Source organism: Mesoplodon densirostris, chromosome 1 (assembly GCF_025265405.1).
Source record: "Mesoplodon densirostris isolate mMesDen1 chromosome 1, mMesDen1 primary haplotype, whole genome shotgun sequence".
Classification (NCBI taxonomy): domain Eukaryota; kingdom Metazoa; phylum Chordata; class Mammalia; order Artiodactyla; family Ziphiidae; genus Mesoplodon; species Mesoplodon densirostris.
In genome coordinates, this window is record NC_082661.1 from 71,391,889 (window position 1) to 71,536,067 (window position 144,179).

Genomic DNA, 144,179 nt, shown 5'->3' on the forward strand with positions numbered 1-144,179 from the left:
GAAGAATGGAAGCACATAGCAGGCACTGGTTCTTGCAATGATGGATTTCTAGAGGAAAAGTATTGTGTGTTCCTGGCAGTGGAGTATTTCAGTATCTGATTTTAATGGCTGTCATCTGAAAACACATGTATCACAAACATATGTATAGAATCAAATGGAAAAATGAGATATTGTTAGCTTCCTTTACTATTGACTATGGATGTTAATACACAAAATAAGTAAAAATACTCCTTAAGAGTATAAGCATACAAAATAATTAATAATTATACTTATTTTTCACCAACTATGCAGAAGTTTTCCTTTAATATTCTGTTCTGCAATTTGATCACTTATGCTTACATACTGAAAGGTACTGTACTTTCTTAGGTTATTAACAAATATTTTAACATCTTGTCTAAATGTTGAAGAAGAAAACTTTTAATATAGAAGATTTAAATATTTCAGAAAGTTTTGTTTTTAGGTTTTGTAAGTATGAATACAAGAAGGATTTTATAGGAAGTATCCTTCTTTGTCCTTGGATTATGGGAAACCTTCTTTCAGACTTGGAGCTCCAGATTCATAGTGAGCCAAAATCAAGCAACAGCTTTGAAAGTTCTTTTGACCCTGAGTATGACAACTAAAGTACACATGCTAGCTGTTCTCTTCAGGCTGAAAAACCTATCACCCCATCTCAAGTCCAAAGAGATAGCTGCTTCCTCTCTATGGCTTAACTTCTCTTAGATTTCACCTCGTGATTTCTCTCAGGAATCAAAGGAACTCCAGCAAACATGAATCAACCATTTCACTTTTATGCCTGTCAGAGTCCTTGAAGATCATGGCCAAGTATAAAATGTAGTCCACCTACCTCATATGATAACAGAAGTGCTGACTATTAAGGATAGCCCTGTATGGATAGAGGTGAAAGCAGCTAAAAATTATCTAAACATTATATAATTGCTTTGCTAATACCCCTCAGTGATCATATTAAATTTCATTTTTCAGAGTAGAGTTGAGACAACCATAATCTTTCATTTTATCATTTTGATCATCCTCAGAAAATGTGAGTGTATACAGACTATTAGGGCATAGAACATTCACAATAGCCCATAATATTATACCAAGGATATAAGGATTTCCTTGCCATGTAGACTTAGAAAATATTCAGTTTATTTTGTCTGTTTTCAACAGAAAATATTTGTGTGAAGGCAAGAGAAAATCGTGTTCAATTTAGTAAAAAATGTTTTAAAGTTAACACATTTATTTCAGCAAATAATATTCATCATCATCTTCAATTAGCTTTACCCTCTATTACCAATTTTAGCACTTAGACTGTATTTTTAAATCATGCATAGCTTATTAATTTTTTATACAGCTTTATGAAGTAGAATAGTACTTCCATATTTATTTATTAATTTAGTAAAGAAATTAAAACACAGATATTTAAGCAATCTTCCCCAAATTACACAGCTTGCTGTTGGTGAAATTAAGCTTTGAGCCCAGGGAATTTGACTCCAGAAGCTACCTACACCTTTGACTAGTAGTTTGTGAGATCCAGCCACATAAACCTGGTACAGTAAAGGCCATGTATGTCTGTCTCTGATGCTGATGCAATCTTAGGAAACAAAAAATCTTGACACATTCTGATATTGTAATATTTAAAGTGTGGATAGTATACATTGCATTTGGTGGTTTCGAAGTAGATGAACTACTACCACCAAACACCAAAACATGTAGTATTTTCAGAGAAGATCCTGACCAGTTAGATGGAGAGACATCTTCTGAGGTCTAGTTATTCCAAGGAATAAGTGTCAGTCCTGGTTCTTATTCTAAGCCTGTGGTGTCCCAGAATTGACTCTAAATCAGATTAGTTAAGTAATATTAGTAAATCTTACAGGTAACTGAAGAAGATATCATAATATTGGCTAACTAGCATATTAGCTTCCTACATGGAGAAACAATTATTCAGGAAATTGATTGAGCATGGAATCTGGACAAGGGTTATAATATAGTCATTTTCTTTTATTAGTTTTCTCTATATGTTTTTCCTTGGACAATTCTTATCTATGACTAAGGCACTGTTGATGAATATAGCATCTATTCTTTTGAATCTATCTTGTTGAATCCTCAAAATGCTGAGCCCCAGTTACATTTGTGAACAAATAATTTCACTACAATATAGCAAATGATTAAAGAATATATGTATAAGGTGCCTTGGGAACAGAATGGGGAGAGCACCTCTGTCTGCCAGGGAAAATTGGGAGGAAAAAAGAATGTATAGAGAATAACTTTCACAGGAGAAGTGGGGCTTGAACTGAATCCTGACGGATAAATCTATTTTCCAAAGAGAAGAAAAAGTCATGCATAGAGAACAGAGTGTAAGGGCCAAGGAGACCTAAAAAATCCACATTTTCCCCCACTAACTGCTAAATTATTTTCAAAGTTAAAAGTAAAAAAAGATAATGGTACATCATTAGGCAACACTAAAATTATCTTGAGGCTTGACAATGTCAAATAATAAATTACTTCTGCCAGGCAGAGCCAGTTACCTTTTATAACATCTATTTAGATTCACACAAAGCACCCTCCTCACATCCTCCTTAGGTTCTTCCAACCATGCATCAAAGTCATAAGAATGGACACTAATCTGATTACAAATGATCAAGGCATTTCCTGTCTGTAACATTTTAGTTCAAACTCAGTGTGCAGTGTATTTCCTAAATCAATAAAAGTAATGAAAAAAGTTTTAATTATTTTACACTATTTGTACAAGCTGTTGGAGCTACTGGATACATAACATTTTATTTTAACCCAACAACATTAACACAATGATTTTTGTTTCAGGAAGACTTTAATATAAAATATTCAGCTTTCTTTTATTGTCATTTAATATCTAAAACAGATGTGCTTATTCCATGTCTGAGACTAACTACTTAAGCTCAGGGATGAATTGAAGGAAAAGATGAGAGTCAGGTATGAATAAAGAGATAAAGGGCTTAAGGTGGAGGCAATAAAGGTACAGAGATCAAGGATGGAATGACATCAAGTTCAGAATGAGTTAAATTTGGAGTGAGGACAATATATGGAGTAAAGGTAATGGACCCAGAGTCAAAGTGCCCTTCCTCAGAACCTCTTGTACTGCTCAAGAGTAGATTACTAATACTCATGTCCATGGAATAACAGAAGAAATAATTCTGAAGCACTATTCCATCACCAGTAAAATTTCCTTATATTTGTCATTTATTAATATTTAGCAGATAGATGCAATATAAAAATAGCTACAAAGAGAGATGGGAGATAAATAGATAAAATAACTTTGATAAAGAACCATATTAACTAGGGTAGTCTTCCTTGGAATTATTATTTTTTAATTCAATATTACAGTTCACACTTTAAATAGATTTTTTAAAGGGTGAAGTTCAACACAGAAGTTCAGCAGTACATATTAATATTTTCAATAAAATTATTCCAGTAAGCTATCCTAAAATTAGGAGTTTGGGATTAACATATATACACTACTATACATAAAGTAGATAAACAACAAGGACCTACTGTATAGCACAGGGAACTATACTCAATGTCTTGTAATAACATATAATGGAATAGAATCTGAAAAAGAATAGATATATACATACAACTGAATCACTTTGCTGTATACTTGAAACTAACACAACGTTGTTAATTATACTTCAATTTTTTTAAAAGCTATCCTAGGCATAAGGTGAAATGAAAAAAAATATTTAGAATGGGTTTTGTCCTTATCCTTACTGTTGAATGAATCTCTTCCATTTCCACTTAAGACTGAGAAGACAATAATCAAAATACTTATTTTTCATTCACATTATACCAGCACTTGTGCCAAGCACTTGAAATATCATTAAGAACAAAACAGAGACTAGGACATCATAGAACTTAGAGTCAAGTGGAGGAGATAGTACTCAAGTAATTACATGGATATGCAATTTAACTATTACCATGGAAGAGTTGTGAAGGAAAAATTCACAGTGAGAATGCAGAGCAGAGAAACCTCATTTGAGAGGAGCAGGAGGATTCCCGAAAAGGAGGCATTTAAACAGAAACCTAAGGTGATCCTGTTGAGATTATCCAGAAGAAATGGGAGATTCTTTTTTCAAGCAGAGAAAAAAGTGTATACAAACACTCTGAAGCAGGAACTTGTCTTGCTTGTGAAACTAAAAGGTTATCAAGGCTCCAGAGTCAACACTGAGGGAGTATGACATGAAAGGAAAGCAAGGCCATGTGCTGGCTGCTATACCTCTGCCTGTTGTGATTCCCCAGGTGATAAATACTTACCTTATAAGATAAGATCCAACCCACAAATTCTTACATCGATCTCTGAAAGAGAGATGAGACTAACTTCCTATGGAAGGAATCTCCATGCTTATTTACTGTATCTGTGTGACTTAGATTCCACAGGGAATTTGTTGTTGTTGTCAACATTAAACAATAACTAGAGGCTAGAGAACAGTAGACACTACCAGTTTCACTAAACTCTAAATGAGGACCAACAAAAAATATCCAATGTCCTCTCCATTTCCCACAACTCCACAGAGACTCTCATCATATTACAAGAAGGAACGGATCTCTGTGACAAACGCTCCCTTCTGGTTCACTGTGCCTCTGACTGAAACACCTGTTAGGCCTGGCATGGCATGTGCTATCCTCTTCCCCTGGGCTGTGAGAATACATGACTAATAACTTGTCGATGTCATCTGTCTAGTGTCAGTGTTGTATATTTGACTACTTTCTATGATTTAGGGCATAGGACCTCTCCTTCAGCCACAGGATGAATAGGCAGTCATCATAATACCCCCGAAACTAACTCCTTCTGATCTACATTTCAATATATAGTGCTACCATCCAGCAAGTTGCTTAAGTAAATAAGCTGTCTTTTACTCGTTTCTTTCCCTCTTACCCAGATTTAATCAGTTTGAAAGTCCTGTCAACTCTGTCTCAAAAATGTAACCCAAAACTGTCTGTTTCTTTCCATCTGCATTACCTCCTATATTTAGCTAATACTATCTCTCACCTATATCACCATAGTGACCCCCTATCTGGACTCTTAGCCTTTACTCTTACTATGAAAAATTCATTATTCACACAATAGCCAGTTTAAAAAAATTCTAGTAGTTTTCCATCGCACTTAAAACAAAATACAAATTCTTTTCCTGGCTTACAAAGTCTTCAATTATTTGATTCTGCTCGCTTCCTTGATTCATCTTGTCTTATGCTATGCATCACCCACTCTCTTTCAACCACAAAACTAAATTATTCATCTCTCCCTAGAATTCTTGCTTTTGGGCTTTTAAGTTAGTTGTTCTGGGCTCCCCTGGTGGCGCAGTGGTTAAGAATCCGCCTGCCAATGCAGGGGACACAGGTTCCAGACCTGGTCCAGGAAGACCCCACATGCCACGGAGCAACTAAGCCCGTGCGCCACATCTACTGAGCCTGTGCCCTAGAGCCCATGAGCCACAACTACTGAGCCCAGGTGCCGCAACTACTGAAGCCAGTGTGCCTAGAGCCCGTGCTCCACAACAATAGAAGTCACCACAATGAGAAGCCTGCACACCACAACGAAGAGTAGCTCCCACTCACCGCAACTAGAGAAAGCCCACGTGCAGCAACGAAGACCCAATGCAGCTTAAATAAATAAATAAATATATAAAATTAGTTCTTTCTGCCTGGAATGAGTTTCCTTCTGATCTTGTCATGGCTGGTTAATTATTGTCAATCAGATCTCAGTTAAAACATTTCTTCTTAGATATATTCCCTGATCTCTCAGTCTCCACCATATCACCTTATTTTAATTTTCTTCATACATCTACTATCTGATATCTTTCTTGTTTATTTATTTGCTCATTTACTTGATATCTGTCTCCTGAACCAGATTGGAAGCTGATGAGAGCAAGTACCTTGACTGGCTTATTTACCAGTATCCAGGGTCTTGCCTGATACATAATGGGAAATTAGCAGATAATGGTTAAAAGAACAAATGAATGAAGCAAAGGAAAGCAGTTGTTAAAGCATAAAGTTCAGCTTAATACACGCCATTGTTCCAATCCCACTAGCTGTGTGATCCTTCTGAATCTTAGTTTTCTTCTGTAGAATGTGAATAATAAGTGTTTCACAGGGGTTTCCTGGGAATTAAATTAGATATCAGGAGTTTTATGTTTCTAAACAATTCCTATAATGTAGGACCTACATAATAATAAAAACGGTTATGAAACAGACATGGTCTGCTTCAGTCAGCTTCTAACAAATCTTGAGACAACACACAGAAGAAGGAAGTAAAATCAGAATTACAAAATTCTAATTCACTCAGATTACTCAATTACTAGACAGTTTTTTTTGACAGTTTTTTAAAGAGGATTGAATAGAAACTGTATAACTTCCTTAGCTTCTAGTTAAAATCTATTCTTCAAATTATAGCAAAATAAGTAAGTTGTAAATAAGAAGCATGTAAGAGAGGCAGTGCTCCCTTTACACTTTATTTGACTGAATTGTAATCTTGTTTATTTTAAATCATGTCTCTCAAACTACGTTTAAGCCTCAGTACAATTGTGTAGAAATATACAAAAGTCATAGTGCTGTAGTGCCACATTGAAAATCTATATAGATGCTTGGGATCACAAGAGTGAAGCAAATTAACACACAGTTTTAAAAAGTTGAAAGACAATTTAACTTGCCTCACTCTTTTGAGCTGCAAATGCTATGTATTTCACATTATTGAGAAATGATCATAATATGTATTTAACAAAATCTGTTAATATGGAAATTAATTTTGTCATGAAACATGGTTGTCTCTATGGTTTTATATATAACACTTAAACCGAACATGTGTCAGATGTTGAGCATTTTCCCCCAAATTATTCTCCTTCACACCACCTCCAACATATAACATATGATGTACTATATGATGACAGAAGGTGTTCTATTTTTTTTTTTTTCTGGTACGCGGGCTTCTCACTGTTGTGGCCTCTCCCGTTGCAGAGCACAGTCTCCGGATGTGCAGGCTCAGCGGCCATGGCTCATGGGCCCAGCCGCTCCATGGCATGTGGGATCCTCCTGGACTGGGGCACGAACCCACGTCCCCTGCATTGGCAGGCGGACTCTCAACCACTGCGCCACCAGGGAAGCCCCCAGAAGGTGTTCTATTTTATGTTATAAGACTATGTCAAGTCCAATAGCTCACCACCAAAAATAAAACCCAACAGTGGATTCAAGACTTTAAGTAACATTTGAAAGCAACCACTCACCTTCTTTTGCTGCATGAGATTTAAAATTGGTTAATGCTGTATATGTAGTACTCCATTGTTCTATGGTTGAACATTGGGGTATTTCCAGTATTGAGACATTACAAAGAGTAATTACAAAGAGTAAGAATAAAAGAAATATTCTTATATTTGTCTCTAGGTACCTTGATCATAAAGCTGTAGGACATATGTAAGTTCAGCTTGAGTATGTACTGCCAAATGGTTTTCAAAAGTGGTTGCAGTAATTTATATTCTCACTGGCAGTCTACAGAAGTCCCATTTGCTCCACGTCCTCAACCACTTTGGGACTGTTTTTCACATTAGCTGTCCTTTATATATATATATGTGTGTGTATATATATATATATATATATATATATATATATATATATATATACACACACATATATATATATATATTTTTTTTTTGTGTGTGTGTGGTACTCGGGCCTCTCACTGCTGTGGCCTCTCACGTTGCGGAGCACAGGCTCCGGATGCGCAGGCTCAGCGGCCATGGCTCACGGGCCCAGCTGCTCCGCAGCATGTGGGATCTTCCCGGACCGGGGCACAAACCCGCGTCCCCTGCATCGGCAGGCAGACACTGCGCCACCAGGGAAGCCCTCCTTTATTGTTTTCATTTGTATTTTAGTAATGACCAATGAAGTTGAGTACATTTTAAAAAATGTATTGGTCATACAGGTCTGTTCTTTTATGAAATGCTGGCTTGAGTCTTTTGTTCAAAACCCCTAAAGGAAAACATAGGCAGAACACTCTTTGACATAAATCACAGCAATATTCTTTTGGATCTGTCTCCTAAGACAAAAGGAAACAAAAGCAAAAATAAACAAGTGAAACCTAATTAAACTTAAAAGCTCTTGCACCACAAAGAAAACCTGACAAAATGAAAAGACAACCTAGGGAAAGGGAGAAAATCTTTGCAAATAATATGACTGATAAGGGGTTAATATGTGAACAGCTCATACATGTCAATATCAAAAACAAATCATTAAAAAGTGGTCAGAAGACCTGAATAGACATTTTTTCGAAGAAGACATACAGATGGCCAACAGGCACATGAAAAGATGCTCAACATCACTAATCATCAGAGAAGTGCAAATCAAAACCACAATGAGATATCTCCTCCCACCTGTCAGAATGGCTATCATCAAAAAGAACACAAATAACAAATGCTGGTGAGGATGTAGAGAAAAGGGAAGCCTTGTATACTGTTGGTGGGGATGTAAATTGGTGCAGCTGCAATGGAAAACAGTATGGAGGCTTCTCAAAAACTAAAAATAGGGCTTCCCTGGTGGCACAGTGGTTGAGAGTCCGCCTGCCGATGCAGGGGACACGGGTTCGTGCCCCGATCCCGGAAGATCCCACATGCCGCGGAGCGGCTGGGCCCGCGAGCCATGGCCGCGGAGCCTGTGTGTCCGGAGCCTGTGCTCCGCAACGGGAGAGGCCACAGCAGTGAGAGGCCCGCGTACAGCAAAAAAAAAAAAAAAAAAAAAAAAAAAAAAAAAAAAACTAAAAATAGAACTACCATATGATCCAGTAATTCTACTCCTGGGAATATATCCAAAGAAAACAAAAACACTAATTCAAAAAGATACATGAATCCCAATGTTCATAGCAGCATTATTTACAATAGCCAAGACATGGAAACAATCTGAGTGCTCATCAGCAGGTTGAGCACTGATGGATAAAGAAGATGTGGTATATATGTATACAATGAAATATTACTCAGTCTTTAAAAAAGAATGAAATTTTGCCATTAACAATGTGGATGGAGCTAGAGGGTATTATGCTTAGTGAAAATGAGTCACACAGAGAAAGACAAATACACCTTTGAACCAACCTTAGGACCATTTATGTATGAGCTTCTGATTAAAGAGACTTAAAATGATCCTTATGTTTTAAGACACTACTAATCAGGTTCTCTGTTATTTGAGGCCAAATGTATCATAACTGATACACAACCATTTCTGTTTTTCTTTCCTGAGAGATCTGGGCATTAAATTTTGAAAACTCTGATAGAAATCTATGTCTAAAATAGGAAAAATGATAATATCAATCTCACATTTCAGTGCAAGGGAATGGTTTTATTGGAGAAAATAATATTCAAAGATTATCAACATATCAATTAATTTATCCTCCAGAAAAACATCTGAAATAAAAGTTAGAGTAAGTAGTTTCAGAGAAAATAGATGTTTCAAAATTCACAAAATTATAGGCATGTAAAATTCAGAGCATTAAGTTCCAGAACTCCTCACTCCAATGAGCTGATGCTAATTAATCAGTCGTCTAACTGAGGATGCCTCCAAATTGAATTAAGACTTTATGATCTTTGCAGATTAATTTATTGCATTTCACTAGGATCAGTATTATAATAAATATATACTAAAGCAATTTCTACTAAAAGAGAAAGAATTATATGACAGCCTCTTAAGCAGATTTGGTCAATTATAGTTTTACTACATGGAGATTAACATTTTAAAATTAAAATTTTAGTAACTGCAGACACAATTATTTCTTTGTATTTAATGAGTTTAATTCAATAATTATTTCCTTCACAGAAAGCTAAAAGTTATTACTTTAATTTAGGAAATTAAAACTTTTAGTAAAGTTACTAATAAGCCTACATATTGATCTGAGCTGATACGAATTACCTTGTGCTTCCCTGGATAACTTCATTCTGCAAAAGTTGTAATTTTAAGATGAGAAGATAATTGCTAAGGAAATTAACTTTTTGTCATTTTTTAACTTAGTGTAAATCTAAAGAGATTGAGGGAAAGATGTATTCAATAGTTTACCAGCAGTCTTTGGCAGAGAGAAAAACTAGGCAGCCAAGGGGGCCATAGTAAACCTGAAGTTGGAATAAAGATTCAAATACTATCTCTTTTCTAGTCAGTACCTTTTCTAGACTAGTCATAGATATTCAAAGATACAATAGGGATATTTATGAAGTATAATGAGTCAAAATATAGAAAGCTGTTAAATTAAATACCCTTATCATTCACCAAAGCTTGGAAGTAGAAATGACATAGACCTTATCCCCAACCTTTTCTTTTGTTGTTGTTGTTTGTGTGTTTGTTTTCTTGCAACTTGAAGTTGATGTTATTCAGCAAAGGAGGAAAGACTGGAGACTGTCTTGAAAGTGGTATTTTTTTCTTGAACTCAACGTACACGTAATGACTAGCTATTTTGTGCTCAATACTACACAGAATCTTAATGTCACCAAGTAGAAATCAAAGTTAGATCACAATATGAATAAGCACATGGTCAGGTTGCAGAGGAGCTAAGGCTTCATCGTGAAGCTTAACTTGGGCTCTGCCATCAAACATGGTAAATAAGGAATTAGCCAGAGAGAAGAGGGGAAGGCAGCACCACAGCAAGAACAAGGTGATTTGAACCCCCAAATGAACATGGAGAATTTTAAGAAAATTGCAGTAAAAGCTTGCTTTCTTTGAGTAAAAGATTTAAGCATGGGGATGGCCTTGATTTTGTACCTTAGACCATAATCTGATGTCTTGCATGGATGACCTTGGTTGGATCTAGCAGAAATCATTATCATCCTTTTCCCCTTAAAGATCATATAAATGTGAGTACAATGTGAATAATTGACACTTTAGCTCTCATTTGTCAAGGCCTCCTTTTAGCCCTCCTTAGACCCCTGCAGCTAGACTTCCAAGCAGATGTTACCTTGAGCCAAAATTTTACCTTTCCTACAAGAAGAGATAATAACAAAAATGACTATTTTGAAGGGTGAAACTGTTAAGCATTATGTAAATGTTCATTAATTTGAGTTAAAGGAGCTCCACGCAATGGAACTCTATTATAGATGAAGCATACTTATATAATTACGAATTTTGAGTACTTTGAGTTAATAAGTCCCAAGATAAAACCTCATTATGGCTAAATGTGTATTGCAGGATCTTGAACCAGGCCTAAAGATGTTAAGTTAAAAAATAATATAGTCTTCCACCACAAAAAATCCAATGTACATAACTTGATAATAATTCTTGTGCTACTTATTATAAAAGAAAATTTAGCAGAGTACTTTTGGATGCCAAAAAACAGTGGCTATGTCCGTGCTTGAAGTCTGAACTAACCTGGAAATGAGGGGCATATATTTTCCACTGCTATACTGCTTGCAGCTCAAGGAACCCACCTCTGGAAAGCTTCTGTCCCTTCTAATCTTATCCTGCAGACAGCATTGTCCTCATTATCATAATTCTCTTATTCTTGTGAGGTCCTCGCTATCAGCATATGATTGGTATAGAGAAAAAAATCCAAGTAAAGGAGAATATGCATGAGGCATAGTCACTCTGGAAAACAGTTGGGAGTTTCTTATAAAGTTAAAATACACTGTATGACTCAAGAATCCCTCTACTGGCTCTTTATGCAAGAGAAATAAACTGATGTTCACACCCACACCCACACAGGTCAAAATCTCATCCTAAATGGATGCAGAAATCAGCTTCATTAAGCCCTAATTGGGGTCCATTGCCCAGAGTTGTCAAGCTCACAGGACACTGGAAAGACCAGAATAGAAATATCATAAGCTTATTGGCAGTTAAAGAGAAAATAAATGTGGCTTTTCTAGTTTGTTTGAGTCTTAAGAGACTCAGAAAGCAGCTAATGTTCTCAAAGAGGTTTTTTTTTTTTTAAACATCTTTATTGGAGTATGATTGCTTTACATTGTTGTGTTAGTTTCTTATGTATAACAAAGTGAATCAGCTATCCATATACATATCCATATCCCCATATCCCCTCCCTCTTACATCTCCCTCCCACCTTCCCTATCCCACCCCTCTAGGTGGCCATGAAGCACCTAGCTGCTCTCCCTGTGCTATGCAGTTGCTTCCCACTAGCTATCTATTTTACGTTTGGTAGTGTATATATGTAAATGCCACTCTCTTACTTCGTCCCAGCTTACCCTTCCCCCTTCTGATGTCCTCAAGTCCATTCTCTACATCTGCGTCTTTACTCCGGTCATGCCCCTAGGTTCTTCAGAACCATTTTTTTGTTTTTTTAGATTCCATATATATGAGTTAGCATACACTATATGTTTTTCTCTTTCTGACTTACTTCACTCTGTATGACAGACTCTAGGCCCATCCACCTCACTACAAATAACTCAATTTAGTTTCTTTTTAGGGCTGAGTAATATTCCATGGCATATATGTGGTGGAATGAACATTGTGGTACATGACTCTTTGAATTATAGTTTTCTCAGGGTATATGCCCAGTAGTGGGATTGCTTGGTCATATGGTAGTTCTATTTCTAGTTTTTTAAGGAACCTCCATACTGTTCTCCATAGTGGTTGTAAAATTTTACATTCCCACCAACAGTGTATGAGGGTTCCCTTTTCTCCACACCCTCTCCAGCATTTATTGTTTCTAGATTTTTTGATGATGGCCATTCTCACTGGTGTGAGATGATACCGCACTGTAGTTTTGATTTGCATTTCTCTAATGATTAATGATGTCGAGCATTCTTTCATGTGTTTGTTGGCAGTCTGTATATCTTCTTTGGAGAAATGTCTATTTAGGTCTTCTGCCCATTTTTGGATTGAGTAGTTTGTTTCTTTGATATTGAGCTGCATGAGCTGCTTGTAAATTTTGGAGATTAATCCTTTGTCAGTTGCTTTACTTGCAAACATTTTCTCCCATTCTAAGGGTTGTCATTTCATCTTGTTTATGCTTTCCTTTGCTGTGCAAAAGCTTTGAAGTTTCATTAGGCCCAATGTGTTTATTTTTGTTTTTATTTCTATTATTCTAGGAGGTGGGTCAAAAAGGATCTTGCTGTGATTTATGTCATAGAGTGTTCTGCCTATGTTTTCCTCTAAGAGTTTGATAGTGTCTGGCCTTACATTTAGGTCTTTAATCCACTTTGAGTTTATTCTTGTGTATGGTGTTAGGGAGTGTTCTAATTTCATTCTTTTACATGTAGCTGTCCAGTTTTAACAGCACCACTTATTGAAGAGGCTGTCTTTTTCCACTGTATATTCTTGCCTCCTTTATCAAAGATAAGGTGACCATATGTGCGTGGGTTTATCTCTGGGCTTTCTATCCTGTTCCATTGATCTATATTTCTCTTTTTGTGCCAGTACCATACTGTCTTGATTACTGTAACTTTGTAGTGTAGTCTGAAGTCTGGGAGCCTGATTCTTCCAGCTCCGTTTTTCGTTCTCAAGATTGCTTTGGCTAGTATTTTGTGTTTCAGAGTCTTTTGTGTTTCCATACAAATTGTGAAATTTTTTGTTCTAGTTCTGTGAAAAGTGCCAGTGGTAGTTTGACAGGGATTGCATTGAATCTGCAGATTGCTTTGGGTAGTAGAGTCATTTTCACAATGTTGATTCTTCCAATCCAAGAACATGGTATATCTCTCCAACTATTTGTATCATCTTTAATTTCTTTCATCAGTATCTTATAGTTTTCTGCATACAGGTCTTTACTCTCCTTAGGTAGGTCTATTCCTAGATATTTTATTCTTTTTGTTGCAATGGTAACTGGGAGTGTTTTCTTAATTTCACTTTCAGATTTTTCATCATTAGTGTATAGGAATGCAAGAGATTTCTGTGCATTAATTTTGTATCCTGCTACTTTACCAAATTCATTGATTAGCTCTAGTAGTTTTCTGGTAGCATCTCTATGTATTGTATCATGTCATCTGCAAACAGTGACAGCTTTACTTCTTCTTTTCTGATTTGGATTCCTTTTATTTCTTTTTCTTCTCTGATTGCTGTGGCTAAAACTTCCAAAACTATGTTGAATAAGAGTGGTGAGAGTGGGCAACCTTGTCTTGTTCCTACTCTTAGTGGAAATGCTTTCAGTTTTTCACCATTGAGGACAATGTTGGCTGTGGGTTTGTCATATATGGCCTTTATTATGTTGAGGTAAGTTCCCTCTATGCCTACTTTCTGCAGGGTTTTTTATCATAAATGGGTGTTGAATTTTTCAAAAGCTTTCTTTGCATCTATTGAGATGATCATGTGGTTTTTCTCCTTCAATTTGTTAATATGGTGTATCACATTGATTGATTTGCGTATATTGAAGAATCCTAGCATTATTGGGATAAACCCCACTTGATCATGGTGTATGATCCTTTTAATGTGCTGTTGGATTCTGTTTGGTAGTATTTTGTTGAGGATTTTTGCATCTATGTTCATCAGTGATATTGGTCTGTAGTTTTCTTTTTTTGTGACATCTTTTTCTGGTTTTGGTGTCAGGGTGATGGTGGCTTTGTAGAATGAGTTTGGGACTGCTCCTCCCTTTGCTAAGTTTTGGAAGAGTTTGAGAAAGATAAGTATTAGCTCTTCTCTAAATGTTTGATAGAATTCACCTGTGAAGCCATCTGGTCATGGGCTTTTGTTTGTTGGAAGATTTTTAATCATAGTTTCAATTTCAGTGCTTGTGATTGGTCTGTTTATATTTTCTATTTCTTCCTGGTTCAGTTTTGGAAGGTTGTGCTTTTCTAGGAATTTGTCCGTTTCTTCCAGATTGCCCATTTTATTGGCATAGAGTTACTTGTAGTAGTCTCTTAGGATGCTTTTATTTCTGCAGTGTCAGTTGTTACTTCCCCTTTTTCATTTCTACTTCTATTGATTTGAGTCTTCTCCCTTTTTTTCTTGATGAGTCTGGCTAATGGTTTATCAATTTTGTTTATCTTCTCAAAGAACCAGCTTTTAGTTTTATTGATCTTTGTTATCGTTTCCTTCATTTCTTTTTCATTTATTTCTGATCTGATCTTTATGATTTCTTTCTTTCTGCTAACTTTGGGGGTTTTTTGTTCTTCTTTCTCTAATTGCTTTAGGTGCAGGGTCAGGTTGTTTACTCGAGATGTTTCCTGTTTCTTAAGGTGGGATTGTATTGCTATAAACTTCCCCTTAGAACTGCTTTTCCTGCGTCCCTTAGGTTTTGGGTCGTCCTGTCTCCATTGTCATTTGTTTCTAGGTATTTTTTTATTTCTTCTTTGATTTCTTCAGTGATGACTTCGTTATTGAGTAGTGTATTGTTTAGCCTCCATGGGTTTGAATTTTTTACAGATCTTTTCCTGTAATTGATGTCTAGTCTCATAGCATTGTGGTCGGAAAAGATACTTGATACAATTTCAATTTTCTTAAATTTACCAAGGCTTGATTTGTGACCCAAGATATGATCTATCCTGGAGGATGTTCCATGAGCACTTGAGAAAAATGTGTATTCTGTTGTTTTTGGATGGAATGTCCTATAAATATCAATTAAGTCCATCTTGTTTAATGTATCATTTAAAGCTTGTGTTTCCTTATTTATTTTCATTTTGGATGATCTGTCCATTGGTGAAAGTGGGGTGTTAAAATCCCCTACTATTATTGTGTTATTGCTGATTTCCCCGTTTATGGCTGTTAGCATTTGCCTTATGTATTGAGGTGCTCCTATGTTGGATGAATAAATATTTACAATTCTTATATCTTCTTCTTGGATTGATCCCTTGATCATTATGTAGTGTCCTTCTTTATCTCTTCTAATAGTCTTTATTTTAAAGTCTATTTCATCTGATATGAGAACTGCTACTCCAGCTTTCTTCTGATTTCCATTTGCATGGAATATCTTTTTCCATCCCCTCACTTTCAGTCTGTATGTGTCCCTAGGTCTGAAGTGGGTCTCTTGTAGACAGCATATATATGGGTCTTGTTTCTGTATACATTCAGTCAGTCTATGGTTTTTTTGAAGTATTTAATCCATTTACATTTAAGGTAATTATCGATATTTATGTTCCTATTACCATTTTCTTAATTGTTTGCGGTTGTTACTGTACGTCTTTTCCTTCTCTAGTGTTTCCTGCCTAGAGAAGTTCCCTTAGCATTTGTTGTAAGGCTGGTTTGGTGGTGTGAAATCTCTTAGCTTTTGCTTGTCTGTAAAGGTTTTAATTTCTCCATCAAATCTGAATGAGATCCTTGCTGGTTAGAGTAATCTTTGTTGTAGGTTTTTCCCTTTCATCACTTTAAATATGTCCTGCCACTCCCTTCTGGCTTGCAGAGTTTCTGCTGAAAGATTAGCTGATAACCTTATGGGGATTCCCTTGTATGTTATTTGCTGCTTTTCCCTTGTTGCTTTTAATATTTTTTCTTTGTATTTAGATTTTGATAGTCTGATTAATATGTGTTTTGTCGTGTTTCTCCTTGGATTTATCCTGTATGGGATTCTGCACTTCCGGGACTTGATTGACTATTTCCTTTCCCATATTAGGGAAGTTTTCAACTATAATCCTTTAAATATTTTCTCAGTCCCTTTTTTTCCTCTTCTTCTTCTGGGACCCCTATTATTTGAATTTTGGTGCATTTAATGTTGCCTCACAGGTCTCTGAGACAGTCCTCAATTCTTTTCATTCTTATTTTTTTATTCTCTTCTACAGTAGTTATTTCCACTGTTTTACCTTCCAGGTCACTTATCCGTTCTTTGGCCTCAGTTATTCTGCTAGTGATTCCTTCTAGAGAATTTTTAATTTCATTTATTGTGTTGTTCATCATTGTTTCTTTGCTCTTTATTTCCTTTAGGTCCTTGTTAAACGTTTCTTGTATTTTCTCCATTCTATTTCCAAGATTTTGGATCATCTTTACTATCATTACTCTGAATTATTTTTCAGGTACACTGCCTATTTCCTCTTCATTTGTTTCGTCTGGTGGGTTTTTACCTTGCTCCTTCATCTACTGCATATTTCTCTGTCTTCTCATTTTACTTAACTTGCTGTGTTTGGGGTCTCCTTTTCACAGCCTGCAGGTTTGTAGTTCTCATTGTTTTTGGTGTCTGCCCCCAGTGGGTAAGGTTGGTTCAGTGGGGTGTATGCACTTCCTGGTGGACGGGACTGGTGCCTGTGTTCTGGTGGATGAGGCTGGATCTTGTCTTTCTGGTGGGCAGGACCATATCTGCTGATGTGTTTTATGGTATCTTTGAACTTAGTATGGTTTTAGGCAGGCTCTCTCCTAATGGGTGGGGTTGTGTTCCTGTCTTGCTAGTTATTTGCCATGGGGTATCCAGCACTGGAGCTTGCTGGTCGTTGAGTGGAGCTGGGTATTAGCATTGAGATGGAGATCTCTGGGAGGTCTCTCACCGATTGATATTACATGGGGCTGGGAGGTGATCTTATGTCCTGAACTTGGTTCTCCCACCTCAGAGGCTCAGGCCTGACACCTGGCTGGAGCACCAAGACCCTGTCAGCCACACGGTTGCTTAGTGTCATTCTTCCCCATCAGTGTTTTTCTCCTTTCAGCCTGGTGCTGTTGGTGGTCTCATTCTGCTGTTGTCACCCTATAGGCAGGCCAAAGCCTGACACACAGTGGGACCTGAAGAAATATCAACTCTCAAATAGGTTTTAAATCAGATTTGCTTTAAAAATTGACCCTAGTGATGTGTTTCCCTGCAAAACAAACTCTTAGTTAGGGCAGAACAGACCATTAGCATGCTCCAAATGGTGTCCTAGGGTGATCACACCCAGAGTTTGATTTTTCAGCTTCTCTTAGTACATTAACCTCTCTGATTTGTAGAAGAATTATATGAAACTCAACCCTTGTGAAATAAAGATAAAAAGGATTTAAAGGTAATTAAAATAATATTTGAATGCCTTTTAGAGGTTATATAACCTAATCTTTGATTCTTAGACATTTAACCAGTTCTGTGACATTTTATTCAAGCTGGGCAGCAGACTAAGTTTTAAATTTGTTTCTTTTTTTAATAAATTTAATTATTTATTTCTTCATTTTTGGCTGCTTTGGGTCTTTGTTGCTGTGCACAGGCTTTCTCTAGTTGTGGCAAGCAGGGGCTACTCTTCGTTGAGGTGCACAGGCTCTAAGCCTGTGGGCTTCAGTAGTTGTGGCCCGTGGGCTCTAGAGCACAGGCTCAGTAGTTGTGGCGCACGGGCTTAGTTGCTCTGTGGCATGTGGGATCTTCCTGGACCAGGGCTGGAATGCGTGTCCCCTGTATTGGCAGGCGGACTCTTAACCACCGTGCCACCAGGGAATTCCAAGTTTGTTTTGTTTTAATGGGAGTTTGTCTTCTAATCTCTCTTTTATCTTTTCCAATTTTTCCCTTTGTGAGTTATTTACACTTAAATGAAAATTAAGCATGTTTGTACATTTAGAAGATAAGGAGGAACAAATTTACAATCAAATTTGCAGTTGAAGAAAATAGAACTTTTCCTGTTTTATCAAAATTTCGGCTAATGCCTCAAAGCTGGAGAAAATGGGTGATACATTATGAGAAGCACATTAGGCTTAATAAGAGCTACCAAAATTGTGTTATTTTTCTCATTTTTCCCTCAAATTGCCACGCCCTTTTCAAAAGTATTCAACCTAGATAAACGTTAATCTCTATTTTTATCCTAGTTTCTTGTCACTCTAGTAGCCCTTCATATTATTTTGCAACTCTCCTCTTGTTCTTTAGCTCCCCCAGGATGCTTGGATCTGAATTTACAGTGGCAACAAAACAACTTGCCATCAAAGCCCCAGCTGGAACCCTGAGGCTAGTTAGCTACTTTCAATACAGAGGAATACGTCCTCTCTATTCCTTGCTTTTCTAGTGCCTTTGATCTGTAATCCACATTGCAAACCCCTCCACCTAATTTATATCTTTTCCTTCCCAGAGCTATCGTTATCTTGCTGATTCTATTTCCACCTCTTTTTACTGGAACTACATGGTATCCCATCTTATTTTAAAGAAACTCCTCTATAATACACAACATCTTGACAATTCCCTCTGCCTCTTGCCCTAACTATAACCTGGCTCTCCTCTAATGATATAAAGGTCCTCCACAGAAGCTGTTAATTCTCCTTGTATTTCACAGTGAGAAGATACATTCATCTTTCTCCTGTTTACCCACTGTAATTACATTCTAATTACATTTAATATTCATCCCAAAATCCTTCCTTATTTGAGCCCCTAAAAATTCAGCTATACCCTGTGCTTCTTACTTTCATCCCAGCCATTAACTAGCCTCCACTTTCTTTTAACACCTTTAGTATCCTGATTATAGTCTTTTATTCCACCAATTCCATCTAACAAACTTCACTCCCATTCCCCTCTGACAAAACATTATTAAGGTCTATATTTTGGGCCTTGTCATCTTCCCAAATTCATCTGAAGTTTGAAAATATAATTGGCACACCTATGTTTACACCTCTACCACTATCTCTTTCCACTAAGCATCCATGAGAACTTATAACTTCTTTACTCAAACTGACCCTAGGAACCAGCACTTCAAGGACATCCTCACAGCACTGTTGTTACTTCCCTGTGACAGTCACACCTCTGCCAGCCTGCTTTGTAAATCTCTATCCTGGAGGACTGATAGATTTGAGTACAAATCAAACCTTCTCTAGTTGATAACTGCATGTGCTTAAGCCTTAAATTTCCTGATTTTCAGTGTTCTCATCTATAAAATAAGGAAAATGTTGAAAATATTAGATGAAACATTACATATAAAGTGCTAAGCTCACACCTGAATCAATATATTGTAGCCATTATTAACCATATTGTCTTTAAAATGCATTGTCTCTGAAACTATACAATGCTGGAGAAAATCATAATGGTTAGTTACCACTACAGAGCTGTGATTTTCAACCACAATTAAATACTCAACATTATTGGCCAACTAGTTTTTGTTTTACTCATTAATCTTCCTTCATCATTTTTCTTTGTAACTACATAAAATTTTACCAGTCTTCTCAATTTTTCTTTCAGCAACCACCTACCCTTCCTTTGCGGTTATCATTCATAGGCAAAAACCAAAGATGTTGCACTGGCGTTGTATTAGCTTATTTCCCATTTATCCCTAAACTTACTTATGTTTGCACTGATCCATCCATGTATGCATTCAAGAAATACTTATCAAGCAACTGCTATGCACCAGATGCTGGGGATTCAGTGGAGAACAAGACTGAGAGTTCTTTTACTCCTGAATCTTACACTCCACCATGGCAGACAGTCATTGAACAAGTTATTAAAGTTCTCCTAGTGTTACAAAGGAGACAGCAACTTTCTGCAGGTACATAAAGTACTCTTAATTCTGAATATTTTTCAGCTTGTGAAGAAGAGGATGAATGTTTATGAAGCAGAAAGAATGGCATATGCTAAACCCTTAGGGAAGGAAAGAACAATCAAGGAACTAAAACAATGTCTCTGGACCACAAGGAATGAAGAAGGAGAGAACAACAAATGGAGCTGAGACTGCTAGTGATTCACCAAAGCCATTCTCCACTTTTTCCCCATAGTTTCTGGATATATGAATGCCCAACTGCATTAGATTTCCCATGTTCCCTTGGAATGAAGTGTGGTATGTAGCTACATTCTTTCTAATGGTGTCCCACTTCCATGCCTTACCCATAAAACACCCCATGCATGCTTTTCTAAAGAAAACTTTTCAAAAAGTTTCTGAGAACTTTTTGTTCTCAGGAGTCATCATTGCCAGGCAATGTTCAGAACAACCTTGGAAGTCAAGCATTAGAGATTGCTGAGTTCATCAGCATGGGTCCCAGTGTAGAGAAGAATTCACCTGGTATACAAACCCTGGACTGTTATAAGACTGAGAAATAAATTTCCACTGCCTTAGTTTTGGAGGTCTACCTGTTATAGTGGTTTAGTTTACTCTAACTGGAAAAGTGAGAAAGGGATATTTTATGCAGAATCTTGTAGAGCATAATAAGAACTGGAACAACTGATGGATGTAAAGAAGAGGGAACAGTCAGTGATATATCATAAGTTTCCAGTTGGAGCTACTGAATGGAAATGGTCATGCAATTTGCAAAACAGGGAACACTGAGGAGCAAATTTAAACACCAAGAATATTAGTTTCATTTTGCACAGATTAAGTTTAAGATGGCTGTGAATAATTCAAGTGGAGATGTTTAGTGGGAACATAGCTATACAGGTATGGAACTCAGAAAAGAGATTTCAGCTGGAAAGAAAAATATGAGTGTGGTAGATATAAAAGAAAATTGAAGCCACAGGGATACATGAGATGAGTTCTAACAGTTAAATGCTCTTTCGCTGAGTGGTAAAAAGAAATTTATCTTTTCATTCTCAAACTATTTCTACTAATGGGTATATATGGAGCAATGTAAGTTGTAGTTAAAGTGCCTGTATTGTCCCAATAACCCCTCAAAAATAGAAGTTGTGACAAACCAAGCCATTAGTACAACTATACAAATATGTACTACAAGTTTATTAATTAAATCATAGTATCCTTCTACTTTAATATATAAATAGAAACAGAAATTATACTTTACTTCTAACATAATTGAGCCACAGGAATCCCATGATTGTACCAAAATATTCTCCTCATATATTCAGTTGCTGCCTACAGCAAACGTCTTTCATTGTATCTTTGCAGCTAAGCTTTTAGTACTTCTCGTATTTCCCACTGTACTCCTAAGATTGATCTGAAATCTATTATGCCACTCTTTTCCACTTGAACAACTGCTCTTCACATGTTGAGCACACATTGCTGCATGTATGGGGAAGGAGAGAGAACCAACCAGTTAGTGCGAGCTTACCACGTGCTCTACACATGTTATCTCTTTATTCCTCAGAGCAAATCTCATGGGTTAAAAGAACTGTAATCCAAAAGCACCTGACAAGTTTGACTGGGTATCCTTCCACTCTTGTCCCCTCACCAGCAGATGAAACAGCAAACCTTCAAAGATTTATGTCTCTGGGTTAAACCTGTCCCAGTATCTGGAAGGTTTGCTCTTATCCCATAGGGCTCATCAAGGTCAAATTTCACCAACTAGTCAATGCTTCTCTAGCACATACTAAGCACCAAAATAGGACTCAGGTGGGAGAGACTCTAACTTATGCATACTTTATATAAGCAACAAAATTTTTGAAAACAGAAAGTTGGAACCTTGTCTCAATTACATTAGGAAGGAGAAAAGGTGAGGAAGAATGTAGTTCAAGGTGCTGGTTAAGGTATAAACCAGATTCGTGAACCTCCTGATATTAGGAATGGACATCTGAGAATGGACAACTGAGAATCAGACTCCTCTCTATGCAGCTTCCTACTTGACATAACCATATGTTTGTCAAACGGGGTCATATAACATGTACCTACCTGAACCTCTTGATTCTGATCTCCAACCCCCAAACTGACTTTTCTCTCAGTCTTCCCCATCTTAGTAAATGTTACCATTACATACCTAGTTGCCCAAGTCAAAAACTTATAAGTCTACACTGTACACAAAAATTAACCCCAAATCAATCTTAGGTTTAGATGTTGAATGCACAACTATAAAACTTCTAGAAGAAAACATAGAAGAAAATCTACATAACCCTGGGTTTGGTGATGAGTTTTGCATACACCAAAAACATGATCCATGAAAGAAAAAATTGACTTTAGATTTTATCAAGTTTAAAAGTCTACCCTGCAAAAGACACTGTAAGGAGAATGAGAAAATAAGCCACAAGCTGGAAGAAAATATTTTCAAAACACATATCTGATAAAGGAGTTATATCCAAAATTGCAAAGAACTCTTGTATCCAAAATATACAAAAAAACTCTTAAAACTCAACAATACAGAAACAACTGAATTTAAAAATAGGCAAAAGCTCTGAACAGACACTTCATCAAAGAAGATACACATACAACAAACAAACATATTAAAAGATGCTCACTATTATTTGTCATTAGGAACTGCAAAGGAGAACAACAATGAGATACAGCTACGCACACATCTATTAAAATGGCTATACAGCAGAAACTAACACACCATTGTAAAGCAATTATACCCCAATAAAGATGTTAAAAAATAATAATAATCCAATGGAAGATGAAGACCCTCCATGAAGTGATAGGGAAAGAGAAAAAAGGACTTCACACGATGGTGACTGTGAGGATTTAAACTGACATGTATATATTAAATTACTACTAAGCATGAGGTCATATAAATTTCCTCAGCAGTGAAAAGACCAAAACCAATTTCGATTTGAAAAAATAATTCAGATGACAGAAATATAGAACTGTATAATACAACTTGATACTTAATAAATATTGTAATTGCTCTATAATCAAAATAAATAAATAAATAAATAAATAATAAAATGGCTGTGATCCCCAAAACTGACAATATAATTACTGGTGAAGATACAGAGCAACAGCACTCTCATTCATTGTTGGAGGAAATGCTTCTATGTTTTGGAAGAAAATTTGAATTCACTTCTCCTACACAGAGTATTTTTAAGACTCTTTCTTAAGTATAACCATAGCAACTCATATATTGGAAATCAGAATTAAAATTATTATGTGCTTTACAAATGAACTTATTTACAAAACAAAAACAGAGTCACAGATGTAGAAAACAAGCCTATGGTTACCAGAGGGGACAGCAGGGGTGGGGAGGGATAAATTGGGAGATTGGGACTGACATATACACACTACTATATATAAAAAATAAAATAAAGTAAAATAGATGATTAATAAGGACCTATATATAGCACAGGGAACTCTTCTCAATACTCTGTAATCACCTATATGGGAAAAGAATCTAAAAAAGAATGGATATATATATATGTATAACTGATTCACTCTGCTGTACAGCAGAAAGTAACACAACATTGTAAATCAACTGTACCCCAATAAAAAATTCTAATAAATAAATTATTATGTACTTTAACATATTTGAGTTGCAACAATACTACAAAGTAAAATTGAACTCCAGGAGCAGATATTCCAAAATATTTATTTTTCTAAGTATTTCTATAAGAAATCATGACCTACACTGAAACAGTCTTTTTGATTTTTCATATTTATGTTCTTACACTTCAGGAAAAACAAGATTCAAATTTTATTGAGAACTCCTTAATTGTCCTTCTGCCTTTTCTTTTATACAAGTGAACTTAATATAGGTGATTTTTTTTGCTCTGAAAACTTTGTTTTTTGTTGAGTTTGTTGAGAATTTCAGTTTTTCTTATGCATCCCCCAGACATTGTTTCTTGTTTTATTGTAAAAAAAAATTAAACTGTTTTTGAAAAGTAAAATTATTACCTCTATCTTAATACCTTTCTTTTTCCCATATTATGATCTTGTCCTTGTCCACATGCATTCATATTTTAAATAGTTGGGAAAATGTCATGTTATAAATTCTCCATCTCTATTCATATTCCGTATTTGTTTCAGCCAGTATTTGGGTATAGTTTCCAGTCCTGTACAATGCCCCATATCCCAGTACTTTTCCAGCTTTAGGAAAGAACATGGAGACTGTTAGATTCTACACACCCTGGAGTGGCTCTGTGTCTTGAGTGATGAGAAAATCTGAATGGTTAGGAGAGCAGGGCACTGTCCCCCCATGCAGGGCACTGTTCCCCCAACTTGTAAGAAAGAAGGCAAAGTTGTCAGCAATTTCCAACTTTCTTCTTTATATCATCTCCCCTTGCAGAGGTGCTTCGCTTGTGAATTCACAGTATTCTTTTGCTATTCCTATTCCCCATGAAAGAAGTCAGCAATATGCTAAAATCCAGCTAAAGATATTGTGATTTAATATGTTTATTTTAAAAAGAGTTCCACTCCCTCTCCCTGGAGAGAGCAAGGTTTCAATCCAAAAGGAGCAACTACACAATAGTGAAATGCTAAGCATTATAGGATCTGGGTGGTAGAGGTATTTTGTAGATGTCTTTCTGGCACCCTTCAATTGCCTTCCAAAAAATGCAAAGCCTGCTGCAAGCACATATGCCCAGATATAACAGAGAATTAAGCCTGTAATTACAGAAAGACATAGTTCAATTAATTCTCTTTTTATCATTAATTGTTCCTAAGTGGATCATAAATTAGGACTGCCACTTATCTACATATTTGCTGGCTTGAAAATTAATTATGTGACCCAGTATGCACTCCTATAGATCAAGATGTTTTCTTCTGTTGTTCACCAAATTCTATCTTTCTCCTTAAGTTTTGCTAAGTACAACAGAAAATGTTTTCCTACTCTGCTTTTTATATCCTCTGCTCTGCAGTTTAGTACATATTCAAACTTAGTTTTAATAAGAATTGCAAACTTCCATGACTGTTCCTAAATTTCATTCTCTTCTCCCATGTGTGTGAAAGAAGGACTTTGTTCCTTAGTACTGCCCTCATTTGAAGTTATTTACTTTCTGTAGTGGATGCTTTGAATAGTCTAATCGTACATCTCACAAACTGAGAGAAAATGTTTCTTGAATCATAAAAAAGCATAATTATGAAATATAATAGATATGATAACTTTAATATATTGCAATTTTCAAAGTCCCAGGCCTAATACTATCCTCTCCAATAAATATTCCCTTGTATAGGGGAGAGGCTTGAACTTCCAGAGCTTGGCAGAGGAGCATGAAAATGCATAACTTCCACAAACCAAAAGGGATACCCTGGAATTTAGCCAGGCTTGTTCAGTCTTTAAAGGGCGTCCTTCCAGGATAATAATCGGCTGTGGATAATAACCTGAAGAAAGAAGCAGCATGGCCTATGCCACCTCAACAACTGTTGAGCAAGAGCCATGAGAAGCTGGTAGACATCAATGCATCAGGAAGTAGAGTACCCAAGGTCCAAGCTGGGTAGATAGAGTTCTTCAAGAACCCACAAAAAGGTCCCACAAAAGCAAGCTAACTTTTATGCATCTGGCAGGCAGAGGGCCTAAAGCCAAATAACAACAGTACCATTTCCTCTTTGGCCCCTCCCTGTCCCAATGCTGGAGGTGAAAGCATGTGGTAAGGAGAGGAGGGAGTGGAAGAACAGGTGGAAAGAGGGAAAGGGCAGATCACACACTCTTTCTCCGCAGGACTGCAAGGTCTGGCTTGAGCTGAGGTGGGGACACATTGGGGGTTGGAAATGAAGAGAGACTGAGGTTTCAATTTAGATAGGACTTGTCTTTTTATATAAAAAATATGGACTATTAGTTAATACCTCAGAACAATGAGCAAAAACAATGTGCCCTACCCTAAAGTCTAATCTCAACACACAAGCACTGTTAATGAGACCCACTTATAGTATATCATTTTTTAAAAACTAGACAATAAAATCACTACCTTTAAATTTCAACACCCCTTCTGCTTATGTTCCTTTCTTCATTTCACTTTCGCTTTTGTTTTTATAGATCCTCTGTGGATTCTTTCCTGCTTATATTTCATCTTTTTTTTTCTTTGAATATGTCCTGCTCCACCTAGACATCTGTTTGGCTATTTCCACAAATGTGGGATTGGTCCAGGAAGAGTGAGCTGCCTGGAAAGGTTTACAACTACATTTCTTTTTTGTAGTTCTGTAGTCAGGAATGTCCTACTACCAAACTTCTTTCTCCTCTTTCTAGGGGAATGACTCACCTTGCTTTTCAGAATTTAGGAGATTGACCTAACAGAAGCTCCTTAAATCACACTCTTTTCATATTGAATCTAGTGATGCTGTTTATCCTTCTTCAGTGGAAGGCTACATTAAAGATGATAGCAATTGTGTGTTGGTGACATGGTCCCTCCCTGTACATCCCCAACCATGTTGTGGCTTCTATGGTGTAGAGCTAAGTCTCTTTAGAGACATTACCATGTTTCCAGAGCCCTCTTACACTTCAGAACTTGTTGCTCTAAACTAAGAAAAGAAGTATTAAAGAAATCTTTCAGAACTGAAGCACTTACTTTTAGAGACATCACCATACCTGGGATCTAAGAAGTTATAAATAATCTCTTAGCATCTTCTCTCATATAGGCCCACATTCACTAATACTAAAAAATAAGACTGCATATTTAATTAATGTTGTCATAAAATTAAAGTAGCACCTATAGAAATGACTTCTAAACTAGTTTATCTAACTCCCCTTAGTCCACCAGCATGGCACAACCCAGTTAATACACTTGAAGGGCAGCACATTGGGTACAGTACATTTTTAAAAGAAAAGTGGGGTAAATCGTCCCTCTCTTCCTCCATCCCTGACCCCAAGATAAGAAACGATTACAACTCTGTGTCTTCCTTGGGATGGAAATAACTAGACATGTTTATAATGTTAACACCCCCTTTTGGACCCTGAGTCACTTTTCCTGGACCCACATCTGTTTCTCATAGAGTAAGTGATCAAAGGCAAGCTAGATCTCAAAGCAAAACAGTGCTGTGTACTGCAGGAGTCCCAGCCTTGAGAGAGCCTGGCATCTTGTATTTCTGCCACATTCCTGGCCTGTGACTACCAGGAACAGGCCTTTTCCTGAGTAATCCATCAATCTCCCTCTGCTGCAGCAGAATTAGCAGCTTAGCTCTTATTGGTTTATTTCACCTAAGACCTATTGATACTAATGAGGATAGCAAAGAATTATAACTTGTCCAATACTTTGCCTTATTAAGGGGCAGAATTCAGTAGAACAGTTATTACTTAGATATTAAAAGATGTTTCTAACCATCTCATACTGATCAATGCGAAATTTTCTCTGATTCATTTTACATCAATGTTAAATCTAATCTTGATTAGTGAGAATCTTAGTACCCTTTTCCAGGGGGAGATTATTGTAATACTGCTCTGTAGGAAATTTGTTCTTCAGGTTTAGAATTCATATCCTTTTTTCCTAAGCTTTCCCAAATAATTTTTTTAAAAGTAACAAAACAAACAATTCTATAGCCCTTACTGTGTTCTGGGCACTCTTCTAATTATCTTACATATATTAAATCATATAATCTTTATAACAATATTGTGAAATAAGTACTATTATTTTCCTCACTTTATAATGTAAAACAGAAGGGATTTTTTGTTTGTTTTTATTAGTTTCTGCTTTATAACAAAGTGAATCAGTCATACATATACATCTGTTCCCACATCCCTTCCCTCTTGTGTCTCCCTCCCTCCGACCCTCCCTATCCCACCCCTCCAGGCGGTCACAAAGCACCGAGCTGATCTCTCTGTGCTATGCGGCTGCTTCCCACTATCTATCTACCTTCCATTTGGTACTGTATATATGTCCATGCCTCTCTCTCGCTTTGTCACAGCTTACCCTTCCCCCTCCCCATATCCTCAAGTCCATTCTCAAGTAGGTCTATGTCTTTATTCCTGTTTTACCCCCAGGTTCTTCATGATATTTTTTTTTCTTAAATTCCATATATATGTGTTAGCATACGGTATTTGTCTTTCTCTTTCTGACTTACTTCACTCTGTATGACAGACTCTAGGTCTATCCACCTCATTACAAATAGCTCAGTTTCGTTTCTTTTTATGGCTGAGTAATATTCCATCGTATATATGTGCCACATATTCTTTATCCATTCATCCGATGATGGACACTTAGGTTGTTACCATCTCTGGGCTATTGTGAATAGAGCTGCAATGAACATTTTGGTACATGTCTCTTTTTGAATTATGGTTTTCTCAGGGTATATGCCTAGTAGTGGGATTGCTGGGTCATATGGTAGTTCTATTTTTAGTTTTTTAAGGAACCTCCATACTGTTCTCCATAGTGGCTGTACCAATTCACATTCCCACCAGCAGTGCAAGAGTGTTCCCTTTTCTCCACACCCTCTCCAGCATTTATTGTTTCTAGATTTCTTGATGATGGCCATTCTCACTGGTGTGAGATGATATCTCATTGTAGTTTTGATTTGCATTTCTCTAATGATTAATGATGTTGAGCATTCTTTCATGTGTTTGTTGGCAGTCTGTATATCTTCTTTGGAGAAATGCCTATTTAAGTCTTCTGCCCATTTTTGGATTGGGTTGTTTGATTTTTTGCTATTGAGCTGCATGAGCTGCTTATAAATTTTGGAGATTAATCCATTGACAGTTGCTTCATTTGCAAATATTTTCTCCCATTCTGAGGGTTGTCTTTTGGTCTTGCTTATGGTTTCCTTTGCTGTGCAAAAGCTTTGAAGTTTCATTAGGTCCCATTTGTTTATCTTTGTTTTTATTTCCATTTCCCTAGGAGGTGGGTCCAAAAGGATCTTGCTGTGATTTATGTCATAGAGTGTTCTGCCTATGTTTTCCTCTAAGAGTTTGATAGTTACTGGCCTTACATTTAGGTCTTTAATCCATTTTGAGCTTATTTTTGTGTATGGTGTTAGGGAATGATCTAATCTCATCCTTTTACATGTCCCTATCCAGTTTTCCCAGCACGATTTATTGAAGAGGCTGTCCTTTCTCCACTGTACATTCCTGCCTCCTTTATCAAAGATAAGTTGACCATATGTGCGTGAGTTTATCTCTGGGCTTTCTATCCTGTTCCATTGATCTATCTTTCTGTTTTTGTGCCAGTACCACACTGTCTTGATTACTGTAGCTTTGTAGTATAGTCTGAAGTCAGGGAGCCTGATTCCTCCAGCTCCGTTTTTCGTTCTCAAGATTGCTTTGGCTATTCGGGGTCTTTTGTTATTCCAAACAAATTCTGAAATTTTTTGTTCTAGTTCTGTGAAAAATGCCAGTGGTAGTTTGATAGGGATTGCATTGAATCTGTAGATTGCTTTGGGTAGTAGAGTCATTTTCACAATATTGATTCTTCCAATCCAGGAACATGGTATATCTCTCCATCTATTTATATCATCTTTAATTTCTTTCATCAGTGCCTTATAATTTTCTGCATACAGGTCTTTTGTCTCCTTAGGTAGGTTTATTCCTAGATATTTTATTCTTTTTGTTGCAATGGTAAATGGGAGTGTTTTCTTGATTTAACTTTCAGATTTTTCATCATTAGTGTACAGGAATGCCAGAGATTTCTGTGCATTAATTTTGTATCCTGCTACTTTACCAAATTCATTGATTAGCTCTAGTAGTTTTCTGGTAGCATCTTTAGGATTCTCTATGTATAGTATCATGTCATCTGAAAACAGTGACAGCTTTACTTCTTCTTTTCCAATTTGGATTCCTTTTATTTCCTTTTCTTCTCTGATTTCTGTGGCTAAAACTCCCAAAACTAAGTTGAATAAGAGTGGTGAGAGTGGGCAACCTTGTCTTGTTCCTGATCTTAGTGGAAATGGTTTCAGTTTTTCACCATTGAGGACGATGTTGGCTGTAGGTTTGTCATATATGGCCTTTATTATGTTGAGGAAAGTTCCCTCTATGCCTACTTTCTGCAGGGTTTTTATCATAAATGGGTGTTGAATTTTGTTGAAAGCTTTCTCTGCATCTATTGAGATGATTATATGGTTTTTCTTCTTTAATTTGTTAATATGGTGTATCACATTGATTGATTTGCATATATTGAAGAATCCTTGCATTCCTGGAATAAACCCCACTTGATCATGGTGTATGATCCTTTTAATGTGCTGTTGGATTCTGTTTGGTAGTATTTTGTTGAGGATTTTTGCATCTATGTTCGTCAGTGATATTGGCCTGTAGTATTCTTTCTTTGTGACATCCTTGCCTGGTTTTGGTATCAAGGTGATTGTGGCCTCGTAGAATGAGTTTGGGAGTGCTCCTCCCTCTGCTATATTTTGGAAGAATTTGAGAAGGATAGGTGTTAGCTCTTCTCTAAATGTTTGATAGAATTCGCCTGTGAAGCCATATGGTCCTGGGCTTTTGTTTGTTGGAAGATTTTTAATCACAGTTTCAATTTCAGTGCTTGTGATTGGTCTATTCATATTTTCTATTTCTTCCTGATTCAGTCTTGGCAGGTTGTGCATTTCTAAGAATTTGTCCATTTCTTCCAGGTTGTCCATTTTATTGGCATAGAGTTGCTTGTAGTAATCTCTCATGATCTTTTGTATTTCTGCAGTGTCAGTTGTTACTTCTCCTTTTTCATTTCTAATTGTATTGATTTGAGTCTTCTCCCTTTTGTTCTTCATGAATCTGGCTAATGGTTTGTCAATTTTCTTTATCTTCTCAAAGAACCAGCTTTTAGTTTTATTGAACTTTGCTCTCATTTCCTTCATTTCTTTTTCATTTACTTCTGATCTGATCTTTATGACTTCTTTCCTTCTGCTAACTTTGGGGGATTTTTGTTCTTCTTTCTATAATTGCTTTAGGTGCGGGGTCAGGTTGTTTACTTGAGATGTTTCCTGTTTCTTAAGGTGGAATTGTATTGCTATAAACTTCCACCTTAGAACTGCTTTTGCTGCATCCCATAGGTTTTGGGTCATCGTGTCTCCATTGTCATTTGTTTCTAGGTATTTTTTTATTTCTTCTTTGATTTCTTCAGTGATCACTTCGTTATTGAGTAGTGTATTGTTTAGCCTTCATGTGTTTGTATTTTTTACAGATCTTTTCCTGTAATTGATGTCTAGTCTCATAGCATTGTGGTCGGAAAAGATACTTGATACAATTTCAATTTTCTTAAATTTACCAAGGCTTGATTTGTGACCCAAGATATGATCTATCCTGGAGAATGTTCCATGAGCACTTGAGAAAAATGTGTATTCTGTTGTTTTTGGATGGAATGTCCTATAAATATCAATTAAGTCCATCTTGTTTAATGTATCATTTAAAGCTTGTGTTTCCTTATTTATTTTCATTTTGGATGATCTGTCCATTGGTGAAAGTGGGTTGTTAAAGTCCCCTACTATGAGTGTGTTATTGTCGATTTCCCCTTTTATGGCTGTTAGTGTTTGCCTTATGTATTGAGGTGCTCCTATGTTGGGTGCATAAATATTTACAATTGTTATATCTTCTTCTTGGATCGATCCCTTGATCATTATGTAGTGTCCTGCTTTGTCTCTTCTAATAGTCTTTATTTTAAAGTCTATTTCATCTGATATAAGAACTGCTACTCCAGCTTTCTTCTGATTTCCATTTGCATGGAATATCGTTTTCCATCCCCTTACTTTCAGTCTGTATGTGTCTCTAGGTCTGAAGTGGGTCTCTTGTAGACAGCATATATATGGGTCTTGTTTTTGTATCCATTCAGCCAATCTGTGTCTTTTGGTGGGAGCATTTAGTCCATTTACGTTTAAGGTAATTATTGATATGTATGTTCCTATTCCCATTTCCTTAATTGTTTTGGGTTCGTTATTGTAGGTATTTACCTTCTGTTGTGTTTCTTGCCTAGAGAATTTCCTTTAGCATTTGTTGTAAAGCTGGTTTGGTGGTGCTGAACTCTCTCAGCTTTTGCTTGTCTGTAAAGGTTTTAATTTCTCCATCAAATCTGAATGAGATCCTTGCTGGGTAGAGTAATCTTGGTTTCAGGTTTTTCTCCTTCATCACTTTAATTATGTCCTGCCACTCCCTTCTGGCTTGTAGTGTTTCTGCTGAGAGATCAGCTGTTAACCTGATGGGGATTCCCTTGAGTGTTATTTGTTGTTTTTCCCTTGCTGCTTTTAATATGATTGCTTTGTGTTTAATTTTTGACAGTTTGATTAATATGTGTCTTGGCGTATTTCTCCTTGGATTTTCTCTGTATGGGACTCTCTGTGCCTCCTGGACTTGATTAACTATTTCCTTTCCCATATTAGGGAAGTTTTCAACTATAATCTCTTCAAATATTTTCTCAGTCCCTTTCTTTTTCTCTTCTTCTTCTGGAAACCCTATAATTCGAATGTTGGTGCGTTTAATGTTGTCCCAGAGGTCTCTGAGACTGTCCTCTGTTCTTTTCATTCTTTTTTCTTTATTTTGCTCTGCAGCAGTTATTTCCACTATTTTATCTTCCACCTAACTTATCCGTTTTTCTGCTTCAGTTATTCTGCTATCGATCCTATCTACAGTATTTTTCATTTCATTTATTGTGTTTTTAATCGATGCTTGATTCATCTTTAGTTCTTCGCGGTCCTTGTTAACTGTTTCTTGCATTTTGTCTATTCTATTTCCAAGATTTTGGAACTTGGAAACAGAATCTTGGATCATCTTTACTATCATTATTCTGAATTCTTTTTCAGGTAGACTGCCTATTACCTCTTCGTTTGTTAGGTCTGGTACGTTTTTATCTTGCTCCTTCACCTGCTGTGTGTTTTTCTGTCTTCTCATTTTGCTTATCTTACTGTGTTTGTGGTCTCCTTTTTGCAGGCTGCAGTTTCGTAGTTCCCGTTGTTTTTGGTGGCTGTCCCAGTGGCTAAGGTTGTTTCAGTAGGTTGTGTAGGCTTCCTGGTGGGGGGACTAGTGCCTGTGCTCTGGTGGTTGAGGCTCAATCTTGTCTTTCTGGTCGACAGGTCCACGTCTGGTGGTATGTTTTGGGGTGCCTGTGGCCTTATTATGTTTTTAGGCAGCCTCTCTGCTAATGGGTGGGGTTGTGTTCCTTCCTTGCTAGTTGCTTGGCATAGTGTGACCAGCACTGTAGCTTGCTGGTCGTTGACTGAAGCTGGATGCTGGTGTTGAGATGGAGATCTCTGGGAGATTTTCGCCGCTTGATATTATGTGGAGCTGGGAGGTCTCTTGTGGACCCGTGTCCTGAAGTTGGCTCTCCCTCTTCAGAGGCACAGCACTGACTCCTGGCTGCAGCACCAAGAGCCTTTCATCTACCCGGCTCAGAATAAAAGGGAGAAAATGTAGAAAGAAAGAATTAGTAGAAGAAAGAAAGAGAGAGAGAAAGAAAGGAAGAAGGAAAGAAAGGAAGGAAGGAGGGAAGGAAGAAAAAGAAAGGAGGGAGGGAGGAAGGACGGAAAGAAAGAAAGAAAGGAGGGAGGGAGGGAGGAAAGAAAAAGAAAGAGTGAATGGAAGAAGCACGGGAGTGAGGGAGGAAGGAAAGAAAGAAAGAAAGAAAGACAGGAGGGAGGGAGGGAGGAAGGAAAGAAAAAGAAAGAGTGAAAGGAAGAAGGGAGGGAGAGAGGGAGGAAGGAATGAAAGAGAGAAAGAAGGGAAGGAGGGGTGGAGGGAGGGAGGGAGGGAGGAAGGGAAGGTAGGAAAAAAGGAAAGAGCAGGTAAAGTAAAATAGAATAAAGTATAAAATATAGTAGCATTATTAAAATTAAAAAGTAATTATTGAAAAAAAAAAGGACAGATAGAACCCTGGGACATATGGTGGAAGCAAAGCTATACAGAGAAAATGTCACACAGAAGCATACACATACACATTCACAAAAAGAGAGCAGGGGGAAAAATCGAAAATCTTGCTCTCAAAGTCCACCTCCTCAATTTGGGATAGTTCGTTGTAAAAAGAGGTAAAGTGGGAAAGATCTGGAATCTTGCTCTCAAAGTCCACCTCCTTAATTTGGGATAATTCGTTTTTAAAAGAGGAAAAGGGGGAAAAGTCTTAAATCTTGTCCTCAAAGTCCACCTCCTCAATTTGGGATGATTCGCTGTCCATTCATGCACTCCACAGACTCGGGGCACATCAAGTGGACCGTGGAGCTTTAATCCGCTGCCTCCGAGGCTGCACAGAGAGATTTCCCTTTCTCTTCTCTGCTCTCACAGCTCCCGTGTCTCAGCTTTGGACCTGGCCCCGCCTCTGCGCGTAGGTCGCCCGAGGGCGTCCGTTCTTCGCTCAGACAGGACGGGTTTAAAGGAGCCGCTGATTCGGGAGCTCTGGCTCACTCAGGCAGAGGGGAGGGAGGGGTGCGCAGTGTGGGGCGGGCCTGCGGCGGCAGAGGCTGGCGTGATGTTGCACCAGCCCTAGGTGCTCCGTGCGCTTTCCCGGGAAAGCCGTGCCTGGGTGCCGGGACCCCGGCAGTGGCGGGGTGCACAGGCTCCCCGGAAGAGGGGGTGGACAGTGACCTGCGCTCGCACACAGGCCTTGTGGCGGCGGCAGCAGCAGCCCCAGCGTCCCACGCCCGTCTCCGGGGTCCGTGCCTTTAGCCGCGGCTCGCGCCCTTCTCTGGAGCTTCTTAAAGCAGCGCTCTTAAAGCCCTCTCCTCGCGCACCAGGAAACAAAAGGGAAGAAAAAGTCTCTTGCCTCTTCGGCAGCTCCAGACTTTCTCCCCGGACTCCCTCCGGGCTAGCTGTGGTGCACTAACCCCTTCAGGCTGTCTTCCTGCCGCCAGCCCCAGTCCTCTCCCTGCGCTCCGACTGAAACCCGATACCCGAGCCTCAGCTCCCAGCCTCGCCCGCCCCAGCGGCAGAGCAGACAAGCCTCTCGGGCTGATGAGTGCCTGAGGGCACCGATCCTCTGTGTCGGAATCTCTCCCCTTTGCCCACCACACCCCTGTTGCTGTGCTCTCCTCCGCTACTCCGAAACTTTGCCCCTCTGCCACCTGCAGTCTCCGCCCGCGAAGGGGCTTCTAGTGTGTGGAAACCTCTCCTCCTTCACGGCTCCCTCCCACTGGTGCAGGTCCCGTCCCTATCCTTTTGTCTCTGTTTATTCTTTTTTCTTTTGTCCTACCCAGGTATGTGGGGAGTTTCTTGCCTTTTGGGGGGTCTGAGGTCTTCTGTCAGCGTTCAGTAGGTGTTCTGTAGGAGTTGTTCCACGTGTAGATGAATTTCTGATGTATCTGTGGGGAGGAAGGTGATCTCCGCGTCTTACTCTTCCGCCATCTTCCTCCGGGGGTATGTTGAGATTTTCTATTTATTCTCGAATAATTTTAGGTAATTTGTGTATTTCTAGGAATTTTTCATTTTAACTAGATTATCAAATTTGTTGATGTGCAATTGTTCATAGTGTTCTCTTATAATCCTTTTTATTTCTGTAAGGTCAGTAGTTATGTCCCTGCCTTCATTCTAATCTTACTTATTTGCATCGTCTCTCTTTTTTCCTTGGCAGTCTAGCTAAAAGTTTGTCAAATTTATTGATCATTTCAAACAACAAACTTTTGGTTTTGTTGATTCTCTCTGTTGTTTCTCTATTCTCCATTTCATTTATTTCCACTCTAATCTTTATCATTTCTTTCCTCTTGGTAGTTTTGGGTTTAGTTTGCTCTTATTTTAATAGTTCCTCAATGTGTAAAGTTGGGTAATTCACTTGAAATATTTCCTCTTTTTTAATGTAGGCATTTATAGCTATAAATTTCCATCTGAGTACTGCCTTCACTGTACCCCATAAATTTTGAAATTTGTTTTTTTTTTTTTTTTTTTTTTTTGCGGTATGCGGGCCTCTCACTGTTGTGGCCTCTCCCGTTGCGGAGCACAGGCTCCGGATGCGCAGGCCCAGCGGCCATGGCTCACGGGCCCAGCCACTCCGCGGCATATGGGATCCTCCCAGACCGGGGCACGAACCCGTATCCCCTGCATCGGCAGGCGGACTCTTAACCACTGCGCCACCAGGGAGGCCCTGTTTTTGTTTTCATTCATCTCAGATATTTTCTAATTTCCCTTGTGATTTCTTCTTAATCTTTTCGTTGTTTAAGAACATGTTGTTTAATTTTCACATATTTGTGAATTTTCCAGTTTTCCTTCTGTGGTTGATTTCCAGCTTCATTCCATTGAGGTTGGAGAAGATGATTTGTATGAGTTCAATCCCTTTAAATTTTGAGACTTATTTTGTGGCATAATTTAAGGCCTTTCCTGGAGAATGTTCTATGTAAACTTGAGAAGAATATCTATTCTACCGCTGTTGGGTGGAGGGTTCTGTACATGTATGTTAGGTCTAGTTGGTTTATAGTGTTTTTCAAGTTCTCTATTTCTTTATTGATTATTTGTCTAGATATTCTGTTTATTATTGAAAGTAGGGTATTAAAGTATCCAAGTATTGCTATAGAACTGTTTATTTCTCCCTTCATTTCTGTCAGTTTTTTTTTTTTTTTTTTTTCTTTTTTTTGCGGTATGCGGGCCTCTCACTGTTGTGGCCTCTCCCGTTGCGGAGCACAGGCTCCGGATGCGCAGGCCCAGTGGCCATGGCTCACGGGCCCAGCCGCTCTGCGGCACATGGGATCCTCCCAGACCGGGGCACGAACCCGTATCCCCTGCATCGGCAGGCGGACTCCCAACCACTGCGCCACCAGGGAGGCCCATCTGTCAGTTTTTAATTCATATATTTTCGGGCTTTGTTTTTAGGTGCTTATATGTTTATAATTATTATATCTTCTTGATGAGTTGAGCCTTTTATCAATATATAAAATCCTTCTTTGTCTCTTGTGACAATTTTTGACATAAAGTCTATTTTGGTTATTACATACATGAAAGATATTTTTCCATATTGAGTCATTTCTTGTTTTCAAAATTTTCTCTTTATCTGTGGCTTTCAATATTTTCACTTTGCGGTGTCTGCATGTGGATTTTCTTTTGTTTGTACTACTTGCAGTTCACTGATCTCTAATTAATTTATTTTTCAATAAATTAGTAAATAAACTTGGGAAGTTTTAAATCATTATTTCTTTAAAAATATTTTTTGGACCTATTTCTTTCTCTTCTCTCCTTCTGGTACTCCCATAATGTGTATGTAGGTGTGCTTCATGTTATCTCACTTTTTTTCTGAGACTGTATTTTTCTTCACTTTTTTTGTTTCTATGTTCTTTAGGTTACTTAATCCCTATTGCACTCAGTAAGTTCACTAATTCTGTGTTCTGCCAGCTCAAACATACTGCTGACCCTTCTAGTTAATTTTTCATTTTGTTTATTATACTTTTTAACTATTGAATTTCTATTTGGTTCATAACTTTTATTTCTTTATTGATTTTACCTATCCATGCTCTTCCTGTCATAATCATCATTACTTGTTCAATTGTAATCCTCAGAATATTTGGGATTTTCTCTTTTGACAGTGCACATTCTTTCTAGTGAAAGGCCACAGGTCCTCTGGGGAAAGGCTTGAATGTATACTTGTGGTTGTGTTGCAAGGTTCTTCCTCAAGGGAAACTGTCTTCCTCTTTCAATGAACTGTGAACATAACTGATGTTGTAATTCTGCAACCCACACAGTTAAATTTTAGGAGTAATTTTTAGTCATATCTGCTCTGTGGTTGCCTAAAATAAGAAGTTATTTTAGGGCCCTCTTATAAGACTGATGGTCTTCCAATAATTACTTGTGATAAAAGTTTAAAGGCCTAAGCTCTTCATTTTCACTGTGTATGTTTTCTAGTGTAGATATTATTAGAAATACTACTACCTCCCCTCCTCAGTCATTGTAATTAATAATCCCACAATAAATAAGTACAGCTGCCATTCAACTTCCCAAAGTCTTGCCTTCAGTGGGCCTTTCATCCCAAGTAACAAAAGGTGATAACTTAATCACAATGACATTGCATGCCATTGATTATTAATGCCCAACTTTCCATTGATTGGGGGTTCAGATGGTATTCGAGATCAAAGACATAATTAAACTAAACCAGAATCCAAGAAGTCCAGTAAGGAAAAGGTAAATCACATTAGGTATTTCAAGCAGAGGTTTTGGTTCCATAGATGTTAGAAGTCTGAAAGAGCAAAAATCAGGTCTTGATACAATGCAGAAATTCATACTTGCTGTGGAATCTTGGGATACAACAAAGTAAGAGGAGATATTGCTAGACTCTGAGAACTCAGAAGAGGACCTCAGTGGGCTGGTGCTTGGGACTCTGTGAAAGTCATAGACCTTCTGGTGAGGGAATGTAGTGTGGTTGGTATCTGATCATTAAAGGGGCACAGTACAGTTGCTACTGTTATCTTGGAGTGTGCATGGAAAGCTAGTGCTGGGGGTGTTGAAGAAGGTAGAAGTTTGCTGCTGCTGGAATACCACTGACCAGAATTTCTCTCTTTCTACACTCTGAGTTCCTTCTAATGATTCCCATTACAGAACCTAACAGAAAAGCAGGCAATAATGGAGTCTGGAGAGTGTATTTTACAAAATACCAGCCCTGGCATCACAGTGAAGAGTGTACACAGGGGGCTTGATGGTATGAGACAGTAGAAAAGTGTCATCTGACATTGAGAAATGATGGCTTTATGAAGAACTTCAATCTCCACTATACCTTGCATCAAAACTTTTTTATTCACTCATTCATTTAATGATTATTTAATGGGCCCATTCCCTTGTCGAGCTTGTACATCTATTCAGGGGAGTAGATACTAAATATAATGAATAAGTTATATGGTATTCTAAAAAATGATTAATGCTGTGAAAAAATAAAGAGCAAGATGGAAAATTGGGAGGAATAGTTTGGGGTGGGGGCAAGGATTTGCTATTTTAAATAAAGTAATCAGTATTAGCCTCACTGGGCAAAGATTTGAAGAAAATGATGGAGTTTGTCATGCAGTTATCTTGGTGGACAACATTCTAGACAAAAGGGATAGCCAGTTCCAGAGTCCTGAGGTTGTAGCATGCTTGACATATGCTAAGAAAGAAGTTGATGTAGATGGATCCATGGATCTCAGTGAGCATGGAAGAGAAAAGCAGAAAAACTAAGAAGGGCCACATCACTAGGCCATTGTAAGGATTTTGGCTTTTATTCTGAGTGAAATGGGAAGCCACGAGAGGGTTTTAAGCAGAGGTGAGAGATGATGTGATGCAGTTTTAAAATAATCTCTCTGGTTGCTTTCTTGAGAATAAACTTTAAGGAGAGCCTGGGGTGGAGGCTATTGCAATAATCCAGGCAGTAAATGATGGCAACTTGGACCATGTTTGTAGCAGTAGATATAGTGTGAGTCAGTAGAACATTGGATATCTTTTAAGAGCTTAGAGGATTTCCCAATGCTTCAGATGGGTGGTGGGCTGGTGAAGATCCCTTGCTCTTTTCTCTCCTTCCTGCTTCTTCAATGAGTTGGTAGGATAGGTTAGGGAATGCTTGTATCTAAATGGGGTTGAGGGACTGAATCAAATAAGATGTCCTTGCAGCTGGTGGAAATGGAGAGTCAGTGTGGGTCATTGCTCCCACCTTACCTGGAATTATCCCTGAGCACTCTTCCTCAGAGCATGGGGGAGGAGGCCCTGAGAGAGCAGTCAGTGATGCTGCCAAGGAAACCAGAAAGAAAAATTTCTGCTTTTCCTCCGTCATCTATTATCTTCTGAAGTTCAACATTTTTATTCTTCAACCTAAAATGGCTGCACCTTTCCTAAGAAGTGAGTTTAGTTTCACATGTCTGAAGCTACTCGTTCTCTTAACTGGCCATTTCTAACCCTTCACCTGTATAGCTTTCCCTGCTCAGGGCCCATGGCCAGATGACAAATTTCTAGAACACTTATGCAATCCCTGAGATCTTGTGGGGACTCTGAAAACAGCCCAGGGCTCAGGGATAGGAGACTATAGGCTTCTTATGCCCCTCAAAGAGCTTTGGATGGGGGCAGAATCATATGGGCAACAAGGGTTTCTTTAATCTCCCCATGCACACAATGATACTAGTGATGTTTTTGAACATTTATGTAATGTTTGGCTCTGCCTTATTCATGCAGTAGCTCATTCAATCCTCACGTTAGCACTTTGAAGAAATTATTATTTTCTCTTTTTTATTGATGAGTGAAATGAAGCTCATTGCAGAGAATCACTTGCCCCAGGTCCCCCAGCTAGCAGATGGTGGGGCTTGGATTTAAACTGCAGTCTGTCCGTTGTTATAGCTCTGATGCCATGGCTCTAAGATGTTCTGCTCTATACTCAGCTACATGCACTTTTCAGTCTATGTTCCAATTAACCTGCTGCTGCTTACTACTCAGAATATTCTTCTGCAGTTTGATACCTTTGCTCTCCATAGATGCTTTTTCCGAATCAAGGTAATTTAGGAAAACTAGACATTTTTATGAAGAAAAATAAAGTAGGAAGCACAATATAGTTTTGAGGGATGGTTAGGTGAGTGTGTTTAGACAAGGTAGGACTTTCCGTTACATATGTTTTGCTAACCAGTAGGAAAATATTGACTGCTTTTATTTTTAATATTATTTTTAATGCTTTTAAAGGAAAATAAAAAAGAAATCAAATCTGTTACATATTACCACACATACAAAGGGTAATGAATGTATTAAATCTACTCAGTACAATTATCACAACTTGAAAATACGTTATTCACTAACTACAAACATTATATACATTTATTTCTTATGTACACAGAATTTTTGCCAAGCTATTTTACAACACACAGTTACTGAACTTGTTCAGAACTATTGGACATTATTCTCCATTCCTGCTTAGCGCAAAGGAAAATATTACAACCTGGCCAGTGTTATGCTTGAATTTTCTTAACTTTTGGCACACGGACCAAAATAAGTGGGAACTCAAATTGTTACTGGTAAATGTGAGAAATTGTTATAATTTTCCTGCCTTTGTATTTGATGGAGTAATTTACCAGACACTAATCAGAAGTTTTCTGATGAAATTCTGCATTAACAAAAATCAAATTCAGATTCTGAGCTGGCCAGCATTGATTTTTCACATTTATTTTGTTCTTCTGAGGTATGATACTAAGCTTCTTGGCGTTCTGTGTGCATTGTAAGGGTGGAGTTCACTTTGAAGTGCATAGGATCTCTGTTTATAAGAGACTGGCAGGATCTGGAAAAGAATATGAATTTGGCTGCTGGGTCAGAAATGTCATTGTCATGAAGTTGGGAGATAGAAAAATGCAGCAGCATACTGAGCTTGCTAAAAAAAAAATACAAGATGTTTGATTGGATTCTATAGTAATCATATTTGCTTTAATTTTTTCTCATTCGGGGAATTTCAAAAACAATTTGTCCAGATGCAAAATAATGAAAATACAATGTTTATTATTTTTGTCTTTAAAAATAGTATTTAAAATGATGCAAGGTTTTTTGAGTCTTTTAGAATTCTCTCAAAATAGTTTGTATTTTTCTGCTGTTGATCTAAGTACAAAAACACCTAGGATGTTTTGACCATCTGCCTGGTGTTTCTAGCCACTGTTTGCCTACAAACAGTGAAAAAGATTCACAGTGAAATTGAACATCAGAGGGTAGAGTGAATTTTGGAGGCAAATTCTTCCAAACCCTGACAAATATGAAAATATACTGGCACAGCTTTATTTAATATGACTCCTACTAAAGCTGGTTTCCATGTGTATTATTCTATAGTTCTCAGTGTCAAAATTCAGACAAAAGGACTAAAATCTTATCTCTTTCATTTTTTTATATTGTATTCATTCATTTTATTATTATTGCTTTTCAAATTTTTGAACCTAAAATATTCTGCTTCATAAGGTCTTGGTTTAAGAGTCATGAGTATTGAGTAAATGATGTCAGTTTTCCCTAAAAAGTATTAAAGATACTCTCTGGACCTCAGGTATTTGCATCATGCCAGAAGGATGATACTTGGCAAGCAAAGCAACAACAACAAAAAGAATACAAACAAAACAGCTTATTGGAGCAATATTTTTCCTTAGATTTCCTGCTAAATTATACTGAGTTTCTGTAATGTGTGAAGGCAGGAGTTATGTTTTTCAGATGTATTAAAGTATTTTTTTAACATCTTTATTGGAGTATAATTGCTTCATAATGGTGTGTTAGTTTCTGCTGTATAACACAGTGAATCAGCTATACATATACATATATCCCCATGTCTTCTCCCTGTTGCGTATCCCTCCCACCCTCCCTATCCCACCCCTCTAGGTGGTCACAAAGCACCAAGCTGATCTCCCTGTACTATGCAGCTGCTTCCCACTAGCTATCTGTTTTACATTTGGTAGTGTATATATGTCCATGCCACTCTCTCACTTCATCTAAGCTTACCCTTCCCCCTGCCTGTGTCCTCAAGTCCATTCTCGATGTCTGAGTCATTATTCCTGTCCTAAAAGACAACGCTCAGAATGGGAGAAAATATTTGCAAGTGAAGCAACAGACAAAGGATTAATCTCCAAATTTTACAAGCAGCTCATGCAGCTCAATATAAAAAAAACAAACAACCCAATCCAAAAATGGGCAGAAGACCTAAATAGACATTTCTCCAATGAAGATATACAGATTGCCAACAAACACATGTAAGAATGCTCAACATCACTAATCATTAGAGAAATGCAAATCAAAACTACAATGAGGTTATCACCTCACACCAGTCAGAATGGCCATGTCAAAAAATCTACAAACAATAAATGCTAGAGAGGGTGTGGAGAAAAGTGAACCCTCTTGCACTGTTGGTGGGAATATAAATTGATACAGCCACTATGGAGAACAGTATGGAGGTTCCTTAAAAAACTACAAATAGAACTACCATATGAGCCAGTATTAATGTATTTTGGTGAGGGATGATTACATTGATTTTGGGGGCCAGACTTCACGTTCCTATTCTACAGCTGAATATGATCCCATGTATCTAGAGCATTCATTAATGCTAGTCCCACAATCATTTATAAATTTAAGAAGAAGAAATGTTTGCTTTAAAATATTAGGCTTTTTCTTGACACCTTCACATTATATGATAAGCATTTACATATTTTGGAATGAACACTTAAAATATTATATTCAATGATTAGGTACTAAATGATAATACATTTGCTTATCTAAAGCTTGCATACAAGCTTCACAGGCTTTATTGAACTGTTTGTGGCAACTCTGTAATGGCCACTACTATTTCAGCATTCAATTTTGAATTTAATTCTTTGAAGTTCTTACATACATTAAACAGACTGTATGTGTATACACAGTTGCATGTATGTGTATGTATGTATGTGTATCTGTTGGTGTAATCAGAAGAAATTCAGCTTAAACACATATGATGAGGGGTGTGTAGACTTTTTTAACACCTTGTAACAATTTAAATATTTCTGACTTCAGGTCCAAAACAGGGGGTAGGATTGGAAAATTTGATGTTGTAGGAGCAATAGACCGTGATATTCTCTTGAAATAATTGCTTTTATCTTGTTCTTAAAAAAAATAGTCGGTTCTGTATTGATGGAGGCATAAAAATCCAGTAAAGTATTATAGGTAATTATTTTAGCTGGATAGCTTTAAAAATCTAACTGACTATTTTAAAGGAGAAGTCTGTACTATACAACCACATTCTCAGGAGGTTTCTGCTTTCTTGAGCAGGAGTGACAGTATCCCTAATTCAAGAAAAGATGGTTTATAAGCACTGAAGTCTGGAAGATAAATTCTACGCTTAATGGTGTACTTTATTTTGTTATGGGTTTCAGAAATGTGTCAGTATATTTTGGCTTGTAGTAAAACAGATGCTTCTTTAGGACCATTAGCTCATTTCTTTCTGGAGGAATTTCTGAATTATCTAAGCAGACAAAAGGAAGGCTCTCTCTGTGGAAAGGTGTATATTATTCTCATTCGCCTGGTATTAGTTCACATTTATCCAAGTATTGTCCAGCTTTCTATTCTAACAGTTGATTCAGCTTTCTACATCTTACTTGATTTACCTATAGGTACTAATTTACATATAGGCACTACATAAACTTTTTGTCCTAAGGCTTTGTATCTGAATATATTTTCTGGTACTTTCCCCTAGTCCTTACTCTTTTTACAGTGGGGGAAGGGGAGAGAATAAGGGCACTGTACAATTATTAAGTTGACATCCACCTTAAACTTTTTCCTTGGGTTATGGAGGAGAAACACGTTTCCTTTTGGAGCTAGTAGATGTTCTTGTCTGCTGTCATAACTATGAATTACTATCTTTAATTCTTGCCTAAAAATTGGTAGTCAGAGATTCTTCCCTTCTCCATTAGAAAGCATCTTTAGTGTTTTGTAATCGACCTACATTTTAAAAAAAATTTTAAATATTTGTGAAAAATAAAATAGGGAGGATCATAAGGATTTGCTTTGTCATTTTAAGGTCCTAACTTTGTTTCTTAGCTTGGCGCTTTAATATATGTAATGGTCAAAAAGTAAATAATTATTTTTTTTTCTTTTGAAGCCACTTTCCCAGATAAAAATGTAAAGAAAATAATATGTACAGATGCCTAATAATTTGATTAGATTTCTTTTTCAGTTACATTTCTTGGAGAAAATCTTTAAATCTCAATAAAATTTTATGTTTATTAGTATATTAGAACTAATTAGAATTAGTTCTCTTTTGCAAAGATTTTCATTAATTTTTACTCCTGGAGGTTAATTTTCCATCATTCTAGTGGTAAAATTAGTCATATAACTTTTTTTTTCTGTTTTATAGCTATAGATGAAAACGTTTCATTTTATATAGGTTTTGTTTTAATTCATTCACATAATTATATTTTAAAGGTTCTTTAAACTTTTGGAAAAATCATATGTCACCTTAGTGTCACAAATGTATATTGCAGTTTTTCAATGAGAAAAATGGAACACTCTACAAGTATTTTTCAGTATATTTTTCTGTTACATAAAATAATTCAGTTTTCAAAGAATAAATTTAAAGGCCATTTTACTTTTGAGGGGGCAAATATCTGAATAGTGTCTTTGTTACACTTACATGCTACGTTTCTCAGTTGAAACATAGTTGCCTAAAAATTGCCCTTCTATTTTCAGAGAGTATGTAGGACAGGGCTGACCGACAATCAGGAGGGTGTGGGCCTATGGTGGCACCATGATGGCCTCACCCTACTCTTTCAGCTGAGGAAATGGATTTAGGAATATTCATCCACAGAAGTATAGGGTGAGCTTATGAAACTTGAAGTGATAGAGGCAGATTTGGAATTCCGGCGGGAGCAGCCGTTGAAGCTTGGGTCTCTTGGAGGCTCTCTCTTCTTCCGACTGGATTTGGTCTTATCCACATCATTGGGGTCAAACACCACTGTCATGGACTCCATCCTGGTCACAGTGTACAGACTGCTTTGCCGAGTCGGGTGAAACCTGGTGGTCTTGAGCTCCAGCTCATCATAGCTAGAAACTTTGATGAAAGGACAACAGCGGAATGCTCTCTTGAAGCCAGCTCGAAATCTGAGGAGAAGCAGGCCATGGGAAGAAAAAGTCATGTTTTCAAGTGGAAATTTCCTTCAACTGGTGCAGAAAGCCCTACTTAATGCAGTTAAGCCAATTCAGTTTTTTAATTTAATTTTCTAGTCAAACTCTTAGAATTTATGCCACAGTATTGGTACTAGTCTTCTACGTTCTTCTTGTTTGAATTGAATCTTAATTTTCCATCAATGAGAAGCAAGTCATCATATAGTAAAAACACAGTATCAGTAATAAATATGCCAAAGAAACAGTGTATGTTTCTTCAATAATTTTATACATTTACATAAGTGAATTAAGTTTTCTGGGTAAGGCACTTAAAAATGACATATTTCAAAATGGCTTCTTACAGAAATAATTACACATTTATAAAGTCTCATTTAATATTAAAATTAATTGCTCATCTGGATGGTTTTTATCTAATCATATATGAAAGTGCAAAATCCCTGGCTTTGTAAACCATTAAATGAGGTTGACTAAAAACAGATGTACTGCTTATGGGGAGGTTTGAATTGATATATGGCTTATGCACTTACTGAAAAAAAGTAAGAATTTAGTAGTTTTTAACAAACTTGAGGAACGGTGTGGTAGAGGTCCAACTGGAAAGCGAGCTTAGGATTTAGGTCATGTAGTTTCCATGAAATTCACTTTCTGCTTGTGCTAAACCACATTGGTTTATTAAGGAAATTATTGACCCTATGAAACTTAACCCTTCTCCTCCATGTGCTGACCTTACAACTAAGGTGTTTTTTATCTGGAAACCACAGTTTACCTTTTTATTTCCAGTCTTAAATTTAACTGTGAATATTTCTACTTTTCTTTCCAACTTCACTTTAAAAAATATCTCCCCCTCCACCAGAGGCTGCACCCTGTCTAACTCGCTGACCTCATTATGCTGGAAGGAGGATTGTCATTCTTTCCCTTAGTGTTGCTTCTGTTGCTCTCACAACACCTTCTATTTTGAAGTCTATTTACAAGACATCCTTTTTAATAGAGTCCACTCACATATGCCATCATCTCTCCATCTGTGCATTTCTACGAAGTGCCTTCATTTCTTCGAGGACTTGAGCACATTTTCAACTCTCCTCCTTTAATAACAGGGCATTTCTTTTTCTTTGGCAAGTATAATTCTAAAGGGTTTGGAGAGAGAATTTGGCCTATATAAAACCCACCCAGTTAGAACCCCTAAAAGCATTGTTTTGAGGAGGTAATTGTTAAGGTGAGCTATTTCATTAAATAGGGAGGAGTCTAGAAAAATATCTAGCTCTGTGCTCCTCTCAGTGAATTTTTCATTTTTTCCTTCCTTTTGAATTTTAAATGTGCATCAGGGAGCTGGAACAGCATTATATGCTTTCACTGAAGTCAGAAGAGAAAAGGAACTTGCATTTGGTAATCTTGTGTTTACCTCTTATTCAGACAGCAGTAGATGATGGGGTTGTACATGGTTGAGCTCATTGCCAGCCAAAAGCTAGCCAGGTAGACCTGCTGAATATATTTCCACCTATTTAGTTGTTGATAGATTGCGGTGAGGATGAAGTAAATATGATAGGGCAGCCAGCAGATGGCAAATGTCACCACGACAATAATCATCATTTTTACAACCTGGGAAGACAGAAAGAGGTCATTTTTGACAAATATAAAAGTCATTGTATCTATTAGTTCTAATAGCCTACTGCAAATCATATTTTTCTGCCAATACAGTTAAATACATAGCATGCCTAAGAAATAGTCAATATATTAAAAAATGGCAAGGTAATATAAGGATAGTTACCTAAGGTAAGTTTCAAGAAAGCGTGCTTGTGTCACCTAGTGAACGGGTGGCAATCACTCAAACAGAACCAAATATATTTTAATTGGCTTGAAGAAAATATGTGTTTATAAAACATCAAAAAGCCTGGGGGAAAAAGAAGCAAGAGCTAGGATTTGGCTGTGCTAGCCTGAACTGTAAAATAGTGAAGACATTATATCTAGAGAACTGACTGTTGAGTAACAGTGGAGGTATATCAGGCTGTAGTGGCTGAGCATGTTCTTCAGTATTTATTATAGCCTGAGTATAGCTTATGACTATTTAGATTTCTTTACTCTAATACCATTCTCACTGGGAAGCCGTCTGAATGTTACCTTGGTTTCTTTTCTAATCTGATATTGGTAAAGGTTTCTCTGGATAGTGAAAAAGGATATTCACTTTAGTTTGAGAAAATATCACTACTTTTAAATTTGTAAGTAAGCAATTGGCTTATACAACTGGTTTATATACCAATTTCTTTCAGTTTGGTAAGCATGGGTCATTTCCTCTGTTCTACACTTTTGAACCACAATATGTTGGAAAGCTCTAGTCAAAGTAGAATATCAATCTCTATTTCTCCTCCACTAGTCTTTAAATTCCTAAAAGACATAGAGAATGTCTTGATTATATTAACGTCCCCAGCATCTAGCACAGTCTCTAGTGTATTGCTGGAGATAGATAATTAGATATAAAACGAATGAATAACAAACGACAGTGTACAATTTGTAACAGGAAGTTGAATGGGAGGATGTTTTGTGTGTCTGTAAATAAGATAAAATCTGTTCCATTGTGTCTATAAGAAAGGTAGACTCAAAGTTATTGAACACCGTGAGCAGCTTCGCCTTCTATGTGAAAGGAAATAATAATAACAACATCCTCGGATAACTTCATTTAATATTTCCCATTATCAATCTGTCAAGTAAATTTGTTCATACTTCTTTTGGGAATTTGTAAAAAGTTTAGAATAATAAATACTAAACAAAATAATTTTGAGGCTTAACCACAGTCATATTAGAACATCAATCAGAGAAAGTCCTGATGTAAACAACCTATGTAGCATCTTGAAACTATGAAAGTACATTATTTAAGTACTGGACTCATTATTTGATTGCAAGTTGGGATTCAGATGAAAGTTGACAAGATTAAAAATCATGAGAAACATGATTCTAGAAATAGGCAAGGCATGAAATGGATCAATGTAGAAGGCAAAGCTTTCCCAAGGGCCTAATCACAGTTAGCATCCAGGTACTTAGTATTAGCTGATGGTAATTGGCCATCAGAGCTGAAAATCCAGGTCAGTAGCTCACAGAATGTCATCACTGGCCCCACCATGCAGTATTTTGATTTCTCCATGTTCTGTCTATTGCATTTTTTTCTGAATAACTGTGTTCAGAATTCTGCATTTTATCTCTCCTATTTTTTATTCATATATTTGTAGAATAGAAGTAAGGAGACTATTTGATTATAATTGTACATTTATACAATGTTTCACACATCTAACAACTTATTAATTGGTTTTCAATTGCACTTTAGGAAGCTGAGGAAATGACCAAAAGATTTGATGACTGTGATTCATGGAATCTAAGTTAAAATTTTTAAAACTCAGCCTCTTAAGTCTGTTTTTTCTGCTTACAATTAATAAGATTTATTGAATGTCTGTTGGGTCTAAAAAACATAATAGAGAAAAATAATGAGTAGAGAACCAATTCCTTATCCTGAAGAAGATTATAATATAATGAAAATGCAAAAATGTAAATTAAAACTGCATAAGAATGGGGATGCAAATGTGTAAATAAATTGAAAATATTTATGAGAGAATAAGAGAATTCTTATGTAAGAATGAAACTTACTAGTTTATTATAAGCAGGAATGACTCAATGCATGTTATCTGTAGACTCAGGGAAGTTTAGACTGAATGACATGGATTTGGTTGAGTTTTTTCATTCTTGAATATGTGAACATCCTATTGTTCCTTGAACATTGTACACAAGCTCCTGTCCAAGATTATTCTCCCTGGCTTCTCCCTCTCCCTCTTCCCCCAGTTATTCTCACTGGTTAGCAACCTCATCTCATTCAAACCTTTGCACAGTTGTCACTTCTTTTATGAATCATTTTCTGACCAGCCTATTTAAAATTGCAATCTGTCCTTCCAGCACTCCAAGCCCCTTAGCTTGCTCTTTACTTTCAGTTGGTTGTGTTTATTCTTTACTTTGTGTCTCCTTATGCTAGAACACAAAAAAAAGCAAGAATGTTCTGCTTGTTTTCTTTACTTATGTATTTCAGGCATGTAGGCTGGATTTCACACATAATTGGTGTTCAAAGTTTTGAAAAATAAGTAAATGAAACTGAATACAAAAACTAAAAGACATTTAGTTGGTTAAGTGATGTTCACAATTTTACTCTGTCATGAATCACTGGTATCATTTGTCCTCCAACTTTAAAATGAACATGTGTATATAAAATGAACTATTTCCCTTTTCTAGGCAAACAAATTCAGGTAAAGCATATTAGGGCACAAACAGTATTACTGATATATTATTTTGGATGTGTGAAAGCATTGCATTTTGTTCTGAATAAATGTTAAGGGTAAGAAAAATATTTATGACAATGTGAACATGGTACAAGCTACCATGTTAAATGTAGAATCAGCAAATGTACATAAAAGCTTATTTAATTGCTTTTATACAGACTAACCAGTTTCCCTTTGCATGAAACTGTCTTTCAACAATAGCTGAAGAGCTGCAAAGGCTATCAGAGTCTTGTAATGTGACTTCCTACCATCAATGTGGAAGAAGTCTGGAATGTGGGAAAATTAAAGTGCATGTGTAGAAACAGAGTATCAGATAACTTATAATTCACATATACATGGCCTTAAGGACCCTGTTGCAAAACATTTAGAAACCTATTTGAAGATTTTTAGGAAAAATCTAAAAGAACCTAAAAGAAAGGATCTTTTATCGTGAAACAACAGCTATATTTTATTGATTTATTGCTCTCAAATACATTTTAACCATTACCTTGGGTCTCTGCTCATAAAATCTTCTGGAATGATTTCATATATCAAACTTTCAGGCCCCCAGGTTTGATGTAAATACAAAAGTAGGCTCCTGGGTGGACAAAGTTGCCTTGCTTTGTGAACTGCTGAAATCAAGAAATTGTAATCATCTTCCTCATAAAAAGGCAAAGGAAAGAGCACTTTGAAACACAAACCTTGAGCAATGATAGATGTGCAACTGCTCAGTTCCGCTGTGTCTCATGGCTGGACAATGACACTAGCTCAGACAGGCTACATATGCTAAGCAGGAAAGTTGGTGGACTTTCTGAAACTCCTGATATTTTCTGGCAAGATAAGAGACTGGGATAGAGATGACTCAAATGTTTCACCATACCTTAACAAATTTTATTGTAACTTGATACAAAGATTGATCGATGTTGGGTATTTCTTGAAGCTGAAAGAATATCCAGCTTCTGAGGTGATTGGATTTACTCTCCATGGCAACATGGATAGTTGTAGCCATCCATTGTCCTTGGCACAGGGACTTACCAGGTGAGAAAGAAGGGAAGTGGGACAAGGGAGGTAGCTCTTATAGCAACATTGCCTCTTTTTCTTTTTTTTTTTTTTTGTTTGTTTGTTTTGCGGTACGCGGGCCTCTCACTCTTGTGGCCTCTCCCGTTGCGGAGCACAGGCTCCGGACGCGCAGGCTCAGAGGCCATGGCTCACGGGCCCAGCCACTCCGCGGCACATGGGATCTTCCCGGACCGGGGCACGAACCCGTGTCCCCTGCATTGGCAGGCGGACTCTCAACCACTGCGTCACCAGAGAAGCCCCATTGCCTCTTCTTAATAGTTTAGAATCCACTTTACTCGTACATAGGCAGGATGGAAATGCACGTCATAAGTTAGTAAGAATAAGCTTTGGGCACCTTTTCTTCAGGTATCAGGGAAAAAAAAATCTTTGGCTTTTTATCCTGTACAGGTTAGACTGGAATGCCTGCAGCTGTTCTTATCTATCATATTAAATTAATGCAGGATGGATGATTTTGAGGTTTTAAGTTGTAAGAGAAAAAAGAATCAGTCTAGGAAATTAATTTGCCAGTCTAGGAAATATTGCCAACCTTAAAAATATCTAGGAATTATATTCTTCAAGGGGGAATTTATTCTTTTTAAATGTCTGAATTGGAAATGGTCAACTGTATGTGAGAAGGAACTTCTTGTTTGTTTTTTTTTTTTTTTTTTTGCGGTATGCGGGCCTCTCACTGCTGTGGCCTCCCCCGTTGCGGAGCACAGGCTCCGGACGCGCAGGCCCAGCGGCCACGGCTCACGGGCCCAGCCGCTCCGCGGCATATGGGATCCTCCCAGACCGGGGCACGAACCCGCATCCCCTGCATCGGCAGGCGGACTCCCAACCACTTGCGCCACCAGGGAGGCCCGAACTTCTTGTTTTAATTAAAACCCCAGAGCATGTTTTGAAGAACCATCCCATGGACTATATACCGTACCACTTCTCTGTACCTTTTATCTGCACAAATGTTCTTAAATAACCATTATATCTCCTTAGGTCAAAATTACAGGCCTGCTTATTCTAACTTCATACTAGCAAATTAAAATAATATTCTCAAGAGAAAGATATGGAAAAAAATTAATGACAAGCATCAAAATCTAAAGTACTACTTCTTGGACTATTTAGGTTGGGCTTTTGCTGTTTCAGTTTAAAAGAACATGCTTAAAAATTTCAGTCCCAAGGGAGAAAAAGAGAACTAAGTAGTAACACTTGTGAAAAAAGCTCAGGATAGTCCAGAAGATGAGTTGAATTTTGCCAGTAATTTCAGAATTAGATGTGATTATAGGTGTATTTTGTTAGTGTCATCCAAGAAATTTGACACTGTTGCCAAATCCAACTAGCATGACTATACAATTAACATTCGCTTAGAGCAATGCCTATAAGGAGTTATGTCAAGGTGAAACAAATGAGAAAACCCTATGTGTATATACATGGAATGTGGAAAATATTTCTGTGTGAGTGTGTGTGTGTGCAGTATTGTGTTTGGATTCTACTTCTTTACACTTCATTGGTCATGCTTCATTTTTAATGTAATTTCATTTTCCACTGGAAACTTAGAATTTTAAAGTATTGTAAGATTTCAGGTTTATGATGATCTGAAGACATAAAAAGGAATGCAGCCACAAAAAGGAAGACAGGAGGACATTAGAATAAGAAGTCCATTAAGGCAAGAGGAAATAAAGTTTGATGTTACAGGATCATGGTTAAAGGTAAAAACTTATAGAGGCTTATTATGGACTCAATTATGTCCTCACCGCCACATTCTTTAAAGTTTACATGGCTTTTTATTTATTAGAAGTTTTTTCTAGATTTATTGAGGTATAATTGGCATGTAACATTGTGCAAGTTTAAGGTGTACAAAATAATGATTTGATACATGTATCTATTGTGAGATGATCACCCCAGGTGGGTTAGTTAACACCTTCATTACATCACATAATTACCCTTTGTGTGTGTGTGTGTGTGTGTGTGTGTGTGTTGAGAACATTTAAGATCTACTCTCTTAACATCTGTGAGGCATCCCCAGTGGCTTGTGAGCTGGCTTCCTGATGGAGTCCATGATGGGTTAGTAGGATCCAAGTCCCTTTGATACGTTCAGTTTGGAGCCCTGCCTGCCGTTCTCCCAGCTGCTCTCTGTCCCCTAGTTGTGCAGATCTCCACAGTCCTCTGGATGGAGGGAGACAGAGATGGGTATCTTTGGCAGGGTCGCACACATCCGAGGAAGCCTGGCACTCCCCTGTCACATGCTCTTATTGCCCCCCCAGGGAGAAATCACAGCTGAGAAGGCCCTCTTGGCACTGAGCTGTGTCACCTTGGGGAAGAGGTGATGTGTGTAAAGTCAGTTTGTTCCTCTTACTCTTTCCAGTGCATCCAATCTCAGATTTTTTTGTGCTGGAACTTCTCTGCTGGACTCCTGGACTTCCACAAAGGCTCTCTGATCCGTGGGTGACTGTCTAAATCACTTTTTTCAAGGGACTCCTGGTTCACAGCTAAGCGGGGGCAGAGCTGGTTTACGGGCCACTGAGGGGTTCACAGCCAGACAGAGGTCTGTATGTCTATTATCTGTCTTCCTGTGGGCAAGACTCTCCCAGCTATGGTGCTGGTGACGGAACCAAAGCCAGATGGGGCTGTAGCCAAGTCCTCAGAGGTATGGAGCTGTTTCTGGATCTGTAGCTGTGACCGTGGTAGGTGAGTCAGCCGCCAGGGTGCAGGCCACTCTTCAAAGTGACTCTCCTCATTCTTGGACTGCACTGCAGTTTCACAGTCTCCTACCTGGATCTCCCAGTTTCTACAAAGGCATTCTTGCCCGTGGATAGATGCCAAATTGTTGTTGTTGAGTGGGGCTATGATGAGGAACATCTTATTTGGCCATCTTGCTGATGTCACTCCCCCAGATTAATAGATTGAAGTCCTAATCCTCAGTACCTCAAGCACCTCAGCATGTGACTGTATGTGGAGACAGGGTCTTTAAAGAAGTAATTAAGTTAAAATAAGGTCATTAGGGTGGGACCTAAACCAATATGACTGGTGTTCTTAAAAGAAGAGGTGATTAGAATACAGATACACAGAAGGAAGACCATGTGAAGACAGAGGGTTACAGCCATCTGCAACATAGTGGAGTGATCTTAGAAGAACCCAACCCTTGATGACACCTTGAACTCAGACTTCTAGCTTCCAGAATTGTGAGAAAATATTTCTGTTGTTTAAACTACCAGGCTATGTTATTTTTTTATGGCAGCCTGAGTAGATTAATACAGTGTTTGTAATGCTAAGGAGAGTATATTACATATGGCTTAATTCCTGCAAAGTAGGAGGCAAAATACTATACAAGTTCCCAATGAAAATGGAGACTTCCAGAGAGGTTCTGATTGCCTGGAAATTGCTTTCAGGGAAGTAAAGGATAGACCAGGATCTCTATTTCCATCACTTGAGCCTCTCTTAGGTTATATATGGTCCTCCTCACAAGCACTATTTTCCATGATAATTCCTTTGTAACAGAAATGACAAGCACAGAGAAAGCTTACTTGCTGGGCAAGGTGATAGATTCTTTGTGGTTGTTATACAAGTCAAAAATCCAATTGAATCTGTCACTTGAGCTTAGACTGAAGAGTGGCTCCTTTGATTAAGGCAAAAGGCTTCTTTGTTATCACACTTAGGTATTCACTTCTGAAGGAGCACATCTGGCTTGTTAGTATTTAGAGGAAGATAGTTAAAATAGAAAATAGCCAGAAAAAAATTTCTATGGTTTATAAAACAACAGAAGCAAATTTATCTACCATTATTTCAGCTATTCAAATAAATAAGGCCAACTTCAACAAGGATTAACAAAAAACAAATTGTCACATATTATGAATATTGGGGCCAAGTCATGTTTTCGAGGCTTCTTTTATAGTAGAATAGGGAAGAATGTCAAAATATGGTTTAAAAATGTGGTTTACATTAAAGGTATACATCTAGCTAATAACACAAAAATGTAATAAAATTATAGTACTCAGAACATATGGACAAAATATATAAATGTATAATTCATAATGAACTACAAGGTGATAGTTTGGTAATGGGACTGGAATTTGAAATTGTTTGGTCAATATCTTCTTCTCTTACTTATTGACATGGCCTGGGTTGTTACACTGTAACTGGACAGCAATAGAGAGCCCATTCCTGACTTTACATTTCAAATTTCTCTCTCTTAAATTCTGGATAGTATAGCACAATTTCTCATTCTGTGCTCTACTTAAAGACTTTCTTATCTTGTCCTTCAAAACTTCTATTTCCTTCTCTTTCCCTTTACTACCTTTCTGTGCTAGTTTGTGATGACACAGTTTCTGTGCCACAGAAACAATGCTCAGCTTGCTGGAGTGATGCACTCAGCCAGGTAGTTCTAACAGTCATTTTGAGAATCACTAAAGGAAAGTCAAGCTGATAGTTACATTGTCTTTTGAGAGAGGTATGACCAGTGGGTACATTTGAGGGCAGAAGTGGTGTATGAGTCAGTGGAGTCGTGTCCCTCTTTGATTTTAGTAAAAGGCTTAGTGTTTTTTATATTCATTTTAAAACTTTCAAATATATGAATTTATTTAAACTCCACGACAAACCTTAGACCATATAGTTTCTCCATTTTATGGATGAGAGACTTAAAACCAAGGAGGGAGATGATTTCTTAAGATCCCAAAGGCAAGTTCAGAGCTAGGATTACTGGGCCTCTTCATTCTTCATTAGCTAGGGATCATTTTGTATACATTCTGCTTCTCAAGACCCTGAAAAATAGCCTTTGCTTCTTTCCTCACATAGCATTCTCAGGGGATGCTTAAGTGAAGGGTAGTCAAAGAATCTTACTCCACTAAGGGACAGCTCAAATGAGATTTATGTGATATGAGATATTTTTCTAAATCTGGAAGGGGAAAGAGTGAGAAAATAAGTTGGAATGGTGGAGTGGCCCGAGAATTTGAGGTTGGAACCTGGCTGATCTAACACTACATGAATAAGGACAGATTTATCTGTACTAAAACTATGAAATAGGGACTCAATACTTCAAATATTTTATGTGCTCATATGGTAACACTTACTTCCACATTATTTATTTATGTCAAACACAGTTAAAGACAAATGGAAAAAAAGTATAAATCTTTGACAATATCATATATTCATTATACCTAGAAATCATAAAGCAAGTCTGCTGAAAGGACTGTTTTAGTCTCAAATAAATAGTTACTGTTAGGGTTTAGGATCTTTTGACAGACAGAAGTGGGGGAGAGAGTCAAGAAGATTTCTGTCTCAGTTACCCTTCTGGGGAAGAGGGTGTAAAAGAGGAAAGAGCTGCAATCAACTACCAGGTCATCTCATCCTTCTCTGTTCTAGAAGTTGCAAGGAGGGATCTGGTATCTTGAGAATGTGCCTGGCCAGGTGAAGGGCTGGGCTGACATCATTTGCCAGAACAGCAGATTTTATGCCTTGATATGTGTTTATATATCTTGTCCTTTTAGAAACACAGTGTTGTTAATAAATTGTGGTCTGAAATGTTGAGCCAGCCAGTGTCTTTTGCAGTTGGCTTTTATCTTAAAGGTGTGCATACTTTAATTGTTTTTTAAAACAGCATAAATCTAGAATATTTAAGATTACTGTTTTCTATATTTCTATAGAAAATAAGATCAGTCACTGAAAATTAATTTTTTTCTCTACAGTATATGACAAACTAAGAAAACATGGTTTATAAATAAATGTTGTCCTTATTTGTAGTTACCTTGAAATAAATCTACATGATTTGCACATGTTTACCTCTGGAATGCCCTAATCCAATTTCTTTCCCTGTAAAATTTTCTCTCCATCCTTTGGGAGAGTACCTCAAGTTCACCTCTTGGAGTAGCTTCCCTCATTTCTTCATGCAGGTAGGGTTAGATACTTCCTAATTAGACTTAGCATATTATACTTATAACACAGATACATGTTACAGTCGAGCATGTTTCTGTTTTCTTCTGTCTGGATATGGGGACATGCATTATTCATCTTTGTGTCTCCAAAACTTAGCATAGTTCTTAACATTCAATAAATACCTATTGACTGAGGATATTTTAATTTTACTACCCATTTTATGAACACTTTAATTGCAAAAAATATCATTTATCTTTGTCTTACCATTTTTTGCCCTATCATGCACATAATATAATTTCAAAAATATTATTTCAGTGACTAAAAAAACCCACCTTTGTATATTTTAAACCGAAATTAAAATCATTATTATTGCCCTTGGCTTGTGTATTTAGCAGGATATTTGGAAAGAATAGCTATGTGAGCCATGTGAAGGTACAGCTTTAAGAAAGAAGTTCAGTTATGTTTGCTTACTTAATCTATTATATCCTTAAATTACAATTGTTCTACAATAATGCCACTTTTCTAAAGAAACCAAGGCCCTAGGCTCTCAAGATACAGTGCTAAATTAAAAAAGAAAAATAAAAGTTGTCTATTTTCACAGAACTTACATCCTATTAAAGATGTAGTCATTAAATAATAAATACACAAATACATATGAAATTACAAATTATGATGAATTCTATGGAGAAAAAGAATTATATCTAGGTTTATGGAATGCAATGGAAGTTATATTTGTGGAAGTAATATTTAAGCTGGAACCTAGAGGATGTACAGAGAGAAGAATGAAGGGCACATCATTCTATGTCCTGATAATAGTGTGAGTGAAGACTGAGAAGTGGGAGAAACTTTGATGTGCTAGAACAGCTGAGAGCAAGTGTCACTGGAACATAGTATGTGAAGAGTGAAGTTTCATAGAATTAGATTGGCAGAGTAAGTGGTAGCAAGATTCTGCAGGATCTCATAGGTTATTTTGGGGGTTCGCAGTTGCTTTGATCTATTTTCTTAACTATATCGGGGAACCACTGAAAAACTCAGCAGATTGCATGAGTTGATTTAGAATTTTAAAACATCATCTTGTACAGCATGGTGACTATTGTTAATAATACTGTACTGTATATTTAAAAGTTGCTAAGACAGTAGATCTTAAAAGTTCCCATAATAAGAAAAAATTATAACTATGTGTGCTGATGGATGTTAACCAGACTTACTGTGGTAATCATATAGCAATATATACAAATATTAAATCATTATGTTGTATACCTAAACCTAATATAATGTTATATTTTAAATTATATCTCAATAAAAAATCTTGGATGCTGAATGGAGAATTAATTTGAAGAGAACAAGTGTAGATCTGGGAAAATGAGTTGAAGAGGTGGTGGTAGTGGACCTAATGGCTGTTGTAATGATAGTATCTTGGAGAATTATTTCAATGGAAGTGGAGAGAAGTACAGAAATGGGAGATGTTTTTAGGGAGGGACTCATTAGGATTTAGTGATGAAATAGATGATAGTGAGAGGGAAAGGGAAGTTTAAAAATGACTCTTTTCAGAATTTATTATCTGGGTGAATGGAAATGCCAACTACTAATACTTGGATGACTGTAGAAAGAGTCTGCTTTTATGACAGACATGGAGACTTAAAGATTAATTTTGTATATTATACTCTAAAAATACCTCAGAAATAGCCAAAACAAGGACATCAAGTATGCAGCTGATTATTGCATAAACTCAGAGCTCATAGAGGAAGTATTGATTTGGAATATATATTTCAGAGTCAGAGATCTATAGATGATATTTAATGTCATGGAAATGAATGAATATAAGAATGAATATAGAAAGATAGGAATGAATATATTCTGTACTATTGGTTCTGTTTCACTGAAGAACCCTGACTACTGCTATGATATCAATTATACTGCACAACTCCCTATTGTATACTCCATATTTTTGGCCTTCCTAGAAGTAGTCCAATTTCTGAGCACTTTCATTTTTATATAAAAATATATTTGATCTAGGGGAGACTACATTTTTTTCTGATCATCTAATCTATTCCTCATCAGTTTAGCTAATGGCATTATGACATTGCTTCATACATTGTTAATTCATTGATTCAGCAAATATTTATTAAGCGTTTTTTAAATATATGCATATATATAGTACTGGCTCAAACAATTATCAAGGCCGAGAACTTCCACAATTTGCCATCTGCAAGATGGAGACCCAGGAAGGCGGTGGAGAAATTGATGTCACAACTTAAGCAGTCAGGCAGAGAGCAAATTCACCCTTCTGCTGCTTTTTTGTTGCTCTCAACAGATGAGATGATTCCACCTACATTGGGGAGGACCATCTGCTTTACTTATTCCACCAATTCAAATGCTAATCTCTTCTGGAAATATCCTCACAGACACACCCAGACATAATATTTAACCAGCTTTCTGGGTATCTGATGGCCCAGTCAAGTTGACACATGAAATTAATCATTACAGTAGCATAGGCTTCATCATGCCATTGAATTGAATTTTAGTGTGTTACTAATAGAGAAAGTTAGACACATGTCTGGATTGTTCATTGCATTCTATTTCAATGGTGGCTAAAGAAACTATTTTCATACACAAACTTATTTTTATGATGTGTGATATTATGTCAGTGTAGATTTATTTATACCCTAAGGTAAATATAAGTCAAAACACATATTCTAGAAGCTTTGCTTTCTCCTCTTAATGTCAGCAATGATAAAAAGAAAGAATTTGCTCTTTATTGAAAGGAATAACTCAGAAAAGATAACAATATGTAGGTACATTTAATTTTATAAGACTGTTTAAGAAAGAAGATAATAAATAGATAGATATGTAAATTAATAAATAATAAATAAAATCTCAGAGAGTAAAAGTAAGGGACAAACAGTTGCCTCCTAAGACAGAAGGGAAACTAAAATTTGTTGAGGCCCTGTTATGTGCAAGGTACTGTGCTTGCATTATATGCATTATATGCTCATTTTAATTAATGCTATTGGCATGTATTGGAGGTGCCCAGCTAACTGTGTTTTAATTAAAGTGAAAGGTCTTGTAGGTAAGAATTTATTTTCTAACAGGGAGTGTTGTCAAGAAGTAGAAGAGGCTGATTCTGGAGGTAAAGGTAAATAGAACATCTCTCTGTACATTAAATTCTATTCAAGTGAATGACTCCACATTGCTAAGCTAAACCTGTCCTCTAACCTTCTGTTATTTTTTCCCTTGTGATCCTTAGGTGTTTTGCATACCTGTTTGTGTTTTGATATATTTCTTCACTTTTCAATGGTGACATCTTCTTTTTCAACAATTGGAGTTTTAAATTTAAAAAAGATACATTTAGTCTCATGATTTTCATGCCATAATTAAGAGATCTTATCTTTTGTGTTTTAGTCCATGAAGTACAGATTATTCTAAGTGCTCTGCTTCTCTGTCTTGTTTCTAGCAGCTGAGTTCCCTAAGGTTTGTTTTTATTTCCTTTTGCCAAGTCTAGGCCCTGTCTGTCTTTGCCTGTAAAGATAAACTGAGTGTTCTTCTCAGGACTGCAAATCTGACATGACAGAGGGAGCACAGTCTTCTCTCCTATTGGTCAGCTATGTGTCCTCGGAAGATGGAGAAAGACAGTCTAGTCTGCCCCGTGTGGCCCTAGTGGACATATTAGCACTTTCACAGTCTCCGGAATAATGAGGTTGATGCATAAAACCCTGTGCTCTTCTCTCCTTTATTGCACCACCTCTGGCTTCACACACCCCTCTGAGCTCTGCCCACTCTCCTATCACAGTTACTGCTTCACTCAGAAGACTTAGTATGTGGCAGATGAGAAGGTAGAACTCAGGCCACCATCTTCCCCAGATAGGTAACCTGTCTGAATATCTAAAATTTTATGTATTAAAAAGTTCTCTCCATTCTCCTCTCCCCCTCCCCACCCCCCCTTCCACGGCTGTTCTTTCTGTGAACTTTCCTATCTCTGTAAGTGGCACCACCACCCATCCAGACATTTAGAAGTCATGCTTATTTCTTTGCATCCCCTCATTTTCACTGCCCCATTCAATACCTAGGCAAATCCTGTTGGCCAAGTCACCAAAATATGTCTAAATCTTTTTGTCTTGTCATCTCTATTACTATAATCTCTGAGAAAGCATCATTATCTTTCTCCTGGACTAATACAATAACCACCTAATTGGACTTTGCTGTCAAAACTATTGTTATATTTTAATAGCTAATAATAAAATAATAATTGTCTTAATTAGCTCAGGCTGTATAACAAAATGCCATCAACTGAGTGGCTTCAATAACACACATGCATTTTCTCACAGTTCTGGAGACTGGAAGTTTGAGTTCAGGGTACCGGCATGATTGATTTCTGGTGAAGTTCTGCTTCCTGGTGTGTAGGTGGCCACCATGTGTATTTAAGGAGAGGGAGAGTGAGTGACCTCTCTGGTGTGTCTTCTTACAAGAACACTAATCCTATTGGATCAGGGCCCCATCCTGATGACCACATTTAACTGTAATTATCACTATATAGACCCTATCTTCAAATACAATCATATTAGAGGTTAGAGCTTCAACATATGAATTTAGCAGAGACATAATTCAGTCTTTAGTAATATTAAATGTAAGACATTATAATATCAAGTTCTTATTTGTCAGCGTGTTTAGGTCTATTATTTTCTAGAGTTTCCCTTTGAGTTGGTAATTACCTATTGGTATTTTCCAGAAAGTAACATTTTTCTTTTGATATTAGTTTTAATATTTCTATTATATACCATAATTCATTGTTTGGCCTGGGAAGAATAATTCCCAAATTGGAAGAGACACACAACTTATTTAGGGAGTTGTTGAGAGAAATTCCTTCCCTGATATTTTAAAGTATAAGTTTTAAACTTGTTTCTATTTAGTATTGAGGCAAAGAATTTAAATGGCTCATCAAGTGGCTGATCAGTGGTGTACATTTAAGCACATAACTTTATGGAATAGTTAGAAGCAAACTTTGAAGTTCATTACACAGTAGTGTACAGCAGTGTCAAGAGCACTGGACTCAAAGACTTTGATTTAAATCTAGGCCCTGATTGTAAATAGCTATGTAACATTGGGTAAATTAAATCTTTCTGAACATCAGTAGCCTTATTAGTAGAGATAAGAACACTCATCATACAAGGGATTGTGAGGATGAAATGGGAATGAGAATGCCAGTCTCATAAAATACTCAGGACATGCTGAGATATTCATTTTTACTTCATTCCCAAGATCTGACTAACTTATAAGCATATTTTAAATTATTGGTACTGAGGCTGAAGTTGGTTATGAATGTGCTTTTATAAAGGCAATGGAGGGCTATGGTGGTGGGCTGGGGGACAGTGGGTAAAATGAAAATTGGGTACTGGAGAACAAAGGTCTTCTATCAAATTTTGTGGGAGAAGGTATGCAAACAATAGGTGTTTTAAAAACAGCTCTTTTAAAATCATAATTCCTGCTAAACTGAGTTTGTGTGTTTGTGTGATTGTGAATAGAAATAGAGATAGAGATAGAGAGATATGGCATCACTTCATGTTTTCCATTACAGCTTAAAACATAACAAGCCCAATCATTTTATAGTCACAATGGATTTGTCACGTCTTCAACACAGCATATTTCTATAAGATAACAACATAACAGATGTTCCTTGAAAATCTTTCCTATAGGAAAAAAATGAATAAGATTATTACCAGAGGAAGAAAAAGAATAATAAATGTTTTGTTCTTGATTTATATTTTAGTTTTATAACTGGAGAATTAAGAACTTGAAATGTATTTAATAAAATATTAATTGAACAATAAAAAGACCATAAATATTTTTATAAAGTTAAAAAATACCTAGACTCTAATGCCCATTTAACTGTTAACTATAATATTTAGAGCATAAAATTAATCCAAGGCATATAATCTCAGTATCTTTTTTATTGGTATTTAAGATCTCAATTTGTTTGCAAAGTTCATCTGAGAAAAATAAAAATAACCTGGCCATATATTTACTCCTTTAGATGCATGAATAATTTCTGGGAAAGAGAAATATCCTTTACTCTGACAATTCCAGAAATATATTTTAAAACATCAAATTTAAGTCCTCCTCATGATATGTCAGGAAAATTGGTGGTGTTCCAGAAAATTCAATTTTATGGGTTCAGTTAGACCAGTAATGTCAGTGACTTGTGCTAGAGGAAACTCCTGAGAGGTTATTGGGAGACTACTGAATTATAAGTGATTATTTAGACTAATTTATGCATTAGTATAAATTTGTGGGTCACTACAACACATTAAAGATACAACCAAAGAAAAAGGACAGGATATATTATAACTATCTTTCTAATATCAGAAACATCAACATATTGTATAGTTTGTATATACTGTATAGAGTATATAGAGTGTATATTGTGTATAATATATACAGAGTAACTTGAGTGTGTATATGTATATGTCTATCTATCTATCTATCTATCTATCTATCTATCTATCTATCTATCTATCTTTTTCCCTAAGAACAACTATAAGCTCTGGAAAAAGTATAAATTACAATAACAACTACAAAACTGTTTTATGGCACTGGAGAGTGGTCAAAAGTATGCTGAAACTGGAGACTACATAACCTGGGTGAGATTCATACATATATAAACTTCTCCGAATTCCTTGGCTTCCCCTGCAATGCACAAGACAAGGCTACGAGCATCTTAGGAGGTGAAAAACAGTTGAAAGGCTGTAAGAGGGGAGAGATTTTAGCAGCTACTCCTCATAAGAGAGACAGAGTTTAGAGTTTGAGTCTCTTCAAACTAGAGTCTCAGTAGACAACTTGGGTTTTCCCACAAGGTCTAAGCCTTAAGATTAAATACTATGCCTAGGATTAAGAAATTAACCTTAAAACTAAGGGCAAAACTAAAATAGATTCATCCTAACGAAGTACCAAACCTATGCAAATTTGAATGATCTACCAGCAACTCAACTGCCTGCTCAGAGAAAGCACAGCATTTTTCAGATGAATGGCACCCTGAGTCTTAACATCATATCTCACAATACCCACTATACAACTCCAAATTGTCGCACATGCAAAGAAATATAAAAATGTGATCCATAATCAAGAAAAACTGAGTCGGTAGGTTTTGCAATTAATAGATAAGGTTTTTAAATAACTATGAAAAATATGTTAAAGTATTTACAGAAACAGATGGCTTAAAAGATGGAGAATTTCAGGAGATACATGAAAATTGTAAAACTGTAAAAAACTCAGATGGAAATCTTAGAACAATATCTGAAGTAATTTAATAAAGTATTAGATGTTTCATTTCAATTCTGACTATGTAAATATTTGATAAGTACTTGATAATGCTTGATTCATTTTGTCAGTATCTCTTATCACTTTGCAAGATTATACTCCTAGAATAAGACATTTCTTTTGTTTCTATTACTACTAGAAGAGAAAGATACTTTTTTAGGACCATTAAACTAGCAAAATCATTGAATTGCTGAGTCCACATTAATTGCTTCTGTTTTTGGCTAGAGTCTATTTTTGCTAGCAACTCACAAAACATGAGAATTGGTGTACAATGCCTTATCAAAAATGAAAACCAGATTTGGAGAGCCAAAATGAGTCATGATCTTTTAATATTAATATTTTATTTGAGTCATAAATATTAGAAGATTGTGAGTCATTTGAGTCATGGTTTAAGACAAATAATCAAATAAAGAAATAGAAAACTCATTCATTTTGAAATATTCTGCCTTTCATAATAAGTATAAGCTTTCATGTGTAAAAATAATCATTTTTAAAGTAATGATTCACTTGAGCCCTTCAGCTTTGCAAAGTTTGTTGGAAGAGATAGTTAAGCAAATGGATGTTTCTTATGTAAAGTTGTAAGTTGCATGCTAGATCTTGCTGTGTGATGTAATGGGAGCACATGGACAAACACTGAATGCAGATTGGGGGTGGAAGTTTCAAAGAGGCTTTCTAGTGGAAGAAGTGCCTGTGATACAGCTTTGAAGACAAATAGGAAACATCCAGGTGAGAGGAGCAGAAAAGGAGTGGGAGAGTGGGGGGAAGAGTGTCTTAGTCACATAAATAAAATATGCAAAGCTCATACCTCACTCTAGTACTACAAATAGTTTGACTGACTAGGGATGTAGCGCATGATATAAGATACGCTGATGAAGAAAGTAAGAGAGATGGATTGAAGTGAGATTAGGGAGGGCCAGAGAAACCATTAAAGGATTTTAAGGAGAGTATTAATAAATTCAGATTTTAGAGAGATTACTTTGAAAGCAGTGTAGAATCAATTTTATTTGAATCAGATTTAATGGAGGCAGGAGAATCATTAGTTGATGAGTATATTAATCTAGGTAAGAAATTATGTAGTCTAAACAAATGTAGAGCAGGAGCTTAGGAAAGAAAAAAAAATATATTTATATTTGAGTGCTTTTAGAGTTAATTTGAAGGACTTTCTCATTGACTGAGTTTCAGTTGAGGAAAGAGAGATGTTACAGATTATTTCCAGTTTCTTTTATCTGGTCACTCTGTGGATATTAGTAATATTCTATGAAATGGGAAGAAGACTTTCAAAGTCTCGACAAAGACAGTTATTTCATTTTGACACGCTTATTTTGAACTGTCTGTTATACATAGGGTTGGGATGAGAGATGGTTAATAGAATTTTAATCTGGAGCTCAGAGCCTGAGCCTCAGAAGAGAAGTCTAGATATGGGCATAATGTTAATGTCGATTTGGGAGTAATTTTCAAAGATGTTGATGTCATGGAAGTGGATGAAATTATCCAAATAAGACTGTATATGAAAGCTATAAAAATATGAAGAATGGGCCTCCAGGGTAAAGAGTAGCATTGAAGTGGTATAGGAAGAAAAGCCAGAAAAGGATACTAAAGAGGAATATCCTGCAGAGAGAAAGGAGGCAAATTCCATGGAAGGAGAGGCTTCTCAAGTGGTGAGTGATGAAAAGGTATCTACTGTGTCAATCTGATCAAGGACTGAATATATCCAATGAATTTACAACAAAGAAGGCACAGGTATCTTTGTCAAGGGTAGTTTCAGCAGGATGATACTGTGTGTTGGAAGTCACAAAGCATTAACAAGATGAGCAAAAGATTGGTAAACAAGAGGAGAAAGCAAATATAATCAACACAAGATGGAAGAGATGTGAGTGTGCTTACATTTTGGAAGAAAATTATAGTGAAGTGAAAGAGGTCATGGTTCAGAAGAGAGATGGTTTAATTGAGGGATCACTACACTTGAGAAGGAGGTGCCAAGGATCTAGAAGACAGTTAATGTATTGATGAAAAACATAAGAAGACAGTGATCAGAGGAAGGTAGCAGTAGCTGGATGAGGTGTGCCGACAGTGAGCCTAGTCAGCAGTCTGTGGCCACTTGAACCCCCATCCCCACATTGAAGTGAATCCAAATATAATACTGCAGAAGAGCTGTGTTGTTGTGAAAATGTGGAGCTCAGTTGTAAGGAACAATCAGACCTGGAAGAAACCAGTCTCAACGTGACTGGGGAAGGATATTCATCAGCTTTAGGGAATCACACTTAAAAAAATAAAATGAAGTGCATATTAAAATTTTAATCAAAATGAATCGTAGGGAAAAATGATCGATGGGAATGTTGTGAGGTCATTTGCTAGATCTACCTGCTCTCAAATTGGAGTATACCTACAATTTTCTTGGCTAAAGGATTCAAAATGAATAGATTAATTCTCTGTCCTACTACTTAAAGTTAATATAAATAAAGCTATAAGCTTTTTCCTGCTCAACTAGTAAAACTTGGTACTTTAGCTGTATGAAAAAACTGATCCATTCCGGAGAAATGAGAATCTGATCTGTACTGTTAAATCACCCAAAGACAGAGATTCTGTGACTTTCCTCTAAAATTTTAAAATACCATTAATAAATTCATGTGTGGAAAATAGTCCCTTTTGCTTATAACAAAAATTTTTGGTTTGCTGTCACAGAATATAACAGAGTAGCCATTGATATGCCTTATATACATTAAGAAATGACATCATTACAGCAAAATGTCCCTGAACTATGCCTCCTATCTCAGGCTATGAGACTTGAAGATGGTATGGGTATATACATTTACCTTTGAATCATTTGCTCAAAGCTGCCTAAATTCTCAGGTATCTTATAGGAAAAAGATAAGAGAGCAATAGAAATGTAATTGTAAGGCCAAGGATCTCCCATTCATTGTATTATAGATGATCCTTAAGTAAATGTAAGCTGATTTATTTATTGCCTCAAAACACTGGAGTTTGTGCTCACTGTACTGAATACTTCCTAGTGAAAATATGTGGTCTGATAATGAAATGTTCCAGGAGATGCCTCATGAAATCTTATGTCTAGAAGTTAGATTGTAATGTTCCAGATATTGTAATGATGGAGACCTGGCTTGCATTCTCAGTCAAGTGAAAGAAAAAGTGTCTTCTAGTTCTCCATGAAGACTTGTCTAAAATTGAACACTCTCTCTTGTTCAAACTGGATTAAATGTGGCATACAAACTTATTGTCACCAATCATTAGTTTTCAGTTTCCTTGAGGCACTGTGTATGAAGGGAACTATTATCTAATACTTGATCTTCTGCTTTTTAATCAGCATGGGTAGCATTTGAAGGACCTGTTGTTTATTCTAATTATTACTGGAGTTCCTATTACCTTGGTTTTGCCACTACTATTCTGTCCATTGTTTTCAGTTCTTTTAGGATGCTTTTTTCCTTTACAGATTTAATATGTGAGGCATGTATGTGTTCCTTTAAGGTGTCAGTGAAAATCATTCTTTTCATCTGGGCTTAGGTGGCCGTAGAAAAAGGCTTTAGGAATTTCTATTTCAGGGACTTTATATAATTTTCATTTCAGATCATGTTGGAGAATGATGAAATAATTAGGCAGAAATAATCTGATGCTAATATCTGAGAGCCCAAAGGTAAGAACTATTTACAGTATATTATTTCACCGATCTAAATATTTCCAAATAAAAACAGGTTAAAAACAGGTTTGGGAGAAATACAAATAATTTTAAAAGTCCATAAGTTTGGAAATACACTGCGTGAAGCACATAGAAGTACAGAGAATCATAGTCCTTTGGGGGATCTACTACTTAAGCAAAGTAGTAGAGGTGAAAGTCTCTCTGAAATCTTTTCAGAAGTGAAATAAAAATGAAAACAGTAGCAGAAATACATCTGAAAAGACTTGGAGCAAGAATTAGAATCACATGCATAAAGGGTTCATGAGCAACCTGGTGTGACAGAAACAACAATAACAACAACAACAACATTAGTTTTCTATTTATAATCCTCTCCTGACTTGAAGGAGAGTGAAATTGGGTCTATGGAGAATATTGTGTTTGCTGAGAAGGGTAACGGATGTAAATGGGGATTGCAAGTTTGGAATTATTAGAATCATAGGATCTGGGCTACAGTTTGGATTATAGGAACTGTGCTGATTTGTCTTGAAAAATAATGGGTGAATAGGCTTTCTGAGGCAGAGACATAGATCAAGGAGAGGCTGCAAGAAGGAAAGGTGAAGAGGGAGAAGGAAAGGGGAAGGAGATGAAGAGGGAGAGAGAGACACATAAAATTGCCTGGGAGCTGACCTGTAAAGAAATGCCAAAAGAGTTTTATGTTCTGAGAGGCAAATTCTCCCTTTGGGCTAATGTACAAAATCCTCAGCAAAATTTACATTTGTCATTCAGGATACATGAAAATGAAAAAAAGTGATATATATGAAGATACTTAAAATCTGGGTCATATGAATAATGGTAAATGAAAACAGTAAGTTATTGGGAACTAGCTATCATACAAAATCAAGAGTCAGAATCACTTATAGAGCACTATGTGGGGGGCAGACAGGTGTCATTCTAGGCACTTTTAAGGACTGCACTGTCCCTTGTTGCAAAGATTATGTGAAGATGGAACGGCAAAATAATTTCAAAAGGAACTGTCTCCTCTAAAGCAGGAATGAAGAAAGAGGAGTAAAGGAGAAAGGGGAAATAGAAGGGCTCTCAAAAGCAAACAGCCAACTGGGGATGAGATAAAGGAGTAAAATGTTCAAGTCGAACAAACAGAAAAACAATTTCCTCTGTTTTCTTTCTGTTTAAGGTTAAGCCTGTTAGAATAAAGTGGAGAGAAACACTACCCTCATTAAAGAACTGTCTCACTTGCCAGGAAACTTGCATCTTTATAGCAGAGCAGAAATCTTTCTTGGTGCCAGGAAGCCCTTGACTGTATCAACCCCTGTATCCTAGCTGTCAAGAAAGAGATTATTCATGTATTCTTTGCATTTTAGAAATGATTTTTGTTTTTAGGAAAAATATTTTTAGCTGATGTTACCAGCTGAGGGCCTGGGGTAGAATGGGAGGCTCATGGAAATATTTGCTGGACTAGTAAATCTGTTTTGGAGATATGCACCACTTAAGCCTAAGAATATACTCCCTGCTATCCAACATTCTCTTAACTTAACCTCTCTATTAATTATTTTCTTGACCAGGCAGCTTATATTTGATGTTGATAAAGTTAGTTTTGCAAAACACTGAAGTGTTATTTTCCTCTATGAAAGAAAGGAGGCATTTTTTTCAGCATAGTTTGATGTTAAGGGAATTTGGAATTTTACAATGAGAAGTATATGCATGGAGGGGCTGTACATCTAAGGAAGAAGAGCTGAAATCTCTCTTCATGGCTATGCAAACCGCAGAGTTACATCTCCACTGGTGACTTCCTAAATTCAGTGCCTGTGGAACATCTGAAGGGACAAGTGTTCCTGCAGCTGAGACAGGTCTGGCTTTAGCAGCTGTGGGCTTTGTGGGCATGTACATGCAGGGGTTGTGCCAGGCCAGAGCCTGAGCTGCCTCAATAGCTCCCACAGGAGGTCCAGGTGCCTGACTACTGCAGTCCTGGAACCTGACCTCAGTAGATCTGCACCGGTGGCCTGGTGAAAACAACACCTGTGAGTCACCAGGAACATCTGCCAGCATACCCAAGGTTAAGGTGGGACTGACAGCAGTGCCAACAACAGTGTACTTTATGAGCCTGCACAAAGCATGAAAGGGGACACAACAGAGCACACTCACAGGTGAACAACCCCAGAAGAGGAATACTCAGAGGATTCTCTCCCAGCAGGAGTACTTCAATCCTGCCTACCTCGCATCACAGATCAGAAACACAGCTAAGAAACATATCTCAGGGCCTCTACTTCAACAACTAGGGAGCACACCATACCCCTGACAGGGCAGTGACAACCACAGAGCAAAGAGGAGGCCCAGCTCAATATCCAGCTCACCCACCAGAGGACAGAAACCAGAAGCAAGAGGAACTGTGATCCTGCAGGCTGTGGAAAGGAGACCATAAACTCAATAAGTTAGAAAAAATGAGATGACAGAGAAATCAGTTGCAGATGAAGGAGCAAGATAAAAACCTACAGAACAACTAAATGAAGAGGAGATAGGCAATCGACCTGAAAAAGAATTCAGAATAATGATAGTAAAGATGATCCAAGATCTCGGAAAAAGAATGGAGGCATGGGCTGAGAAGATGCAACAAATGTTTAATGAAGACCTAGAAGAACTAAAGAACAAAGAAACAGAGATGAACAATACAGTAACTGAAATGAAAAATACTCTAGAAGGAATCAATAGCAGAATAACTGAGGCAGAAGAATGGATAAGTGAGCTGGAAGACAAAATGGTGGAAACCACTGCCATGGAACAGAATAAAGAAAAAAGAATGAAAAGAAATGAGGACAGTCTCAGAGACCTCTGCGACAACATCAAACACAAGAACATTTGAATTACAGCAGTCCCAGAAGAAGAAGAGAAAGAGAAAGGGCCTGGGAAAACATTTTGAAAAGATTATAGTCGAAAACTTGCCTAATGTGGAAAAAGAAATAGTCACCCAAGTCCAGGAAGCACAGAGAGTCCCATACAGTATAAACCCAAGTAGGAACATGCCGAGACACGTATTCATCAAACTAACAAAAATTAAATGCAAAGGAAAAATATTAAAAACCACAAGGAAAGCAACAGATCACATACAAGGGAATCCCCATAAGGTTATCAGATGACTTTTCAGCACAAACTCTGCAAGCCGGGAAGGAGTGTCATGATATGTTTAATGTAATGAAAGGGAAAAACATACAACCAAGAATACTCTACACAACAAGGCTCTCACTCAGATTCAATGGAGAAATCAAAAGCTTTACAGACAAGCAAAAGCTAAGAGAATTCAGCACCACCAAACCAGCCCTACAACAAATGCTAAAGGAAGTTCTCTAGGCAGGGAAAAGAAAACCTCAAAGAGACCACAACTAGAAACAAGAAAATCACAAATGGGAAAGCTAACTGGTAAAGGCAAACATACAGTCAAGGCAGGAAATCATCCATAAAAAATATAATATTACAATCAGCAACAGTGAGAAGGGAAGTTGGAAATGGGAATTGCATTTGAAATGAAGAGACCAGCAACTTAAAGCAACCTTGTATATATATAGACTGCTTTATCAAAACCTCATGGAAAACACAAACCAAAAAACTACAATAGATACACACACAAAAAAGAAAAAGCAGCCCAAACACAACACTAAACATGGTCATCAGATCACAAGTGAAGAGAACAAAAGAGGAAAGGAAGAAAAAACACCTACAAAAACAAACCCAAAACAATTAAGAAATTGGCAATAGAACTACATATCAATAATTACCTTAAATGTAAAAGGATTAAATGCTCAAACCAAAAGACTTAGACTGACTGAATGGATACAAAAACAAGGCCATATATAGGCTGTCTACAATAAACCCACTTCAGACCTAGGGATACATACAGACTGAAAATGAAGGGATGGAAAAAGATATTCCATGCAAATGGAAATCAAAAGAAAGCCAGAGTAGCAATATTCATATCAGACAAAATAGACTTTAAAATAAAGACTGAAGTCTTCCCTGGTGGTGCAGTGGTTGGGGGTCTGCCTGCCAATGCAGGGGACAAGGGTTCGTGCCCTGGTCCAGGAGGATCCCACATGCCGTGGAGCGGCTGGGCCCGTGGCCCATAGCCACTGGGCCTGTGCATCCGGAGCCTGTGCTCCGCAACGGGAGATGCCACAACAGTGAGAGGCCCGTGTACCGCAAAATAAAATAAAATAAAATAAAGACTGTTACAAGAGACAAGGAAGTCACTACATAATGATCAAGGGATCAATCCAAGAAGATAAGAAATTGTAAATCCTTATGTATGCAACATAGGAGCACCTCAATATATAAGGCAAATGTTAACAGCCGTAAAAGGGGAAATCAACAGTAACACAATAATAGTGGGGGACTTTAACACCCCACTTACACCAATGGACAGATCATCCAGACAGAAAATTAATAAGGAAACACAGCCTTAAATGACACATTAGACCAAATAGATTTAATTGATATTTACAGGGCATTCCATTTGAAAGCAACAGAATACATTTTCTTCTCAAGTGTACATGGAACATTCTCCAGGATAGATCACACCTTGGGTCACAGATCAAGCCTTGATAAATTTAAGAAAATTTGAAATCATATCAAGCACCTTGTTTGACCACAACACTATGAGGTTAGAACTCAATTACAGGAAACAATCTATAAAAAGCACAAACACATGGAGGCTAACCAATATGTTATTAAATAACCAATGGGTCACTGAGGAAATCAAAGAGGAAATCAAAAAACACGTAGAGACAAGTGACAATGAAAATATCGATCCTAGATCTATGCCATACAGCAAAAACAGTTCTAAGAGGGAAGTTTATAGCAATACAATCTTACCTTAAGAAACAAGAAATATCTCAAATAAACGACCTAACCTTATACCTAAAGCTACTAGAAAAAGAAGAACAGAGAGAACCCAAAGGTAGTACAAGGAAAGAAATCATAAAGATCAGAAAAGTTAGTAGAAGGAAAGAAATAAAGATCAGAGCAGAAATAAATGAAATAGAGACAAAGAAAACAGTAGCAAAGATCAATGAAACTGAAAGCTGGTTCTTTGAGAAGATAAAGAAAATTGATAAACCTTTAGCGAGACTCATTAAGAAAAAAAGAGAGTGGTCTCAAATCAATAAAATTAGAAATGAAAAAGGAGAAATTACAATGGATACCACAGAAATACAAAGATCATAAGAGACTACCACAAGCAACTATACACTGATAAATGGGCAACCTAGGAGAAATGGACAAATTCCTAAAAAGGAACAACCTTCCAAGACTGAACCAGAAAGAAATAGAAAATATGAACAGACCAGTCACAAATACTCCAATTGAAAGTGTGATTTAAAAACGTTCAACAAACAAAAGCCCAGAACCAGACGGCTCCACAGGCAAATTCTATCAAACATTTAGAGAAGAGTTAACACCTACCCTTCTGAAACTCTTCCAAATATTGCAGAGGCAGAAACACTCCCAAGCTCATTCTACAAGGCCACCATCACCCTGATACCAAAAACAGACAAAGATATCACAAAAAAAGAAAATAACAGGCCGATATCATGGATGAACATAGATGCAAAAATCCTCAACAAAATACTAGCAAACAGAATCCAACAACACATTTAAAGGATCATACACCATGATCAAGTGGGATTTATCCCAGGGATGCAAGTATTCTTCAATATATGCAAATCAATGTGATACACCACATTAACAAACTGAAGAATAAAAACCATATAATCATCTTAATAGATGCAGAAAAAGCTTTTGACAACTTTCAATACAGATTTATGATTAAAACTCTCCAGAAAGTGGGCATAGAGGGAACCTACATCAACATAATAAAGGCCATATGTGACAACCCTACAGCTAACCTCATACCCAATGGTGAAAAGCTGAAAGTATTTCCTCTAAGATCAGGAACAAGACAAGGATGTCCACTCACCACTTTTATTTGGCATAGTTTTGGAAGTCCTAGCCATGGCTATCAGAGAACAGAAAGAAATAAAAGGAATCCAAACTGGAAAATAAGAACTCAAACTGTCACTGTTTGCAGATGACATGATACTATACATAGAAAATCTTAAAGATGCTACCAGAAAAATACTATAGCTCATCAAGGAATTTGGTAAAGTTGCAGGATACAAAATTTATACACAGAAATCTCTTGCAGTAGTATATACTAACAACAGAAGATCAGAAAGAGAAATTAAGGAAACAATCCCATTTACCATCACATCAATAAGAATAAAATACCTAGGAATAAACCTATCTAAGGAGGCAAAAGAACTGTACTCAGAAAACTATTAGATACTGATGAAAGAAATCAAAGATGATACAAACAGATGGAGAGATATACCATGTTCTTGGATTGGAAGAATCAATAATGTGGAAATGACTATATTACCCAAAGCAATCTACAGATTCCACACAATCCGTATCAAATTACCAATGGCATTTTTCACAGAATTAGAACAAAAAAATTACAATTTGTTTGGAAACACAGAAGACCCTGAAAAACCAAAGCAATCTTGAGAAAGAAGAATGGAGCTGGAGGAATCAGGCTCCCTGACTTCAGACTACACTACAAAGCTACAGTAATTAAAACAGTATGATACTGGCACAAAAACAGAAATATAGATCAATGGAAGAGGATAGAAAATCCAGAGATAAACCCACACACCTATGAACACCTAATCCATGACAAAGGAGGCAAGAATATACAATCGAGAAAAGACAGTCTCTTCAATAAGTGGTGCTGGGAAAACAGGACAGCTAGGTGCAAAAGAATGAAATTAGAACACTCCCTAACACCATATGCAAAAGTAAACTAAAAATGGATTAAAGACCTAAATGTAAGGCTGGATACTATAAAACGCTTAGAGGAAAACATAGCCAGAACACTCTTTGACGTAAATCACAGCAAGATCTTTTTTGATCCACATCCTAGAGTAATGAAACTAAAAACAAAAATAAAATATGGGGCCTAATTAAACTTCAAATTTTTACACAACAAAGGAAACCATAAACAAGATGAAAAGACAACCCTCAGAATGGGAGAAAATATTGGAAAATGAAGCAACCGACAAGGGATTAATCTCCCAAATATACAAGCAGCTCATGCAGCTCAATATCACACAAAAAAAACAACCCAATCAAACAATGGGCAGAAAATCTAAATAAACATTTCTCCAAAGAAGACATACAGGTGGTCAAAAAACGCATGAAAAGATGCTCAAGATCACTCATTACTAGAGAAATACAAATCACAACTACGATGAGGTATTACCTCACATCAGTCAGAATGGCCTTCATCAAAAAATCTACAAATAATGAATGATGGAGAGGGTGTGGAGAAAAGGAAACCCTCTTTCACTGTTGGTGGGAATGTAAATTGGTACTGCCACTATGGAGAATAGTATGGAGGTTCCTCAAAAAACTAAAAATAGAAATACCATGTGACCCAGCAATCCCACTCCTGGACATATATGCAGAGAAAACCATAATTCAAAAAGATATATGCACCCCCAACATTTATTGCAGCACTATTTATAATAGCCATGATATGGAACAACCTGAATGTCCATCAATAGAGGAATGGATAATGAAGATGTGGTACATACATACGATGGAATATTACTCAGCCATAAAAAGGAATGAAATAATGCCATTTGCAGTGACGTGGATTGACCTAGAGATTGTCATACAGAGTGAAGTAAGTCAGAAAGAGAAAGACAAATATCGCATAATGTGGCTTATATGTGGAATCTAAAAAAATGGTACAGATGAACTTATTTGCAAAGCAGAAATAGAGTCACAGATGTAGAAATCAAACTTATGGTTACCAAGGGGGGGGTGAGGGGAGTGGGATGAATTGTGAGATTGGGATTGACATACACTACTATATATAAAATGGACAACCTACTGTAATGATAACCTACTGTATAGCACAGGGAACTCTACTCAGTGCTCTGTGGTGACCTAAATGGGAAGGGAATCTGAAAAAGAGTGGTTATATGTGTATATATAACTGATACACTTTGCTGTACAGCAGAAACTGACACAACATTGTAAAGCAGCTATACTCCAATAAAATTTTTTTAAATTAATATAATCATTATCACCAATAATTAACACCCGTTTATTGATCACAAAATACATGTGTTAACGTCTAGCAAAGTGATATAGAAAACCCTTGTAAAAACAAAAGTATATGCATAGTGTAAATTCTTTTTACTAACATGAATTTTTGTTTACTGGAATACTATATCAATAATCTATAATGGGGAGAGTTCTATATTATTTTACTAGTGGCAGGACTAAGAAATATTTTTATTTAACAAAATATGGAAAACTTTCAAGGACAGTTTCACTTATTCAGCAAAAGATAAGTAGACCTCATTTTTGGTCCTGAGGATATAATATAATCCTGAAGACATGAACTTTTTCCTGAAGATTCAGACTAAAATCTTTCCTCTGTGTGCTGGATCTAGGGGCAGAGTTTCAGGTTGGAACTCTGGAAGCCTAATTTCCAGAACTAGTTCTCTGTTTAAAGATTTTTGACCTTTAGCGAGTCACATCACATGACTGCATTTGCTTATGTATAAAATGAGAATGCAGCTGATTCACAAAACTTTATTCTTTCAATCATTTATTAATTCACCATCCAGAAATCATTATGCTACGTACTGAGGAGACAATAGCGAGTACAGCACTTCTCTTGTTCAGTAGTCTACAACAGAGTTGGGAATTTACCTGTGATAAAATGCCCCACATTTCTTAGGGAAATTACCAATCATCATTTTAATTTAACCTAATTTTAAAGTACCTTATTCTTTCCTCCTCTATTTTTTTGTATACTCTAACAGTAGTTGAACTTATTTTATTTTATTTTTTTTTCTTTTTGCGGTATGCGGGCCTCTCACTGTTGTGGCCTCTCCCGTTGCGGAGCACAGGCTCCGGATGCGCAGGCCCAGCGGCCATGGCTCACGGGCCCAGCCGCTCCGTGGCATATGGGATCCTCCCAGATCGGGGCACGAACCCGTATCCCCTGCATCGGCAGGCGGACTCTCAACCACTGCGCCACCAGGGAGGCCCTGAACTTATTTTTAAATGAGGTTTAATAATAAACTGAAGAATTGTAAATGGATATTAAATGATATATTGCGATAAGTGAAATTTCAATTATTCAAACAATCTAGTTAAGACTATTTAAGTCTACATTAAGAACTACTTAAGCAAGGTAAAAGAGCTTGAGTTTCCTGATTTGTTAAAAATGGAAGAAAATAGTTTCCACCAGGCTTACCTCCTGGGGATATTGTGAAGATTAGTACAGTCTATGTATGAGAATACAACTTGTATAATATAAATACTCAGATGTAAAGTATCATTCTGAAACCTGGTCCTTTGAGCGAGTTCTCTAAAATAACTCAACTCTAAAAACTTTTGTACAGGATTCAAGTCCAAGTTCTGCCACTTATTCATTTTGTGAGTTTTGAAATTCAATTTCATTTTTATGTAAAACAAGAAAAAATCACATAGATACTGTGAGAATTAAACAAAATTCATGTGAAAGTTATTTAGAAACTGTGACTCACTGTAAAATGTAGGTCAGTATTATGTTTAAAAAGATAAATGGCCAGTTTTATACCTCTTTACTTTTCTACCACATGATGCTTTCTTTTCTTCACAGTACTGGCATATATATTCAGAGTAAACTGCTTAAAGTAACAGGTACCATTTACTGAGAACGGTTCTATGTGCCAGGAACTTTTTGAAGTACTTAACAAGTATTGCCTCATTTAATCCCTATACAACCACATAGTATATGCATTATTATTATTTTCATTTCAGCTTATAGGGATTGTAACCTCTCTGAGGCTCAGATAGGCTATATTCCCCAAGGTATGTGCCAGAATCAGCATTTGATCTTGGCACACTGAATAAGAGTCTCTGTTCCCAGTCATTACATTAAATTGTCTAAGAGTAACATAAAAGAATGCCATTTGTTTATCCATTCATCAACCCATTCTATATTTCTCTGAATATATATTTTCCAATTCTCTCAAAGTTAATAAATATAATCTAATTCCATAAACAAAAAATCATTTTTAACTAAACAAAATGATTTTATGAATTTTTATATGTAAAAATAAACAAGAATCGCTGAGAAAATTCTGGGAAAAAAAGAGTAAATAGAGGTGAAGAGTTGCCCTATCAGATATTAAAGTACATATAAAGCTTCATTAATTTAACCAGTATGGTGATAATGCATGAACAGCCAGATAAAACAAAGTAGAAAGGTGACTGAGTCTCAAACACATTGGAGAACTTAGAATATGATAATTTTATCATTTTAAGTTAGTGTTGGAAAAGATGGGTTACTCAATAAATGGAGGTAGATATAACAGGAGAACATCTAGATAATAATACTGGAGTCTCATTCCACAACTTACATAAATAAACTTCAGGTACATCTAAATTTTACACAACAGACATATTATGAAACCACTAGAAGAGTTTGATTTAATCTAATCTATCCATATAAAGAGTGATTTTATAAAATCGACAATAATTGATACTATTCTCGCAAGAGCATATTCTGAAGTATTGAGAATTGTAAGACAGTGGTCCAGGTTCATTCTTTTATATGTTGCTGTCCAGTTTTCCCAACACCATTTATTGAAGAGACTGTCCTTTCCCCATTATATATTCTTGGCTCCTTTGTTGTAAATTTCTTGAGCATATATGTGTGGGTTCTTTGCTGGGTTCTATTCTGTTCCATTGATAAATGCATTTGTTTTTATGCCAATACCATACTGTTTTAATTACTGTAGCTCTGTAATATAGTTTGAAATCAGGAAGCATGCTGCCTTCAGCTTGGTTTTTCTTTCTCAAGATTGGTTTGGCTATTCAGTGTTTTTATATGGTTCCATACAAATTTTATAATTATTTGTTCTATTTCTGTGAAAAATGCTATTAGAATTTTGATAGGAATTGCATTGAATCTATAGATCGCTTTAGGTACTATGAGCATTTTAACAATATTAATTCTTCCAATCCATGTACACAAAACATCTTTCCATTTGTTTGTGTCTTCTTCAATTGCTTTCATCACTGTCTCATTGTTTTCAGTGTATGGGTGTTTCACCTCCTTGGTTAAGCTTATTCCTAGATATTTTATTCTTTTTGATGCAACTGTAAGTGTTATTGTTTTCTTAATTTCTCTTTCTGATAGTTTGCTATTAGTGTATAGAAATGCAACAAATTTCTCTATGTTGATGGTGTAGCACTTGTTATTGATTTCATATGCTAAACTTAATTTTCCTTTGAGAAATCCACATTGTGTAAACTTGGTTTCAATCTTCCCTGCACCTGTAATTGAAGCATGAGAAATATTAATGGGTAATCCATAGAGGAATCTTTTCAAGTGATTGCCACGCACTAAAGGGCTGCAGATATTTCCTCCTAAAGTGCTATCTTTTCTTATATTTTTCAAAAGGAATAAACACTTCCACTTCTCAAGTACTGTAGCAAACTAGAAAGGAATACACAGAAACTTTTCTAGGCTTTTCAAAATAATTCCTATCCACTGCCACTTATGGAGAAGATTTAATCAAAGCAAGTGACATTTGTGATCAATGCAAAGCTTAGAGGTAGGCGGTACACCTGATTGCAGGTTGTATCCTCGGTGGGGTAGAATTTAGAGAGAGGGAATGAACAGCTATTAGTTTTCTTTACACTTCACTGCTTCAATTAGAAGTATTTCATGATAATATTATTCATATCTGTTATAAATTTTAGGTGTTTTTTGACTTTGTTTTGATTTTAGTTATTTTCCTTTAAGACAATGGGGTTTTGAAATACCCAGTTGGATAAATTTTCATTAAATCCTGATGAATTAAACTATTTATATAATTTCAGAAGTATAATAAGCAGATATGTTCTAATGGTGTTCTTTGATTTATCAGCCAAAATACAAACTTTTCTCAAAATATCTTAATGAAAAATACTTGGGAAAAAATTAGGAACTTCTATATAAAAGTGCTTAGAATATTTATTTTTCTTTGTTGGGGAAATATTGTGTTATACATGACAGAAACTTAAAAATATAATTTCATGGTTTTTGACTTTAATTTCCCTAAAAAATCTACTACTAAAATGTTGTTTTTTTTTTTTTCTTTTTGCGGTATGCGGGCCTCTCACTGTTGTGGCCTCTCCCGTTGCGGAGCACAGGCTCCGGATGCGCAGGCCCAGTGGCCATGGCTCACGGGCCCAGCCGCTCCGCGGCATATGGGATCCTCCCAGACCGGGGCACGAACCCGTATCCCCTGCATCGGCAGGCGGACTCTTAACCACTGCGCCACCAGGGAGGCCCTAAAATGTTGGTTTTATACCTGGATGATAATCTACATTTTAAAAATATATATATTTATTTTTGGCTGCGTTGGGTCTTTATTGCCGTGTGCAGGTTTTCTATAGTTGCGGCAAGTGGGTGCTACTCTTCGTTGTGGTGCACAGGTTTCTCATTGCAGTGGCTTCTCTTGTTGTGGAGCACAGGCTCAAGGAGCATGGGCTTCAGTAGTTGTGGCACATGGGATTAGTTGTTCCGCGGCATGTGGGATCTTCCTGGACCAGGGATCGAACCAATGTCCCCTGCATTGGCAGGCGGATTCTTAACCATTGTGCCATCCAGGGAAGTCCCGATAATATACATTTTTAAAAGAAAGTAGAATACACAAGGTATGTATTTTTAAAGTATGGATATACTTTAAAAGGTATATATGGTTTTATGATTAATAATATGACAAATTATTGGATAAAAATGCCTGGAAATAAGTGGTAATGTGTCATGGAGATGTAGAAATGAGAGAAGGACACAGATAGGTGAGTCATACTGCATTGTATATAAGTTTGTACATCTACATAATGTATTACTATCTGAAGTATAAGCCATATGGATAATACTAAGTATTTTTTATTGCAACATAGTAAGCAAAGTACATAGAGATAAAGAAATTGGTTATGGGGAAAGTTAGACAGAAAAATTCTAGTTTATTCTCAAGGTCAGTATTTTGGCAGATTCTCAGTTACCCTGACATTTACCACTGCTGATATTGCACAATAAGTGCTCTCTTAGAAAAATATATACATTTTATGTTACTTTATTTGCTACAGCTGGATAGTAAAGGAAGACAACAGTTAAGAAAAAAACTCAGATTAATATCATAACATGTGATGTAAATATTAAAACACAGAAAATATGATATCAAATTCTTGATTCACCTTTTTTAAATGGATATTCTCCAAGAGTAAGGGCTTTATAGGCTAAATCTGAAAAATTTGAAAATAACTGTTTTTTTCCCTCCTATGGTTGAGATGTTTTAACATTAGTTAAATGTCATCACAGGAAAATTGCCATTTGCATCTCTTCTTAAATTAATACATAGAAAAAAACAAGCAACTTTAGGTCACTTGGAAACTGATTTTATCCTTAATATAATTTACCTTAACTATAAATCTTCATAAAATCTACAGCTGTCTTAAATAAAAATTCTTTATTAATTAAAAGAAGTAAAATGAGAGTCAGATATAAATATCTGGAAATGAGTTCTACATTCAATTTTACACTGAATTTGATTTTAATTTTAAAATGTTAAAGAAAAGATAATATTGATTTGCAATATAAAAAAAAGTCCTGTTACTGGTATATATATATATATATATATATATATATATATATATATATATATATATATATATATATATATATATATATCCCAGGTCACAAATTTCCTTCATAAGATCATAAAGCAAAACTGCCCACACTCTTGGAATATCCTCATTTCCACAAATCTGATGAATTTTTCTGTTTTTTTTTTTTTAAGTAAAAAATGAGAGAGAAAGAGCACCATGTATAGGATGGAAGCTTTTTGCCAGTTTCTTGACTGTGGCAAGATTTTAATCTGCTGCCTTAAAGAACAGCAGTAAGGCAAGGGGTTCATGAAATTTTAGGTTCTGATCAGATCTACCATTCTAGAATAGGTCTTTTAAAAACTGCAAATGTATTTTAAATCAGCCTGTGAGTTGAACACTATATATTAAAATCTGACTTTTCATATGCCAACATGTGGTATATTACATAAAGAGAGAAGGTTTCAAGTTTTGCTGTATAATTATTATGACCTTAATAGATAGCTTTAATAATAATTTTCATTTATAGTATTTTAGCTAAGGTTTTAATAGGTAGCCAAAATCTGTGACTATATCTGACAATAAGTAAAATAAAATACACAAAGTTCAGTTTCTTTTTCTATGCACTAAATTATTCTCACACTGGAATGTAAGCATTAATACAATAATGCTCAGAAAAGAGGATAATGTTAGAAGAGCATTCTCTCCTAGAAATTTGTAAAAGTATTATAATTTTAATTTTCAATTTGAATTTTATAGCTATGTACTGAATAGTACATATTTCCTGAAGGAGAGCTTTGGCAAGAATATTAACCAATTACCACCAAAAACAACAGAATTAACCTTAACCAAGGCTTTGGGGATTGTGTGATATTAATTGATATTTTATATTTTTCTACTATCTGAAGATACTGTTATTTAAAGTGCAGGGATTCTGAAGTTAAAGAGGCATTATTATTTCAATATACATATTTAAGTAGACATATTTAAAACCAATGGGTACATAGCATACAGGATCTTAAAACTCAGAAAACTTACTGTAAGTTAAGGATACCTTTGGTCCAGTTATGAGGTATACAAAGTGCTTTGAAATTGTAAAATTCATCATATAGGAAAGAGTATATTAGTGTGCTTGCTAACTCTTTTGGAAAGACTGGTTCTACATATGGAACTTAAATGTTAGTCCTACAAATTGCCTCCTAGAGTTTAATAAGCCGCTTGCAGCCATAGAATTTTAATACTGATTTTCAGGTTCAACATTCCAATTTTAATGATGAGCACATATTTCTAGAGGTATTACCTTATTTCTCCAAACTAATATTTAGTCTTTTGACCTGGTACTGGCTAGAACCACTGGTATTATTTTCAAACTATTTATATACTTAGGCAGGACAAATGTAAAGTTTGAGTGAGGGCAGTTACTCTTAAATTATCTGAAAGTTTCATATTAGCTTCAATTTTATACATGCTAGATTCTAAATAACATAGACCTGTAATTTAGTTCTGGATGTTCTTCAGAGAATTTAATCTACAGGGCTTGAAACTGAACACACTTCCTGAAGATTGTGGGAAAAGAGAAATGGAAGCAATGTTTCTCAATAGTTGCAAAGATCTTTTCAGTGATTTGACTAAAATGTCTTAAGCTTTTCTTTATTCTTGTTCATGTATATGTGGGGCCTCCGTCAACAACTGCTATCCTTTTATTAGTAGTATGCTGGCTCGGAGTTGTTTATAGAGTTATTTTTCCCAACAGTAATGAGGAGTTCACACTCTTGTAACCAATACTCTTTTAACTCTCAAGTCCAATCTGTTAATATCAAAGATGTATTCTCTAGGAGACGGCATATAATTAAATGGCCCATCCAGGGTAAGATGCATATCTTTGACCTAAGTAGTCATACTAAAATATGAAAAGAGCATGATTACTTGAAATAACTGTATTCCAATCCATACCAGACCATATTTAAATTTTAGATTAAAAAAGAAATTAAGAGAAGAGCTGTCTTTATTGTGAAATTTTAAATTTTTGAGCAAAATTGGTGTTTTTTTCTGAGATACTGATGGTAATATCAATAAGTGACTGTGAAAGAAATACAAGGACAAAGTGATTTATTATGAGAAGTCCATGTCATAAATGTCATTTTATACTATTTCAGCCCAGACAGAACACAATCTGAGAAAAAGAAATATGGACAAGAACTTTTAAATGTCTTAATTTTTAAAATATTCTAGAAGAGTCACAGTCTCAGTTTGAATTGATATTTATACTTTGAAATTATAGAGTAATGAAGTAAAAATGGAATACTTATGCCTTACTCTCATCTGTTATATGGGGGCAAATGCAAAAATATTCCCTCTTTCTTTTGTTCCCTCTGGGATTCAACTCAAAAATAAAAAGAAGCACTCAGATTAAATTTTCATTTCTTCCTAGAAAAATATTATATGAATATGAAGGAAAAGGAACTATAATCTATAATTACTGGACTTAATTTTACTAAAATTAAACAGGGGAAAATATTTTAAAAATACTTAAAGTAGTAGGAAAGAAATAAAAGACAAGAAACTAGGTGGGAAATACAGAGACAAATTATTCCGAAAAATAGTACGCAGACCATCACATCAGTTATTTAATGTGATTATGCCTAAAACATAACTGTTAGAAAATACTGCCCCCCCAAAGAGTATCTTGCAACATGAGTAAGATGTTAGATAATGAGGGTCAAAATTATAAGATGATCATGTTACTGAAGTTCTGCTAGTTCTATGATTTTTTTTTTATATGGTGAAGACATTGTGCACTGCATTTTAAAAATATTTTATTTATTTATTTATTTTTATTTTTATTTTATTTTTTGTGATACGTGGACCTCTCACTGTTGTGGCCTCTCCCATTGCAGAGCACAGGCTCCGGACCCGCAGGCTCAGTGGCCATGGCTCACGGGCCCAGCCGCTCCACGACATGTGGGATCCTCCCGGACCGGGCACAAACCCACGTCCCCTGCATTGGCAGGCAGACTCTCAACCACCGTGCCACCAGGGAAGCCCTAAAATATTTTATTTTACTGAAGTATAGTTGATTTACAATGTTGTGTTAATTTCTGCTGTACCACAAACTGATTCAGTTATACATATATATATACATTTTTTCATATTATTTTCCAATACGGTTTATCACAGGATATTAAATATAGTTCCCTGTGCTATACAGTAGGACCTTGTTCTTTATCCATTCTAAGTGTAATAGTTTTCATCCAATAACCCCAAACTCCCAGTCCCTCTTCTACCACCCTCCTTGGCAACCACAAGTCTGTTCTCTATGTCTGTGAGTCTGTTTCTGTTTTGTAGATAAGTTCATTTGTGTCATATTTTAGATTCCACACATAAGTGATATCATATGGTATCTGTCTTCCTCTTTCTGACTTTCCTCACTTAGTATGATAATCTCTAAGTCCATCCATGTTACTGCAAATGGCGTTATTTCATTCTTTTTATGGCTGAGTAGTATTCCATTGTATATATGTACCACATCTTCTTTATCCATTCATCTATCAATGGACATTTAAGTTGTTTCCATGTCTTGGCTACTGGAAATAGTGCTACTATGAACATTGGGGTGCATGTATCTTTTCAAATTATAGTTTTCTCCAGATATATGCCCAAGAGTGGGATTATGCACTTCATTTTTAATGAAATAAAATGAAATTATATATATATTTTAGGCTGAAATGACTAAACATATGTGAAAAAATATTTGTTTTCAAATACTGGACATCATGGTAAAATGTTAACCACACATAAGCCTTGTACACTTGTCAATAACAGAGGAAAAACATATTAATGTTAAAATAGAATTCATTTTCTATACCAGATTTTTAAAACCTGATTGACTGTTGTTAAGTGAGTGTTTGTAGGTAAGTGTCCATGTCATAATTGGAATAAACAGTAATTGCCATATCAGTATGTCTCGCTTATCCTTGGAAAAACTTCTCAAACTTGCACTAGGTACTCATCAATTAGAGAGAGGAAAATGGAATAGATGACTTTAAGATTACTTTCAAATGCACAAATTTATTAGAATATCTCACTCATTGAATCACATAATGATAGTCAGAAAAAACTAAAGGAAAAAATAATCCTAGTAAAATATCACTATGATAATTTTTATAGGTTTTCTTGTTTAATGTGAATTATTCAAAAATAGGTTTTATCATGTCACCCAATAAGTTGCACAAGGGTTTTAATGTAACTTCATCTCTTAATCGGACACCAGATGAGGGTGAGGAGGTGTGGAGAAGGGAAGGAGGGAGGGATAGATAAATGGATATTACAGAATTATAGCACATACTAAGAAAGGTGCCATTCCTGTGATAAATGAAACTTCTGAAAGACTATATAGTACATCAGAGGCATTCTGTTCAATAAAGGACAAAGATAGCTAGAGCTGCAGGAATACAATCCACTGGGACTCCTACAGTGAAATTTCAGAAGTTTCATGTGGTGTAATTAAGAATACTCTGCAAAAGGTAATAAAAAGTCTTTCTGTAAGGAAGTAAGAATATCCCAACTGATATTGTACATGGCCAGTGGCTTATAGAAGATAAAAGGAGAGTAAAATTAAAAATTGATAAAAAGAAAAAAACAGGAAAAAAGTAGGAGTCAAGCATCAAATCATATTATATTAAAATGTCATAACTAGGTTGCTTCCCTTCTCTTTACACAAATGCTGGATAAATTATATGAAACAGTACCTTCCTTTTAGCCTTTAGCTGCTCATGATACTTGTCACAGGTGTCCCCTGGGATCTCTCCTCCCCAGAGAGTGATTCCAACAATGGTGTATGTGATACCCATGATGAGCAATGGGAAACAGTACACCAGTATAATAACAATAATATGGTAACTGTAAGAAATAAGAAAAATATATGCTGAAGAGCGTATTGGAATGAAATAGTAAGACTTTGAATTCATTCCATTTTAAGTCATAATTGAACATGCCAAAGATTATTCCCAGATTTTCTCTAAGTCCTCATTTCACAAATCCATCACAATACTATGCTATTGTCACTTACAATCATCCAAATGCTACCAGTTGATCTTTGTCAATCTTTACTTCGTGTATGAAAACTATAGCTGAACTGTAGTGCTCATTTAAACTACACATGTTCTCCCTTGCATAGAAGCTCAGGATGAATGCTTTTTCTCTGCCTGGTAGTCATTGAGCTAACCTAATTAAATGTATAATCGGAGGAAAAGAGATGGGACAGATTAAACTGATCAATTGACATATTTTCTCCTATGTAAAGCTATTACATATATCCTACAACATCATATTTGAAATAAATCATTATTCATCCAAATGAAGAAAATGTGACTAGATGCTCTGAGTCATACTGGTATTTTTCCAAAGTCATGGTACATTTGATTGCATCATTAAATTTGGTAAATAGTATACAGTTGTGTTAGTCACATCAAAATTATTATACTATAAATTATAACTAAATTTTGGGATTTCATAGCTTTCAATAAAAATTATAAGGATGCAATTAGGGAGGACTAGAAGGGCAACCAAATAACATAATAGCCAAATTAGAATTTGTATAAACTTTTGGGTGGCTTCTACTATCTTACGAAGGCTTTAAAGTAATTAAAGAGTTTGGTATGCTAGTCTTCTCAATCCCAGTTTTTTTTTTTTAATTTTGGTAAAGGGAATCTTAAATCTTCTTGACTTCTGTACCCTGATAGCTTATTAAGTATTAACTTAAAGTCAATGGGGAATTAAGTCAACAAATAATTTAATTTTATTATTTTGATTAAATTAATTTTGTTATCATACAACCTAAGAATTATTAATAGTATATAATGGATAGAATGCAGTCCTCAGTTTAATAACTGCTGCCTGCTTTTCCTTTAATAAGTACTTCTTAATGTTTTTCTTTAAAAATCTGGACTCTGAGTAGAGCAGAGTTTGATAAAATGGCTGCTTTAAAAGATGAGCACTGTATTTGCATCATTTATTATTTTTAAAGGAAAAAATAGTTCACTAAATAAGAATTTTTTGAAATAAAATTTAAATGGTCAGCATAAAAAACAAAATGCAAACAATTGAACAATTATGTTTTTTTATTTGCTTTCCTTAAGGTGGGTTCAAATTATGAAATATCAAATTCTATCATATAGCATTCCTATTTCCTTTCTAACCTAGTGCTTAAGTTTCTTTAATGTTAAAACAAAGGAACACAACCAAGAACCTACTAAAACTTCCTTTCCCTTCAGCCAGGCTTCTTAAAAGAGAAATCTGCACCTTTGGGTTTCAGTTCCTCCCTTCTGGCTCGTTTCTCAGTGGATAGCAACCTGGTTTTCCTTTGCACTTTCATTTCCAGTGATCTTATCAGCTCCTCCAGAAACTCTCCAGAGTTACCCCACATAGAGGTCTTCACATTTTTCCAGTTAGAAACCTTTGTAACTTATACAAACGAATTGACTATATCATATTGTAGTATAGTATTTTTACGTGTCTCTTTCCCAAGTAATGTGTGAGCCCTTGAGGGAAATGTCCATGGCTTATCTATATAATTGTTGCTCTCAACCTGTAGTTCATTAAGTGTTCAACACATTTAGTTGAAAATTGTAATAGAGCGTTAACTTACATGAAATGTTGTTTGGGACCTTCTGGCCATTGCACATAGCAAAGAGTACGGCCCGGCATGACTTTGGTTTTGGAGTAAAGACACTGAGGGAAGGCAAGTAGAAATGCTAGAATCCAAATGCCTCCAATGACAATCTTGGTTGCAGTGGCAGACAGTCTGGGTTTCAAGGGATCAATAATGGCCATATACCTATATAAAAACAAACAAAACCATTTTGTTGGCTACCTTGTTAGTGGAGTTTAAAATGAGTTTCAGAGGAGTTTCCAGGGCCAGGTTTATCTCTCTTCTGGTAAACAAACTGAAAAAGATTTTGCTTGTATAAAGGCAGCATAGAATAATTATGGCATAGTCTTAGGAATCAGGCAGATCAAGGTTCAAACCCTATCCTCTCACTTATTTAACTTTTTGAACTCCATTATTTTTAAAATAGAAATAAGAACACCCCTCTCTTAGTGGTGAAGTGACGATCCATAGAAATAATCTAAGTGAAAGGTATTGATTATTTGCTGCTGTGCTTAACACATTATCAGAACTCATATGTCTGCTGGATGGAATTGGAAAGATGCGTATTAAGTGCTTAAAAATATGAATTCTGTACCCCAAGACCTCCATTTTTCTTATGTATGTTTAACTTTTTAAAAAGAAAATTCTAGACAACTAGTATGGATAATGTCTACATGATTGACAAAATGAGGAACCCCTCAGAAGGATATTGTCAAGATAGCCATTTAAAAGCATCCGTAGACAAGTTCAGGGTTTAGATAAGGATGAATAAATCAAGTTTGACTGAGGCTATGCTTTCCTATTACCTCTAAAATTGAATTCATACTGTATCATATAAATCTCCATAGTATTTATCTATGTAACTATATATAACATAATTGTTATAGGAAATTATGTTTAAGGCTTTAAAATATTTACACATGATTTTTAGAGTGCAACTTCTTCTTTTTTTTTTTTTTTTGCAGTACGCGGGTCTCTCACTGTTGTGGCCTCTCGCGTTGCGGAGCACAGGCTCCGGACACGCAGGCTCAGCGGCCGTGGCTCACGGGCCCAGCCCCTCCGAGGCATGTGGGATCCTCCCGGACCGGGGCACGAACTCGTGTCCCCTGCATCGGCAGGCGGACTCTCAACCACTGCGCCACCAGGGAAGCCCTAGAGTGCAACTTTTTGAGAAATTAGAAACTGTTTGAATATGGTAACAGAAGTCAAGCTTTATTCACTTGGTAAAATAGTAAGAATATGTCTGGGAGAATTAAATTCCAGTTTTAAATTGGATAAGATGGCTAATTGCCAAATTATGGCTAATACTCAGAGTAGAAAATAACATACACCAAATGAATTATATTTTGGCATTTCTGTCAATAAAACACATTATTTAATTGTATTATTTTTACTATTGGCCATTTTGTGTTTCTCAAATATATTTTTATGTATGAAAATTTTTCATAGGTAACATTTTTATCAAAGAATGAGTATTACTTAAACCAAAAAAAATTAATCTTATGAATGTAACTATTTTTTAAAAAAGGATAATTCATTAACTTGTTTACTGCTCTTTGCTTTTGTAACTATTAGGCAGAATTAGATCTTCAGTAGATATATTGGAACTTATCTACCTACTATTCATAATGTTAACTTTAGTTGTAATTTACTTAAAGGAAGTACCCTTAATTTATTATGTATGACAACTATTAGGCAAAAGTGAATGTTAGATATGAAAAAAATAATCATAAAATGGAACCTTGGTTTAGGGAAATAAAGTGAACCAACCATACAAAGAAAATAAAATACACATGTTTGAAACTGAAAACTGTTTAAAATTCAACTCTCATGCTTATGTTGGTAAAGATAATAATAGCAACATATATTGATTGATAAGCATGACTAGACAACATTGCACACAATATATATACATATATATATATTTAGTATCCAGAAAAGTTCAATAAATCAACTAATATTATCTCTATTTTACAGAAAAGAAAACTGAGGTTTAAAGATTAAGTAGATTGTTTAAAAATGTCCCAAATGGTAAGAATTAGAATTCTAAACCAGTTCTGCCAATCCTCAAAGTTTACGTAGGTACAGATTATGGCTTTGAATATAACCACTCGTGTAAGGAATTGTGGGGGAGAAAGAAAAATATATAAGGTAGATGCCTTGAAGAGAATCAGAAGTCGCATCTTGTCTCTAAATTCAAAAGCATTTATGTGCAATATTAAAGACGAAAGTCAAATATATAAAGGCAGTAATTGTGATTGGTCATTTCTGTTCCCATTGCTATGGACTATAAATCACCATAGCATTTCTCTCATTACATTGAACTGTTGCTCTATGGTGTTTCCAGAGTCAGACATGGTACTTATCAATAAATTTTGTTTTACTGAACTGACTATTCCTCAATCTTATCATAATCTTTGCTTTTTCGCTTGCCTGGAAATTTATGAATGCTATTTGAATATTTAGACAGCTGACTTTTTGAGACTGTAATGAGAAGTTGAGTGATGTGAGCAGGTTTAGAGTCTTGTACAGCTACTACAGCATGGACAATTCAAAATAAACTACAAATTTCTTATTGATTCTTTTGTCAATTAGTTTGATGTTAGAGAAATTATTTCCTGACAGGTAGAATATTGTTTTATTTGAATTGTATGGAAACAGTCAATTTATGTTCTCACTAACTAACACTTTAGTGAAAGTAGAAATTTTGAAACTTCAAGCTGACATTTTTGTCATTTCTGGTCTGATCTATTATTCATTCATTCAGCCAACATTTCTTGGATGTCTACTGTAGTATCCCAGATACTGTAGTAATACAACAATGAGAAAAAATGACCTTCACAGAACTCACAGGCTAGTGAAGTAGATAGATACTAATCAAATAATCTCACCAATAAACATAAAATTACAAAGATAATAAGTGTTACAAAGACAATGCTTATGGCTGTGTGAGTGCATTTACTGGGGAAAACATTTAGATTGTGAATCAGTCTTCCCTAAGAAAAGCATTCTGGGTTGAAACTTGAAAGGGTGACTAGGCAACGTAGCAGAAGGGTGAGCATTGCAAATATTTCTGGGAGAACAAACAACATGCGAAAAACTCCTGTGTTAATGGTGGGGTTTTATGGGTTGAATTGTGCCCCCTAAAAAAGGTACATTTAAGTCCTAACACCCAATATCACAGAAGGTGACCTTATGTGGAAATAGAGTTTTATATAGGTAATCAAGTTAAAATGAGGTCATTACGATGGGCCCTAATTCAATATAAGGTGTAAAGGAGAACTTTGGAAACAGAGAACCACACAGAGATTGCCACAAGAAGATGGAGGATTGAGTGATGTATCTACAAGCCAAGGAATGCCAAAGACTGCCAGCAATCCATGAGAACTTAGGAAGGGGCAAGGCAGAATTTCCTCAGAGGTTTCAGACGGAGCATGGCCCTTGCCTACACCTTGATTTCAGACTTCTAGCTTCTAGAAATGTGAGACATAAATTTCTGTTGTTACTCAGTTTGTGCTAGTTTGTTACAGTAGCCCTAGGAAACCAATCTGATGGGTAAGTGTGGGTGCATTGTGCACTTGAGGAACTAAGGGCTAATGTAATTGAAATGCTGAAAGTGAAGGGGGAAAGTGATTTGAGACGAAGTTGTAGTTCAGGTTATAGAATTTTGTCCTTTGGAAAGTAATTGAGGTGATTCAATCAGGAGGGGAGAGTAATCAGATTTTAGTCTGGAGAATGGACTGAAGGAGTGAAAGAATGGAAGGAGGGAGATAAGTTACCTCATTATTGTTTTGGTTTGGGTGAGAGATGATTGCTGCTTGGAATAGAGCATTACCACTGGAGATTGAATTACATTAATGATTGAGGAAAATAAAGAAATGTTGAAATATTGTAGAAAGGGAGAGCCAGTTGACCAAAGAGGTAACTAGAACTTCCAGGCACTGCTGAAGACCAATTTGAAATTGGTGATTAGGAATTCACTGTGGCATCAACGTTTCCTATTCTGTGACTCTCTCCTGGAATAATAATTTGCTCAACAGTAGGCATGAAGAAAATGGATCCTTAGGGTCAAATAAATACCCTCTGGGCCTTGAGAAGAAATGATCAAACCCAGGATACAATCTCTCTCAAATGAGTGTCAGTACTTTATTCTTCCTTTAAAGAAATATATATCTTTGATATGATCACACTAGATTTTCCTAGGTGTTTGTCTAAGCTTCTCATTACCAGTCTTCCCCACCAAATAGATTCTCAAATACGTTAGAGTCTCCTTAGTCTGACTGTTTCACAAAGAATAGCTAAGATTGGATTCTTTACTCTTCCAATTAGCATATCACCTAAACAAGTTTTAAAGTCACTTTTTGTTGTCTTTCATAGAGGAAGAAATTCTCAGGAATATCCATCAGAAGCTCACATTAAAATGCCATCTTTTATTAGTTTTCCTTTTCACTCTAATACAGGACCAATGTCCTTTACCATGTACTTCTTTTCCTGACATAATTGAAGGGGTCTTTTTCATCAAAAAGATGATGTCTTTTGCAAGACAGAATTTTTTGACATAACTTTACTACTCTCAGTAAGCCTTTCCATTTTGTAATTGTTCTTGGTATATGGTATAATTTTTCCTTTTGGTAACATTTTTATTAAGCTCTGTTTCTGGATCTTTACATGCTTATATACATTTAAAATTTTTGGTCTAAAGAGAGAGTGCAGTCTTCAGATGTTTACTTGATTATATTAAGTAATATTTGCCTGAAATAATATAGATTTTACTGTTTTCAAGTTTGCTTCTGGCCACAGTAGACATTGCTTTAGTCTGTAAATTCAAGATCCTATAATCTGAAGTAAGGAGATGAAGCCCTAGGAAGGAGCACTTGGTAAGAGATATGTATACAGTTGGAGACTTAGCCAATTTGCAGCAATCCTGAAAGGCAAGAATGGTAGATATATCCCAAAGGCACTCTCCTTCTTCCCATCCCCTCCAGAGGTCTCCCATTAGGAAAAGCCAAGAAGAGACCCAAGAGTGAGGGACCCTATTGATACAGTCAGTCTACAGAAGTAGTCAGCCTGGTGGGCAGGGGCAGAAAAAAAAGAGTGGAATAGATAGTGAGTAGATATGAACTGAAAACTGGACATTATCCAGCTCAGATAATAATTTCATGTTTTTCACATGCCAGTTTCCTTGCTGAAGTGATTTTTCTTTTGCTTCATATGTTATTCTAAAGTTCTATGACTGGAAAACTTCTAACCATCCTTTAATTTCCACTCAGATTACACATTGATCACTGTAGATTCTTTCCCTCTCTCTGTGCAGAGTTAGTTTTTACCTCCTCAGTGCTGCAACAGCATTATGCTCATAATGATTTTAGCTCATTGGAGATACGATTTATTCTTCTCTATGTTCTGTAGCACCTAACAAAGTATCTATAGTAGTTAACATCATTGTTGAATAATGACTGCAAATAGCTTTGAATATTTAGACAGATGGATGGGTGAATAATTGTTTACAAATAAAAACTTCAGCGTATACACAATTTTTAAAAGGAATAGTTTTCTTAACTTTGCTAAATGGGAATAATAAACATGGTGTAGAGTATGATTATGAGGTTAAAATGACATTACATAAGACAATGTTTTCAAGAAGACTTAGGTAATATCAGGCACAGTAGACATTCAACCTAAATCACTCTAAAACTATATTGAATAAAATGAAATTAACACTTGAGAATTTAAAAAAAGTTGCTGTGGTAAGCTCGAGACAAAAATAAACAAAGATAACTTATTTAATTTGGTTCTTAGCTAGTTGTGATCAGAGTAGAAAGAAAAATAAGTTCACACCAAAATTCTGATCTAAGGATTAAAAAAACCCCAAAACTTCTTTTGATATTGTTATAACTTTTCAACAGAAACTGTTCCATCAGGGTAGTGCATTATAGGTTATTTCTCTTTCAAATCTCTCCTTTCAGAAGAATTTCTTGTATGGAGAGTACTAAGGTCTTCTATGTAACAACAGTCAGGGCAACTAGTGCTCAGTGGTTCAATGATTAAATAGAAATGTTCAATGTTATACTTGGAGACTCTGTAAGTTCTTTGGGTGCACTAGGAATTAATTTCCTTCAAGTTTGTTTTATATGGCCTATACCATATTAAACTACTTTTTGAAGTGGCCTGTGGCAGTTCCACTCTGTTATCCTTAAACTCAGAAAGATGATGTTGTCCATCAAGCAGAAGGAGTACCCAATCTTCAGGTATTTAAGTTGTGATGATGTAAATGCTTATTTAACTGTGCAAATGGAAGAAAGAAGGTATAGATAACCTCTAAACTGGGATAATAATATATTCTTGGATATATACTTAGATAATAAATATATTCATAGCATCTAGGATAATGACTGCACATATTTGGCACCTGATACATATTTATTGTATGACTAAATTAATGAATGAATGGAGGTGAGTTTTTAAATTGTTTTTCTGTCATTTTCTATCATTGAATTATTTGTGCTCAAATTACCTTAATAAGATATCATGAAAATATAATTAAAGAGAAAAATCAGATATGAAAAAAACAGCAAACAACAGCAACAATAACAACTACAAAACAAGAAAGAAAGAAAAGAAATAAAAGGCATCCAGATTCAACAGGAATACTGTCTTTATTACTGACAGTATTCAACAGGAATACTGTCATTATTACAACGGGAATATTGTCTTTATTACTAATACTGTTTTTATTAGCAGACGAAATGATCTTCCTAAGGAACCCACAAAACCCCAAAACCATTAGAATTAATAAGTTCAGCAAGATCACAGAATACAAGTTCAATGAATTGTATTTCTATATACTAGTTATGAAGAATCTAAAAATGAACTTCAAAAAAGTCTATTCAGTAGCACCAAAAATAATTTAATAAATATAGGAAGAAATTTAATAAAAGAATTGAGACATACATTGAAAACTACAGTGCATTGTTAAAACAAATTAAAGAAGACCTCAATAAATGGAGAGACATTCCATGATCATGGATTGGAAGACTCAATATTGTTAAGCTGACAATGCTTTCCAAGTTGACTGAAAAATTCAACAGAATCCTTATAAAACTTCCAATTCTAATTCCAGAATTTAAAAAACTGATCTTAAAAATAATTTGGAAGTACAGACCTTCTAGAATAGTCAAAAAAAATTGAATAATAAAAACAAAGTTGAACGACTTATACTTTCCATATTTCAAAATTTATTACAGGGCTACAGTAATCGAGACAGTGTAGTACTGGCATAAAAATAGACATGTAGATCAGTGAAGCAAAAATATCAAGAATCTGGAAATAAACACTTACATTTATGTTCAGTTGATTTTTGACAACTGTGCCAATGCAATTTAATGGGGGTAAATTGTATTTTTTCAACAAACAGTGCTAGGACAATTAGGTATCCACATACAAAAAGATAAATTATTCAGTTATCTCACACCACACATAAAAATAATCTCCAAACGTATCACATATAAATGTGGGATCTAAAACTATAAAACTATCAGAAAAAAACATAGAAGTGAATTTTCACAACCTTGGGATAGCTAATGATTTTTTAGAACTGACTACAAAAGCACAAACAATAAAAGAGAAAAATGATATGTACTTCATGAATACTTCATGAATATTAAAAATTTTTGCTTTTCAAATATGCAATGAAGAAAGTAAAATGACAAACCACAGACAAGGAGGAAATATTTGCAAATAATATGTCCAGTAAAGGACTTGTGTTCAAAATACACAATAACTCTCACTATTTAACAAGAAGACATATAACCCAATTGAAAACAGAGAAAACAATTTGAAGTCTATGCAAAAGACTATATGTAATATAAAATGATTCCATTTATATCAAATTCCAGAAAAGTCAAATCTGTAGCAGGAGAAAATAGCTTAGTGGTTGTCTAGGGCTGTGCGTAGAATGGGGAGTGACTACAAAATTGGAAGTGGGGTTTCTTTTTGAGGTAATGGAAATGTTCTAAAATTAAATTGTGTTGATGGTTACATAACTAAAAACTTACTAAATATCATTAAATCATATACCTAAAATGAGTATATTTTATGGTATGTAAATTATAACTCAATAAAGCTGTTAAAAATAAAATCTTAATAGTAAGAAAACAATCCAATTTAAAAATGGGCAAATGGCTTGAATAGGCACTTCATCAAAGAAGATGCATTAATGACAAATAAGCACATGAAACTTGTCTAATATAAATATCCATTAATGAAATGTGAATTAAAAGTACATCAAGATACACATTAAAATGGCTAAAATTAAAACAAAAATACTGACAATACCAATTGCTGATGAAGATCTGGAACAAGTAGAACATTCATACACTGTTGGTATGAATACAACATAGTATAGCCACTGTGGAAAGCAGTTCCACAATTTCTTATAAAGTTAAATATACATTTACCAAATGACCCAGTAATCCCACTCCTACTTATTTTCTCTAGAGAAATGAAAACTTGTTTTCACACAAAAATCTTTAATGGATGTTTATGATCTATGAATAGATCATAATTGTTCAAAACTAGAAACAACCAAAATATCCTGCAAAGGGTGGATGAACAAATAAACTTTGGTGCCTCCATACAAAGAATACCCTCAGCAATAAAAAACGAGCAAACTTTTGATACACTCAACAACTTAGATCTCAGAGATGTTATGGTGAGTGAAAATAGCCAGTCTCAAAGTTCACATATTGTATGATTACATTAATATGATATTTTCCCGCAAAGACCAGACTACAGTGGAGAAAGATAAATCAGTGCTTCCCAGGTTTTAAGGCAGAGAGCGGGTATGAATACAAAGGTATAGCATGATGGAGTTTGTTTGGAGTAATGAAATTGTTCTGTGTCCTGATGGTGGTGACTGTTGCATGAATAGATTCATGCATTAAAAATCCTAAATCTGTACATCAATTAAAGTCAATTTTAGTATATGTTAACTTAAAAAAATAAATAAAGTTATGTAATTAAAATTTACATTTCCACACATCATGGGATCAAATTTGTGACTTCTAATCATATTAGACATTCTTGGTGTTAAAATGTTTGTGTGAAAGGGGTTACCATGTAAACACTAACCAAAGAAAAGATTGGCTAGAGACTGTCATATAGAGTGAAGTAAGTCAGAAAGAGAAAAACAAATATTGTATATTAATGCATATATGTGGAATCTAGAAAAATGGTACAGATGAACTGGTTTGCAAGGCAGAAATAGAGACACAGATGGTAGAGAACAAACATATGGACAGCAAGGGTGGAAAGCTGGGGGTGGGTGGTGGGATGAATTGGGAGATTGAGATTGACATATATATACTAATATGTATAAAATAGATAACTAATAAGAACCTGCTGTATAAAAATAAAATTCAAAAAACATCACAAAAATTAGGCTTTAAGGCATGAGGTGTTACTAAATGTAAAGAGGGACATTTCATAATGATAAAAAGGATAAATTCATAGGAAAGCATAACAGTCCTAGATTTGTATAAATATTGCTTCAAGATATACAAAGCAAAATAGACAAAACTAAAATGAGAAATACATTCCCAATCATAGTTGGACTATCACACTTTTCTCAATAACTGATAGAAGACAAAACAACAACAACAACAACTAGTAAAGATAAAAAAAGATTTGAACATAACAAATGTGATGTAATTATAGAGGAGCATTCATTATGTCAACAATTCTTTCCATTTATTTTGAAACGTATATGTTGCTTGTAGTTCTTCATCTTTTTTTGTTTTTACTGAATGAACCCTTTAGAATGTTCTCCCCTAAAAATTAGCAAATGGAAAAATTAACAAATTAAACATATCCAAATAGAAGATAAATGGAAATTACTACTCAAAGGTAATGAAACTCAGGATGAGTTGTATGGAACAGGTTACAGCAAAGGCAGAACGATTGTCCAGGTTTCTACAAGTAAATTAACAACAGAATAAAAGAGTAATGAGGAAGCATACGAAGATTTAGATCTTTCTACAAAGTAAAATTGTGGAAGAATAATTTTGTCCTGCTTTATAGAATGTTACATTTTCCCCTCAGATTATTAAATACACATTTTGGAAATATAGCAGAGGCCTCTCACAATACTGTGAGTTACTTCCAGGAACTGGACCATGATCCCACTGTATATATCAGAGAAACACCCCCTCATGCTTCTAGCAGGATGAAGGGGAAAAGGACTTTTTAAACACATCAGAGACTATTCTTAACACATATGTTTCTCTCCCTTTAAATGGGACAGATGTCTAGAGTAGGTTAGAGTTGGCTATTTCCCTTCTTCCAAGTCGAAGGCTGATGCAGCTGGACTGGAATATATCCTTCCCTCAGGACAGTTAGACTCCGATAATACCCCAGCAGATTAAACTCTGACCAACTAGTTTCCTCTGAGGGCAGTCATTGTTAAGAAGAAGTAAAAAACAAACTTATGGTTATCCGGGGGGAAAGAGCAGGGGAGGGATAAATTGGGAGATTAGGATTGATATACATACACTATACTATATGTAAAACAGATAACTAATAAGGACCTACTGTATAGCACAGGGAACTCTACTCAATACTCTGTAATGACCTATATAGAAAAAGAATCTAAAAAAGAGTGGATATATGTATCACTTTGCTGTACAGCAGAAACTAACACAACATTGTAAATCAACTTTACTCCAATAAAATTTTTTTAAAAATAAAGGGAGGGAAAAAAATGAGAAACACTTCTGAAGTTCACAGAACAGAGGCATAGGCTCACTAAATGACTGAGACCTAATTATAGGACTCTAGAATGCTTCCCCTTCCTCCGTACCTCACCACCACATTACTAACAGTCTATTTAGAGCAGGTCCTTTTACCCAGAACATCATGTCCAGCTATCAAAAGACAAAACAAAAAACAAAACCTGAAGAGATGAAGCAAGCATCAGAACCAGGCATAGAAGGGATGTTGGAATTATCATACTGGGTTAATATCCTAAGGGCTAACTGGATTAACTGGATTAATATCCTAAGGGCTCTAACTGATAAAGCAGACAGCATGTAAGAATAGCTGGGTGATGTAAGAAGAGAGATGGAAATCCTAAGAGAGAAAGAACCAAAAGAAGTGCTAGAGTTGAAAAACACTGCAACAGAAATGAAGAATGCCTTTGATGGGTTTATTAGTAGATTGAGCATGACTGAAGAAAGAACCTCTGAGCTAGAGTATATATAAGTGGAATCCATAAGTACTGAAAAGCAAAGAAAACAAAGGCTGAAAAAATGGAAGAGAATATCCAAGGACTGTGGGACAACTACAAAAGATTTAACATATGTATAAGGTTCCCAAAAGGTTCCAAAAACCTTAACAGACACCTCACCAAAGAAGATATGCAGATAGTAAATAAGCATACAAAAAGATGCTCCACATCATACATCACCAGGTAAATGCAAATTAAAACAACAATGAGATACGACTACACACCTATAGAATGGTGAAAATCCATAACACCAGGTGCTGGAAATGATGTGAAGCAACAGAAACTCTCATACATTGCTAGTGGGAATGCAAAATGGTTCAGCCACTTTGGAAGACAGTTTGGCTGCTTCTTAAAAAACTAAACATACTATTACTATATGATCCAGCAACAGATATGCTCCTTGGTATTTACCAAATAGAGTTGAAGATTCATGTCCACAAAACAAAACAAACAAAAAAAACCACACAAAAAACCAAAATAACAACAACAAAAATAAAACAAAACCCTGCACAAAGATGTTTACTGCAGCTTCATTCATAATTACCAAAAACTTGAAAGCAACCAGGATGTTCTTCATTAGATGAATGAATAAATAAACTATGGTATTGGTTTGGCCAAAAAGTTCGTTTGGTTTAAAGTAAAAATAAAAGACACATTTTTCATTTTCACGAATAACTTTATTGAACAATGTATTCACTAACCAAACCAACTGTTTGGCCAACCCAATACATCGGATAATGAAATATTATTCACTGCTAAAAAGAAATCTAGTATCAAGCCATGAAAAAACATCAACAAATCTTAAATCCATATTACTAAGTGAAAGAAGTCAATCTGAAAAGGCTACATACTGTTTGATTCTAACTATGTGATTATGGAAAAGACAAAACTATGGACACAGTAAAAAGATCAGTATTTGCTAGGGGTTCAAGGGAATCGGGTTGAATAGGCAAAGCACAGAGAATTTTCAGGGGAGTGAAAATACTCTGGAGGAGACAGTAATGATGGTTACATGACATTACATATTTGCCTAAATACATTGAATGTACAACACCAAGAGTGAAGCCTAATGTAAACTATGGACTTTGGGTGATTATGATGAGTCAGTTAGGTTCATCAGTGGTAAAAAATGTACCACTCTGGTGGGAGATGTTGATAACAGGGAGGCTATGCAAGTGTGGGGGGCAGAGGATACATAGGAAATCTCTGTACCTTCCCTCAATTTTGCTGTTAACCAAAAATTGCTCTAAAAATAAAGTCTTAGAAAAAAATGTAAAGGTATCATGAGTAGTTTGAATAGTGTTTACTTTATTCTTTCATGTAACATATACAGAGCCAACATGTTTTCTATACCTTGGAAAAGCATTGTACTCCTTTGTGAGTTTGAATCAGCTTTCAACATTTTATCCTTGAACTTTGAAAGTGGTGAAATATCTGAGAGGTTTTTTTTTTTCATATGAAGATTTTTGCCAGTTCTCTTCCTCTGGGACATCTTCATCATTTGTCACTATTATTTTCCTCATTCATGTTGATAAATTCACCTTCACTAATTTCCTCTGGCTGCATACTTAGAGTCTCTTGTAAAGTGACTGTCAACATTCCCTTATTCAGTTATTCTTCTTCATCTTCACCTATACTGGATTTGCATTTCACTTTCAGTGTTATCACTTTCTATTTCTTCCTCTTTGTTGTCAAGTCCTTCTCTTGATTAGCCATTTTTCTAAGGTGTCATTTGAGTTTATCATTGAAAGACAATGAGGCAATGCAACTATGTGCTTTGCTGTCTGTGCATGAACTGACTAAGATAATCAGTGACCAATCAGTAACAGATTTTGAAAAATAGGAATATGATTGGTCACTGACTATGAAGTACATCTGTTATTTGTGGAGTGATTCATGAGAGCTTAAGAGCTAGAAGCAAATTTTTTACTTTATGCAAGTACTCACAGTTAATGTGACATGGTAAGAAAAACTTGAGCCATGCTGTTGAGGGGACTGGTGTTATATAAATAAATAATCTTGGTAACTGAAATTTGTTCAAAGCAAGGATTGCGTGTATTGAATAGTGCATGCATAGAATTGGTTATGTGTGTGTGTGTTCTTTGGCATATGTGTTCTATTTTTGAGCTACTAAAACTTAAAATGGTGTCCTTTTATATGTTTCTAAGGAGACCATATTCAGTTTCATTCTTGTTCATTAAAGACAGTCTCATCGGTGGTTTTGTGACTGGTCAATGGGGATTGTCAGTAATTTCTTACATAGGAAAGCACTGTAATCTGTTATTTAAAAAATATTATTACACTAGTTTATTTGTGAAATACCACAGGCTTCAACATGAAATTTAGCTTATGTAAATCTTTGTTGAAGAGATATTGAAAATATTTTTATTTTAGGAGTAAAACATTTTAAGTTAATGAAAACATGATGTAAGTTTAAGAGTTTTGAATTTATTTTATACCATGTAGTTAACTTAATGGGGAAAACGGCCTTCATATATTTATTTAATTTGAAGGTATAAAAATCAATACATATGGCACTGTGACGTCTTTTAAATTCAGTAAGTTTATTCATCTAAGAATTCTGAATTGTGATTAATAGTACTTATTCAACATAAACACTCAATTTGTGAGTTTTTAATTTCTTCAAAATTGTTTCCTATGCTCATTTGAAAATCTCCTAATCTTTTTCTTTATAGATGATTCAGTTTAATATGATAATCACATATTAGGTTGCATAGAATATCTTAAATGTTTTGTTTTTATTTAAATAGTAACTACTCATAGCCAATTTATTAGGAGATATTTTCTATACTTCTATAAAATAAGGAACTTAAAAAATGTTTCTACATTTCTGTGTTTTTCTGCTCTAACACTATAAATGTGCTTTCCCCTGCTATGTGTTCCCAGTTACCATAGACTCTATCTATTCTTCATTTACTCAGTTGAGACACAGGTCCTCATGGAACTTGTCCTCATGGAACTTAGAATCCAGTAGGGCAGACATACAAAAAACAATAAACATTGCAGATGAGCTAATTATATAGTATTTTAGAAGGTGATACGTGTGGTAAAGAAAAATTTAAAGCAATTTCAAATAGAGTAGTTAGGGTCCAGAAGTAGTACAGGTAATGAACAATGTGTCTGGAGTAAGAGTGTTTCACACAGAGTGTAAGATCCTGAGGTGGAAACACACTTAGTATATTGATGTAACAGAGGAATCCAGTGATGGTGGAGCAGAGCAGTGGAGTATAAGTAGTAGGAGATAAGGTTGGAGAGTAACAAAGGACCAGTTACTATAAATTCTTATAGACCATTATAGGAACTTTGATTTCTACCCTGAGAGAACTGAGGTGCCATTGGAGGATTTGTAGAGGGAATATATTATCTGACTCATTACAGAATCTCTCTGATTGGTGCATTGAGAACAAACCAAAGGGGAACAAAAGCAGGGGTAGGGAAACCAGTTAGGTGAGAAATGATATTGACTTACACTAGGGAGGCAACAATAGGCATCTTAAGGAGTGATTAGATTCTACATATATTTTGAAAGTAAAAGTGATTAGATTTTCTGATTGATTGGACATAGAGTACAAAAGAAGAGATGAGTGAGAATACTTCCAAGAGTTCTGACCTGAGGTTCAGATTTTTGACCTCAGAAGATTGTAGGAGGAGTAAGTTTCAGAGGAAAATCAGGAAATCAGTTTGGAGCATGTAAATTCTGAGATGCTTATTAAACTTTCAGATGTTGAAGTTCAATAGATTATTGGATTTAGGACTCTGGTGGACTACAGCTGAGGGATTCAAGTGAAGATATTAATTACAGTTTCATTAGGATATGAGACATATTTGTCTTGTTTATTCCAGTGTGCCCCGTATCTATACAATGTTAATACTTGTAAGGTACTTAAGAAATAGCTACTGAGTGAATAACTACAAATATAGTGATTTGTGTGCTGGTAAATGTTTAACCACAAGCACTCTAAGGAAAAAAAAAACACAGAAACAAAACAAAACTCATGACTTCTAGCATTTGCAAATTTCTGTGGTGTAAATACTCCTACCATGATTTCAAGCTACCAAAGTAACATCACTAAATGCAGAGTTGAGAAGAAATGTGCACAATTGATTCCCTCTAACAAGTATAAATCAGCTCCAGAACACAATTGAGCCCTTTGTTGCTTAGTGATAAAATCAGATACACATTTTCCTTACTTACAGGTATGCATAAAAGAAAAATTTAAATAACCTTGATACTTGGGCAGATTTGAAGGTAAAAAAAATCATAGATGATAATACAAACTCAAAATAGGGGACTTCTTAAGCAAATATTTAAAAACTTTTGTCATATACCAGACTAAATAATAGAAATACTGAGCTAATTTATCCCTGTATCTTTAGGCAGTCTTCTAAATTACTCCACATAGGTATGATATCTTTACATAATTCCCGGGAAAAAGATTTCACAGTTTACAAAATAATCCATTGTAATGTTAGGTACTCTTTTGCCAGAGATGTCTTCATGATTTCTAAATTAGCCTAGAAAGTGTGTTTAAAATGTTGCCATAAAACATCTATCACTAAAAATCTATACAAAGTTTAATCAAGTTGTTCTCTCCTTGAGTCCAAACTCTTTAGCATGTATCTCAGAATCATTATTAGGTTCTTAAACAGTATTTATTTATTTAATTAATATTTAAAATCTTTTATAGTGATAAAACATACCAAACATAAAATTTACCATTGTAACTATTTTTAAGTGTACAGTTCAGTGGTACATTCACATTATTGTGCAACCATCACCACCATCCATCTTCAGAACTTTAATTAATTAGCAATGCATTTTGTTTCATGTAAAAGAAGTACATTTTGTTGTAGATAATTAGAAAAGGAAAAGTATAAAGGGAAACAAAATTATCCAAAATCTCAGTATTCAGAGAAAATCAAATCTATATCTACCTTATTGCACATATAGAATTATATCAGACTGTTAAATCCATAGTCTAAAAATTCATTGTGTGTTAGAGATCCCGCTGAGTCTAAAGTCGGATTCAGACTCTGACTGTGTCTAATGAAGTGGTGGGGCTTCAAACCCCAGTTGTATATTTTGCACCATTTATCCAACGTGCCAGTGAGCAAGCCTCAATAAGAATGCTGTATTCTCAAAGCAGTGAGGCATAGGTAAGTAGGGAAACAATTCCTCATTCTGGACATGTGGTTTAGAGCTGAGGCCCAGGGAGAGAGAGTTGCAAGTAGAAGATGAAGGAACACTGGTCTTGAAGAATTTGTTAATGGAGCAAAGATTAGGGACACGATAATTCCTCCAAATTCTATTTGGAACACAAATAGACATCACAAAAACTTCAGGCAGAGGGCAGTTTGTAATTTATGACTTCTGCAGAATTGGATGCAGTATGCCCAAAACAACTGGAGAAAGGCATGGCTTCTTCCAGAGACACTATTATGCTCTGTACCAAAGTGCTGACATTGCTGTTTCTTTCTTTCTCTCTCTCTCTCTGGCCAGGGTATGGTGAGGAGAATGGAAGTGCTAAGGAGGACTACTGATGAACTCTCATCAGACTTTCCTAGGGAGTCTTTGAAATAATTGGAGACTAGCAAGAAATGGTTTATAAGCAAAGGTTATAAAAAGACTTAAAAAATTTGGATATGCATGTTAATGTTAGCACATTTATATACATGTGCCTAGAGACTTGAGAGAGCTGATGTTATATTCAAATGTAATTTAAAAATTTCTACATAGAATTTCATTTTTAGATGCCTCATCATTCATTTCTTTTTGTTGGGCTTTTTAGTTGTTTTCAGTTCTTTGAATTTTGATTTGAAAAATATCTTTGAACATGTCGGAAAATTGAACCCTGAAAGATTTTTGACAATATATACCCAAATGCTAGATTAAACCATATGCAATATTAATTGACATTTTAAACTATTAAAAACTGGCAATTACATATGGTTCAATCTAAAATCATGTGTTAAAATGCCATGTTTACTACAACTTAGCAATCTCTGCCGATTTTAATGGAAAAAAGTTATATCTCATCACTTTAATTTTTATTTGATTACTTTTATGATTCTTTTATTCAGGAATCTGGGTTGTGTGCTTACCATGTGCAAAACAGTATGACAGGCATAAGGATACAATAAAGACTAAGAACAGAGGGAACTTGTCTTTCTGATGTTTATAAGTTTATTAGAGGAAATTATTAATCAAGTATTCTTAATTTAATATATAAAAATGCTATGACTAACATGTGCTAAGAGAATCTACAAAGTGACATTTAATTTAAATTGGGAGGCTTATGGAACGTTTCCCTGTGAAATGAGATTCAAGCTGTTATCTAAATGAGGAGTACATTCAACTAATGAGGAATGGGCAGAAGGGAAGTTGAGACAGAAGGAAAACTGAGTTTAAAGGCTTTATGGCAAAAAGATAGCATCACACATTTAGGGACTTGAAAGAGGATCAGAGTGGCTAGAACAAAGATAAGGAAGTTGAGGTATAGTATGAGTTGAAGTTGGACAGGTCAAGGAACCAGGCTATACAAGGTATTATTATCTGGATTAAGAATATTCTTCTTCTCATAACAGCAATGGGAAAACATTGTAGCATTAAGTAGGAGTGCAGAAACATCTTCTTATATATACTAAGGTGGATTAAGATTGGATGTGGGGAGACCAATTAGGAGGTGTTTTTATTAGTCCAGGAAAGATATGATAGTAGCCTGGACTAGGGAAGTGGGGGTAGAGTCAGAAAGAAGGTAATAGATTGGGAGCTATTTGAACAACTAAATGGATGCTCGTACTGTTTATTGAAATGGGGAACACTGGAAGAGGAAGAGGTTTGGAGGTAAGATAATGGGTTTGGAGGAGTTTGAGGAGCTTTTCAGACCCCAAGTGGAAACATCATGTGCACGAGCAGAGCTCAAAGATGGTTTAGAGGATTTTAGGCTGGTGATCCACTTACTTTTTGAGTTTTAAAGCATATGTATTTATTATTTCTATCTTATATGTACTTACTGTAATTTAAACAATTAAAGTAAAAATGTTATAGAGTAAGATAAACATCTATATCTTCATAACATATGATGTCCAAGATTTATAATTTGTTCAATAAATTTTAATAACCCTGTATGGTAAATTAAAAATGACATGATAATGTGGCACTATTTTAGTAATTAAAAATATATCTTTATGCATGTACATAATGTAATATGTGAGATATACATATCACAAAAAATGAGGGGAGAGGAAGTGTGAATGTGAAGATCATAGATAGGCTATATTTGGGGTGTAGGACAATTACAGGTAAATTTAACTTTCTAATATTTCTATTTTTAATTTTTTTCACTGTGCATATAGGATCCTTATAATGCATGAGGGGAAAATAAGTTTAAATAAGAGACTGGTATAGAGGATGGATCAGGATCAGAGATTGGGGACTGGAATGAGAATGATTTGTAGAGCTTTTACCATATGTTACAACTTTGAATTATTTGAATCTCAAGCTATATCCAAAGTTCAGGTGGAAAAAATACTTTTGGAGGAAATACATTTTATCCTTTTTTGTAGTTTTTTCAATGCAACAAACCAGACCATCTGGAAACTGTGCTCAGATAGAGGTTTTACCCTGAGAACATCATTCACTGAGTTCTGCTTTGGCATATGTCTTTGGCCTACTCAGAGGAATGCTAAGCAAACACCTATGGGAAATTTTCTTTTGCATTTATGACACTGTGGTTGAGGACACTGTCCTCTTAATTACCCATACAAAGAATTTCTTGAAACTCAAATATCAGAAATGCCTAAGCCCTTAAGGAATGTGTATATATTGTTTATATGGACAGTGTAAACAAATTTACTAATTGTATTTCCTTTTATGTTTGTTCACTAAGAAGCTCAGAGACATATTTAAAGCTTAACTTTCATAAATGATTGGGACTCTTTGACCTGAATGTCCATGTTATAACTTCACTCCCATCTTGTTTCTATTTTCTCCCTTTCTATTTTTTTCCAGTTTTAATTTTTCATTCATTTATATTTGTCTACTTTATTGTATGGATTGTTATGTGTCTTCTATAATTCAAAAGAAAACCAATTAGATAATAGAAAAAATGGAAACTGTTCATTCAAAAGTGAAAAATGAAGCTGTGGGTTTGAAAGAGATCACTTAGAAATAGAGAATAAAGTAAAGACAAAATCAGGTCCAGGATTTGGTATTGTGGAACTTATGCATTTAATTACTACATAGAGGCAGAGAATTAGAAATAATTCTAATTATTGAGAATTAATAATGCCATGGAAGAGAGGCTGAGGGGGTAGGAGATGATCAGGACAGTTGGAAGCCAAGAGGCAATAGCCACCTGTGAGGAATACTACTAAAAGGTCAAGGAAGTCGAGGATTAAAATGCTCACTGAATTTCTCAATAAGGCTCTTTGGGTAGAGTGCTGGAAAAAGAGTCCATATTTGAATGTCTTGAGAAGCAAATAACAGGTGAAAAATGGAGATATAAAATATAAGCAATCCATAATTTAATGTTTGTTAGACACTTTTATTTCTTCTTTTGTGACTTCTCTGTTTGTTACTTTTGTTCTTTTTATATTAGAGATATATATTTTTATTAGTGTTTAAGAATATGTTATATATTCAGCATTTTTTATACTGTGTCTGTTAAATGTGATATAAACTCTTTTTTCTCCTGGTGTTAATGTAACATTGATATCAACTGGAGTTCTGCTAGTTATCTAAGAGACACTTCTGATTTCACCTTACTTTGTGATAATTTTATGTTTCATTCATTCAATTAATACACATTTATTGCTTTCATTATGTACTCAGGATTAATTTTATAAGAATTTTCACTTGAATTTGATAGTTTTAATTGAACTTTCACAGCACACTACAGCAGTAATTTTAGTGGCTGCAAATGTGATATTTTAAAATCCTTGAATAAGAACTACAAATTGTAAAAGGAGCTAAAGATTCATAAAAAATTTTCTAAAATTAATCTTTTCCAAAGCATAGTTTTAGTTACTATTTTGCAAAGAATGCAAATGTAAAGCAGTTTATCTTGGGCTAAGCTCATGCAGTTTATCATCTGGGCTAAATAATGAGTCAAGTCTTATTGTAATAAAGAATATAACTGTATGGGCAGTGGCTCTCCCTAAAGTAGAGAGGAATGAGGAGATTGGCTCAGGCACTAGAATTAAAGACTGATAAAGATGTTTTTTAAAAAAATTTATCTAAGTATTTATAACCATAATGTTTAAAACAATGGTAAAATTTACCACTATACATTTAGATAATTTGTTACCACATTCAGGCCTTATGATTTTTTAAGACTATATATTTTTATCTGTCCATAATAAGCTTCAAAAGAAATAGAGGTTCTATGAATACTTTGCATAACAGCTTTATGAGAAGCAAATTTTTAAAAGTATAGCATATAAGATAAATTTTTATCTATTTGGCTAAACACATAACTTACTTCAGTTAGATTAAATATTTATTTTACTAATTATTTATGTCAGGTGTCCCTGGGTTTGAAGAATATAAAGTATTTTTTGCTGTGTTTGTTAATGCTTTTGAATTATTAAATAAAACATATTAAATTACTTCCTTAAGGTTTCCAGGTAAAAAACAGTGACTGTCACTTTAAAAATTCTTTAAATATTTTAATCAATACTGGACCCTATGCCCTGAAATTGTCACTTACAATACGTAAATAAGCCTTCCTAGAATTTCTAACTTAACTTAAAATATGTGCTTAGAAAACGGAAGAAAATATTTTCTATTTTCTAATATCCCTGTATGTCAAGTGGGATATGCCATAAAGTTTTAAAAAGATAATATTTCTGTTATAAACTGTTCTATTAATTTTCTAACACCTGCATTCTCAATGAAAACATAGGTAATATATATGTAAGATCTGTCATATATACATGTAAGACATGTAGCATAAACAAGTGCTACATTCTAATTTAAACCTGTAGTCACCACAACTCCTTAGGAGCTATAAGAGAGTATAGAGGTTAAGAATAGTACAGGTCCTGTAGTGGACTGCGGTGGTTTGAAGCTCTGCTGAATGATCTTGGAAAAGCTGAGCACCTTTTACATAAATGCTATGTTTAAATGTTACATTTCAAAATGGCAAATTTGGGAAGGATGGTGGAGAGAAACAGCGACTCTTCATTGGCAAATAATTCCTGTGTGTGTGTGTGTATGTGTATGTGTGTGGTGAAGTAGCCTTACAGGCAAAAAGAACTATGTAGAACTTAAAAGTGATTTCTTGGCCTATAAAAACATAGATTTGCAAGAATTTCTAACAAAGCAAAAGGACAGGATGTTTCAGGATAAGATCAGAACCTATGATAGTAGAGTTATCAATATTACATTAAAAATGTGGAATTAGAAAGCAAGCAATTCTCCCAGTGCAGAATGAGTGCAAAACACTTAAAGGAAAATAACGCCTTTACTCAACAAAATGTGTGACTGTTGGCTTGAGTTTCTCCATTTGTAAAATACAGGTGTTCATTAAGGAAGCATCTACAATACTTTCAAGTCTAAGATTTCTGAGGTCATAGGAGGTTGCAAGTATTTTGCTGCAGCTGAAGGAAAGCCATAAGTGCCTGAGTCAAAGCTGAAGTAGTTTTAAACCTCAGAAGATCTTTTTGATTTTAGGCAGGGAGACACAGTGAGTTCAGTACATTTTCCATTAGGCTGGGAGGATACAACTCAGTTTACATTAAATGGGATTAGAAAACACACACAATTCAATAATCAAGTGTTAGTATCACAATCTAAATGATGTATTCCTTTATCAGTTAAGACCTAATTAGGGTTTATATAACTTTATGGCTATTTCAATAAAGCATTAGTTATATAGAGAAAGATAATTTCTTGAGCATACACTGTTAACTATGGTCTGTATGGGGCAGGGAGTCCATGCAACCATACCCAAAGGCACCATAACCCACCTGAACTTTCTAGGATGGGTCAACCTTGCTAACTTGAATCAATAAAATTACTGCAGATACCACAGGAGTAGTATTTTCAGTTCATGTTTGATAAGACACCAATGCAGAAAGATTCTGTGGACTGGTAAACTATTGAGAATTCTAACTGTCATAGCTGTATACCCTTGGATTCTAAAAATTATCTCTATTTTTGTAATCCATTTTTGTCAGTTGCTCAAAGGAAACTATTTTTTTAAGTTTATTCTTTTTTAAAATTTTTATTTATTTATTTTTGGCCACGTTGGATCTTCATTGCTGCCCGCGGGCTTTCTCTAGTTGCGGTGAGTGGGGCTACTCTTTGCTGTGGTGCGCGGGCTTCTTACTGTGGTGGCTTCTCTTGTTGCAGAGCACGGGCTCCAGGCGCATGGGCTTTAGTAGTTGTGGCTCGCAGGCTCAGCAGCTGTGGCTCAGGGGCTCTAGAGTACAGGTTCAGTAGATGTGGCACACGGGCTTTGTTGCTCCGTGGCATGTGGGATCTTCCCGGACCAGGGATCAAACACATGTCCCCTGCTTTGGCAGGTGGATTCTCAATCACTGCACCATCAGGGAAGTCCCAGGAAACTAATTTTTTAATTAACAGCTTAAAAAAGTTTTTCAGTATCTGAACTGAGTATGCTTCAGATTTTGTTGCAAATTGTATGCTCCTAAATTTTGAATAGTTTTGGTAATTGAATAATGTTTTCTAGTAAAGAAATAGTAAAGAATAAGTAGTATTCGTTGATTTCAAACCAGTGAGTGTGATGAAATAGCATTACATTATCAATGAAAATAACTCCAAGACCATTTCAGATTTTATATAAATATTGGCAGAAAGTGATTGGGAAAATGACCTTTTTTCCCCTCGCAGACTTGAAATACCAAATTCACAAACTAAATTTTCATCATATTTCATAATGTACCATTAATTTCAGTAACATTGTGAGAATTTTATAACATGATATGCTAATGCCTCTCCTCCAGATCAGAACAAAGAAAAATAAATAAAACAAAAACAAAAAATAAAGATGCTCAAACCAGTTATTTGTAGTGAGGTGGATGGACCTAGAGTCTGGTATACATAGTGAAGTAAGTCATAAAGAGAAAAACAAATACCATATGCTAACGCACGTATGTGGAATCTATAAAAATGGTACTGATGAACCTAGTGGTAGGCCAGGAATAAAGATGCAGATGTTGAGAACGGACTTGACGACACAGCAGGGGAAGGGGAGACTGGGATGCAGTGAGAGAGTAGCATTGACATATATACACTACCAAATGTAAAATAGATAGCTAGTGGGAAGCAGCCTCATAGCACAGGGAGATCAGCTCTGTGCTTTGTGATGACCTAGAGTCGTGGGATAGGGAGGGTCAGAGGGAGGAGATATGGTGGTATATGCATACATACAGCTGATTCACTTCGTTGTACAGCAGAAACTAACACAACATTGTAAATCAATGATACTCCAAAAAAGATGTATTTAAAAAAATGCTCAAACCAAAGAAACATTCCTTTCTATCTTGGTAGAGCAAGATTAGATGCAATTTCACTTGTTCTCCAACTTGGGGCTAATTTTATTTCTTTTTGTACTCACCTCTGTCCCTACAAAAATGAAGGGGTGAGATACTTGTGGAAAATCAGAGATAAAGGGGAAAGGAAGATTGGCAGTTTCAGAGGCTTTTAAAATGTGGTTTTATGCTTACTTATCCTAGTTAGTGGCAGCTAACCACTGCTCCTTCAATTTAACCCCCTGGGCGTGGCATTTGAAATTTGTTTCTAAAACTTTATGTCATCAAGACTTCTGTGCTCACTATTTCAAAATAGTAAACACAGAGGATGGACTTATGGGAAAAAAAGTAGTTTTTTCTTATTTTTTCTCATAATGGTGGCTTAATGTAGTAAGAATTAATATTAAGCCTCATTTTATTTTGAACAAGTTCGTTAATATAGAAAAAAAGTGTTTTCTTCTTTTCACAGATGAGGACATTGTTACTTGAAGTTAAAGTGACTTCAATCCCCTCCCCCCGGCCTCCATGCATCCCCCTTGCAAGCTGCCAATCACAAAATGAAGACTAAAATCAACTGGTGTGTTTCTTTTTTAGCATAATATTGAATTAAAATGTAACTATCAGTAACAGGTAGAGGTTTACCATTGTGTTAACACAGTATGCATAGTCCATAATGTTCAATATGAGAAAGAAAATACTCACAGAAATTTCATAAACTGGAACCTGAGGACAACTGTTGGAGGTCTCTCCAGCTTCTTAAAATTGCTTGAGAATCTCAGAATCCCCACTGTAGATGGGGGGACATTCTAAAAGATTATCTTCAACAGTTATAAAGTGGTGTGCCTCATTTCTTTTCTTTTTTTTTTTTTTTGCGGTACGCGGGCCTCTCACTGTTGTGGCCTCTCCCGTTGCGGAGCACAGGCTCTGGACACGCAGGCTCAGTGGCCATGGTTCACAGGCCCAGCCGCTCCGCGGCATGTGGGATCTTCCCAGACCGGGGCACAAATCCGTGTCCCCTGCATCGGCAGGTGGACTCTAAACCACTGAGCCACCAGGGAAGCCCGGTGTGCCTCATTTCTTAACCACTTATTCTTTGGGCTTTTTGTTGCCCATCATCTGAATGATTTGGATGCCATCTTCCAGACACAGGGTTTACCCATCTCATGGCCTTCACAGATTACTGGAAGTGAAATCTACCTGAAACACTGTGGAAACTGCTAGCTGATGGCAATCATTTGGAGGGAGCTTGTTGCCTCTGATGGATCCTCCATAACTGGGAGACCAAACCAGTGTTGGCCTTGGGGCAAGGATGGGGAAGGGGATGGGTGGTGATGAGGACCAGCAAACCAGAGGGAGGAGAAGGGTAACTTATCACTCATTTCTCTGACAGAATAATGACTGACAGAAGGAAGGCCCAAAAGTACATTTTACAGATAACATAATTTTTGTGGCAATTGCTTGAAGCCATCTGAGAAAATGTGAGAGTACTAAGCGTTTCTAGCTGAGTTTGTCCTGCTTGGAATGACAGATTTTCCCCATTTCTCTCATTTACCTTCTTCAGTCCTTCTAGATGCCCTTAATGGGGATCAGGGGGATTAGGGTGGGAGTGGGGAGGCCATAGAAGCAGAAACCAGTTCAGCCATTAGAGGACTACCAATGGGTTAGTGACCTCTTTTCTTCAAGAACTTTTAACTGGTCCCTTTCCTTTTATCAAACCCATTTTGTCACCATTTCCTTTGTAACCTTATCCCACCGCCCAGCTCCTATCTCTCCCTCCCCCTCCTTCTCCCTCCCGGGTCTTCTCCTCACCTGTCCACTGCAATGGCCGTCATAGAGTAGATGCTGGCGAACACCGCTGTGATAGGAAAGAAGTTCTGGAAGCGACAGTAGTTGGCGCCGAAGTACCACTCGCTGTGAAGCGCATAGATGAAGTTGACCAAGGTGTTGAAGGCGGCCATGGAGGCGTCGGAGAAAGCCAAGTTCACGAGGAAGTAGTTGGTGACGGTCCGCATGCGCTTGTGGGCCAGGATGATCCAGATGACGATGAGATTCCCGAAGACCGCCACGGCCACTACCACGCCGTATGCTAGGGACCAGAGCGCAATGCGCCAAGACGGCTGCACGAACTGGTTGGTGAGGTTGGCCCGGAACTGCGAAGGCGCCGCGGAGGCCGCGGGCAGTCCCAGCGTGGAGGAGGAAGCGGAAAGATTGCCGGCTTGGACTAGCAGTTGCAGCCACTCAGCCTCAGCCTCTCCCTCGGCTGCCCCAGCCTCGAGCGCGGCACTCGGGTTCCCGGCGTCCGCACCCGCTGTTCCCCCGTCCGTCCAGTTCGCGGCTACGGGGAGCGAGACCATAGCGATAGGTCGGCAACCCGGCTCCCCTCACTCATCCACTGCCCGCTCGGGCCGTCTCCCTGGAAGTTCTTCTCTGCTTCCCGGTAGCTTTGCTGCTCAGTGGACCTCAGCCCCGCCCGAAAGCGAGGTAGAAAGGTACCCACAGCCCTTGCTGGTTAAGGGATGCTTTGAACATGCAGGTGATGGGGAGAAGGGAAGCACTTTCCCCGAGGAGTCTGCGAATCTAGCAGGCTGGAAGGATGAGACAGTCGGAAAAAGAGATGCTAAGGGCTGTCGCCTGCGGAGAACTCCGGGGTCGCCCCTGCGCGAGTTCCCGGGCACCGGCCGGAGCGCTGAGGATCGGGGGCTGCTGCGAGCTTTATAGTTTGTTATAGTGCCCTGCTTCCGTGACGTTGTGCGGAACTGACGAGCCCCTTCTCGGGATAAGATTGCCCTCCTTTCCTCCACCTCCGCCCTTTGGGTTTCATTCATTCGCTACTCGGCGGGTTGATACACTGAAGGAAGAGCTGCCCTTTCTCATACGTAATTAAAATCATTACAAGATTGCTTTTCGTCTTTTAGCTTCAAGATATTTTGCTGAGGTCCCTGCTTTCAGACATTTACTGTGGACTATTATTTTCTAAACCAATTAAACCATTCACCCGTAAAGCAAAGGCACGGTCCCCGGAGATTTTTCAGCTAGGGCTAGAGCATGTGTGGGTGCAGCCTGCTGCGGACTGTGGGCACCGAGCGCTTTGTTAGGTGCCACTGGTTTTTGGAATTTCACTCAACTTTCTGCTTGTGTGTTTCTATTCGCCCTTCTCAGATCCCGCTTCTTCTCGTTCCCCCTTCCCAAATCCACCCATTTCCCCTCTTCCTCTAATCTCTATCTCCAGAAATCCGACCCCTCCTCTCCCCCAGGCAGAGAGAGACTATGGTTTTTCTTGGAGGATTCTGCTCAGGTTGGAATGCCATAAAACAATGAGGGTAAATCAGAAATTCCAAGATGTAGATTTTCTTGAAACACAAGGACAAGACTTGAATTTCTTCATTGCTCTGGGATGAAAGTATCCTGTAAGCAATCTAAATACATACACATGGCTATACGGTTTTGGACATTTGGAGCCTTAGTTTTCAGGGCCTGACCATGAGGACACACTGATGAGGATGCAAGAATAACCTTAATTTCCTGGGCAGACAGGCAGGCCTGACTTCTGAGCTTTGGGTGAGAGCAGGTGAGCTGGAGTGTTCTGTGGAGTGCAAGCTGGAGCCTGTGCTTAGGTGGATCTCACAGACAATTTATCAAGATGTTCTGGGGCCAAGACTCTCTTTTATTAGTCTCTTGAGAGGCAGGTGAGAAGAGATTTAGGGTTACACGTATTTTAGTAATCCCCCCAAAACACTTGAACTCTTTTTTTTTCCCACTTGAACTCTTTGAGCTTTGATTTCCTCACTTGAAAATGAAGATTTTTTAAAAATCTAATTTTCAGGGTAATGATGGGGATGAGTAGTTTCAACAGCCATTCGACAATACCAGGCAGGAGGGAGACCTCAATAAATGTTAGTGCCCTTCTCTCTTGTTACAATGTGCATTTCATCTAAACATTTTCAGGTAAGATGTATTGGAGAGCAAGTTTTATTTGCTTCAAGAGAAAGTAGCTTGTGATTTCTGAACACTGTATTCTTCAGTTTCCCAGTTAAGTACCTATTCTTTAAAAACCTGGATTTTGCATAAGTGGACTTAGGGTGATTGGTAATGAATAATATTTTCCTTCTTATAGTGTTTATGACAAAAAGTAGTGTACAGAAGTAAGTTTGAGGCAACCTGATAATAATTCTGTGGACACAACCCTACTTCAAAATAAATGCATGCTGAAAATGATAATTATCAAGGTTATCAGTTGCTATTTCTTCCCAGAAAGACCTGCAAAAACATGTGATAAATCATAAATTAACAGACTCCACACTTCCTGCTTATTAATTCTAAATTAAATAGTTTTCTTTTGAAAGGCAAATTACTTCTTTCTGTTAATTCACCATGTTGGGGAATGACTTGAGTTAAAAGTGAAAGCCTCTTTCTTCCTTAGTGAAATCAATGGATAATTGTTAAAAAAAATTCCTTTGTATGAAACACACCATTTATCAAGATTACAAAATGGGTCATGGTTTGGTAATTATGCATATTTTGATCAAATATTTACAGTTGTAAAATCAGTTGTGTGGAAATCTATTCAGTTTACACTGCTGTTTTACTTATCCATACAGAGCATTATAAGTTGTGATTTTATCCTTATTGGACTTACACATGAGTAGAAGATATGATAAAAATTGATTGGTGATAGAATTAGAAGAAGTTACAATGAAAGGCGTTAAAGAGTTGTTTTCTTTCAGAGGAAGAGAGGGATCCAGCTCATGGCTTTCCTTTTAGATCTACCTTACATAGAGAGACTTGCCCTGTGTCCCAGTAGAGTAGTTGTTGTTCATGCGTTGCTTCAGTCATTCCTTCAATGTGTATTGAGTGTACTTCCTTCCAAATCTGTACCAAATACTAGGGATGTAGCAATGAGACAACCAGGTGCGAACCCTGTCCTCATGGAGCCTGTAGTCTAGTAGTGTTTTTGACATTAAAGCAAGTGTTGAGGGTAGTAAAATAGGAAGATGCAGAGAAAAATGGGAGTATGTAACTAAGTAGGAGGATGTGTGCCTACTGGATTCTGTTAACTTCACGTAAAACACTTCTTTGTGAGGATAAAATGAAGTGCCAAAAAGAAAGATAGACTTAGCAGAAACTTATGCCTTGAAAAATGGGAAGGTTTAGGAGATAACGGTTAAGGAGGAAGTTTCCCAACTAAGAGAATCTGGTGAATAATCTGGCCATAGTAGCTCCAGAATCTGAATCTTGCTCTTATCTGAGCCTACTTTTCTGTTTTCCTAATTCTTTCTCATCCTCTTTCACTTACCGTAAGAGCTCCAAAAGCCTTAGCCTTGGACCACTGAGGAAAGGAGCCGGGAGGCTGAGAAAATGTTAACCCACTAGAAGGTAACTTAGAGAGAATTCTATACTCCCACATTTAAAACCTGGGAGTGTGTGTGAGTATGCACCTATGCAAGTGTATGAGGATCCTGGAAAATAAGCCAAGCATGGTATCCTAGGAGACATTAATAGGTTTTAGATAATAGTGTGTAAAGCTTGGTTTGACTGAATAATTGTAATACAAATTATGATCATTTATGTGAGTACTTGCAGTTTATTCCTAATGGCCAAGAAATGTTTGCCTATTTTATTATGCATAATAGATTACATTTCTTCCAAATATTATTTACTCTCCATATTTTTGCTTAGAATACATACTGGTGATGTGCCCCAGTAATTTGCTAACAATTTATATTAATAGAATGGATGCTGGTCATATATTATTTTTTCCTCTTTTACAACTCAAGGAAACAATATGGCATATTTCATGCTTGTATTTTTATTTTAACAGGCCTCCTAAAAATAAACATATCAGGGTAGAATTTCAGGTAGTGTTGCTGCCTAGTGAAAGAGTTATTTTCAGAAAGAAAAAGTCAAATTTCCAGATTTCTGTCTCTGACAATAATCTTCCGTGTGACAGTTCTCCCACACTTTTAGCTTCAGTATGTTCATTGTTTCCCACTATGTTGATATATTTTTTCTTTTCACTAGTGTCAGATCCTGATAGTCCACTCTTTGCTGCTTGCTTTATTTTCTTCCTTTATTATTTCATCGTGCCTGCTTTGCAGTTACACTGGGTCATTTCCACCCTCTGAGTTATGGACTCCAATAATCAGGCTGCTGAGTATTGCTGACAATCAACAATCGATCATCTCCACTTAATTGTGTAGATAGCTACTTAGCAATTCTTGCTGTCTACCAGACCCTCTTTCCATGTGGGCCTGTGATCGGTTCTCAGCTGTTCTGCAATTCTCTTTCTTCTCCATCTTCCTCTCTATGCTCAGCAAATTATGTTATTTACAGTTTATCTCATAAAAGTAAGACCACCAGCCAAGACCTTCACATTTCTGTGCATTTCATCCATCTTTAAGTCATTTATTATTGTCTCTGTGAAAGTGATTTATCTTCTTTCATCTGTACTACGTGTTCTTTCAACAATTCTTATCCTCTCTCTCTCTCTCTTGAACACCTCTTTTTTTTTCTTTAGGATTGAGACATATCCAAGAATGTACATTAAATAGCCCTTTCCTGACCACATTCCATTTTAGTTACCACTTTTCTCTCTCTTCTTTTATTTCTAGATGAGATTTTAAACAAAATAGCTAAATTTAATATTTCCACTTCCTCACACAATATCTTTAGGTAATAAAATTCTTAATGCTCTTTTGTCAGTGCTCTGTCCTATCAATTACCTGCATGTTAAACAGATTTCCACTTTCCATTCTTAACTTTCTTGACCTCTTTGTAACATTAGCATTTGACATTTGCATTAGTTTCCTAGGGCTGTCATAACACATTACCACAAACTGAACGGCTTAAAACAGAATTTATTCTCTCACAGTTTGGGAGGTTGGAAATCTGAAATCAGGATGTAAGCAAGGCTGTTTTTTTCTGGAAGCTCTGAGAGAGAACCTGTTCCATGTCTCTCTTTTAGTATCTGCTGTTTGCTATCAATCTTCAGTGTTCCTGTGTTTGTAGGTACATTACTCCAATCTCTGCTTGTCATCACATGATATTCTTCTTGTGTATCTTTACATCACCTCCCTGTGTGTTTTTATGTGTCCAAATTACCGTTTTCTTATAAAGACATCAGTCATTGGATTAAGGTCAACCACAAACCAGTATACCTCATCTTAACTTGCTTACATCTGCAAAGACCCTATTTCCAAATTATGTCTTTACCTATATAAAAGATGTTCACTTTATCCCAACACGCGCCAAAGTTTTACGTATTCCAATGTCAACTATAAGTCCAAAATCTTATTTAAATATGAACTCAAAAGGCCCCGAATCTTATCATCTAAATCAGGTATGCGTTAAAACTCTGGGTATAGTCCGTCCTGTGGCAAAATTCCTCTCCATTTGTGGATCTTTGAAACTAGAAAGCAAGTTATCTATTTCCAAAATACAATCATGGGACAGGCATGGAATAAGCATTCCCATTTGAAAAGGGAGATAATGGATGGAATAAAGGAATCACAGGTTTAAAGCAAGTTCACAGTCGAGCGAGACAAAATCCATTAGATGTAAGGCATGAGAATTATCTTTTGTGGCTTGATGCTCTGTACTCTGGGTCTGTGGAGGGTCCATCAGTCCCTGCCTCTGGGGCCACCAAGGCCCTATTGGTTCCTGCCTCTGGGCTCTTGGTGGTAGTCCTGCCATCTTAGCTTGAGGTGGTCCCATCCTGTTGGCCCAAGGAGGTGGTAACCCTATTCTCTAGAACTGAGGAGGTGCCATCCCTGCTGGCCTCTCAGCCACCTTTGGAATTGTTCTTCCCTTTTCCTGAAAGGCAACACACATTTACAGCCTAGTATCTCTAGTAATCCATTTCCTTTTTCCTACCTACAGAATTCCAGAAGTCCAACAGCCCTTCTTCATTTCATCCTGTCTCTGTCTGCTTCAGTCCAGGATAGCAGTGTTTCTGCTAAGATGGTTGTTTGGATCCATCACATGCCTAATCTTTCCAACAAAGGTTTGTCCAGCCACACTCTTGGTGTTTTCTTCAGAGCACAGTATTCTCGTCTTTTGCCATATGGACAGGCTGAGAATTTTACAAACTTTCCCAAGTTTTCTAGTTCCTTTTTGCTTAACAGTGCCTTCCTCAAGTTATCACTTTCCTCTTGCACTTTATTACAAGCAGCAACTAGAAACCAAGCCTGACCTTCCATGTTTTGCTTAGAAATCTCCTCAGCTAAATATCCAAGTTCATCAGTTACAAGTTCTACTTTCCAAAAGCAAAACACCATTCAGCCAAGTTTATAACAAAGATAACATTTCTTCCAGTTTCCAATAACCTATTTCTTATTTTCTTCTGAGATCTCACCAGAATCCCCTTTAACAACTTTATTTCTAACAGTCTCCTCAAGGCAATTTAGGTTTTTACTACCTTACTTTCTTCTGAGGTCTCACCAGAATCCTCTTTTACAACCATATTTCTAATAGTCTCTTAAAGGCAATTTAGGTTTTTACTACTGTGTACCTCAAAATTCTTCCAGCCTCTATCTAGTACCCAATTTCAAAGCCAATTTCACATTTTTTAGTAGTTTTTACAGCCTCACCCCACTTCCTCACAATGTAACCCACAGTATTATTATTAATTTCTTCATTCTTAACTTTCTCTCCCTCTACAACACCGTGGAACAACTGTCTGCTGCTTTCTCCTTTCTCCCTACATCCAAACAATGAATTTTAAGGCTTCACTTACTCTGCCTACCATTTATTCTTTGTGTTTTCAAAGATTACTTTCTTGATCCTTTGCCTTTATTACTCTATATACTCTCCCTGAGATATCTACTGTATGCAAATGCAAATCTTTGCTACCATTAGTCTTGATGTCTACCAGATCTACTTCTCCATGCTCATATACTCAGCTACCTACTGGACATTTCCCTTCAGCTGTTCTACAGTCACTTCAGACTCTACAGTACCCAAAATGAACTCACCTTCGAGGTCTTAAACCTGTTCTTTCCATTTTTTTCCCCCATGTTGATAAGGAAATAAATCTGGCTGAATTTAATTCTCCAAACTAGAAACTGGGGAATTATTCTAGATTTTTTTTGCATCTGTCTTTCTCTCCTTATTCCACAAATCCAATCTCTTACCAACTCCAGTAGAATAGATTCAGCATTCTTAGAAGTTCTTACACCCACAGAAGAAGTAATAGTTATTTAAAGTAGGAAAGTGTCCGCTGGTGGATTCCTACTTTCAGCCTCTATTACTTCACCTGTGGGTTCTGTGACAGGCTCATAATGGATCACTCTTATGAATGGATCACTGCTGATTTTAGTCAGTACTGCTCCTGTCAACTATTCTTTACAATGGCTTAGAGAGATCTTTCTAAACATAAATTAGATCAATCAATTCCCTGCCAAAAATCTTTCAGTGTAAAGCAAAAAGGCCCTTTATTATTAGGTCCCTGTTTGTTTTTTTAACTTCATCTTTTACTTCTCCCTTGCATTGTTCTTCTTTTTAACTGCCTAAAAATACTGGCAATTCTTCCAACATATCTTATTCTTTTATACATCATGTTTTCACAGTTTTTGTCCCTCTTCCTAGAATACCTTTTCCCTTCCTATAATTTATCACATGTTTTTTAGATTTCATTTTGATTATTTCCTTTTTCTTGGAGAAGCTTCTTATGATGGGGCAGTCTATCATAGTACCCTGTTTCTGTCATTAAGTTGGCTCTTTTCACAACATCCTGTAATTATTGATTTACCTTTATGTCTTCCCAATTAAACTACAAGACATTTAAAAGCCAAGTATGAACTTTATTCAGATGGCTAGCTTAGAATCTATAACAAGTATATGTTATTGGAATTACTAAATACTTAATAGACCAGCTCTTCTTTCTATATATTATATTAAGTTAACAACCCTAAATTGAATTATTTATGAGCACATTTGATTTATAAAAATATAAATTACCTTTCCAAAATAAAGTTTATTTTATTGGGTTTTTTATTTATAGGTGAAATTTATGTTGTATTGAAAATGGTGATTTTAGAAGTTAGTCCATGTTTTCAATGATGTTAGGAAGAAGTAATTCTGTTTTATGTAGGAAAATGCACTGGTACATTTTACTTAAGAAATGATGCACTGGTCTTTTCCCCCCTTATCCCAGAGACTTTGAGGTTAATACTATCTACCATTATCACTAGATTCACAGAAGATCATATTAGATTTTATTTTGATAGTAAGTTCGTAATTGTCTCAAGATACTTACATATTCTTGTGCACTTAATAGAATGGCATAATTTTATGAATTCATTTGATTTACACACATATGCACACAAAGTATTTGAATACCACATTCATTCCTTGTAACAAAATATCATATTAAATATTCACAAAACTTCAGTTTTTGTTCCCCTTTTATACAAAATATATATTGAAAATGAGGATTTTCTTCTATTTCTGGGTAACCTCACTAGAAATATTTCTCTCACACCCTCTAATTGCATATTAGTAGAAAGAAAAAACATGTCATCATACAGATGACTATGTTAATTTTATATCATAATTAACTTTCCTTGAAAACGTACAATTTTCACAAAACAGAACCTTATATTAACTTTGTTTTACTCATTTTTTTTCATTTTGTATCATGATTCAGTTACATAACTCTTATTTCTCTGTTATAATTTTCTTTTTTTCTTTTCTTTTCTTTTCTCCCTTCCTTCCTTCCTCCCTCCCTCCCTCCTTCTCTCTCTCTCCCTCTTTCTTTTTTCCTTCTTTTTCTTTCTAACAGGATACAACAAATGCTCATAAGTTTGGATATTTACAAACATCTTTTTTTATAGGCTTTATCTGGAAAGATGATGTTTTTTTCCTGGGTTTATAAAAGACTTGAAACCTCCAGTGGTGTGGCAAGAAGCTACTCAGCATTCACTCAGTCAGAAAATATTTATTGAGCTTCTATTGTATGCTAGGTGCTGTTCTAGGCATAGAAATTGTACAGGACTTATGCTTTGATGCAGCTTGACTGTAGAGTTTTTCTAAATGTACTGTACCTTTTTCTTGGGGACAGATACTATGAAGATATATTACCTTTTAAAGATTGATTTTACATTTAATTTAATTAAAATAACTTATTTATGGAGCATTTATTCTGCAAGGTGCTGTAGTGACATAGATTTTACTTCATCCTTAAATACTACTAAAGTACAGGAGGTACCTACTTTACAGATGAGAAAACAGAGACTTCAAGAGGTTAATTTGTGCAAGACCACAGAGATGGTAAGTAGAGGGAGAAACTTCACAGTATCCAGAAATTAACTCACTCACAATGTTTGAACAAATTCAACGTTGAAGGTTTTAACATTTATTTAAGGTTTTATTTAAGAAGAGTTTTAAATTAGAGAGTGACAACCCATCTGCTGTGTATAGATATTACAAACCAAGCACTTGGTGGGAAGCAATAAGTAAAAAAACCATGAATCCCTCTCCCCTTCAAATTACCAAGTGCTGTTAATAGCCCTCAAAGCTGGTGTATAAATTATTAAGGAAATAGAATTTGGTATGATATAAAGCAATATATATCAGGAATCTTAATAATAATCTCACTCTTTGAGTTCAATAATTTCACTCCTAGTGATTTGATGTAAGGAAGTAATCAGAAATTCAGACAAACTTACACAAGGATGTATATTGGAGCTATATTTACAAGGTCAAAAATGTAAAAGGCATACATGTAAAATAATTTGTCCAAAAAATGAATCCTGGTTTTCAAAGAGGGGCTTTTATCCTGTCATTTAAGAGCATGTTTTAAATATTCCAAAATTAGAGATGATGGTTACACAACTTTGTGAATGTACTAAATACCACTGAACTGTACACTTTAAAATGATTAAAATGGTGGATTTTATGTTTTGTAAATTTTGCCTAAAATTTTAAAACATAAAATTTTATGTTATGTGAATTTTACTTAAAACAGGAAACTCTTCCTAAAAAAAGCTAGAGTCAGAAAAATTCATTATGTCAAAACCAAAATTTATACAAAAGAATCAATTCAAGATGTATTCAAGTGAAATTACTAGACCACTGGATTGGTGGATAAGGAAATAACATTAGATGTAACAGGCAAAATAAACTATCTATAGGTTTAATAAATCATTCTGGTTTCAAAATATTACACAATAACATTGCTTGCTGGAATAGAGTTGAGGTATTCTTAAAAATTCTTAGGGAAGTAAAAGTGTGTTCGAAAAAATTTATCCCATTGATTAATTTCTTTTCAAATATAAAGATAACAGAAAGACAGTTTCAAACATGCAGGGTGTTAAGTATAGCACTGATGAGTGTTTTGTAGAAGACAAACAAAACTCCAACAAATCAACAAACAAACAAGCAAACAGATAATTTCTTTGGAATTAACCCAACCAACAAAGGCAGACTGGAGTAGCCACGGTTTAAAGACTGGGACCATGGACTACAGCATATGGATATGAGCCACAGTGATGACTCAGGAATGATTGATACCCTCACTGCCAATGTTTTTAAACATATACATGTACAACATAGTCACAGATTACATGGGGATTGGCTACTACAATCTGAAGAGAAGGTCACATTATTAAAGTCACCCTTGAGAGTCCTCTATATCACCTATAAAGTATAATATGTACACATACCATATTTCCTAACAAATAAAATAGCTAGTCTTCAAGCTGGAATATATTGTGTCTTCTTCAGTTTAGCACAAAATAAAGTATTAGATTGTATTTAAAGTCCAGATGGTATAAAATGCTCATTTAAACATTAGAATCATACTTGTTTGTACAAAATCTTTACACAGTGAGAGTTGAGAATGACTAAATTGAAGATTCATGTCTCCCATCTCCTCTTCTCCCTGGGATATGCTAACTGAAAGAAATGAGAAGTGTATTATCTGAACAATGTAAATTATTTCTCTCCCTCCTTTCTTTTCTCCCTACATGTCATTCCTTTTTACCTTCTTTATTTTACAAGTATATTTATTGGAATTTTAGAAAATTAAATGCGTATTCAATATAATTCCATAGAATTATATAGTGATGATAATTTTGCCACCTGCATTTTTACTTTCAAGTAATTTGGAGACAATTTTCCAAAGAAATAAAAACATATTCATACAAATGAATTACAAAATAGTTCTAGTAACATTAGGATTTGTTTACATTTTTGTGTAAGGGGAGAAAGGGTTATATTCAAGTAAGTATATGTGGTAAGTCAGACATCTGCTGATTATCTGCAGAAACTGGGTTTCCCATGTTTATTCAAGAGATACAGGTGACATAATTAAGAGAAAAATTAATCTTTCAAAACCATTAAAGTATCTATTACTATAAATTTAAGAACTGCTGAATTTGAGGGGGGGTGTAGTGGAATAATTCAGCTTCCTTTTAATACTCAAAATAAGAGCTCCTTGGAGATCTCCTATCTGTTAACTGGATCAGAGTTAATCAGTATAATTATAGGATTGCATGATTGGTATATAATTTCTGTGCCACACATTCATTTAAAGGAGGAATCAGAAATTATTATGTATAAGAGGTGCTGATATCTTTATTCACATATGCTTCATTTATGGCTGGCATAATTTTTCATTTGAAATCTGATCACTGCACAAGCTCCACAAAAATGGAAGTATATTAAGGAGACTATAGGTCAAATTTACTCGTAGTAGTGCACAAAATTTTCTGGATACAAATTTATTCCCAAATGTTCTTAGTGGTCTAAGAAGATTTCTAAGAACATAATCTATAAGCAAATCAGCATTTGACATGGTTTAATCTAAGTATGGTTTAGATTAAAAATTCAAATATAACTAACTCTCTCAGGTACATATTACATTCTAATCTTTGTACTATTATATGCTGACTAGTGTAGTATTCTACAAGTTATTGATCAAGAGGTGAAAAGAAAGCATATACTGTCAATTATGTATCTTTATTTATTTATATATATATATTATATTATATGTAAATTATATATATTGCATGATTGCATGAATATATTACAAACATTTAAAATATTCAAAAATAAAAAGGAAAGATGAGGCCATTGACAATAGTCTTGAAAATATACATGTAGCATCTTAGCATGTAATCTCTACACAAAGTAGCTTTGTTCATAGATATGAAAATTCTCCTTACTTCCATAATTAATTAAAAATGATATTAATGATGCTGCATAGCCATTTCCCTCGCAACCTCTACAAACTAGTTGTTAGCAACCCTGCTACTTCCATGGCTGCCTATACAGTTGGGAGTCAGCAGGTGTATGCAGAAATGGCTGTCCTAGGTTTTATAGTATTGATATACTTTCTAATTGACTGAAACATAGATATTTTCCCTTTTTTCTTCCCATAAAATTCTATCTTCTTCCGTGAGAATGTTTGAAGCTCCTCAGTATTTCAATATCTAAAGATATGATACTTGATGCTGAAGTATTTGTAGGTGCTAGTTTTAGTTTATATTTGTAGGAGCTTTTTGTAGATATGAATATTAATTTATGTTGCAAATATTTTCCCACGTGTTCATTAACTTTTTGCTATCTTTGTTGTAAAGAAAGTTTTAGTGTTTTGGTAGTCAAATTTGACAATCTTTCCTCTGATGATATTGAATTTTGTCCTGGGAAGACGTTTTCTGCTTTAAGGTATTTTCCTTGAATGTTTTTATAGATTGTGTGTGTGTGTGTGTGTGTGTGTGTGTGTGTGTATTTAACATGAATTTGTAGTTTGTCTAGAATGTGATAAATGCTTTGAGATAGAAATCTAATATTTTTTTCCAAACGGACAGCTATTTTTTCCACAACCATTTGTAAAATAGTGTCAAATTTCATCTACAAAATAATAAATGCCCTATTTCTCTTATGTTAAATTCTCACATTAACAGAAATCAGTATCTGTATTCACCATTCTGGTCTATTGATCCCTTAAGTATTCCTATACCAAAACCATATGTATATGTTTGTAATAACCTGGTAATTACTTTACTGCCCTATTATTGTTAACTTTCTAAATTAGCTGTTCTTGAACAATTCTCTCTTTTTCAAACTAACTTTAGAATTCACTTTCTAGTTCCATGAGGAGTACTTTGAGGTTTGTTTGGAATTCTTTTGAATTCATAGACTGTGTTTTGAGGAAATAATATATTTACAATATCAAATTTGTCCATAGAGAAACATGAGAAATCTCTACATTTATTTGTGACTTCTTTTATATCTTTAAACAAAACTTCATGGTTTATTTTGGGGGGAATGTTATTTGATCTTAACACATTTAGTAAGTTTATTACTTGTATTTCTATAATTTTATTTTTATGGATTGAGAAAGACAAAAGGAAAACTTCCTGTTTTAGTTAACTAGCTTGAATCAGAAAGACAATTATATGTATTTATCTGTTAAAAAAATGGGATAAAAATATTCACCTTCACAGGACTTTTAAATGATTGAGATGATATATGAAAACACTGTTACCTACCTGAAAGATGAAGTATAAGTCGATTTAACTATGGGGATTTGAAGGACCAGGACTAGGCTTTGGGTGTATGGAAATGTTAAGCATTTCGTAGTATATATATATTAATACATACAATGTAAATTAATTTGTATGATATATATCACTTTAATTTTGGTTGTCCAAACTTCTATGAAGGACAGATTCTATCTGACTTTTAATTATTTCTCTCTTCATTTCCCATATTAAAGATAATAACTAGGAGTCCAAAAGTTCTAAATATTATGTTAACCCTAAAATAAATAATAAGTGTGAATTTAGACTATTTGCTTGTCAGGAAAGTCAACTTTATCGGTTAGAAATATGGCCTGAACTAACAGAAAGACACAAACAATAATTCCTGTTATACTTTTCTCACATGGAAGAAATTTAGGCTTGAGTACTTGGTAATGTTGAACTCTCTACCAGATAATTTCATAAGAAGACCTAGATCATCTCCGTCTTTATGCTCTGCCATTCTTATATGATGATCTCTATTCATAACCACTAGATCTATAGACTTTGTGTTCTCATTCAAGGCAAAAAAAAGTGCAACCTCCCCAAATAAATCAAGCAAAAAGTCAAGTAGCATCTATATGCGTTTATCAATAAAGTAACAGCCTTCCCACTGGAATCCTTCCTTGTGCAAGGCTATGTCACATAGACAACCCTAAGTTTGAAAGGAGACTAAAAAATGAGATTTAGCTTTGCCAACCTCATGGTAGAGACAAGCAATGATAAAGAGGTTTAAAGGGTCTCATAATGTGGTTTTGATCAACCACTCTACGTTTTCAGCCAAGTAAATCTGAGAGGAAATGAGCTATAAAAATAAGATGTTCATTGATTTATGATTTATTATTACAAACGATATTTATTTTCATTATTTTAAATGTACCCTTATTCTTAGTAGGTCAAATGACTACTCACAGAGAGCTTTATGACATTTTTCAAAGAATCACAGATAAATAAAACATTTTTGAAAGGTAGAGGCAACATGGGCCATCATGAATCACATATTAGTACACAATTTCCATAATTTGTTCTTCTCTCAGGTATGACTCATCATCGAAGCTGGGAAATATTTTTTATCTATTAAGAGTAAACTGAATTATATGAAGGATGAAATAAAAAGCACACACATAAATAGATTTTAATGGATAGTTATGAGAGCATTCTAATACTGAGAAACAAGGGAAACTGGAACAAATACTCAGAGTGTCTACTATTTGACAGGCAGTATCCTAGGCACAGTGGATAAACTCTAGCAGTAGAGACATGCTCCCTGCTCCTCTATAGCTTATTATTCAATAGAACAAGTAGGTGAGTAGCTCGGTTTTAGAAATTTACACCCATGATAAATAATCAAGGCCAAATTGTAATGTAAGCATTATTAATCCCCCCCCCCCTTTTTTTTTTTGCGGACGCGGACCTCTCACCGTTGTGGTCTCTCCCGTTGCGGAGCACAGGCTCCGGAAGCGCAGGCTCAGTGGCCTTGGCTCAACGGGCCTAGCCGCTCCACGGCATGTGGGATCTTCCCGGACTGGGGCACTAACCCGTGTCCCCTTCATCGGCAGGCGGACTCTCAACCACTGCGCCACCAGGGGATCCTCCCCTCTTTTTTTAAGGAAAAAAAAAATGAGGTTTAGGATTAAAAGTGACTTAGATGATGACATAGAATTTGGAAAGGATCAAATATTAGTCAGATAAACCTGAACACAAATTCACTACCTTCCTCTACACTAGCAACCAGCACTGAGTTTATATTACACTAAAATTTAGTTATTTATATTTTACCCCAGTAAAGTGTTTTTAGTGTTCACTCCACTGATAACAATAGAATACATATTCTTTTAAACTGTGTACAGAATCTTTTTTAAGATGATAGACTATATTTTAAGCCATAACACAAGTTTCAATAAATTTAAAAGAATTCAAGTCATATAGAGTTTTTCGCTGCTCAAAATGGGATTAAAATAGAAGTCAATAACTGAAAGATATGAAAAATTCTAACATATTTATAATTAAATAAGACCATTAAATAATTCATGATTCCATAAAAGAATCAAACAAGAAATTAGAAAATATTTTCAACTAAATAGAAATTAAGATATAGCATATAAAATTATTTGGGATGCATCTAAAAGAACACTTAGAAATTGGTATCACAAAATGTCGTTACTAGAAAATAAGTTCCCAAATACATAAACTCAGCTTCCAGCACAAAAAAGTTTTAGAAGAACAAGAACAAAAACCCCAAACTAAGCATAAGAAATGTTAGACTAAAAAAACAGTTAAATAAAAAGAAAAATCTAGTAGAGAAAACCAAAATAACCAAAAGCTGGCTCTTTGAGAATATCAGTACAGTTGGTAAACCTCCAGCCTAAATGATTTGGGAAAAAGTGACATGACAAAAGTTATCTGCGTTAGGAATTAAGGAGGCATCAACACTACAATATCTACAGATATTAAAAAAGAAAATAAGTGAATATTATAGACAACCTTATGCCAAAAGATTCTACTACCCAGCTGAGGTGGACAAATCCTTGAAAAACACAAGCTACTAAATCTCACTCAATATGAAACAGATGATCAGAATAGCACTATATTAAATGAATTGGATTCCCACAAAAAAACTCCAGGTCCAAATGACTTTACTGGTGAATTATACTTAACATTTAAGGAATAAATATTACCAATTTTATGCAAATTATTCTAGAATATTGAAGGGAAACAAGTACATTCCAATTTATTTTATGAGGCCTGTGTTACCCTGTTACCAAAGCCATACAATAACGTTACAAGAAAATAAGCTATAGACCAATAACCCTCAAGAAAGTAAGTGAGATATTTTGTAGCAAAATTTGAACAAATGGAATCCAACAATATATCAAAAGGCTAAAGCATTAATTGCCAAATGGTAGGTATCACAGAAATTCAAGATTGGTTCGACATTCATAAATCAATAAATGTAGTCAACCATATTAACCAACTGAAGAAGAAAAACCAGATGATCATCTTAATAGATACATAAAAAAATTTGACAACACCCTATAACCACTCCTCATATAAACATCTTAGCCACTTCCCCAATTTGACAAAGGGAATCTACAAAAAATATACAGATTACCTCATACTTAGTGGTGAAAACCTGAACACTCTTCTTTTAAAATCAGAATCAAGGCACACAGATCCACTCTTATTGCTTCTATTTGATGTTATGCTGGAGGTTCCAACAAAAGGAAAAGAAATAAAAGTCATTGAAATTGGAAAGCAAAAAGACATGATGGCCTATACAGGAAATTTAGTGAAATATATTTTTTAAAAGCTACTAGAATTAAACAAGTTTTGCAAGGAAACTGTATACAAAATAAATATATAAAACAATGACATATCTATATACTAGTAATCAAAAAATCAGAACTCAAGATTAAAAATGTTAAAATAGACTCAAGTATAGAAACACTTCCAGAATTTCAAAGTAAGGACTTCTGAAAATCCGCTCTTCAAAAAAAAAGCAATGATAACTGGCAAATTTGTTAAAATCAACTTTTTTAGAGCTCTGGAAATTAATTAAAGGTTTACAAAATGCAAGGACCATTTATTCAAGAAAAATGACTGACTTTCATAAAGAACCTTTCTATCTTCTTTGGGAATGGCAGGGAGGGGGAAGGGAATGTCAAGACATTTTGTTATGTTGCTAAAGACTCTGGGATTACAGAATACATATTAGGAGCATTCATAAATGACTGAAGCAGTGCCTTTCAATAAGATATTAACTTATGTGTAATAGAATGCCTTCCTAAAAGATAATTTCAGATTTTATCCTTATCTTTTATAGGGTATAACTACACAAGCTTGAATGTAAGATATTATTAGTAAGGCTAAATTATATTTACATAAATGACAAAATAATTGTTTAAAATTAAAATTATTAACCAGATCAATTGTTTTGTTTATATAAGCTGTGACTCATATTTGTTGATATAATAATTGTTTTAGGTAGCTAAGATACTTAAACATCGTTATTATTTCACTTGTATTAGCCACATAGATACCTATTTTGTCCTCAAGCAAGATAGTTAAATAGTTACTGAAAAATAATATCTTTTATAAAACAGGTAGATGTTTAACTGATATATTTCAGTTTTACCATTTAAAACTTTTTTTATTCCATGGTTAGTCTAGCTAGACACTAAAAATTAAGCCAGATTATTTGATATCATAAAAAGCAGCCTAATTTGAATAATGGTATTTGCAGCAACATGGATGGACCTAGAGATTACCATACTAAGTGAAGTAAGTCAGACAGAGAAAGACAAATATCATATGATATCACTTATATGTGGAATCTAAGAAAATGATGCAAATGAACTTATCTGCAAAGCAGAAATAGACTCAGGGATGTAGAAAACAAACTTATGGTTACCAAAGGGGAAAGGAGAGGGGGGAAGGATAAATTAGGAGTTTGGGATTAACAGATACACACTACTCTATATAAAAGAGATAAACAACGACTTACTGTATAGCACAGGGAACTATATTCAATAATTTATAATAACCTATAAGGGAAAATAATCTGAAAAAGAACATATATATGTGTGTATAAATATATAAAACAGAATGACTTTGCTATACACCTGAAACTAACACAATGTTGTAAATCAACTACAATTTTAAAAAAAGTATACAGAACATAGTAGATGCCAAACAAATGTTAGTTATCAAAAAGAAAAAAAAAGCAGCCTGATTTGGAGACTCTGAACCTAACAATTATTATTATTTTTATTTTAAAATAGCTCCCTATAGGTTTGTATTTCAGATCAGCTATTTGAACTTCTGAATGACATAAGCAGAATAGAGTCTTGATTATGTTTGCTCTCTGAGTTCTTATTGCTACAATCTAAAAAGCTGAAGAAGGATGGTCTCAGTATATTGAATTTGTAACACATTACATTCTAGGAGCTATGAACTTGGAATTAAAACTCAACTTGACATTTCTAAACTTTATTAAATTTACTATCATTTGGAACATTCTTAGAACAGAACGTTTTCACTGAGTCTATGGCAAACTATTTTAGTTTGGCATTTAGGACTCAATTACTTTGGAAGGCCATTTGCCCACAGAAGTTGACTGATTCATTCATATTCTGTAGCCAAAGATATCAAAGCTTTTTAAAAAATGAACTCCATTCTCACTCCTGTTGTTTATTAAATGCTCTTTATCATTAAACTTATATTTCTGAAAAATAATTTCCTTTGAGATTACTTTTACTCTAGAAATATAGCAAATTCTAATGAACTTAATTAAATTAAATTAGTGACACCATAAGAACTCGATTTTAGTGCCTACTAAGCCTTAGGCAGTATTCAAGCGTCCTTAGTGAAATAATTACCCACTTGGTTCCATGTGCTCTGTCAATAACTTGATTAGTTATATAGTTATTTCCATGGCAAGAATTTGGACTAATAAAAGGAAGGATTAGAAAAGCCTAGAGAATGTATGGATAGGAACTGTTTTCTTCGTCTCAGATCTTTGAACAAGTTACTGCCCTTCCAAGCATTACAATACTTTAATTTCAATTTTCTGTGAAAGCAGTCCAAAATTTTTATGACTCTTCTTCAAAAATAAATGACATCATCACATAAACCAAACTTTATGAAGAAATATAATTGATGTCTAAACTGAAAATTAAACCAAAATAGATATTTTCTCTTTCCTGTGATGTGCAGCCAATCTTGTTTTTCATAAAACTCTCTTCAATTACTTTACCTTCCAGTTTCATCTAACCTGCCACCTATTAAAATAATCTCTTATCCTTGTCACTGCCATACAAAAATCTCTGCACTGGCTCCCTGCAAATCAGATTTACCTCTCCTCTCTAGGTTTCTACCTCCTTGATAACACTTTATATTTTCACTACTCTTCACGCTGGTGCTGATGAAAGGAAAAATTTTTTATGTCTTATCAAGAAAATAATCTTTTGTTACATTTACATTGTCTATATCAGATATTTTAACTTTTCTTGTGCTATGGACCTCTGAAAGTTTGGTAAGCCTATATCCTTCCTGAAAATATATATTTTTTTGAATTAAGAATTTATTTTTTACAAGCAGTTTTAGGTAAGCAGCAAAATTGAGGGGAAGGTATAGAGATTTACCTATATCCCTTACCCCTACACTTGTATAGCCTCCCCCATTATCATTACCCTCCACCAGAGCAGTACATTTGTTAGAATTGATGAACCTACAGTGACACATCCTAATTACCCGAAGTCAGTGGTTTACATTAGGGTTCACTTTTGGTATTATACATTCTATGGCTTTGGGCATATGTATAATGACATGTATCCATTATTATAGTATCATACAGAGTACTTTCACTTCCCTAAAAATCCTCTGTGCTCTACCTATTCATCCCTTTCCCACGCCCTACCCCCAGACAACCACAGATTTTTTTTTTTTACTGTTTTGCCTTTTCCAAAATATCATATAGTTGGAATCAGACAGTATGTAGCCTTTTCACATTGGCTTCTTTCACTTAGTAATATGCATTTAAGGTTAGTCCATGTCTTTTTGTGACTTATTAGCTCATTTCTTTTTAGCACTGAATAATATTCCATTGTCTGAATGGACCACAGTTTATTTATCCATTCACCTACTGAAAGGTATCTTAGTGGCTTCCAGGTTTTTTGGCAATTATGAATAAAGCTGCTATAAATATCTGAGTGCAGTGTAGACATAAGTTTTCAACTCTTTTGGGGGAAATACTAAGGAGTACAATTGCTGGAGCATACTGTAAGACTATGTTTAGTTTTGTTTGAAATAGTCAAACTGTCTTCCAAGGTGGCTGTACTGTTTTGCATTTCCACCGGCAAAGTGTGAGACTTTCTGTTGCTCCACATCCTCACCAGCATTTGGTGCTGTCAGTGTTCCAGATTTTGACCATCCTTATAGTTGTGTGGTATCTCATTGCTGTTCTAATTTGCATTTCCCTGATGACATATGATGTGGAGCATCTTTTAATATGCTTATTTGCCGTTCGTATATCTTCTTTGGTAAGGTGTCTGTTAATGTCTTGGCCCAATTTTTAACTGGGTTGTTTATTATTTTTGAGTTTTAATTTTCTTTGTATATTTTGGATAACAGTTCTTTATCAGCTGTGACTTTTGCAAATATTTTTTCACAGTCTGTGGTTTGTCTTCTAGTTCTCTTGATATTGTCTCTATGTATTCTGCTATTGTTGGATGAAGTAGTTTATAGATGTCAATTTTATCTAGTTGATTGATGATGTTATTGAGTTCAACTACATCTTTACTGATTTTGTGCCTGCTGGAGCTGTCCATTTCAGAGAAAGAGAGGTGTTGAAGTTTCCAGCTATGATAGTAGCTATATCTATTTCTCTTTGTATTTTTATTAGTTTTGGCCTCACGTGGTTTGATACTCTTTTGTTAGGTGCATACATGCTAAGATTGTTATGTCCTTTGGAGGATTGATCCATTTATCATTTTTTATTATGTAAAGCCCATTTTTATCCCTGATACCTTTCCCTGCATTGAAGTCTGCTCTATTTGAAATTAATATTGCTCCACCTACTTTGTTTTGATTAGCATTAGGTGTATTTTCCTCCATCTATTTACTTGAGATATGTATGTGTCTATATATTTAAAGTGAGTTTCTTAGAGTTGGTTCTTGTTTTTTTATTCAGTTCTGACAATCTCTGTCTTTAATTGGTGAACTTAGATCATTGACAGCTATGTTAATAATCTACTCTATTTATTCCTGTTTTCTATTTGTTGCCTTTGGTTCTATTTTTGTCTTTCATGTCTTTTTGCTTTTTTTAGTTTTAGTTGAACATTTTATATGACTCCATTTTCTCTCCTTGCTTAGCATATCAGTTGTACTTCCTTTTTTAACCTTTCTTTTTGGTTGGCCTTGAATTTGCAATATATATTTACAGCTAATCCATGTCCAATTTTGAATAACATGAAACCACTTCACAGGTGGTTTGAGTATCTTATAATAACAAAATAGTCTCAATTCCTCCCTCTTATACCTTGTATCCTTAATGTCATCCATTTCATTTATACACACACACACACACACACACACACTACGTATATGTATGCATATATGCATACACATTGAATACATTGGTGGTATCATTATTTTGAACAAATCGTTGTCTTTTTTTTTTTTTTTTTTTGCAGCACATGGGCCTCTCACTGCTGTGGCCTCTCCCATTGTGGAGCACAGGCTCCGGATGCGTAGGCTCAGTGGCCATGGCTCACAGGCCTAGCCGCTCTGTGGCATGTGGGATCTTCCCAGACCGGGGCACGAATCCGTGTCCCCTTCATAGGCAGGCAGACTCAATCACTGAGCCACCAGGGAAGCCCCAAATTGTTGTCTTTTAGATTAATTAAGAATAAGAAAAAACTTTTATTTTACTTTTACTTAATCTTTCTTCAACCTCTTCCTTTTTTTATATAAATCCAAGTTCCTCACTTATATTATTTTCCTACTCTCTAAAGAACTTCTTTTAACATTTCTTGCAAGGCAGGTCTACTGGTAACAAATTTCCTCAATTTTTACTTGTCTGAGAAAGTCTATTTCTTCTTCAATCTTGAAGGATAACTTTGCAGGGTACAAAATTCTAAATTGGTACATTTTTCCCCCCTCAACACTGATATTTTTTCATTCCATTCTCTTGCTGCTTGCATAATTTCTGGGAAGTGGGATTAATTCTTGTCTTTGTTCCTTTATAGGCAAGGAGCTTTTCCCCTCTGCCTTCTTTCAAGATTGTTTCTTTGTGTCTGATTTTCTGTAGTTTGAAAATGATAAGCCTACGTAGTTTGTTTTTTTTAAAGGGAAGTGTGAAGCCCTGTTCATACTTCTAAATCTATTTAAGCCTTAAACATCATTCTTGTGAAGCACTTGATGCCAAAAGAGAATACTCATCTAAGTGACCTCACTTTATATTTATTATTTATTTATTTATTTATATATTAGGCCACGCAACTTGCAGAATCTTAGTTCCCCAACCCATGTCCCCTGCAGTGGAAGCATGGAGTCCTAACCACTGGACTGCCATGGAATTCCCAAGCCTAGGTTTAATTTTGACATTTATCTGCTTGGTGTTCTCTGAGCTTCCTGGACCTGTGGTTTGGTGTCTGACATTAATTTGGGGAAATTCTCAGTCATTATTATTTCAAACGATTCTTCTGCTACTTCCTCTCCTCTGGTATTCCCATATGTGTATATAACCCATTTGGAAGTTGTCTTGCAGTCCTTGGATAGTCTGCTGTGTTTTTAAAATATTTGTTCTCTTTGCTTTTCAGCTTTTGATGATTCTATTGATATATCCTCCAGCTCAGAGATTCTTTCCTTAGCTGTGTACAGTTTATTAATAAGCCCATCAAAGTCATTCTTCATTTCTGTTACAGTATTTTGAATTTCTAGCATTTATTTTTGGTTATTTTTAAGGCTTTCCACCTCTCTGCTTACGTTGCCCATCTGTTCTTGCATGCTGTCTATTTATCCATTAGAGCCCTTAGGATATTAATCATAGTTGTTTTGAATTCCCAAACTTATATTTTCAACATCCCTGCCATGTCTGCTTCTTATGCTTCTTCTATACCTTCAAATTGTATATATATATATATATATATATATATATATATATATATATATATATATATATATATATATATATATATATATATATTTGCCTTTTGGTATGCCTTGTAATTTCTCTTGATAACCAGACATGATGTACTGGGTAAACCAAACTGCTGTAATTAGGCTGTTAGTAATGTGGTGGTGAAGTGTTGGGGAGGGGAAGCTTTCTCTATTGCTATGATTAGGTCTTAGTCCTTTATTGAGTCTATACCTCTTGACTGTGAACTTCACAAGTTTTTCCTCCTCCTTAAGAGGAACAGGAGGGCTAAACTAAGCTGGAGTTGAGAGTTTTCTTTCTCCCATGTAGAAGGCTGGAGGTGGCAAGAGTTGGGTATTTTTCCTCTCCTAGATTAGTTGGGTTAGTTAGAGTCCACACTTTTTTACATCATCTGGACCAAAGATACAGCAGTACTTTAATTTGCTCATAGAATCAAATCAAGTCTTTTTAAAACCTCCTCTCCAGAAATTTAATTCCACATGTACTTCCCCCATTCCTAGCCTGTGACTTAATCCCTTGCTTTACCAGAGAAGACTGACTTTGCCTTACTTGAACTCTTTTTATTTGAGAAGACAGCAAAGTCTTCTCAGAAAGATGAAGCACAGTTGTAGTGTTAAGTGTTTGGGGACAGGAGATCAGTGACCTGGGTTTGGACACTTTAGATAGATTACTAACCCTCTGAATTTCAGTTTCCTTTTCTATAAAATGAGATTAAAATTGTATTTTACCTTATACGATTGATGTCAATAGTGAGATAGGCTTGTAAAGTGCTTGACAAAAACTGAGCACTAAATGTTAATAGCATGTTATGTTAACAGTAATCATAATGATGCAAGTAGTATGATAATCTCCTTCCATTTTATTCAACACACCACTTGTAGATTAATTTTCCTTTGGTACATGTTCTGTCACCCATTCAATGATTCACAAATATTTTATCTCACAGGCACTTCATGAGTCATTGCTCTAGATGCTGGGAACACAGAAATGTATAAGATAGAATTCTTCTGTTGAGTGGATTACAATATATCCCTCATTTTAAGAAAATTTCACTAACCCCTAATTGCCTTCGAAACTGATTCTAAAGGTCTCATATTTAAGGCTATGCACTATATGCCTATTAACTGACAGTTTGACCTCATCTTTTACAACTGCTCCTCTGGACAATAAAATTGAGTTACTTATAACTCAAATGACCTTAAAGCTTTCCCATCTTTAAAGTATCTGCTTTTCATGTGCTCTTTCATCTCTGCCTTAAGATCTACAACCATTCTTCAAGTACTATTTTATCCTTTATTGAACCTTGTAACTAAATACAAACTTTCATTTCTCTGAAACCATACCCACCCCAGCATCACTGCACGTTTCTGATGGCACTTGCCTTATTTAGTCTTCTGACTTAATTATGTAAATACTAGTATTTGTTTTCTGCCTTCCAACTCACATCAGCCATTATTATAAACTCCTCGAGAGCTATAACTGTACCTTTTATATTTTGCCTTTCAACACCTAACAAAATGATTGTACATATAATAGGATAGTACTTTATCATTTGCATAAAAACAAATACATTCAGTTACTGCATTAACGTCATATTAAAAGCAAATATTTCTCTTTTTTGATATGCGCCTATAAAAAAAGGGTTAATTTTCTTCCTACATAAAGTATCTTATTCTTTTTTTTTCATTTTCGCTAAGAAGTTTATTGAACAACTTATTAACCCTTTTGTTTCACTACCTTCTGCCATTTTTCAGGCAACTTCATAATTCCATCTTCCCAAAACTTTTAATCTTTTTGAGCAAAGAACTTTCCCAGGTGACTTTTACAGTCTTCCAGGGAATTGAAATTTTTTCCATTAAGAGAATTTTGTAAAGACCAAAATAAATGGAAATCCGAAGGTTCAATGTGTGTTGAATACAACGGATGAATCAGAACTTCCCAGCCAAGCTGTAACAGTTTTTGCCTGGTCATCAAAAAAACATGCAGTCTCGGGCTTCCCTGGTGGCGCAGTGGTTGAGAGTCTGCCTGCCGATGCAGGGGACACGGGTTCGTGCCCCAGTCCAGGAAGATCCCACATGCCACGGAGCGGCTGGGCCCGTGAGCCATGGCCGCTGGGCCTGCGCATCCGGAGACTGTGCTCCGCATTGGGAGAGGCCACAACAGTGAGAGGCCCGTGTACCGCTAAAAACAAAACAAAACAAAACAAACATGCAGTCTTGCATTATGCTGATGGAAGATTATGTGTTTTCTGTTGACTAATTCTGGATGCTTTTCGTTGAGTGCTGCTTTCAGTTGGTCTAGTTGGGAGCAGTACTTGTTGGAATTAATCATTTGCTTTTCTGGAAGGAGCTAATAATAGAGGACTCCCTTCTATTCCACCATATACACAATATCACCTTCTTTGGATGAAGACTGGCCTTTGGTGTGGTTGGTGCTGGTTCACTTCACTTGCCCCACGTAAAGTATCCTATTCTTGATGGATGGTAAAGACCACTACTTGCCAACTAATATCCATTCTTCTTTTCTTCCTCAATAACATAATTTCTAGCTGAGTACATAACTAAAGTTTAGATTTCTCAGCCTCCCTTGCTGCTAGGTGTGCTGCTATAACTGCATTCAGGCCAAAGAGGTGTGAACAAAAGTGATGTGTATGACTTCCAGTGCAAGAGAAAGTGGGCATTGTCCCTTGTCCCTGCTCCTTTTTCACTGGTTGAAATGTGGTTGTGCTGAAGCCTCCTGGGAGCATGTAGATGGAAGTGATGAAATAAAATGCATATTTTAAGTCAAGAAAAAAAAATTTAAACATAAAATTTTCCTCTGCCCATTTGGATCTCCTCTCCCCAACAGTATGCATTATACATCTGCATTATGCATTAACCAGACCTTCCCAATTGCAGAATACCTGCACAACCATAAAGATCAGTTTTTCTTCTGACACCAGCCATGTAACTCCTTAGAAGGTAACATTCCTTTCTCAATACTGTAAGGGGTCACAGTGACCCACCACTTGCCTTGTATGTGCAGATATCTTTGGTGAACTTTATGCACAATGCCAATATATCATTTCACTTAAAGATAGTGATTGGTACAAAACAGACTGGGCCAGATGACCTGAGGATATACTGGGCCACACCTACTGCAAAAAAAAAAAAAAAAAAAAAGCAAAATAGTTTATTGAGAGCTTTCAATGTTACTTCAACTGTTTTGTGATCTCTTGTGTATGTTCTGTCCTTCATTTGCCCACACATTCCTTAAATGTATGGTTACCAGGGGGGAAGGGTTGGGGAGAGGGATAGATTGAGAGTTTGGAATTGACATGTATACATTGCTATATTTAAAATAGATAACCAACAAGGACCTACTGTATAGCACATGGGATGCTGCTCAATATTCTGTAATAACCTAAATGGGAAAAGAATTTGAAGAAGAACAGATACATGTATATGTATAACTGAATCACTTGGCTGTACACCTGAAACTAACACACCATTGTTAATCAACTCTACTCCCATATAAAATAATTTCTTTTTAGATTTGCCAACAACAACAACAAAAACATTCATCTTTTAGGTTCAGATGGAACTCAGACTGAAGATACAATAATGCTGTTGTCTACCAGGAAACAGCCATTTATAAAGGCATTACTGAAGATTCTTTTGATAGTTCCATTGTAAAGGATGAACCTGTTACCTTGAACAGGTTTTGCATTTCAGGATGCCTGCAATTGAGGGGAGCACTGAGGGTCAGGTGGAGCTTGGTTCAAAGATGTGAAATATTAACTTATAACTAATTCAAAAAATGGAAAAATTTCAAAGTAATTATTGTACAAGTATGGCTGGTTTATTTTTTAAATCAATTAATTAATTTATTTATTTTTGGTGCGTTGGGTCTTCATTGCTGCTTGCGGGCTTTCTCTAGTTGCAGTGAGTGGGCTCTACTTTCATTGCAGTGTGTGGACTTCTCGTTGCTGTGGCTTCTCTTGTTGCGGAGCATGGGATCTAGGTGTGCGGGCTTCAGTAGTTGTGGCATTTGGGCTCAGTAGTTGTGGCTCACGGTCTCTAGAGCACAGGCTCAGTAGTTGTGGCACATGGGCTTCGTTGCTCCATGGCATGTGGGATCTTCCCAGACCAGGGGTCGAACCCTTGTCCCCTGAATTGGCAGGTGGATTCTTAACTACTGCGCCACCAGGGAAGTCCTGGCTAGTTTAAATTTATGTCAATTTATGACTTCCATTGGAATATGAACACTTATGTCTGTTAGATATGTCTTGAAGTTACTTAAATTAAATCTACATAATTGAAAAAATGTAATACCAGAAATATTCATACCTAGATTAAATAAACTTTAGGGTTCATTGTTTAATGTTTAAATAGATTAAAGAATACTGATTACTTTGCAATTGACTAAAGTCAGTATGTACATGTTTATTTAGCAGTTTTCCCCTTGATAGTATTTTCAAAAATCAACCAAATCAATATGTGTCTTAGGTAGTTTTCAATTTATGTGATTTCCCCTCCACCATTTTTAGTATCTTCTGAACCAATTTGTCCACAATTTTTTTCAGTTTCTCTGAAAAACTAGTATAAATAAACCTAGATTTTTAAACAAAATTAAACTTTAATGGTAGATAGTAGTGATATGGAATTTTTCCAATATGTTTTTGCCCTTCAGTAGGCTTTTCACAAACCATCCCATTGCTAATCTCGAGAAAGCAGGCCATTTCTTAAGCTCAGGGACAAAAGTGGACATTTCCGCCATGATGAGAAAATGTAAGAGCTTTGAAGACCCCTAATCTCTAGGATGAAGGCACTGAGGCTGAAGATCAGACAGTGGGGTTTGCATTTTCTTTCTTTATAAATATATGCAGTTTCTGTATTCCCAGCAGGCATTTGGACATAAATTACCTTAATTTCATAATATTTTCTTCTTTATTTATACCTGTTTATATTGTTTGTATGATGTATTTACTGTCAAATGTGTTTCATACTTTGTGGCAGATTGTATTTTCCAAAAAAGGCACACACTGTTTCTCATTCCACATGTTCTTCTTGCATTTTTACCTCAACATTTCTTCCAAGGAGAGGTGGGGTGTATGCCCTGTCTCTTTGAATCTCGATGGCCTTGTGACTATAGTGATATGATACCATGTGGCTTTTGGTGTTAGGTCGTAAGAAGTGATACAACTTCTAGTGGCTTAGGATGCTTGCTCCTATGCCATTAAGATTGAGGTGGTTTGTTTCACAGGAATAGATAACTTGAACTAATCTCCAAAATTGTATACTTTCTTTAGGATGCCTTTCATCTGCTTATTCAAATATTTAAGTGAAACAGTTACATCAAACCAGACCTCGTAACACAGATTGAATTCCCTTCTTTTTCACTGTCTTGGTGGGATTGTTTTTCATCAATTTTTCAAGGACTAGTCATCATGGCCGTATATACTGGAAAGAGAAATTAAAGTTTGCAAGTGACTACATAATTTGACATTGTTATAAATTTACTTTACATAACCAAAATTGGGCCAAAACTAAGTCAAATATTTTCTCTTATTTATGAAATAATAATTTTGAAGGTCTAATAAGAGCATCTCAACTCTAGCTGCTTAGAGTTTTATTTGTAAACAGATAAATAGCTGCACATTTTTCTTTACAACTTGCTAGGTATGCCAATAAGAATTACTATATATAGAATCTTCTTTACACTGCTTAAACGCATTCCCAAAGCAAGACTATGTACCATTTCACACGCTTCTGGGCTCACTCACTTTTATTCATGGGCCCTGGGGTAGCCTTCATAATATCTGACTGTTTTGATAGGTAGAAACCATGATGTTTGCCTTCTGAGACAGAAGTCACCTGAATATAGGTCTTCTTGTATCTGAGGTTACAAGTACTACTTACCCAAATTGCTTTCATAACTATTAACTTGACCTTGACTTTTGTCTCTGTTTGTTCCCTGCATTAATCCTAAGGTTTCTGACTAGCTGCTTCTTTATCCCCAACTTATGCCAATTCCAATTCCTAAGCTTCTTCAATGCCAGGACCATTATTTGTTTCCTGCTTTGCTTTGAATCTTTGGTCCTGATCTCTTACCACACAGCACTAACATAAACCAGACAGGAAGTCCAGTTAGGGATGAAGCAAGAAAATTAAGTACTGTCATTGTAAATATATCACCTCAGTTAATCATTTTGTAAAAGACAAGTTAAAAGATGTAGTTTTTTTTTCCAGTATCACAGATTTCCAATTCATGTTATCATTTGGGCATAAGCACAAAATGAAAATAAAAGACTAATTAGGCAAATAAAATAAATCAGTGCAGCTGCTTTACACAGTCCAGCACATGAAAGTGAAATTTGCCAACATTAGAAAAACTCAGATGTCAGAATGCAGTGATTAGCATCCCTGCCCTACCACCACTGTATCGTTTCTATCATGATCTTCCTGTTCTCCAGTGACTGTTTTGTCTTTATTAAATTGAGAAGGGACAACAACCTTCATGCAATAAATCATTAACATTTAGAAATATGAAGTCAGTATATTATAATAAAACAGGACTGGAACATAACTTTGTTATGTTAGCTGGATACATTACCTCTGAGTCCTCATCTGTGAAATGGACATAATAATAGTTTCCTATCTCATAGGATGTTTATAAGAATTCAATCATACAACTCATACAGAATGCTCAGAGCAGTCCCTGGCATGTTGGTAAGTTCTCAATAGTTTTGACTTCTGTTATTTCACTGCAGTAAAACAAAGCACTTTGAATATGAACCATTTGATCAGAAGTGTATCAACCTCTTTTTCCCATTGTGAGCACCGTACCACAGCCAGGAAGGGCTGGGGTCTGATTAGCTGTTTTATTGGTTCCATTTATTGGGACTTAAACCCAATTCTTTCTGTTCTCTTAGTGGATTGGGCCACTTCTTGTTTTTTGTCAGCTGCACTGGCTCCT

General features: G+C 35.8%; 1 protein-coding gene across 1 annotated transcript; it reads right to left on the minus strand.

Moving 5' to 3' along the window:
* Positions 1-45,380: 45,380 nt before the first annotated feature.
* Positions 45,381-114,397, minus strand: TACR3 (tachykinin receptor 3). The gene is made up of 5 exons (XM_060088226.1): positions 113,853-114,397; positions 88,241-88,429; positions 86,343-86,493; positions 47,114-47,310; positions 45,381-45,693 (listed from the first exon to the last, which is right to left on the minus strand). The coding sequence occupies exons 1-5, from the start codon at positions 114,395-114,397 to the stop codon at positions 45,381-45,383; spliced, it is 1,395 nt and encodes a 464-aa protein (XP_059944209.1).
* Between the last annotated feature and the right edge of the window lie 29,782 nt (positions 114,398-144,179).

What these genes read in the sequence shown, in the direction of transcription:
- TACR3 (XM_060088226.1), bottom strand. Translation starts at nt 114,397, where the DNA reads ATGGTCTCGCTCCCCGTAGCCGCGAACTGGACGGACGGGGGAACAGCG. An exon ending in GGTCCCAAACAACATTTCAT is followed by an intron (nt 86,494 to 88,240) that starts GTAAGTTAACGC and finishes TATTTCTTACAG; the next exon opens with TTACCATATTATTGTTATTA. An exon ending in AGCTAAAGGCTAAAAGGAAG is followed by an intron (nt 47,311 to 86,342) that starts GTACTGTTTCAT and finishes CTGTCTTCCCAG; the next exon opens with GTTGTAAAAATGATGATTAT.